This window comes from Oncorhynchus gorbuscha, linkage group LG21 (assembly GCF_021184085.1).
Source record: "Oncorhynchus gorbuscha isolate QuinsamMale2020 ecotype Even-year linkage group LG21, OgorEven_v1.0, whole genome shotgun sequence".
NCBI lineage: Eukaryota > Metazoa > Chordata > Actinopteri > Salmoniformes > Salmonidae > Oncorhynchus > Oncorhynchus gorbuscha.
The window spans coordinates 48,312,223-48,456,401 of NC_060193.1; the positions used below are offsets into that span (position 1 = coordinate 48,312,223).

Below are 144,179 nucleotides of genomic sequence, written 5' to 3' on the forward strand. Positions count from 1 at the left end.
TTCTATTGACCCCTAAAACTGACGCCCCTCAATGGTAATTAGAGTTTATATGACTACTTGTTGACGCGACATTGTTGAGTTAATTTGGGAGGGAACTGTACATACAAAAGTGTAAAGGACAACAGTTGCAGGAGGAAATACACGAGGGGGTGTTTATTTATGTTGGCTAGTGTTTCTTTCTTGGTTCTTGTGCCATGGGCTTTTGCCAGTCATACTCGTACTAGCTGAACAGTAGCTTTACAGCATCTACGTTGTCTTTTTTTCCAGCTGAGTCTATTGTCAATTGATTATTTATTTATTCTTCTGAAATGGCAGCACAGAGACTGAAGGGAAGACCTTTATTTTTAAAATACAGCATTTATTGAAATGTCAATAGACTTCAGAAACGTATCTAATAATTTACTCTCATTTTGATTTGTTTCGATTTATTAATTGGCCATTATAATTATTGAAAGGCTTTGTAAAGAGGATCATGTAAGAAGTATGTCATATTTCAGCTTTCAAATTAAAGATAGTGATTAAATTAAACGATAGGGATAATGATAGAGCTTGTTTTCCCTCCTGATTTGATGTTTATCGTGAATGTGTAAGGCATTGAGCTAACAGGTAGACATGTTCAACAGAATTGGTCTACCTTAATTGGTCTTCTGTGAAGAGTGATTGTATATTCTGCCCATGTGAAATGCAAATAAAGAGTTATGACAAGAAAAACAGTGCTTCTGAAACAGCAGACTCACCATTCTGTTTTCAATTGACCTAAATACGTAATAGACAAATACAATATGTATAATACGATTTTTAATGACCTCATGAGTCTTAAAATGCCAACCTCTTTTGCTGGGGAGTTAAGGCTTGTCTGTAAGTGAGACGTGGGCCTTGTTAAGTCCCACACTGCGAGAGAGAGATGGAGGAAGGGAGCCAGGGAGAGAGGGATGCCCGACACAGCCGTGCCCCACGTTTAAATGAGAGACCCAGGGTGACGGAGGCTGTGAAATATCATGTCTCAGTGACCTCCAGCGGCTAGGGTTTTTCTTCTTATTCTCCACCAGGTACGTACTATGTGGACCTTGTTCAACTGATTCCACCGTCTGTAAAATGGATATCACAAGGAGATGTCCCTGCATTTCATATTTCTGTCACTTCCACACAGCTAGATGTAGACTAGGGCAGAATGGAAAACATTGAAGTGGTTTCATCGATTAACGTTGACATCTAAGTGGACAAAGCCTCCACCCACGCACCTGTTTCGTTGTAATTCTGCCGCTCCCAATTTCCAACGTTGTAATTCCATTATTACAGACAATACTAATGCAATAGACCTTCATTTCAGATTTTTTCTCTCTCAAAGGTTTGCATTGTTAGGTTTCTCTAATTACAACTACTGTATAATTGTGTTGGATTATGACGACCCATTCGTGACCACGATTAACCATGTCTTCAGAACATTGTCACTGTTTTGCTGTCTAGCCTTGCACAAACTAGTAAGACCATTGTAATGTCTTTCCGTTTAATAACAATATGTCATTGAATTTGTAAAGCACATTTCTCACACCGAATATTCTACATTTCCCTCCACAGTAGATGAGGGACTAAATTAACTGTACCGGATAATGCTACTTTCTGCCTTCCACTTTGAGTACCACACTACCATCCACTTTACATTGTTACCACCTTCAATTATCATGCTACGAGAGGCAATAAGGAGTTCGGCGCAGAGGCCAATTATAACCAAGCTGCTTCTTGCCATTCCTTCATGCATACACGGGGAAGTACATCTTTTGGTGCAGTCAGTGGTGAACAAGCAGGCGCTAACAAGCACAACGATCATTTGCTTCAGGATGGTGCAGTATGTAGGTTTCTCTATGGTGTAAGAAACTATGGATAAGACCGTTGACGGTGATACTGTTCAAATCCGTGTGTTAGAGAGATCAGCTGTGTCAGGGTCTTCCCCTGCCTTCTTGGTGTCTGCAGTGACAAACAACCCAGTGCTACTGTAATGTAGGCAGTGGGCAAGTCTTACACAATACACTTTCCTTTACATAGCACTGTTTTGCCATTTAGAGGCAACACAGACGGATGTGGCTCTACGCAATGCTATCAGATGTCTTCAAATATACCTTAATGGAGCATGGGGCGGCAGGGTAGCCTAGTCACTAGGCTACCCTGGTTAAAGCGTTGGACTAGTAAACGGAAGGTTGCAAGTTCAAATCCCCGAGCTGATAAGGTACAAATCTGTCGTTCTGCCCCTGAACAGGCAGTAAACCCACTCCACTGTCATTGAAAATAAGAATTTGTTCTTAACTGACCTGCCTAGTTAAAGAAATAAAAAAATTGCAAATGTTCAAAATGGAGCCTTTAGCTTTCTCCCACTATGCATCTGTCTGGGGAGAGAGGAGATATATAAAAGAGGAGAAGTATAGGTGACATAAATGTTGGTGGAATATGTCAACGAAATACGTATCTTTGGCCAACAGTCAGCAGAAAGTCTGTGTCCTATGCGAGCATGATTGGGCTTCTTCTGGAGATATCAATATCTCTGTGTGTGTGTGTTTCTAATATCATATACAAAAGCCCAGAATGCCCACTTTAGAGATAGTCACCACTGGTTTTCATTGTGACCTGATAAAGGCTGGCAAAGAAAATAAGAGATTACAATTTAAAGCCCATGAACAAAAACACCTAGAGAGTGGTTTGAATACAAAGCAGCCATGATTGAAAACCTCCTCTCAAATGCTCTCTACACTGTTTCTCACAATGAGTCTTGCTGCTTATTTCAAGCGTTTTGGCGTGGAATGCAATTACACTAGAACACATTGAAGATGTGATTGTTATGGCTTCTCAACAAATAAACTTTCAGGCAAATAGTTTTAGGTATTAAAACCTCTTAAGGATCCACCCCTTTTTTCAATTTTCACCTAGAATGACATACCCAAATCTAACTGCCTGTAGCTCAGGACCTGTTGATACCATTTGAAAGGAAACACTTTGAAGTTTGTGGAAATGTGAAATTAATGTAGAAGAATATAGAATAGATCTTGTAAAAGATAATACAAAGAAAGAAACATGCAGTTATTATTTATTTTTGTACCTGAAATGCCCAGGTACAATTTAGATCTTGGTCACTAGATGGCAGCAGTGTATGTGCAAAGTTTTAGACTGATCCAATGAACCATTGTATTTCTGTTCAACAATTTGTATCAAGACTGCCCAAATGTGCCTAATTGGTTTATTAATACATTTTCAAGTTCATAACTGTGCACTCGCCGCAAACAATAGCATGGTATTATTTCACTGTAATAGCTACTGTAAATTGGACAGTGCAGTTAGATTAACAAGAATTGAAGCTTTCTGCCAATATCAGATATGTCTATGTCCTGGGAAATTTTCTTGTTACTTACAACCTCATCCTAATCACATTAGCCTGCGTTAGCTCATCCGTCCCATGGGGGGACAAGATAACATGCACTTCAGAAGGGGCTGCTGCAGGCGTAAGTGATTTAGAAACCAATTCTATGTGACTCTCTAAGGCAGAGTTCAGATTTTTTTTTTATATTGATCTTTTGTCCAATCACATCAGTTCTGAAAAAGATGTGAAAAGGTCTGATGTGACTAGTCAAAAGACCAATTACTGGAAAAAATATCAAAATTGGGCTGCCTCTGTAAATACAGCCAAAATGACATTGTCTGTCAGTCTGTCAGTCTCTCATCGAATGCTGATTCACCAGGCCCAAAAGCCCCTTCAGTGAGACATAACGCCTCATGGCTTCTTTTCAAGCTCTGGCAAGGGCAATGGAGCCCCATATTCCTCTCAACGTACAAAAGTAATTCCGGCAAAGATATAAAATCAGTGTATGGAAGGCTCCAGGTGTATCGGCAAACACCTGGCACGTGTTCCAAACAAAAACCTCGCAACATACAGTCTTAGCTTCCTGTGAGGTGTAGCGGACCTTGAGGTCTCTGTTTCTGCCCGGTACGTTCGAGTAGCATTAATGCCTCATTCAACTCACGAGCTTTAAGATGATGTGCTTGAGATTTGGATGAGGAGATGTCTTTCACCTCCACCATTTGTTTTGTTATCTATTCTCCTTTAGGAATACGATGGCAACAACGAGCATCCGCTTTCATTCACATCAACTGTCATCCATGTCTTAAGTGAGGCTTGCATGCTTCCCAATGATGGACCAACAGCACATTTACAGTGTTAATAAGGCCCAGTAGTAATATTTATAGTAAACACACACAAAATCATAGGATGAGGCACATGTGAGCCGGAAGCAATGATGTACTCTTCGTACAGTAAATGAAGAAGATTAAGCCTCGGCCGGTGGGATAAAAGTACGCAGTTAGACGCACAAGATCGCAGAGAAACCACAGTGCTGAACACAGGCAAAGCGGACGTTCCGGTACCTTCTCGAACAGGATCAGTAAAGCAGCGGGCAACTGCACCCTGCAGCAGAAAAAGTGTTGGCGACAGACAGCGCTATTAAGCAGAGAGGCTGTGTGGAAAAGGAGAGAGCCAAAGGATTGCGATAGTAGGAGAAGAGGGGGTACTAACTGCAGACTACAGACCTCCAGGGGGTTAAGAAACAGCAAAAAAAGACAGAGATTATTAGAAACAATAGGGCTACCTCTGCTTCGGCCCTAATGATGTTTGTGCAAACATAGTCATATTAGGGGGTGCTGGTTGAAACACTCTAGTTGATGAGGGATTCCACTCATGCTTGATTTGTTTACTTTGCAAGTATGTTAGCCAGGATGGCAAAAGTATTCATATTTTGGGAAGGAATGTGTACAAGGTAGTTATTATGTTTTTGGGATGGGATAGTGGAGGTGGGTCCAAAACCATAGGGACATCCTAATCACCCGACTGCTAATACTGGCTTAATAGGATCATTTTGGAGCCAGAGTTTCGATGGGATTGATCTGAGTTATTTCACGTGTGTTAATTGGCATGTTTAAATGGGAGGGAGGGGGGGGGGGGGCTTCCGCAGCAGACTTAAATAATAAAATGGCATCACAAATACATGCTGTTGCAGACATGCACAGTCAGGGCAATGCACAGACAGACCTTTTGGTGGGGCAGATGCTCAAAAAAAAAAACACCTAAAAAGAAAAATCCGTAACCGCGGTCACCGACTCGGTGAGCAGTTATGGCTTTGATTATTTAAAGAAAAGGAGCATGTGCTCTACGCAGTTAGAGACGTATAGGAGCATGTGCCTGCATGTGTTGTACATGTACCACGGGAAAACGGGCGCGCATTATATAGTGTCTTTACCTCGATTGCTTTGTGCTCTCAGACATCCTGAGTTATGTCCAAACACTCCAAGTTATGAGGATCAACAATACAGCCTGGCTGATCAAAACCTGCTCATTGACAAAAGTAAATGGGGCGGAAGGGTAGCCTAGTGGTTAGAGCATTGGACCAGTAACCGAAAGGTTGCAAGTTCAAATCCCCGAGCTGACAAGGTACAAAATCTGTCGTTCTGCCCCTGAACAGGCCGTCATTGAAAATAAGAATTTGTCTTGCCTAGTAAAATAAAGGTTAAAAAAAAAGTGTTTGTTTTCTCTCCCACTCTAAAGTGATCTGATGGGAATTTTTTTTTAAAGTGTCTCAACTTATCTTTTTCTCAAGGAAGCTAATAAAGAAAACAAAACTTAATAACACATCTGTTTTGATTGATTCAACTGTGTTATTGGGGATGGGAGCAAGAGCGGATCTATATCATTAGGCAATGGGAAAACATTAACAAGCTTTGGGGCCTACACTAAATACATCAAGCCACCAGAAGAAGCCAAAAGATAAAAGAGACTGTATTAATCAAAATAATGTCGGTCGGGAGAACCCTTGGTGCAATGCCCTGTCGTTTTACACTGATTAAAATAGAAGCCGGCACTTGGAATCCAATAGTTATGCTTTATAGATTGAGACATGCAGTGATGGAAATGGATGTCTTGTAAAAAGTTAATCTAGTGTTCGTCCCAAATGGCACTCTATTACCAACTAGTGCAATACTTTACACCAGGGCCCATAGAGAATAGGGTGTAATTTGTGGCTAGCATTAATCTAGTCCAGTCATCTACCTCCTAAAGTAAGATGCCATGTCTCAAAGGTTTTTTACAACTTTGGGATAATTATGAACAGATGTCCACTTTTTCAGAGTAAAACATTTAACTGTCCCTAGATTGAGAATTGATAAACCCCTGACTATAGACCGAAATAAAAAAAATATTAGATCATTTTTTTAAATCCTACATTTTACTGATGTAATTTCTTGTTTTTCATTAGTGAACATGTACCGTACCAGTCAAAAGTTTGAACACACCTACTCATTCAAGGGTTTTTCTTTATTTTTACTTTTTTATATATTGTAGAATAATAGTGAAGACATCAACACTAAGAAATAACACATATGGAATCAAGTAGTAAGCAAAAAATGGTTAAACAATATTTATTTTTTAATATTTGAGATTCTTCAAAGTAGCCACCCTTTGCCTTGATGACAGTTTTGCACAGTCTTGGCATTCTCTCAACCAGCTTCACCTAGAATGCTTTTCCAACAGTCTTGAAGGACTTCCCACATATGCTGAGCACTTGTTAGCTGCTTTTTCTTCACTCTGTGATTCAACTCATCCCAAACCATCTCAATTGGGTTGAGGTCGTGTTGATTGTGGAGGCCAGGTCATCTGATGCACCACTCCATCACTCTCCTTCATGGTCAAATAGCCCTTACACAGCTTGGAGGTGTGTTGGGTCATTATCATGTTGAAAAACAAATGATAGTGGGACTAAGCACCAACCAGATGGGATGGCGTATCGCTGCAGAATGCTGTGGTTGTAAATAAATCACTGAAAGTATCACCAGAAAATCACCCCCACCTCCATGCTTAACGGCGGGAACCACACATGCAAAGATCATCCGGTCACCTACTATGCATCTCACAAAGACAGTGGTTGGAAACAAAAATCTCAAATTTGGACTCCAGACTAAAGGACCGATTTCCACCTGGGCGAATGTTCATTGCTCGTGTTTCTTGGCCCAAGCAAGTCTCAAATCAAATCAGATATTATTATTGGTGTCCTTTAGTAGTGGTTTCTTTGCAGCAATTCGACCATGAAGGCCTGATTCACGCAGTCTCCTCGGAACAGTTAATGTTGAGATGTGTCTGTTACTTGAACTCTGTGAAGAATTTATTTGGGCTGCAATCTGAGGCTGGTAACTCTCTTGAACTTATCCTCTGCAGCAGAGGTAACTCTGGGTCTTCCTTTCCTGTGACGGTCCTCATGAGAGCCATTTTCATCATAGCGCTTGATGGTTTTAGCGACTGCATTTGAAGAACCTTTCAAAGTTATTGACATTTTCCATATTGATTGACCTTCATGTCTTAAAGAATGGTGGACTGTCGTTTCTCATTGCTTATGTGAGCTGTTCTTACTATAATATGGACTTGGTCTTTGACCAAATAGGGCTATATTCTGTACTACCCCTACTTTGTCACAAAACAACTGATTGGCTCAAACACATTAAGAAGGAAAGAAGGCACACCTGTTCATTGAAATGCATTCCAGGTGACTACCTCATGATAGCTGGTTGAGAGAAGGCCAAGAGTGTGCAAAGCTGCCATCAAGGCAAAGGGTGGCTACTTTGAAGAATCTGAAATATAAAATATATTTTGATTTGTTTAACACTTTTTTTGGTTACAACATGATTCCACGTGTTGTCATAGTTTTGATGTCTTCACTATTATTCTACCATGTAAAAAATTGTAAAAATAAATAAAAACCCTTGAATGAGTAGGTGTCCAAACTTTTGACTGGTACTATATTTATTTTTGTTGTGAAGCCAGTACATACAAATCATGCAATACCACAAATATTCCATGTGTTATGGTGAGTATATTCCCCCCAATATTCAATTGTTTCGTTACAGCAACCTGCAATATAACCTCTCTTTGAGGGGTAAACCTCCCACTAAATTTAGTTTCAGGTTTATGAATTCCATCAGTGTGTTGAGCCTCTGTTGACCCATTGGAAGGTGATTCATCTTGACCAGGAGTTTGCTCTACAGGTGCTTCACTCCATCACTCGTAAAGCATTTTCATGAGCACTTCCAGATTGACTGTCACAGGTTAGTTTGTCACCCACAAATAATGGATGCTGTTGCACTGGATGCAGACAACCAGCCACCTAGGTATTGAGTGTTATTGCTATTGTCTTACGTGAATGTTACCGTTAGGTTTACTTTAGGTATCTTATCCAAATTCTCACACTTGAAGACTCCTTTGGGTAAAGTAAGTTATTCTATTTTATTGAGAATAAATAACTTCGTGCCAGATTTATAACACTTCTGATTGCATTGTTATCATCATGGAGTAGTCCATAGTCCCACAACCTCTAATAAACATCCATTTTATAATCAGGAAAAGATGCCTAAAGCATTTTGATCTTGTTTCCGTCAAGGACCACATATATTAACGTGATTCATATTCATGCGTCTGGCCTTGCCATCTTCAAAATAAAAGTGAAATCAACGTTTGACATCTGTTTTGCAAAAGTGTAACGTAGACGCAGTGAGTCAGAAAATAAGTGCAGTGTGAGTTTAATAATAACGACCATGGACCGAATACAAACCAAGAGCCATATCTAACAAGGAAACATAAACAATACTACCTGATGACTGACGGAACAGAGTGCTATTTAAATGGTAAGTAATCAAGGTAGTAATGAAGTCCAGGTGTGACTGATGATGGGGCGCAGGTGTGCGTAATAATAGTTGCCAGGTGTGGTTAAGGGGTGTTGCCAGGACCGTAGGTTAATAGACCGGTGACGTCGAGCGCCGGAGGGGGCAAGCGGGAGAAGATATGACAAAAAGAGCTTGAATCCATCGCATCAAGGGAGTAAAACTGAATATGTAGTTTAATTTATTTTCCTTATGCACAGATTTAGACTATAAGTCAACACGAACTAAACAAACAGGTATATTGATTAAGTCCATTAAATCTAGAATCCTAAATTGCTTAATCTATTTTTGGAATTACAGTGTAAATTATTTATATATATATATATTGAATAATATAACTTTCAGAAATTAACTTAATAACTTTCAGGCACCTTCAAAAATTATTCATACCCTTTGACTTATTCTACATTTTATGTTACAGCCTGAATTCAAAATGGATTTTGTTCTCACTCATCTAGGCACAATACCCCATAATGACGAAGTGAAAACATGTTTTTAGAAATGTATTGAAAATAAAATACAGAAATATCTCATTTACATAAGTATTTACACCCCTGAGTCAATTCTTTGTAGAAGCATCTTTGGAGACTTTGGTGTAAGCTTTGAACACCTTGATGGTACAATATTTACCCATTATTCTTTTTTTAAATTCTTCAAGCTCTGTCAAGTTGATTATTGATCATTGCTAGACAGCTATTGTCAAGTCTTCCCATAGATTTTCAAGACGATTTCAGTGAAAAACTGGGCCACTCAGGAACATTCAATGTCATATTGGTAAGAAACTCCAGTGTAGAGTGCCTTGTGTTTTAGATTATTGTCCTGCTGAAAGGTGAATTTGTCTCCCAGTGTCTGTTAGAAAGCAGGCTGATCCAGGTTTTCCTATAGGATTTTGCCTGTGCTTAGCTCTATTCCGTTTCTTTTTTATCCTAAAAAACTCGCTATTCATTGCTGATGACAACCATACCCATAACATGATGTAGCCACCACCATGCTTAAAAATATGAAGAGTGGTACTCAGTGATCTGTTGTGTTGGATTTGCCACAAACATTATTCAGGACAAAAAGTACATTTCTTTGCCATATTTTTTTGCAGTGTCACTTTTAAGTGCCTTGTTGCAAACAGGATGCATGTTTTGGAATATTTTTATTCTGTCATTTAGGTTTGTATTGTGGAGTAAATACAATGTTGTTGATCCATCCTGTTTCCTCATACAGTATCACAACCATTAAACTCTGTAACAGTTTTAAAATCACCATGGATCTCAGTGAAATCACTGAGCAGTTTCCTTCCTCTCTAGCAACTGAGTTAAAAGGGAAAGGAAAGGGGGTTTACCTAGTCAGTTGTACAACTGAAATGTCTCTTCCGCATTTAACCCAACCCCTCTGAATCAGAGAGGTACGTGGGGCTGCCTTAAAAATCGACAGTTAGGAAGGATACCTGTATCTTTGTGGAGACTGGGTGTATTGATACACCATCCAAAGTGTAATTAATAACTTCAACTTGCTCAGAGGGATATTCAGTATCTGCCTTTCTTATTTTTACACATCTACCACATCGGTGCCCTTCTTTGCGAAGCATTGAAAAATATCCCTGGTCTTTGTGGTTGAATCTGTCCTTGAAATTCACTGCTCGTTTGAGGAAGCTTACAGATAATTGTATAGGTGAGGTACAGAGATGAGGTAGTCATTCAAAAATCATGTTGACCACTATTATTGAACACGGAATGAGTCCCTGCAACTTATTATGTGATTTGTTAAGAAGATTAACTCCTGAACTTATTTAGGCTTGCCATAACACAGGGGTTGAATACCTATTGACCCAAGACATTTCAGCTGTTCATTTTTTATTCATTTCCAAAAAACATTTTGAACAACATGTTGACATTATTTTGTGTAGATCAGTGACACAAAATCTAAATTTAATCCATTTTAAATTCAGGCAAAATTTGGAAAAACTAATAAGGGTGTGAATACTTTCTGAAGGATCTCATGAGCTTAGTTCAACTGTTATAGCCCATTAGAACCCCAAATATAAGCTTGTTTTACTCCAAAGTTTGTAAACAATATAAACGTAAACAAGCCTCAAAACATGGTTAAAGCTATCATTTTGATATCATGTATGGTCAGTCTTTGCAGCCATAGCTCTGTCTATGAGTTTGAGAGTGATTATACCCCACAATAACAAAACATTTTGGTAAAAAGCTTAGGGATGGCCATAGAGACATTTTCTCTTGGCCCATCCCTAAGCTTTTACCTAAACAGAGGTGGGGTGTCTACTTTGTTATTGTTTCAACTGCAGATTCCAGCTTTAAGAGCAGCGAGCTGTGACCTGACATTACTATCATGAATATATACACTCACTGGTTACTTTAGGTACACCACCCTGTTCACAAAATGGATCGCTCCTACGACACAGTGAGTCACGTGGCTATAGCTTGCTATATGAAGCATGCAGACAGACATTGAGGCATTCAGTTACTGTTCGATTGAACGTTGGGCAAAACCAATGACCTAAGCGACTTTGAGCGTGGTATGATCGGCGATTACAGTATCTCAGAAATGGCCGAACTCCTGGGCTGTTCACTCACGACAGTGTGTTTCCCCAGAAGGGTGCGACAAACAAAAACAACATCCAGTCAGCGGCAGTCCTGTGGGCGAAAACAGCTCGTTGATGAGAGAGGTCGAAGGAGAATGGCCAGAATCATGCAAGCTAACAGGTGGGCCATAACCAGACAGATAATGCAACACAACAGTAGTGTGTAGAATGAGATCTCGGGACAACTTGTTGATTCTTGTCACGGATGGGCTATTATAGCAGACGACCACACCGGGTTCAACTCCTGTCAGTTAAAAAGAAAAGAAAGGCACGCGTTCACTATTACTGCACAATTGAGGAGTGGGAAAACATTGCCTGGTCCAAGGAATCCCAGTTCCTGTTGCGTCATGCTGATGGCAGAGTCAAGATTTGGCATAAGCAGCATGAGTCCAGCGACCCATCCAACCTGTCCGACCCATCCAACCCATGTCAACGGTACAGGCTGGTGGCGGTAGTGTCCCGCCATCCGAACTGCAGAAACGGCATGATGTCATCATATCAGCATGGACCAACATCCCTGTGGAACAATAAAAAAATATAAAAACGCATCATGTAAAGTATTGGTCCCATGTTTCATGAGTTTCATAAAATATTCCAGAAATGTTGCACAAAAAAAGCTTATTTCTCTCAAAGTTGGTGCACAAATTTGTTTACATCCCTGTTAGTGAGCATTTTTCCATTGCCAAGATAAATCAATCCACCTGACAAGTGTGGCATATCAAGAAGCGGATTGAAAATAATTATCCTTACAGAGGTGCACCTTGTGCTGGGGACAAAAGGCCACTCTAAAATCTGTTTTTTTTTCTCCACAAAACACAATGCCACAAAGTTGAGGGAGCATGCCATTTAATTTTACTTTACTAGGCAAGTCAGTTAAGAACAAATTCTTATTTTCAATGACAGCCTAGGAACAATGGGTTAACTGCCTGTTCAAGGGCAGAATGACAGATTTTGTACCTTGTCAGCTCTGGGATTTGAACTTGCAACCTTTCGGTTACTAGTCCAATGCTCTAACCACTAGGCTACTCTGCCGCCCCAATGGCATGCTGACTGCAGGAATGTCCACCAGAGCCGTTTCCAGATAAATTAATGTTAATTTCTCTATGTCATTTTAGAGAATTTGGCAGTACGGCCAACCGGCCTCACAACCGCAGACCATGTGTAACCATGCCAGCCCAGGACCCCCACATCTGGCTTCTTCACCTGCAGGATCATCTGAGACCAGCCACCTGGACAGCTGATGAACCGGAGGAGTATTTATGTCTGTAATAAAGCCCTTTTGTGCAAAAACCTAATTCTGATTGGCTGGGCCTGGCTCCCCAGTGGGCACCCCTGCCCAGTCATGTGAAATCCATAAATTAGGGCCTAATGAATTTATTTAAATTCACTGATTTCTTATATGAACAGTAACTCAGTAAAATCGCTGCAATTGTTCGTTTATATTCTTGGTCAATATATACAGTACCAGTCATTGTAGAATAAGACATCAAAACTATAAAATAACACATATGGAATCATGTAGTAACCAAAACTGTTAAACAAATCAAAATATATTTCAATTTTGAGATTCTTCATTAGTAGCCACAGTTTGCCTTGATGACAGCGTTCTACACTCTTGGCTTTCTCTCAACCAGCTTCATGAGGAATGCATTTCCAACCGTCTTGAAGGAGTTGAGCACTTGTTGGCTGCTTTTCCTTCACTGCGGTCCAACTCATTCCAAACCATCTCAATTGGGTTGAGGCTGGGTGATTGTGGATGCCAGGTCATCTGATGCAGTTCTCCATCTCTCCCCTGCATGGTCAAATAGTCCTTACACACTCAGGAGGTGTGTTTTGGGTCATTGTCTTGCAGAAAAACAAATTATAGTCCCACTAAGCGCAAACCAGACAGGATGGCGTATTGCTGCAGAATGCTGTGGTAGCCATGGTGGTTAAGTGTGCCTTGAATTGTAAATAAATCACAGACAGTGTCACAAGCAAAGCACTCCCACACCATCAGACCTCCTCCTCCATGCTTGACAGTGGGAACCACACATGCAGTGATCATCCGTTCACCTACTCTGCGTCTCACAAAGACAGTGGTTGGAACCAAACATCTCAAATTTGGTCTCATGAGACCAAAGGACAGATTTCCACCTGGTCTAAATGTCCATTGCTGGACTTGGCCCAAGCAAGTATCTTATTATTGGTGTCCTTTAGTAGTGGTTTCATTGCAGCAATTCTACCATGAAGGCCTGATTCTCGCAGTCTCATCTGAACAGTTGATGTTGAGATGTGTCTGTTACTTGAACTCTGTGAAGCATTTATTTGGGCCACAATTTCTGAGGCTGGTAACTCTAATGAACTTATCCTCTGCAGCAGATGTAACTCTGGGTCTTCCTTAAGTGGCGGTCCTCATGAAAGCCAGTTTCATCATAGCGCTTGATGGCTTTTGCGACTGCACTTGAAGAAACTTTCAAAGTTCTTAAAATGTTCTGGATTGACTGAGCTTCATGTCTTAAAGTAATGACGGACCGTCGTTTCTCTTTGCTTATTTGAGTTGTTCTTGCCATAATATGGTCTTTTACCAAATAGGGCTATCTTCTGTATACTAACCCTACCCTGTTTAAACACCACTGATTGGCTCAAACGCATTATGAAGTAAATAAATTCCCCAAAATGTACTTTTAACAAGGGACACCTGCTAATTGAAATGCATTCCAGGTGACTACCTCATGAAGCTGGATGAGAGAATTCCAAGAGTGTGCAAACCTGTTTTCAAGGCAAAGGCTGGCTATATTGAAGAATCAAAGAAGAATCAAATATGTAGAATATATTTTGGTTTGTTTAACACCTTTTTTGATTACTTCCACATGTTATTTTATAGTTTTGATGTCTTCACTATTATTCTACAATGTAGAAAATAGTAAAAAATTAAGAAAAACCCTTGAATGTGCAGGTGTGTCCAAAGTTGACTAGAATGGTATGTTACATGACCAAATGTATGTGGACACCTGCTCGTCAAACATCTCATTCCAAAATCATGTGCATTAATATGAAGTGGTTCCCCCTTTGCTGCGTTAACAGCCTCCTCTCTTCTGGGAAGATTACTGTGGGGACATGCTTCCATTCAGCCACAAGAGCATTAGTGCGGTCGGGCACTGATGTTGGGCAATTAGGCCTGGCTATCACGCTGAAACAGGAAAGGGGCTTCTCCAAACTGTTGCCACAAAGTCGGAAGTACAGAATTGTCTAGAATGTCATTGTATGCTGTAGTATTAAGATTTCTCTTCACTGTAACTAAGGGGCCTAGCCCGATCCATGAAAAACAGACCCGGACCATTACGCAACAGGAACTGACCATTATTCCTCCTCCACCAAACTTTACATTTGCATTGAGGAAGGTAGCATTCCCCTGGCATCCGCCAAACCCAGATTCCAAGATGTAAACGCATTCTCTGAAGTGAAGAATCACGCTTCGCCATCTGGGGACGGACTGCCAGATTTTGAAGCGTGATTCATCACTCCAGAAAACATGTTTCCACTGCTCTAGAGTCCAATGGCGGCAAGCCTTACACCACTCCAGGTGACGCTTGGCATTGCGCATGGGGATCTTAGGCTTGTGTGCGGCTGCTCGGCCATGGAAACCCATTTCACGGAGCCCCCGCCGAACAGTTATTTTGCTGACGTTACTTCCAGAGGCAGTTTGGAACTCGGTAGTGAGTGTTGCAACCTAAGACAGAGGATTATTACTCACTGAGCTCTTCAGTAAGACCATTCTTCTGCCAATGTTTGTCTATGGAGACTGCATGGCTGTATGCTTGATTTTATATAACTGTCAGGAACAGGTGTGGCTGAAATAGCCGAAGGGGTGTCCACATACACATACTTAAAAAAAAATATATAGTGTATATTTCTGTCCAGTTCCTGTGTCGTGATTGGATTGGCATTCATCCTCTCTTTCTATAGCAGGGGTCTTCAACCTTTTCTTTCCCAGGGAACCCTCCCAGGCAAACCGGAGACCCAGGGACCCCTTTCATACATTAGCAAAATAGCATTTTTTTCACATCTTGTCTTTTCAAGGTGAATGATAATATCCAGGAGAAGTATTTTAACCGTACCGCAACTGGGAATGGTATATGGTAGATAGGAAGGTCAAAAAAATGAACAACTATCACAACTCAGGATATGACCCAAATGCAGACACAGGAGCGGATAGTTTGGTTCTCATAGTATGTATTATAACAAATGTATTATAACAAAGGGACAGGCAAAGGGCAGGTAGAGGTTCGTAATCCAAGGCAGAGTCAATCATGGAGAGAACGGCAGGCAGGCTCAGGGTCAGGACAGGCAGAAAGGTCGGAACCCGGGAAGACTAGAAAACCAGAACTTGAAAAACAGGAAATACACTGGTAAGACCTGACAAAACAAGACAAACTGGCAAGAGTCAAACAGAAAACGCAGGTATAAATACACAGGGGATAATGGGGAAGAATAGGAGACACTTGGTGGGGGGTGGAGACAAGCGCAAGACAGGTGAAAAAGATCCCGGTGTGACAACCCCCACACCTCAGGGGCTCCACCTGGCGTCCTAACCAGGCACATACCTGGTGAGTCCATATAACGTATTATGTGATTTGTTAAACCAAATTTACTTCTGAACTAATTTAGTCATACCTAAACAAATGGGGAAAATACTTATGTAACGACTATATTTTAGTCATTTAATTGTTATTAATTTGTAAATATATATAGACACATACATAGAAATGTTCACTTTGACAGAGTATTTTGTGGAGATCAATGTAAAAACAAAAAGTAATTAAATCTATTTCAATCCCACAAGTTCAAGGGGGTGTACTTTCTATTGGCACTGACTGTACATTGTACTGTCAAATGCATATTGCCACCTAATGGTGAAATAGTAATACACCCCAAGCTATAATAACAATTTACTGTATGCATCCACTTTCTTATAGCAGCCCTTCAAATACAGTAACTCTGGGCCTGTATATTTAATATTAAATGAGGACAGGAATCAAATGTACCTTTGAAAGGTTTCTCAGCTAAACTGTATCCATTTGTCAGCTTTTCCTCTTCCCATCCTAATGTCGACACACTGTAAAGGGATGGTTCCTCCCACTGACTGGAGACTGGAGAGGACCGTTTGAACAAGAAGAGAAAGCTGAGGGCTTTGTGAGGATATAGGGAGTGACGGACCACTGACGTGAGCGATGGATGACTCTTCCTGGACAGAAATAAGGCAATGTTCTATAAAACTCAGGTATTGGATCTAGTCTAGCCGCTAGATGGCCCTCCATGATGGATCCAGCTCTCAGCCCCAGAGCTCTCTCAGCTAATATATCTTCTTTATCAGTGGCCTTCCATGTGGTCATGGTGAAAGGGAATTACAATCCTCCTTGGCTGGTTGATGGGAGGTAAATCAATGATATCATCTTTAAACAGAGCAGGTCGCTGGAGATGTTTTTTGGGGGTGCTGCACTAGCCTATAGATTCGAGGAACACATAGCTCTGAAAATGGAAACTTTTGAGAGATGGTCTTGGGTGAAACTGATCACTCATGCAGTATACTTCTTGAATCTCCCAATTTTACCAATAGACTATTGAACAATTTACATAGGATAGAGAGAAGAGATCTTGGTTTTCATGTTCACCCAAAAGGTCAATCTAACGCATTGATACAATGCTTTTAATTGCTTTTAAATGTAATTTATTTCAATAGCGTCATGCAATGTTCAAAGAAGATATTCTATTCAGATAGTCTACTACCCTCATCAGCAGTCACAGAATCATGTCCATGAATTGACTGAACAGTTGCTACTATAAAAACGAACGTTACATTATAGAGAATAATTGTTTCATATGTTTTACATGCAATTAGAACGTGTACATGTACTTACCCCTCTGATAATGTGCGATATTAGAAATGCTTTAACAAACGTTATGATCAGCGTCTCGTCAGCCGCTTTAAACTTCCGCATCATGTGATTGCGGAAGTAACTTCACTCTGCGGGTTCAGAGTTCCGCCTCTAAACTAGCTAGCTGAATAAATGGTTATCCCTCTACCCAAAACAAACGACTTTCCTTTTTATAAGTCCCATTTGGAATATAGCAGCAATTCACTATTGAATTCTGCAGTAGATATTTAAGGAAACATGGCTGGACGTCTACCGGCTTGTGTAGTTGACTGTGGCACAGGGTAAGTAGCATGTGCTAATGCTAATAATTGATTAGCTAGCTAACTAATTTATTGGCTTTAGCTAGATGCACCCAGACATGGCATACACGTTGGGCGTGCAAAATAAATAAATCAAGACAGCTAGCTAGTCAGCAACAGCATTTATTTGCTTCATTTCGTTTAATCTAGCCAGCAAACTACTTAGTTAACCATTTTAGGTGCAAGAAGATAGCTTGCTAGTAGCTAATTTCCATCAGTGTCCCCCACTCGTTAGAAGTTACATTAGCAGTATGCATTGCCTTTAATCTGTTACTGTAGTCTACGTAAAATGTATGTTTTAATTTGTGGAAGCTTATATCTGGCATAGTCCATAAAGAGTCATGCCACCCTTTAGATGAGTTTTCGGTTACCACCAACTGAATCTTGCTCTGCTCTGACACCATTACGATCTATATAACCTACTGAACTTTCTCATGCAATGCATTTGTTGTAGGTACACAAAGATTGGATATGCTGGAAACACGGAGCCACAGTTTATTGTTCCTTCATGTAAGTATTTCTGTGTCACACAGCATCGGTTCCGAACTCGGTGCACGTTTTGGTTTTTGCCCTAGTACTAAACAGCTGATTCAAATAATCAACTGATCATCAAGCTTTGATAATTTGAATCACCTGTGTAGTGTTAGGGCAAAAAAAACACCCCTTGGGGTCCCGAGGACCGAGTTTGGGAAACGCTGTCCTACAGTCTTCTAATGATAATGTACTATGCCCATTCATATGTAGCCCTTGATCATGACTATCAGTTCCTTTCCATTACACGGGTCATTGGACGAAGGTGTCTTCTGTACTGAGGAGTTTTGTTAAGAATCACGAAGCTCTGTCTGAACATTAACACGCATCGCTTGCAGTACGGTTTTGGCAGCATTAAAGACCTTTTTATATTTTATATCAGCGATAAATAATAATGAAAGAAAATAGGTTTAGGGTTCCCACACGGCCATATTTCCATGTTACAGCGCTTGTTTATGGAAAACAGAGAGAATAAAGAGTGGGCTACCTGTGCTAAATAGCTATCTGCTTCTTCCGAACACTTGTGTGTAAACGGAAGACGGACGCCACAAATGTTTTGTCACTGATAAATATGGTCAGCTGCAGCTGTGTTAAAACAGTGTACATCCTGCATTTTGATGTGATATGAAAGTAGAGGGATTTATGTTTTTAGAACCATACCGCAATTGAGAATCGATTCACGTTTAGATGGATTATTTGGTTGTTTTGGCTTCCAGAGCTAATTCGCCATTTAAACAGAAAATCCTTGGTCTATAAGCCAAATAATGGAGCCTAACTCATAAGGCGGACATACTGTATGGTCATTAGTTAAATGAATCTGCTGAAAGCATTTTGGTATCGGTCCTTCCTGTTTTTCTTATCTGATTGGAGTGCTCAATGGAAGTAGGCGAACACGCCTAATTCAACAAAATTGTAAAACTACAAAGTTTGAGTTGGCTGCCTTCCTCTAGCAATGAGTCATCCAGTGGACCCTAAATGACAATGCTAGCTTGTTAGAGGCACCATAGACTAGTTATTCAGAGACAAAAATGGTTTGTGTTTATCCATTTTCAATTATCTTAGCCTATTCACTTGTTTTCAGTACTTGAAACTGTCCAGACACAGCTTGAAAGGAAGCTAGTCCAGCCTATATCCAGTGTTATGGCTCCATAGCAGAAGTCCCCTTGTGCTCCTGCTGACTAGAATAACGGACAAACTTGCTACGGCTTGCTAAGGACTTGAAGTAGCCAGTAGATAGATGACATGTGCACGTTTAGAAGCCTGGATGGATGACACAGAGGCTACAAGGAAGTAGTTGAGGGAACAATGTTCATCGTCCGACATTATAATAATATATAATGTATGCCATTTAGCAGACACTTTTATCAAAATCGACTTGCAGTCACGCGTGCATAAACCGGGCCACACGTACATAAACCAAAGTGATCAACTTTTTCAATGAAGTCACATTATGCAGGATAGTTAAAGGCCCAATGCAGCTGTTTTTATGTCAACATCAAATCATTTCTGGGTACAATTAAGTACCTTACTGTAATAGTTTTCCATAAAAATAGTAAAAAAGAAACAAATGTCTTTTAAGCAAAAGATTATAATTCTCAAGCAATAATTTTGCTAGGACTGTTTGGGTGTAGCCTGAGCAGGGGCGGAACAACTGAAAACTAGCTGTTATTGGCAAAGTGGTTTGGAACTCTTTTGTTCTATTAACTTATTTACCATCTCGTGATGTCACCAGACAAGCCGTAACTCCATCCATGCAAAACCTGCTGATTTAGAATGTCCTGTGTCTAATGTATTTTCAAATCGAAAGAGAACGGTGGCTCTCTCCCAGAAGCTTAGCTGGTGCGTAAAAAACATAAATTCAGACAAAGGGGTGTAATTGGTTCACACTCAAAAAGTTGTCGGATAAAGCTTACTTCATTATTCAATGGTGTGAAAATAATTCAAAACATCAAATAACTTTTAGTTGAAAACGACATATGCGACATTGATATTAGTCAAACATTTATTCCAGCGATAACATTGACTAAAAAGCTCAAGTAGGTTTAATTTGGTCATAAAGTCAGTATCGTCCAAAACAGAGTTTTGTGAAATTTGTGTTCAAGAGTTCGTCATGATTTAAGGATTTGGTTTTGATTTCAACAATGCTCATTACCACAGGATATCCAGTCATATGGCAGACCACAGACAACGAGACAAACTTGCACAGCGGCTCGGACTTTGTTTACATAAAACAAGACATCACAAAATGTTTTACTTGAGAAATACTGCATCAAACACCTTAGCTAGATGTAAAACTGCGCGACTAAAAGCTCCTCTGCAAAAACGTCAAAGTAAATATTTCTCGAGCTATTTTACGGTGAATTCCAGACCACTCCGTCGCCCCTACCAACTCGCTCAGAGGGTGTCCATTGTCACCTGTTGCTGACTACTCAGAGCGAGACTTTCAGTGGCAAGGGGTTCAATAAACCAACTTTAGGATGCACACTTGTGACTTGAATGATGCAATTCATGTGCCACATTCAAATAATAATAAAAAACATGAAATTCCAAATAACAAATCCCCTCCACCTATTTACAAGATGTGAACCTCTAACATTTAATTTGGGAGGTATTCCATTTGTTACATGTCATGTTTTAAATCGGTTGAAAACAAATGCATGTGTCATGTAATTAAAGTCTTGATGTTTCAATCAACAATGTCCAAACCATATCTAGGCTGGTACTAAGGATTGATGGCGTTGAATCTTCCTAAACTTCAGGTATTGCCATCAAAGAGTCAGCCAAGGTTGGAGACCAAGCCCAGCGCAGGATGACGAAGGGGGTGGACGATCTGGACTTTTACATCGGTGACGAGGCAATAGACAAACCAAATTATGCAACAAAGGTACATTGCATTTTCCAGTGATGGGAGGTCTACTTAAAGGCTAACCTGTAGGCTCTACATACATTTTTGGACTTATATTCTAAAGTAATTAATATAATGAATTTATAACTTCCTCATAAGCTTGGTTCAACTGGCATATCCCATCAGAACTGAAATATAATCTTGTTTTTACTCCAATGTTTGTAAAACATGATGAAACCTACTATGTTGGATGGTCAGTCCTTGCAACCATATCTCTATCTATACATTTTAGAGTGGTTACATTTCTACAACCCATTAGTCAGATTTTTACTGAAACTGTCAGGAGAGTTTGCTTTATTGTTTCAACTGTAGATTGCTATGTAAATTTAAAGTCTTGCGGAATGCCTGTTAGACCTAATAGAACTGGAAAAATAATGTGTGTGTGGTTGTTCCCCTTGTTACAGTGGCCCATTCGTCATGGGATCGTGGAAGACTGGGATCTCATGGAGAGGTTCATGGAACAGGTCATCTTCAAGTATCTGAGGGCAGAGCCCGAGGACCACTACTTCCTCTTGGTACGTTCATAACATGCACATTAGTGTGGAAATTATGCTACCTAGTAGCAGGAACCTATGGGATTTGTACTTTTCTTCTCCACAGACAGAGCCCCCTCTGAATACCCCTGAAAACAGAGAGTACACAGCAGAGATTATGTTTGAGTCCTTCAATGTTCCAGGTCTTTACATCGCTGTACAGGTAAATCCTCTCTACGTTCTATGTTGGTTCTATTTAATCTCTTCCATGCACCTCTTCATGGTCAAGTCAAACTTGATTTCGAATGCATTATCACAACTCTCAATATACTTCACAGAGAAAATTAGGGTGTCCATGAGGTGTCTGTGAAACCTCTGGGTGGATCTCAGTTCTGGGACCCTTTTCAAAACAGGAGTAGGAGTGCTGATCTAGGATCAGATCTCCCCACTGACTATATGTAATCTTATTGATCATGATCTAAAAGGCTAAACTGATCCTAGATTAGCACTCCTGATCTGAGACTCTTTGAATACATGTTGTAATCATTAGTGGAAAGTGACACGGTCTGTGTTTTCCTTGTCAGGCGGTCCTGGCGCTGGCAGCCTCATGGACCTCCAGACAAGTGGGCGAGAGGACCCTGACGGGGACAGTGATTGACAGCGGTGACGGGGTCACCCACGTCATCCCAGTGGTGGGTACATGCCTTCGATCATCATTCCATGTAGTCTTTACTAGAACTGGGTCATGTTTAGTAGGTAGCAAATGATTTGAAGCAAAGTGAAATGGGGAGGAACTTCCCGAATTTGTCCAACAAGAACACATTTTCTTAATCTGTTGCAAAAGTTTGGAACGGTGTGCCCTACTGAACACTACTCGAATGTATTCGACCTACAGTTGAATTCGGAAGTTTACATACCTTAGCCAAATACATTTAAACTCAGTTTTTCACATTTCATCCTCGTAAAAATTCCCTGTTTAGGTCAGTTAGGATCACCACTTTATTTTAAGAATGTGAAATGTCAAAATAATAATAGAGAGAATGATTTATTTCAGCTTTTATTTCTTTCATTACATTCCCAGTGGGTCAGAAGCTTACATACACTCAATTAGTATTTGGAAGCATTGCCTTTAAATTGGGTCAAACATTTTGGGTAAGCTTCCACAAGCTTCCCACAATAAGTTGGGTGAATTTTGTCCTCCTTGCTCGCACACGCTTTTTCAGTTCTGCTCACAAGTTTTCTATAGGAATGAGGTCTGGACTTTGATGGCCACTCCAATACCTTGACTTTGTTGTCCTTAAGGGTCATTGTCCATTTGGAAGACCCATTTGCGACCAAACTTTAACTGATGTCTTGAGATGTTGCGTCAATATATACATGATGCCTTCTATTTTGTGAGAAGTGCACCAGTCCCTCCTGCAGCAAAGCACCTCCACAACATGATGCTGCCACCCGCATGCTTCACGGTTTGGATGGTGTTCTTCGGCTTGCAAGTGTCCCCCCTTTTCCTCCAAACATAACGATGGTCATTATGACCAAACAGTTTTATTTTTGTTTCATCAGATCAGAGGACATTTCTCCAAAAAGTACGATCTTTGTCCCCATGTGCAGTTGTGAACCGTAGTCTGGCTTTTTTATGGCGGTTTTGGAGCAGTGGCCTCTTCCTTGCTGAGCGGCCTTTCAGGTTATGTCGATATAGGACTCGTTTTACTGTGGATAGATGCTTTTGTACCGGTTTTCTCCAGCATCTTCACAAGGTCCTTTGCTCTTGTTCTGGGATTGATTTTCACTTTTTGCACCAAAGTACATTAGTCTCTAGGATACATAATGAGTCTCCTTCCTGAGCGGTATGATGGCTTCGTGGTACCATGGTGTTTATACTTGCGTACTATTGTTTGTACAGATGAACGTGGTACCTTCAGGCGTTTGGAAATTGCTCCCAAGGATGAACCAGATTTTTTTCCTGAAGTCTTGGCTGATTTCTTTTGATTTTCCCATGATGTCAGGCTAAGAAGCACTGAGTTTGAAGGTAGGCCTTGAAATACATCCACAGGTACACCTCCAATTGACTCAAATTATGTCAATTAGCCTATCAGAAGCCATGACATAATTTTCTGGAATTTTCCAAGCTGTTTAAAGGCACAGTCAACTTAGTGCATGTAAACTTCTGACCCACTGGTATTGTGATACAGTGAATTATAAGTGAAATAATCTGTCTGTAAACAATTGTTGGAAAAATTACTTGTGTCATGCACAAAGTAGATGTCCTAACCAACTTGCCAAAACTATAGTTTGTTAAAACAAACAATTTGTGTAGTGATTGAAAAACGAGTTTTAATGACTCAAACCTAAGTGTATGTAAACTTCCAACTTCCAACTATTGCTAACACATACATGGTAACGTATTACATTCCTGTATGAGTGATAATGGATTGTGTGGTTGATTGGTGTTGTGTTTTCTTCCAGGCGGAAGGCTACGTAATCGGTAGCTGTATAAAGCACATCCCCATCGCTGGTCGAGACATCACCTACTTCACCCAGCAGCTGCTGAGAGAGCGGGAGGTGGGCATCCCACCAGAGCAGTCATTGGAAACAGCCAAAGCCGTCAAGGTACCTACACATTTCTAACTTTTTGTTCCCTACACAAACCGAAGGAATTAATAAATGTATTATTTGTGAGCATTTCTCAGGTTCAACAGCAGAGGTCAGTATTGCTGCACCATTGACCAGAGATGTACAGTCACAGATCATGACTCCTTCTTGTTAACTCTTCGGCATCTACCCAGTGTCTTATGTACACTTGTTTATGACTTACAATTGATAACGATTCCATATTGTGTTCCAGGAAAGGTTCAGTTATGTCTGCCCTGACCTGGTGAAAGAGTTCAACAAGTACGATACGGACGGCTCTAAGTGGATCAAGCAGTACACGGGCATCAACTCCATCAGCAAGAAGGAGTTCACCATCGACGTGGGCTACGAGCGCTTCCTCGGCCCCGAGATCTTCTTCCACCCAGAGGTATGATCCCATTGATTTTCAATATATATGATTGTGCTTGTATTATGTAATGTATCTATTGCTGAGCGATTTTAGTGCTTTTTGGTTTGATTATTAAAACATATTTTGGTTTCTAAATTTAAAAAAAACATTAAATCCATTGTGCTGTATGTGGGTTGAATACTGTAACACAGAATAAAACAATTAATAAAAGTCTCATGATGGTAGTGGCCGCCCATTACTGCTTATCACCTATAACCATAATTTATTCACATTACTTTACTTTAATAAAATATTTCAGTTGTGTATATTACATTTGTTTTATTTGATGACTTTATTATTTAATTCCAAGTCACCATCTCTTTAGAGTTGATGCTCATGCTGTCTGACAAAATAACTATTTTGTAGTTCTTCAAAGTAAATTAGGCATATTTTAATGACTGCTGAATACCAACTATCAATCACTTAGATCATGTATATGCAGGTAGAGATATACTATATATACAAAAGTATGTGGACAACCCTTCAAGTTAGTGGATTCGGCTATTTCAGCCACAACCGTTGCTGACAGGTGTATAAAATTGAGCACACCGCCATGCAATCTCCATAATACAAAACATTGGCAGTAGAATGGCCTTACTGCAGAGCTTGGACTTTCAACGTGGCACCGTCATAGGATGCCACCTTCCCAACATGTCAGTTCGTCAAATGTCTGCCCTGCTAGAGCTGTGCCGGTCAACTGTAACTGCTGTTATTGAGAAGTGGAAACATCTAAGAGCAACAACGGCTCAGCCGTGAAGTGGTAGGCCACACAAGCTCACAGAACGGGACCACCATGTGCTGATGCGCGTAAAAATCATCTGTCCTTGGTTGCAACACCCACTACTGAGTTCCAAATTGCCTCTAGAAGCAATGTCAGCACAATAACTGTTTGTCGGGAGCTTCATGAAATGGGTTTTGATGGCCGAACAGCTGCACACAAGCCTAAGATCACCATGCGCAATGCCAAGCGTCTGCTGGAGTAGTGTATAGCTCGCCACCATTGGACTCTGGAGCAGGGAAAATTAGTTCTCTGGAGTGAATCACACTTCACCATCTTGCAGACCGACAAACAAATCTGGGTTTGGCGGATGCCAGGAGAACGTGGCAACAGTTTGGGAAGGCCCGTTCCTTTTTTCAGCATGACAATAGCCCCGTGCACAAAGCAAGGTGCATACAGAATTTTTTTGGGGAGATCGGTGTGGAAGAACTTGACAGGCCTGCACAGAGCCCTGACGTCAACCCTATCGAACACTATTGGGATGAATTGGAACGCCGACTGCATGCCAGGCCTAATCGCCCAACATCAGTGCCCGACCTCACTAACGATCTTGTGGCTAAATGGAAGCAAGACCATGCAGCAATGTTCCAACATCTAGTGGAAAGCCTTCCCAGAAGAGTGGAGGTTGTTATAGCCTCAAAGGGTGGACCAACCCCATATTAATGCCTACGATCTTGGAATGAGATGTTCGACGAGCATGTGTCATATAGTGTAACTCGCCAAGTAACAGCTGCTCTCTATATCACCTCACGACCACGCATTCTTCTCTGTTCGGTAGCAAGCATAAAGTAAACTGATTGGACAAGTAGATGCACAGTGGATTATGGTCATTGTAGTTAATTACCATGTTTTTATGTGCTAACCTATGTGGAATATTGGCCTGTTGTAAACTCCCTACTACATTGCACGGGTCAGGCTAGATCTGATTTATTTCTAGAGAAACTGTGCAATGTGCAGCACTGAGCTCCCAGGAGAGAACTGAACTGACGTTGGTCAATTAGTTGTTTAAAAGAAAAATAACTGACATTTCTGTTAATAACATTGGTTGTACTGTATTATACTTTTCTCCTCCCCCAGTTTGCCAACCCTGACTTCACCCAGCCCATCTCAGAGGTTGTTGATGAGGTCATTCAGAACTGCCCTATTGACGTCAGACGTCCCCTCTATAAGGTACGCCTGTGGAGTTCAAGTTCGTTTTATTTCATTCACATGACAGGCGCCAAGAACGTTGTGTTTGACAATATAAAAGCAGCCCTCGTGATTTATTAAAACGATACATTTATGCCACATACTGAGACTCGTCTCCATCCAGAAATTACGAGGATGAAATGGGTTTTACTTTCTAAATGATCTATTCAGGAGTATTTCAAGGGTCCTTGTCTGTTGCTATGCAGAACATTGTGCTCTCTGGAGGCTCCACTATGTTCCGAGATTTTGGCCGTCGTCTGCAGAGGGACCTGAAAAGGACAGTGGACGGCAGACTGAAACTCAGTGAGGAACTGAGCGGTGGCAAGCTGAAGGTGAGAACTGATTTACATTTGACCTCGTCAGCTGAAGCACTCTTGTAGGGATGCTACATCTTTATGGGTGTTGTGGCTCCTAAAATGTTCAAAATGATGTCATATTTTGCATTTCCAGCATAATCATAGGTCATTATTGAGGAAATAACACCAATGTTTCATGTTCTTTTGCCAGCCCAAACCCATCGACGTGCAAGTCATCACTCACCACATGCAGAGATACGCTGTTTGGTTTGGCGGGTCCATGTTGGCATCAACTGTGAGTTCTAAAACTTAGAGGGGTCTTTGTCTGTTAACTCATGTTACTATCAGAAATATATATTCTACTGATGTAAAAGCTTAAGACAGACACTTGGAGGCTTTGTTAGCCTTGGTTAGAATATAAAATTGGAAACTTGAAAGGAAAAGTGTACACCAACAAATAATAACGGTCATATCTACTCTTTCCTCAGCCGGAATTTTACCAAGTGTGCCACACCAAAAAAGACTATGAGGAGATCGGACCGAGCATCTGCCGCCATAACCCTGTCTTTGGGGTCATGTCTTAAAAAGGACTTCCCTCAGTTATCACTGGAGCTTGCAGTTGGAGCAGAATGGAATGGAATGGAATGGAGTGGACGGACAGATGGTCGCTGCTTAATCTAGCCTATTTCCAGGGCTGCGGTTACAGACAAAATACAGGAAGAGAATGACATAGAAATAGAATGACTAGATTCTATCCCTATGGAGAATGACTCATTTATCAACTACAGACCAAACGATCAGGCTGACAAACGGGGGTGAATATCTATGTTAAATAGAAGGAAATGGTGTCTTAAAGCCAAAAGCATTTTCAGAGCAATTGTGTGGACACAGTAATGTGCAAGAACAGGATAATAAAGTGAACTCCTGTATGATTAAGTATGTGCCTGTTATTTCTATGGTATCCACACATACAGCAATTAAGTACATTTGGATTATATTTACTCAATAGCTCTTTTTACAGATGCACTTCTCTGTGTGTTCAAGGGTATAGCTTGTTTATATTTCATATTATTGAGTTTATATATATATATTACGTTAAATTGAAATGACTGTTAGGCCATCATTGCTGTCGAGGATCTCGTGTATTTCAACGCCTACCCACATTCCAATAAAGGCAGACAGATATTTCTATAAATGTGTCTCGATGGTTTTGGCCTGAAATGATTATTTTAATGTTACAAGTGTCTTAAGTCTAGAAGGGCTTTTGATACGTAACTTTCAAAACAAGGTAAACAAAGCAGTAAACTGAAGATGAAATGATATTCAGCAATGGAATCCCCTCCCCCCTCCCTCCCCAATACATTTCAGGGAGTGACTACATCAGGAATTAACATACAATAGACAAATGAGTTGTATATACCAAAGATGGTGGATAAAAAAATGTGCTTAATATGGCTGTTTACCATTTAAAATCAAGGTTCCTTTCTGGCTCAGGGTTCCTCCATTTTGGTCATGTTCCCTTTGCTCAGAAGTTGCATGCATCAACCAATGGTCGTGTGCTCTTAGCTGATAATTAACGATCCAGGTGTTTTAAGATCTGGTATGCGTCAGCAACGCCTGGAAATGGGAACGCCCAATCTCTGGCATGCTCATATAAAAGAGGGAACGCCCACTTACAAAGGCAGGAATTTTTTCAAATGAAAACTGCCCAATAACAGTCAAATCACTTCATTATTACTGTCTGATCACCGCATTTCAAAAAGAGGGCTCGCGATTTTAACCAATCACTGCACATTTGCATCCAAAAATGGTTCAATCAAGCCATAATTTTCCCTCACCAATGCAATTTTGTGACACATTGGACAGAAATCACTGCAAAATGTCAGAATTGCCGGAGCAAAAAAGCACCAATGATGTTGCATTCATAACCAACAGGAGATGATAATTATTTGTAAATACCAGTTGGCTGTATTTACGTGCTTGAACTAGTTGAGAAACATTGATTGGCTAATGGCAATACATTATCATGCTCGTAAAGACATTATAGTGTTCAAAAACCATATTAATAGATTTTTTTCAAAAATAATGTTTTGTTGGTACATTTAAAATGCTGTTATTGAGGTCATTTTCTAGTAGTTGACGTCAGAGGTCAGCATGTGGGAGAACTCTGTGCTCAGGAATGATGGTGGTTTCAAGACAACTGGGAACTCAAAAAATACATATAAGGTACAATCATGACATCAGTGATCTTCTGGTTGTAAAGTCGGAGCTCTAGCAAGATGCCAAGTTTCCAACTTGGAATTCAGAGTTGACCGCTCAATATGAAGGAGCTCGAACTCCGTTGATGACAACTCAAAACAAATTTTCCCAGTCACTGAAGTAGGAAGTCAGAGATTTCCGAGTTCCAAGATCCAAGTAGCCAGTTGTTTTGAACACGGCATGCAGGGGCGTTCAAGTGGATTATTCCCAGTCGTATGTGGTAATACCACCTTCCCAGTTAGTTGAGACCGCAGCATAAATTTTTTTAAAACTTGACCAATAGAGTCAATTTTAAACTTGCCTAATAATTGCAATTAAATATGGCTCCTGGAACATGAATATGTCAACATAAATGGACGGACGGACGGACGGGACTCTAAAAACTGCAATATTCTCTGCTTTTCTGAAACATGGCTCTCGGACAAGATACCCCCCATGGCTATCCAACTCGATGGATTCTCCATTCACCAGGCGGACAAGACAGTGGAGTTGGGGACATCTAGGGGGGGAGGGGTTTTCCTCTACATCAACACCAACTGGTGTGCTAACTCCAGCGCGGTGGAAGTGCCGACCCACTGTTCACCTGTCTTGGAATACCTGATGGTCAAATGCCGACCCTTTTACCTCCCAAATTTCAGCTGTAATTGTGACTGTTCTATACATTCCACCTCAGTACAGGAAAATAACAAGCTGCCACTTAACGAACTGTACAAGGCTATAAACAAGCAAGAAACTCCACATCCAGAGGCTGCTTTTTTTCTTCCCATGTCCGCCATTCGGCAAATCAGATCATGACTCCGTACTCCTGCTTCCTGTTTACAAGCAGAAACTCAAACAGGAAGTTACCCATGACTCGCTCTGTTGAAAATGGTCACCAGAATCAGAGATTATGCTGCAGCTTTGCTAGCGCTGATTTGAATATGCTTTGAGACTCCACTAACCAACTCTGTCACTGGCTTCGTTAGAAAATGTATCGGCAATGTTGTCCCCACGGTGAGGGTTCGCTGCTTCCCCAATCAAATGCCCTTGATTAACACAGAGGTTGGCGCTAAACTAAAGGACAGTGCAACCGCACACAGAACTATCGTAGACAACCCCGAGGCTATGGCAGAGGACAGGAATAAGTACAAGAAGTCCCGCTATGACTTCCGCAGAGTCATCAAATGTGCAAAAGGACAATATAGGAATAAGGTGGAATCAAAGTACACAGGCTCCGACGCCCGCCACACGTGGCAGGGACTACAGTCCTTTACGGATGGCAAATGAAGACCCAACCGTGATCTGCTCAACAATGCCTCCCTACCAGACGATCTCCATGCATTTTATGCATGCTTTGACAACAACAAGATCGTGCCAGGTGTGAGGGCCCTCACCGACCGTGTGGATTGGGTGATCTTGCTCTCCGAGGCCAATGTGAGAAAAGTCTTTAATCAGGTCAACATCCGCAAGGCCAAGGGACCCAATGGTATTCCGGGGTGCATTCTCGGAGCATGCGCAGAACAGCCTCTCCCTGTCCCAGACTGTAATCCCCACATATTTTAAGATGACCACCATTATTCCTGCCCATAAGAACTATCGCCCTGTAGCACTCATTTCTGTAATCATGAAGTGCTTTGAGAGGCTGGTTATGGCACAGATTAACTCCACCATCCCAGACACCCTAGACCCACTCCAATTTGCATACCGCCCCCAACAGATCCATAAATGACACAATCTCAATTGCACTCCATACTGCCCTCACCCACCTAGATAAGAGGAATACCTACGTTGCATTCAGAAAGTATTCAAACCCCTTGACCTTTTCAATATTTTGTTACCTTAGCCGTATTCTAAAATTGATGAAATTGTTTATTTTTTATCATCAAATTACACACAATACCACATAATGACAGAGCAAAAACTGTCTTCTTGGGTATGATGCTACAACATTGGCAAACCTGTATCTGGTATGTTTCCCATATTATTCTGTACAGATCCTCTCAAGCTCTATAAGGTTGGATGGGGGGCATTGCTGCACAGCTATTTTCAGGTCTCTCGGGTTCAAGTCCGCACTCTGGCTGGGCCACTCAAGGACATTCAGAGACTTGTCCCGAAGCCACTTCTGCATTGTCTTGGCTGTGTGCTTAGGGTCGTTGTCCTGTTGGAAGGTGAACCTTTGCCCGAGTCTGAGGTCCTGAGAGCTCTGAAGCAGGTTTTCATCAAGGATCTCTCTGTACTTAGCTCCCTTCATCTTTCCCTTGATCCTGACTAGTTCCCAGTCCCTGCCGCTGAAAAACATCCCACAGCATAATTCCTCCAGACGTGACACCTTGCATTCAGGCCAACGAGTTCAATGTTGCTTTCATCAGACCAGAGAACCTTGTTTCTTTAGGTGCCTTTTGGCAAACTCTATGCAGGCTTTCATGTGCCTTTTACTGAGGAGTGGCTTCCGTCTGGCCACTCTGCCATAACGGCCTGATTGCTGGAATACTGCAGAGATGGTTGTCCTTCTGGAAGGTTCACCAATCTCCCCAGAGGAACTCTGGAGCTCTGTCGGAGTGACCATCGGGTTCTTTGTCACCTCGCTGACCGAGGCCTTTCTCCCCCGCTTGCTCAGTTTGGCCGGGTGGCCAGCTCTAGGAAGAGTATTGATGGTTTCAAACAAATTCCTTTAAAGAATGATGGAGGTTCCTGTGTCCTCGGGGACCTTCAATGCTGCAGAAATGTTTTGCTACCCTTCTCCAGATCTGTGCCTCGACACAATCCTGTCTCGGAGCTCAACGGACAATTCCTTTTGACCTTATGGCTTGGTTTTTGCACTGACATGCACTGTCAACTGTGGGACTTTATATAGAGACGCGTGTGCCAATCAATTGAATATACCAAAGGTGGATTCCAATCAAGTTTTAGAAACATCTCAAAGATGATCAATGGAAACAGGATGCAGTTTAGCTCAATTTCGAGTCTCATAGTAAAGGGTATGAATACTTACAGTAGAATTTTGACTGGCTGCAATCACTGTGCTGTGGTAGGAAGGCCTGGAAAATCGCTAAAGACTCCAGCCACCCAAGCCATAGACTATTCTCTCTGCTTCTGCACAGCAAGTGGTATCGGTGCATCAAGTCTGTCACCCACAGGCTCTTGAACAGCTTCTAACCCCAAGCAATAAGACTGATAAATTGCTAACAGAATCGCTACACACACTATCTGAGTTGACCTTACTGACCTTTTAGTTTTAGTTTTGCACTGACTCCATGCACACTCACACACTCACTCCATCATCTGCTCACTCACACATAATAAGCACGTACATTTATCCTGACTCAACAATCACGCACACCCACTCACATACAAGCTGCTGCTGCTGCTGCTACTCTGTTAATCTTATATCCTGTTGCCTAGTCACCTTACCCCGATACATGTCTACCTCCATCACTCCAGTATCAACCTGTTCAACCTCTCTTTCGTATCATCTGAGATTCCCATAGATTGGAAAGTTGCCGCAGTCATCCCCCTCTTCAAAGGGGGAGACACTCTAGACCCAAACTGCTACAGACCTATATCTCTTCTACCCTGCCTTTCTAAGGTCTTCGAAAGACAAGTTAACGAACAGATTACCGACCATTTCAAATCCCACCGTACCTTCTCCGCTATGCAATCTGGTTTCAGAGCTGGTCATGGGAGCACCTCAGACACGCTCAAGGTCCTAAACGACATCATAACCGCCATCGATAAGAGACATTAACTGTGCAGCCGTATTCATCGACCTGGCCAAGGCTTTCGACTCTGTCCTCCAGATGAGCTTCAATGCCATACAACTCTCCTTCCGTGGCCTCCAACTGCTCTTAAATGCAAGTAAAACTAAATGCATGCTCTTCAACCGATTGCTGCCCGCACCTGCCCACCGTTCTGACTTAGATTATGTGGACAACTACAAATACCTAGGTGTCTGGTTAGACTGTAAACTCTCCTTCCAGACTCACATTAAACATCTCCATTCCAAAATTAAATCTAGAATCAGCTTCCTATTCTGCAACAAAGCAGCCTTCATTCATGCTGCCAAACATACCCTCGTAAAACTGACTTTCCTACCGATCCTCGACTTCGGCGATGTCATTTACAAAATAGCCTCTAACACTCTACTCAACAATAATATAATAATAATATATGCCATTTAGCAGACGCTTTTATCCAAAGCGACTTACAGTCATGTGTGCATACATTCTATGTATGGGTGATCCCGGGAATCGAACCCACTACCCTGGCGTTACAAGCGCCATGCTCTACCAACTGAACTACAGAAGGACCACAACAAATTGGATGCAGTCTATCACAGTGCCATCCGTTTTGTCACCAATGCCCCATATATTACCCACCACTGCGACCTGTACGCTCTTGTTGGCTGGCCCTTGCTTTATACTCAACGCCAAACCCACTGGCTCCAGGTCATCTGCAAGTCTCTGCTAGGTAAAGCCCCACCTTATCTCAGCTCACTGGTCACCATAGCAGCACCCACCCATAGCACGCGCTCCAGCAGGTATATCTCACTGGTCACCCCCAAAGCCAATTCTTCCTTCGGCCGCCTCTCCTTCCAGTTCTCTGCTGCTAGTGACTGGAATGAACTGCAAAAATCACTAAAGCTGGAGACTCTTACCTCGCTCACTAGCTTTAAACACCAGCTATCAGAGCAGCTCACAGATCACTGCACCTGTACATAGCTCATCTGTAAATAGCCCATCCAATCTACCTCATCCCCATACTGTAATTATTTATTTATTTTGCTCCTTTGCACCATATGTATCTCTACTTGCACACTCATCGCCTGTACATTCTACCATTCCAGTGTTTAATTGCTATATTGTAATTATTTTGCCACCACAGCCTATTTATTGCCTTTACCTCTCTTATCCTACCTCTTTTGCATATGCTGTATATAGATTTTTCTACCGTATTATTGACTGTATGTTTGTTTATTCCATGTGTAACTCTGTGTTGTTGTATGTGTCGAACTGCTTTGCTTTATCTTGCCAGGTCGCAGTTGCAAATGAGAACTTGTTCTCAGCTAGCCTACCTGGTTAAATAAAGGTGAAATAAAAAAAATAAAAAAGAATCCCTGCACATTGTAAATATGGTATTGGAAATGACCATGTATATAGTATGCTTACTTACTTATTGTGTTTTTCATATTTAGGTAGTATTTTCTTGTAATATTATATTGTTATTGATCATTGCATTGTTGGGTTTTGAGTTAGCAAGAAAGGCATTTCACTGTACTTGTGCATGTGACATGAAAACATGAAACTACTGTCCTCCAAGCTCATCACTAAGCTCAGGACCCTGGGACTGAACACATCCCTCTGCAATTGGATCCTGGACTTCCTGACGGTCACACCCAAGTGGTGAGCGTAGGCAACAACACATCCGCCACACTGACCCTCAACACAGAGGCCCCTCAGGGGTGCGTGCTTAATCTTTTCCCGAACTCCCTGTTCACCCATGACTGCTTGGCCACGCACGACCCCAAAACCATCATTACGTGTGCTGATGACACGATGGTGTTAGGCCCAATCACCAACGACGCTGTGACCTGGTAGTGTGCTGCGTTGAAAACAACCTTTTCCTCAACGTCGACAAGATAAATGAGCTGATCGTGGACTACAGAAAACGGAGGACCGTGCACGCCACCATCTACATCGACTGGGCTGTAGCAGAGCTTGTCAAGAACTTAAAGTTCCTCTGTGTCCACATCACTAAGGAATTAACATGGTCCAAACACACACCAACACAGTCGTGAGGAAGGCAGGATGATGCTTTTTCCCCCTCAGGAGACTGAAAAGATATGTCATGGGTCCTCAGATCCTCAAAAATGTCTACAGCTGCACCATCGAGAGCATCTTGACTGGCTGCATCACCGCTTGGAATGGCAGCTACTTGGCTTTTGACCGCAAGCCGCCACAGAGGGTAGTGCGTACGGCCCAGTACATCACTGAGGCTGAGCTCCCTGCCTTCCCGGACCACTAAACCAGGCGGTGTCAGAGGACGGTCCTAAAAATGGTCAAAGATTCCAGAAACCCAAGTCATAGATTCTCTCTGCTGGTAAAAGTCAAGAGGTCTGAATACTTTCCAAAAGCACTGTATGTACATATCGAACTCAATTACCTCGTACCGCTGCACAAAGACTCTGTACTGGTACTGTATATAGGTCATTTATCATGACTAATGGTGTATTTATTCCTTTTGTTTTTAACTTTCTATTATTTTTTCTGTATTGTTGGGAGGGGCCCGATAAAGTAAGCATTTCACTGTTAGTCTACACCTGTTGTTTACGAAGCATGTGACACATACCATTTGATTTGCTCCCGGGTTTAACAAGAAGGCCTTGCTACCGTCCCAGAAGGACAGTCACAGCCCAGCTGGTCGAGAAGACTGTCGTCCTCAACGCCAAAGCTGCGGCTCAAGCCAGTAATGTTGTGTGGCTCACTTGGTAGAGCATGGTGCTTGCAACTCCAGGGTTGTTGGCTTGTTTCTCAACAGGGGACCCGTACGAAAATATATGCATCTGGATAAGAGCGTCTGCTAAATGACTAACATTTAATTGTAACGTGGCAATCCTGAGAGCTTCTCTCTCTCCAAGCTGACGACGTGTATAGTCACCATCACGTGAGAGGAGATTAACGACATGTTTTCATTAAAAACGTTATTTAAATGAGCATATTCAGTTTGATTTCATCCTTCCACCATATGATATAGTCCGGGCAAAAGCAAATAATTTGTTCTGAGATTCTGAAATTGCTAGCCAAACGGCTGGTCGTCAATTCTACTGGCACGGTTGCTATCCATAAGGACATAAGGAGTTCTAAGAAGACAAAAAAAATATTTTATGCAGGCTAGCTGCTTTTCCTTTGCTAGCTAGACAACTAAGGCTGGCACACAATCACATCAAGCAGCTGAAATGACAGAAAACTACGTGCATTTTTGTTTGTTTGACCTTTGTTTGAATAGCCACATTCATTATAATGATTCTGATGAATGAATTCGCCTGGCTCAGAGAAGCTGTCAGTCTCACCACGTTCATTTTCTATGTCAGGGGTTTTCAAACCGGGGTCCGCGTTGGTACTGTGGGTGGTCTGCAAATTGTTTTGGGTTGAAAAATATTTTTTCAGTTTTATTTTGTGGATCAAATGTGTACGTCTTTGCGTCCAGTCTGAAGGAAGTTACAGGTAGTTTCACGAGCCAATGCTAACTAGCATTAGAGCAATGACTGTAGTCTACAGGACCAGGGAAATAGATACTGTAAATGGCTTCATTACCAAAATCTCGAACTATCCCTTTAATATGGAGAAAATTACAGTCATTGGAGCTCATTACAGTATATTTGTTTTAGGGGGCGGGCCGTCTAAGTGGTAATTTTCAGGATAGAAAAACATTTTCAGTGTCAACTTAAATTACCAAAACCAGATAGAAAGCACACATAAAATATATATATTGAACTGCAAAATCTTCTCTCAGATCAATGAAACATTTTCTAGAATTGCAGAAAATGTGCATTACTACAGCAATATTTTCTCTATGCTGCCAAGATACTTTTCTAAAAGACTATGTTAGAGTTTACACTTCCTCTTTCAAAGAACTGTGGGGAGGTCAAATAATGAAACTGTCTACCAAACATATTCATTTTAAAATGTTGATTACTTCTACTTGCTATTATCATTCCCCCAATGACTGTAGATTCAATAGCGCACTGAAGCCTAATGAAGTCGATCAGTCCACCATCAGACTGTTCGGCCTGTCCTGAAGTCATCAGGTGAGAATCGCAACTTTGACCTGTTGGTTGATGATTCTTTTCTGTCTTACTTGGTGGGTGACGGCTATCCAATTGAATCGCTTATCCAAATGTTTGATTGTTCTTACCAGGTCCTGGTTTAATCGTCCAGACGACTTCACATGGTCCACTAGTCCTTTATCTCTCTGGCGTTCCTCCGAGGTTTGTCCAAGAGCAATCTGTGGTGGTGAAGGAAGACACGATACAGTATAAAGACGTAAAAGGGCCTTCTCAAACCCTTTTTTGTTCAAATTGTTCAGGAATTGATCCTTGTCAAAATTGTATTTTGTCTACCCTTCACTGCCTGTCATCTTGAATGTAAATAAATGGGTGCACACATTCAATAGAATCAGGATACAGCTTTGGCAAGTTTTTAATTGTCTTCTTTTTTGAAAGGCTTTTCAGTTTGGCATGGTATTGTTAGTGGGTGTTCACCCTAAATGTTTGGAGATGTGTTTTCTTCTGAACATTACGGAAGGGTTCATTGCTCTGTGCTTTACTAATGTATCATGATCTGTGATAAAGTCAATCAAAGTACTTAACATGACTGTCTTGAGTGAATTATATATACAGGTTTTATTTGAATAGTACACATTTGGAGCTAAAAGCTGAATTGCAGCATAAATAGGCCTACATGCAACCGATTAAACCAAATAGAAGGTAAGTTATCCTATATTCATCTGAATGCAGACTAAAATATATTTTTCAAACACCTACTGACATTCTGTGTACTGTGTAATTTCAACTGAACTGTATCATTCAAATCACAAAACCTGTGTAGAATTTATGCCAGTAATTTGTCTTAGTTACCAGTCCTTTCCAATTGGATGGACTTGTGATTTACCGCCCACCCACACAGACACCCACATCTTCCTGAGCAGCCTCCTAAAAAGCAAAAAGGGTGTAGTGTGTATGCCTCTACATTGAATAAGCGTATTTTCTCTGTGATAGATGCATGCAAAATGGAATGGAATGGAATGTAAACTCCCATAGTGTATTTGTCAAAAACTCTGCCTACTCAAATATTATCATAACCATATCATCAAAGACCATGAAGATTTAGGTGCTGGGATTTAGAATGTTAGACTGCAATGAGTACCCCTTTCCTGAATTAAATGACCTAAAGCGTCCACTTTGGCCTCATGGGTGGAATGCTATTAATACATTTCATAATTAACAAGGATTATAAATTAAATAAAACTATGAAAAATCCAGTATTTCTGTGTCAATTTTTTTTGTTAATATTTCAGTCTTCTGTGATGTATATAAAGTGTAATATTCAAAGCTACAGGACGAGTAAAAGTCCAGTGCACTGCTTTTGTAATTTTAATGTTTGTTCCTAAATATATACTGAACAAAATTATATACGCAACATGTAACGTTTTGGTCCCATGTTTCATGAGTCTATAAGGACCCAGATTATTTTGCTCAAATTTTGTGCACAAATTTGTTTACATCCCTGTTAGTGAGCATTTCTCCTTTGTAAAGATGATCCATCCACCTGACGGGTGTGGCATATCAAGAAGCTGATTAAGCAGCATGATCATTGCACAGGTGCACCTTGTTCTGGGGACAATAAAAGGCCACTCTAAAATGTGCAGTTTTGCCACACAACAGAATGTCACAGATGTCTCAAGTTTTGAGGGAGTGTGCAATTGGCATGCTGACTGCAGGAATGTCCACCAGAGCAGTTGCCAGAGAATGCTATGTTAATATCTCTACCATAAGCCATCTCCAACGTTGTAGAAAAGTTGGCAGTACGTCCAACCGGCCTCACAACTTCAGACCAGGTGGCGTCGTGTGGGCGAGCGGTTTGCTGATGTCAACGTTGGGAACAGAGTGCCCTATGGTGGCGGTGGGGTAATGGTATGAGTAGGCAGAAGCTATGGACAATGAACACAATGAAGTGGAAACATCTAAGAGCAACAACGGCTCAGCCGCGAAGTGGTAAGCCACACAAACTCACAGAACGGGACCGCTCACTTAAAAATCATCTGTCCTTGGTTGCAACACTCACTACCGAGTTCCAAACTGCCTCTGGAAGCAACTTCAGGACAAGAACTGTTTGGCGGTAGCTTCGTGAACTGGGTTTCCATGGTTGAGCAAGCCTAAGATCACCATGCGCAATGCCAAGCGTTCTCTGGAGTGATGAATCATGTTTCACCATCTGGCAGTCCGATGGACGTATCTGGGTTTGGCGGATGCCAAGAGAATGCTACCTGCCCGAGTGCACAGTGTCAACTGTAAAGTTTGGTGGAGGAGGAATAATGGTCTGGGGCTGTTTTTTATGGTTAGGGCTAGTTCAGTGAAGCGAAATCATAATGCTACAGCATACAATGACATTCTAGACGGTTCTGTGCTTTAAACTTCAGCCAACAGTTTGGGAAAGGCCCTTTCCTGTTTCAGCATGACAATGCCCCCGTGCACAAAGCGAGGTCCGTACAGAAATGGTTTGTCGAGATCAGTGTGGAAGAACTCGACTGGCCTGCACAGAGCCCTGACCTCAACCCCATCGAATCCCTTTGGGGTGAATTGGAACGCCGACTGCGAGCCAGGCCTAATTGCCAAACATCAGTGCCCGACATCACTAATACTCTTTTGGCTGAATGGGAGCATGTGCCTGCAACAATGTTCTAACATCTAGTGGAAAGCCTTGCCATGGGAGTTGAGGCTGCTATAAAAGCAAATGGGGACCAACTCCATATTAATGCCCATGGTTTTGAAATTAGATGTTCGACGAGCAGGTGTCACCATACATTTGGTACTGTAATGTAAGTGTCAGTGTTGGTTTGAGGAGAGTGGTTTTTGCACTGCTGCTATTTGGAGATCAACATGTATTCTCTATAATTATGCCAGTATTCATCCTCTGAGTCCTCTCTCAGCTTCAGCCCACTCTGTTGACACACTGCCTCCTCTCCATGTGTGTCTCTTCATAATAAAAATTCACCTCAGTGTGAAAAAAAGAGGGAAATATTAGGATCAATGTGGCAATTATTAATGTTGCCGATGAATGAAATATTAAATGGAAGTGCTACAACGTGAAAACCTACTGGTATACTTATATATATTTTTTACATAATTGTGCTGTCTGAACTGTGAATAAATAGTCATATGAATAGTATTTACATGCATTAATATTACTTCCCCCAGCTGCATGACTTTGAGGTATTGGTTATTTTTCATCATGATGGTATGCATAATAGCTCATTGATACAGCAGCGGTATTGTTAGTTACATAAGAATGGAAGAGGCTTGGCAATGATTAATTTCCCACTCTGCAAAAACAGGTTGAATCAACGCTGTTTCCACGTCACATCAACAATAAACAAAAATTGCGATGACGTTGAATCAATGTGGAAAACAGATTGGATTTGCAAAAAGCCACCAACATCAGGGAATTTTGTACCCAACTTTAAAGCAAACTCTAACGAAATGTTGAATTCACGTTGACTTCATGTCAGTTGACAACTCAGCCAAATGTAAATCAAAACTAGACATTTAACTGATGCCCAATGGGTTGTCCTTAAATATGTACACTAAGTGTACAAAACATTAGGAACACCTGCTCTTTCTATGACATAGATTTACCAGGTCAATCCAGGTGTCACCTGTTAAAACCACTTCAATCAGTGTGTGTCAAGAACGGTAACGCTGCTGGAATCTTCACACTCAACAGTTTCCCGTGTTTTATCAAGAATGGTCCCCCACCCAAAGGACATCCAGACAACTTGACACAACTGTGGGAGGCGTTGGAGACAACATGGACCAGCATCCGTGTGGAACGCTTTCGACACTTTGTTAGAGTCCATGCCTCGACGAATTGAGACTGTTCTGAGGGACAAAAGGGGGCTGCAACTCAAATATTAGGAAGGTGTTCTTAATGTTTTGTACAATCAGTGTATACTTAATGTACAGCAGTCAGGGATCATCTCAGGAAGTGCAATGCACATCCCATGAATGTGATAACCAAACATACTCTGTTGATTTATTTTACAGTAACATCATTTCCACTTGTAGATGACAACCATTCAGTAAATGCAACATGTATTTGGAAAGAGGGCATTACAAGGGACTGGGGCTCAACATGCCTTTAGGAACTGCCTGAGCATATTAAAGATAGCTCCCCATGTACATATTCAGGCAGTGTGTAGGCATGCCAGAAATCCTTCAGTCTACATGTTTTATAATCAAGGTCTTATTTTCTGCAATGGGTAGCTCTTCAAGGAATGTGAGTGAAACGTTGTGAGACATGTACTAGGCTACTGCAATGTTCAGATTGTGGTCCTCGAAGCAGATCAGTGAAGGCAACAGAACAATATTTCAGAGGTGCATAACAGTATTTTAGTCTCAACCATGAAATATTTCATACCGAAAACTTTCATTTCAAGTCTTGTGAAATTCAGAGGAACCAAAAACGACAAAACACTTGACGACTGAATAACCTTAATATTTTTTTGAAAAATCAGCTGTAGCTCTTAGTTTTATTTTTACTATCCCTTCTCTACATGAAGCAAACCCAGTAAAACCAGTAACATATTCAGAGTCTGCTTTGGAGGAGGTGTGTCAGATATATTTTTCACAGAGGGAGAGAGAGGAGCAGCGACTGAAGAACTCATCACCAGGAGGCAACAAAGATCGAATGCAGTAACTGCAAAGTGTTCTAGACACCGAACACATTTGATAGCAACATGCACCCTGAGCTTGGAAAACTCTAGACCACATTTCATTTGTCTTTATCAATTTATCTTTATCTCCGTCAAAGGAAACTGTGTCCAAGATGAATCAAACAGCCTGCGTCTCTCATCAAATACCATGCCAATCATCTAAAGACATGGTAAGTGTGTTTATTTTATAATGCATGAGGTCCACAACCTACTTATACATTCAGATATATGTCATATTTCTTCCTATGGCTAAAGTCTGCAGTAGCCTAATCGCCACCTGTGGCTTACAATGTTGCCTGTATGACAATGGGATTGTGATCAATGGTTTGAACAGGTGTGTGCAAACAATCGTATTCAAAGCTCCATTTTTTTCCATCACTGTCAATCACAATGGTGGGTTGCTCAGGCTAAAAGTTGTCTCTTCTGGACTTGAAAGATGAATGAGTATCTGCGCAGCTTCTGCCTTTATAGAAACTAGTTGTTCAAATAATCTAAGCACCCAGAACCCAATATTATGTGTGTAATTTATAAATCTGTCACGAGACACCACGCAAACAATTAAACCCTGTCATATGAAATGATTATAGTGGCTGCACATTAAAGGGATATTATCTTTATCAACATCCGAAATACCAAAAATAAATGGACCACAACTGGTCTCTTAGCAACAACGGTGATTGCATGGTCTGAAAACATAGACATTCAATCCAATGGATTCAGTGGCAGTCGGTGCTGTTTAAGATGAGGGAGGACAAGGATTTTTTTATGAGCATGGCCTTTTTTCTATTACAGCATATTTGATGACTGTCATTCATATTCCATTCACACAGCTCAATGTAACGTACGTGATAATCCAATTTTCCCTATACCCATCATGAGGTTGCTACAAACTATCCCTTGAAGGAAAGTTTACAATGTAGGTGCACAGGTCGAGAGAAATTTGAGTAATCGAGATGACAGACGTGGACACATTCAATATATCACCTGCATCTTGCCTGCATCTGGCTGATCTAGGTTGTAAGCATAGAGTACCACAGTCATAATACCCATAATACCTAGTGGTTAAACAGGGAAATGGTTCCAATCATTTTTCCACCATTCATTTTTCCCATAGGTGATTTTAGAAACACTTAAAATAAGGGCTGTGTTTCGTGTAGGCTCACCTTGGCATGATGTTTTGATAACTGTGTAAATCTCTCTAGGACAAGCTGACTTTTATCAATATATTTGCCTGTATTTTCCCCCCCAAAAATGAAATACTAATTATCTGCAAATGTGGCTATTATAAAGAACTACATATCATGATCTAGACAAGAATGACGAATCGAGGCAAAGGTTAGAATTAATTATCAAATGTTAGCTAAATATTCGTAATGAATAAATTGGCAAAATTACTTTAAATAGACAATTTTATGAACTGTCTTGTGCACGTTTTAAATTGACACAATACCTCTTGGTAAAGGTGTCAGATAGAGATAACGTACAGCAGCGATTTATAGTCTTGCATGATGTCTACTGATGCTAATGAACATTTTTGAATCTGAGATTAAATAGAGGTGAATATATTGATAAAAGTCACCTATTAATCCAACGGTTGCAAACGAGAATTTCTATTAGACAACTACAGGTATGTTTATCCCAGTTTCATTATGTTTGCTTCCATTTAAGAAAGAATCGGCGGAATGAATACACCCCTGATCACACGCAAACACAGTTCACTTTCATAGCAGCGACATACAAACAGCATGATACCTTTAATGGTTGCATAATTCCTTCTCGCATCTACGTGCCGTCCTCCTCTCACCTTCTCCCTTCACTTGTGGACTTCAGTGCACAACACATCAGCTGTCTGTGACCACACGAAAATAACTTTTCAAGTCAAACCTTCATATCATAAACACTAACGGCTACACAAAGCCAACATGGTTGTCACCATATCAGCTAACGTCAAGTCAACATAGATACTTGAACTAACGCGTTAGTGAACCCACTACAATCATGCAGTACAGTGTACAGCTAGCTAGCAGTTTAGCAGTTACACCGGCGGGCCCCGGTGGCAATACATTTATAAAACCAACAGCTTACCTTGACTTGGAAGAGGTCCAGTGTTGGATAGCCATAGACAGCTAGGTAACTCTCTGTTTGAGCCGGGTGTTTGAGTAAGCTAAACTAGCTATCTGTATTCACTAGCTAAGTGAAAGTGAAAAAAAAAAATATAGCCCTCTCTCTATCTTTCTCTCCCTCTCTCTTGCTTATCCTTCATTTTTTGAAGAAATTACTCTGTTCAAAACTGTTCAACTATTGTCTTTCTCTCTTTTTGAATAAACTACTCACCACATTGTATGCACTGCAGTGCTAACTAGCTGTAGCTTATGCTTTCAGTACTAGAATAATTATCTGATCTTTTGATTGGGTGGACAATATGTCAGTTCATGCTGCAAGAGCTCTGATAGGTAGGAGGACATATTCTGGAAGTTGTCATAATTACTGTGTAAGTTTATGGAAGGGGGTGAGAATCACGAGCCTCCTAGATTTTGTATTGAAGTCAATGTACTCAGAGGAGGATGGAAACTAGCTGTCCTCCAGCTATACCATGGTGCTACCTTACAGTGCTGTTGAGGCTAATGCAGACTTCCATTGCAAAACAGTGTGTTGAAAATGTTTAGTATAGTTTTATCTAAAAGGGATAACTTTTTTAATGTTTCACTATTTATATTTTTATGAAATTCACTGAGGAGGATCCTCCTCTCCTTCCTCCCCTGAGGAGCCTCCACTGCTAGAGACATAGAAGGCTGCATCATGTGTTCAAGGCAAGTGTTAGGTTTGGGCAAGTAATAACATTTCTTACCATGAAAATGAAATGCACACAATTCATTGGCTTAACCAAAGGTAATATATACAGTTGAAGTCGGAGGTTTACATACAATTAGGTTGGAGTTATTAAAACTTGATTTTCAATCACTCCACAAATTTCTGGTTAACAAACTATAGTTTTGGCAAGTCGGTTAGGACATCTGCTTTGTACATGATACAAGTAATTTTTCCAACAATTGTTTACAGACAGATTATTTCACTTATAATTCACTGTTTCACAATTCCAGTGGGTCAGAAGTTTACATATACTAAGTTGACTGTGCCTTTAAACAGCTTGGAAAATTCCAGAAAATGATGTCATGGCTTTAGAAGCTTCTGATAGGATAATTTACATAATTTGAGTCAATTGGAGATGTACCTGTGGATGTATTTCAAGGCTTATCTTCAAACTCAGTGCCTCTTTGCTTGACATCATAGGAAAATCAAAAGAAATCAGCCAAGAACTCAGAAAATAATTTTAGACGTCCACAAGTCTGGTTCATCCTTGGGAGCAATTTCCAAATGCCTGAAGGTACCACATTCATCTGTACAAACAATAGTACGCAACTATAATGACCATGGGACCACACAGCCGTCATACCGCTCAGGATCAAATCAAATCAAAATCAAATCAAATGTATTTATATAGCCCTTCGTACATCAGCTGATATCTCAAAGTGCTGTACAGAAACCCAGCCTAAAACCCCAAACAGCAAGCAATGCAGGCATAGAAGCACGGTGGCTAGGAAAAACTCCCTAGAAAGGCCAAAACCTAGGAAGAAACCTAGAGAGGAACCAGGCTATGTGGGGTGGCCAGTCCTCTTCTGGCTGTGCCGGGTGGAGATTATAACAGAACATGGCCAAGATGTTCAAATGTTCATAAATTACCAGCATGGTCGTATAATAATAAGGCAGAACAGTTGAAACTGGAGTAGCAGCACGGTCAGGTGGACTGGGGACAGCAAGGAGTCATCATGTCAGGTAGTCCTGGGGCATGGTCCTAGGGCTCAGGTCCTCCAAGAGAGAGAAAGAAAGAGAGAATTAGAGAGAGCATATGTGGGGTGGCCAGTCCTCTTCTGGCTGTGCTGGGTGGAGATTATAACAGAACATGGCCAAGATGTTAAAATGTTCATAAATGACCAGCATGGTCGAATAATAATAAGGCAGAACAGTTGAAACTGGAGCAGCAGCACGGCCAGGTGGACTGGGGACAGCAAGGAGTCATCATGTCAGGTAGTCCTGGGGCATGGTCCTAGGGCTCAGGTCAGTTGAAACTGGAGCAGCAGCACGGCCAGGTGGACTGGGGACAGCAAGGAGTCATCATGTCAGGTAGTCCTGGGGCATGGTCCTAGGGCTCAGGTCAGTTGAAACTGGAGCAGCAGCACGGCCAGGTAGACTGGGGACAGCAAGGAGTCATCATGTCAGGTAGTCCTGGGGCATGGTCCTAGGGCTCAGGTCAGTTGAAACTGGAGCAGCAGCACGGCCAGGTGGACTGGGGACAGCAAGGAGTCATCATGTCAGGTAGTCCGGGGGCATGGTCCTAGGGCTCAGGTCCTCCAAGAGAGAGAAAGAAAGAGAAAAGAAGAGAATTAGAGAACGCACACTTAGATTCACACAGGACACCGAATAGGTCAGGAGAAGTACTCCAGATATAACAAACTGACCCTAGCCCCCCGACACATAAACTACTGCAGCATAAATACTGGAGGCTGAGACAGGAGGGGTCAGGATGGAGACACATTCTGTCTCCTAGAGATGAACATACTTTGGTGCGAAAGGTGCAAATCAATCCCAGAACAACATCAAAGAACCTTGATGATGGAGGAAACAGGTAAAAAAAGAGATCTATATACACAGTAAAACGAGTCTTATATCAACATGGCGTAAGGTAGCCTAGTAGTTAGAGCATTGGACTTGTAACCGAAAGGTTGCAAGATCATATCCCCGAGCTGACAAGGTAAAAATCTGTTATTCTGCCCGTGAACAAGGCAGTTAACCCACTGTTCCTCAGCCATCATTGAAAATAAGAATTTTGTTCTTAACTGACTTGCTTTGTAAAATAAATAAAACATTTAAAAAAATAAATAACCTGAAAGGACGCTCAGCAAGGAAGAAGCCGCTGCTCCAAAACCACCATTAAAAAAGCCAGACTACGGTTTGCAACTGCACATGGGGACAAAGATTGTACTTTTTGGAAAAATGTCCTCTGGTCTGATGAAACAAAAATAGAAATGTTTGGCCATAATGACCATCGTCATGTTTGGAGGAAAAAGGGGAGGCTTGCAAGCCAAAGAACACCATCCCAACCGTAAAGCACGGGGTGGCAGCATCATGTTGTGGGGGTGCTTTGCTGCAGGAGGGACTGGTGCACTTCACAAAATGAATGACATCATGAGGCAGGAAAATGATGTGTGTATATTGAAGCAACATATCAAGACATCAGTCAGGAAGACAAAGCTTGGTCGCAAATGGGTCTTCCAAATGTACAATGACCCCAAGCATACTTCCAAAGTTGAGGCAAAATGGCTTAAAGACAACAAAGTCAAGGTATTGGAGTGGCCATCACAAAGCCCTGACCTCAGTCCTATAAAATAAATTCTGGGCAGAACTGAAAAAGCGTGTGCGAGCAAGGAGGCCTACAAACCTGACTCAGTTGCACCAGCTCTGTCAGGAGGATTGAGGTAAAATTCACGCAACTTATTGTGGGAAGCTTGTGGAAGGCTACCCGAAACGTTTGACCCAAGTTAAACAATTCAAAGGCAATGCTACCAAATACTAATTGAGTGTATGTAAACTTCAGACCCACTAGGAATGTGATGAAAGAAATAAAAGCTGAAATAAATCATTCTCTCTACGATTATTCTGACATTTCACATTCTTAAAATCAAGTGGGTATCCTCACTGACCTAAGACAGGGAATTTTTACGAAGATGAATAAATGTCAGGAATTGTGAAAAATTGAGTTTAAATCTATTTAGTTGAAGTGTATGTAACCTTCCAACTTCAACTGTATGTATATATAGATATATATGTTTTATTTGGTTTATCTTCACCTCTGAATTATATAGAACATATTTGCCACAGATATACTGTACATTTACATCTGTGATATTGGAAGGGGTATAGGGACATAAGAGCTTTCTCTCTGAGGCTGACATTTGTCAGGTTTTTAAACAGGGCCTGGGCCAGACAACATTCCAGGGCATGTCCTCAGGGCATGTCCTCAGGGCATGTCCTCAGGGCATGTCCTCAGGGCATGTCCTCAGGGCATGTCCTCAGGGCATGTCCTCAGGGCATGTCCTCAGGGCATGTGCAGACCAGCTGGCAGTCTTCACAGACAATTCCAAACTCTCCTTTTCCAAGTCTGTAATCCCCACGTTTCAAGCTGACTAGCATCATTCCTGTTCCCAAAAACTTGAAGGCATCCTGCCACGATGACCCTGTAGCACTCACATCTGTAAGTGCTTTGAAAGGCTGATCATTACACATCAACTCTCTCATCCCAGACATCCTGGACCCACTCCAATTTGCATACCGCCAGAATTTGCACTCCACTCTGCCCTCTCCCACCCGGAAAAGAGGGATATCTATGTGAGAATTCTGTTCATTGACTACACCATAGTACCCTTCAAACAACAAATTTAAGAACATTTTGAAGATTGTTCCACAAATAGTACATATTTACCTCAATTCTCAAGTATCTCTGCACATTGTAAATTTGGTACTGGCACTGACCCCACATGTAGCTTCCCCTCTTATTTCTTATTTCTCGTGTGTTTTCTTTGTATATACATACAGTGGGGAGAACAAGTATTTGATACACTGCTGATTTTGCAGGTTTTCATACTTACAAAGCATGTAGAGGTCTGTAATTTTCATCATATGTACACTTCAACTGTGAGAGACGTAATCTAAAACAAAAATCCAGAAAATCACATTGTATGATTTTTAAGTAATTAATTAGAATTTTATTGCATGACATAAGTATTTGATACATCAGAAAAGCAGAACTTAATATTTGGTACAGAAACCTTTCTTTGCAATTACAGAGATCATACGTTTCCTGTAGTTCTTGACCAGGTTTGCACACACTGCAGCAGGGATTTTGGCCCACTCCTCCATACAGACCTTCTCCAGATCCTTCAGGATTCGGGGCAATACGGACTTTCAGCTCCCTCCAAAGATTTTCTATTGGGTTCAGGTCTGGAGACTGGCTAGGCCACTCCAGGACCTTGAGATGCTTCTTACGGAGCCACTCCTTAGTTGTCCTGGCTGTGTGTTTCGAGGTCATTGTCATGCTGGAAGAACCAGCCATGACACATCTTCAATGCTCTTACTGAGGGAAGGAGGTTGTTGGCCAAGATCTCACGCTACATGACCCCATCCATCCTCCCCTCAATACGGTGCAGTCGTCCTGTCCCCTTTGCAGAAAAGCATCCCCAAAGAATTATGTTTCCACCTCCATGCTTCACAGTTGGGATGGTGTTCTTGAGGTTGTACTCATCCTTCTTCTTCCTCCAAACACAACGAGTGGAGTTTAGACAAAAAAGCTATATTTTTGTCTCGTCAGACCACATGACCTTCTCCCATTCCTCCTCTGGATCATCCAGATGGTTATTGGCAAACCTTCGACAGGCCTGGACATGCGCTGGCTTGAGCAGGGGGACCTTGCGTGCGCTGCAGGATTTTAATCCATGGCGGCGTAGTGTGTTACTAATGGTTTTCTTTGAGACTGTGGTCCCAGCTCTCTTCAGGTCATTGACCAGGTCCTGCCATGTAGTTCTGGGCTGATCCCTCACCTTCCTCATGATCATTGATGCCCCACGAGGTGAGATCTTGCATGAGATCGAGGGTGATTGACCGTCATTTTGGACTTTTTCAGCCCCAAAAGTTGTTGACTGCTTGCCTATTGTCCTGTGAGCCTTGTGCAGGTCTACAATTTTATTTACATTTTACATTTAAGTCATTTAGCACGCTCTTTGACTTACAAATTGGTGCATTCACCTTTTCCAGTGGGACAGTTTGACAATAGTGCATCTAAAACTTATTGAGAGGGATTACTTAACCTATCCTAGGTATTCCTTAAAGAGGTGGGGTTTCAGGTGTCTCCGGAAGGTGGTGATTGACTTGTCCTGGCCGTGAGGAGTTTGTTCATTCAGTTTTGACTGGGCTGAAGCTGTACTTCCTCAGTGGTAGGGAGGCGAGCAGGCCAGAGGTGGATGAACGCAGTGCCCTTGTTTGGGTGTAGGGCCTGTCAGAGCCTGGAGGTACTGAGGTGTTCCCCTCACAGCTCCGTAGGCAAGCACCATGGTCTTGTAGCGGATGCGCCTTCAACTGGAAGCCAGTGCGGAGGAGCGGGGTGACGTGAGAGAACTTGGGAAGGTTGAACACCAGACGGGCTGCGGCGTTCTGGATGAGTTGAAGGGGTTTAATGGCACAGGCAGCACTGATGTCCTTACACAGCTCTCTGGTCTTGGCCATTGTGGAGAGGTTGGAGTCTGTTTGATTGAGTGTGTGGACAGGTGTCTTTTATACAGGTAATGAGTTCAAACAGGTGCAGTTAATACAGGTAATGAGTGGAAAACAGGAGGGCTTCTTAAAAAATAAATAACTGGTCTGTGAGAGCCGGAATTCTTACTGGTTGGTAGGTGATCAAATACTTATGTCATGCAATAAAATGCTAATTAATTACTTTAAAATCATACAATGTGATTTTCTGGATTTTTGTTTTAGATTGCGGCTCTCACAGTTGAAGTGTACCTATGATAAAAATTACAGACCTCTACATGCTTTGTAAGTAGGAAAACCAGTGTATCAAATACTTGTTCTCCCCACTGTATACAGTACCATTCGAAAGTTTGGGGTCACTTAGAAACGGTTTGAATTTTTTAAAATATATATTTTAAAATTTTACCCCGTTTTCTCCCCAATTTTGTGGTATCCAATTGTTTAGGAGCTACTATCTTGTCTCATCGCTACAAAATGCTAAGGACGAAGGTTGAAAGTCATGCATCCTCTGATACACAACCCAACCTTGCCTCACTGCTTCTTAACACAGCGCGCATCCAACCTGGGAGCCAGCCGCACCAATGTGTCGGAGGAGTCACCGTGCACCTGGCAACCTTGATTAGAGCGCACTGCGCCTGGCCCACCACAGGAATCGCTGGTGCGCGATGAGACAAGGATATCCCTACCGGCCAAGCCCTCCCTAACGTCCTTGTATAAAAAAAAGAAGCTATTTTTTCGTCTAGCATCCCGGAGTTGCCTCTTCACTGTTGACTTTGAGACTGGTGTTTTGTGAGTACCATTAAATGAAGCTGCCAGTTGAGGACTTGTGAGGCGTCTGTTTCTCATACTAGACACTCTAATGTACATTTCCTCTTGCTCACTTGTGCACCGGGGCCTCCCACTCCCCTTTCTATTCTGGTTAGAGACAATTTGCGCTGTTCTTTGAAGAGAGTAGTACACAGCATTGTACGAGATCTTCCGTTTCATGGCAATTTCTCGCATGGAATAGCCTTAATTTCTCAGAACAAGAATAGACTGACGAGTTTCAGAAGAAAGTTCTTTGTTTCTGGCCATTTTGAGCCTGTAATCGAACCCTCAAATACTGATGCTCCAGATACTCAAATAGTCTAAAGAAGGCCCGTTTTATTGCTTCTTTAATCAGGACAACAGTTTTCAACTTTGCTAACAGAACTGCAAAAGGGTTTTCTAATGATAAATTAGCCTTTTAAAATGATAAACTTGGATTAGCTAACACAACGTGCCATTGGAAAACAGGTGTGATGGATGCTGATAATGGGCCTCTGTATGTAGAGCCATAAAGTGGTCCATTGAAGTGACCACAGTGACCACAAACTTTTGAACGGTAGTGTGTGTATGTATATATGTATATATATTTTTATAATGAATACTGTACTGTGTGGTAGAGCTTACAAGTTAAGCATTTCACTGTGCTTGTGCATGTGACAAATAAAACTAGAAGGAAAACTATGATCCTCAAAAGCACTGTGGTATTAGGATTTGCCCAAGGAAGTGTTTAACTCTATGCAGACAAGCTGTCTCTGAGGGTGACAGGCAAGTTGTAATCACCTCATTTAAATGCATGATTTATGGTGTGAATTCTTGTCAAGAATTCTGCTCTAGAAATGCTAATGTGGACTACAGTAGGTTTTGGAGGGTAGATGTGACCAAATAATGTATTATTTGGGCTTGATTTACTGAAAGAATGGCAGCAACTAATTTGTGTTTGTTTGAGTGTTGACACTTTGGTAACAAAGACATTTCTCAAAATGAGAAAGGATGTAATTCGGATGATGTAACGTGATTTCAAGTTCACAGATTAACACCCTGCTCACAAGTTTGTTTAATCTACTCAGTATGTACACTGAGTGTACAAAACATTAGGGGCATTGAGTTGCACCCCCTTTAGCCCTCAGAACACCCTAAATTCATTGGGGCATGGACTCTACATGGTGTCGAAGGTGTTCCACAGGGATGCTTGCCCGTGTTGACTCCAATACTTCTTACAGTTGTGTCAAATTGGCTGGATGTCCTTTGGGTGGTGGACCGCTTATGATACACAAAGGAAACTGTTGAGAGTGAAAAAACACACGTCTGTAGCCATGAAGTGCTTTGAAAGGCTGGTAATGGCTCACATCAACACCATTATCCCAGAAACCCTAGACCCACTCCAATTTGCATACCTCCCAAACAGATCCACAGATGATGCTATCTCTATTGCACTCCACACTGCCCTTTCCCACCTGGACAAAAGGAACACCTATGTGAGAATGCTATTCATTGACTACAGCTCAGCGTTCAACACCATAGTACCCTCAAAGCTCATCACTAAGGAAATATCCTGGGAATAAACACCTCCCTCTGCAACTGGATCCTGGACTTCCTGACGGGTCGCCCCCAGGTGGTGAGGGTAGGTAGCAACACATCTGCCACACTGATCCTCAACACTGGAGGTCCCCAGGGGTGCGTGCTCAGTCCCCTCCTGTACTCCCTGTTCACCCATGACTGCATGTCCAGGCACGAGTCCAACACCATCATTAAGTTTGCAGACAACACAACAGTGGTAGGCCTGATCACCGACAATGACGAGACAGCCTATAGGGAGGGGGTCAGATACTTGGCTGGGTGGTGCCAGAATAACAACCTGTCCCTCAACGTAACCAAGACTAAGGAGATGATTATGTATTACAGGAAAAGTAACACCGAGCACGTCCCCATTCACATCGACGGGGCTGTAGTGGAGCAGGTTGAGAGCTTCAAATTCCTTGGTGTCCACATCAACAACAAACTAGAATGGTCCAAACACACCAAGACAGTCGTGAAGAGGGCAGGACAAAGCATTTCCCCCTCAGGAAACTAAAAAGATTTGGCATGCGTCCTGAGATCCTCAAAAGGTTCTACAGCTGCAACATCGAGAGCAAGTTAAGGCAATTGCTCGGCCTCCGACCGCAAGGCACTTCAGAGGGTAGTGCGTACGGCCCAATACATCACTGGGGCTAAGCTGCCTGCCATCCAGGACCTCTACAACAGGCGGTGTCAGAGGAAGGCCCTAAAAATTGTCAAAGATCCCAGCCACCCCAGTCATAGACTGTTCTCTCTACTACCGCATGGCAAGCGGTACCAGAGTGCCAAGTCTAGGACAAAAAGGCTTCTCAACAGTTTTTACCCCCAAGCCATAAGACTTCTGAACAGGTAACCAATGGTTACCCGGACTATTTGCATTGTGTGCCCCTCCCCCCAACCCCTCTTTTACGCTGCTGCTACTCTCTGTTTATCTTATATGCATAGTCACTTTAACCATACATCCCATGTACATACTAACTCAATTGGCCCGACCAACCAGTGCTCCCGCACATTGGCTAACTGGGTTATCTGCATTGTGTACCACCACCCGCCGCCAACCCCTCCTTTTACGCTGCTGCTACTCTCTGTTCATCATATATGCATAGTCACTTTAACTATACCTACATGTACATACTACCTCAATAAGCCTGACTAACCGGTGCCTGTATATAGCCTTGCTACTCTTATTTTCAAATGTATTTTTACTGTTGTTTTATTTCTTTGCACACACACACACACACACACACACACACACACACACACACACACACACACACACACACACACACACACACACACACACACACACACACACACACACACACACACACACACACACACACACACACACACACACACACACACACACACACACACACACACACACACACACACACACACACACACACACACCTTTTTTCCCGCATTATTGGTTAGAGCCTGTAAGTAAGCATTTCACTGTAAGGTCTACATCTGTTGTATTCGGCGCACGTGACAAATAAACTTTGATTTGATTAACAGGTGACATCAAGATATATATTTTTTAACTAGGCAGGTTAGTTAAGATCAAGTCCTTATTTACAATGACAGCCTACCCCAGTGACACTGGACCAATTACACACCGCCCCATGGGACTCCCAAGCACAGCCAGATGTGATACTGCCTGTAATTGAACCAGGGACTGTAGTGACACCTTTTGCACTGAGATGCAGTGCCTTAGACCCCTGCGCCACTCAGGAGCTCATTAAAAAGCTGTGTATCATAGACAACAGTTGACACACTGATCCACAGACCATGTTGATTCGATCAGATAGAGTGAAAACGTAGAGAGAACGAGAACTTAGGCAGATAATACTGTCGCCTAGTGGTAATGCATTATATTGAAGTCATCCTTGCTGTATGAGTGTCATACATGCACATCTCATGCTTGACCACTAGAGGGTAACGCTATCTTATTTATACTGCCATCAAAGTGAACTACATCTTTATGGCTGAAGTAAATTAATCTCAACCAACATTGAGGAAGATAATTATGTAATTTCACAGTGTACAGGCCAGGGACAGGGGCCTGATGGGATACAAATATATGCCATTTAGCAGACACTTTTATCCAAAGCGACTTACAGTCATGTGTGCATACATTCTACGTATGGGTGGTCCCGGGAATCGAACCCACTACCCTGGCGTTACAAGCGCCATGCTCTACCAACTGAGCTACAGAAGGTCCACAAGGTTTAGAGTACCCTTTAGGGTCAACAAAAATATGAAATGTCCCGTGGTTACCCAACATCCCTGCTCATGAAATCATTGTGGAGAACATCAAAGGCTGAAGTAACCCACGTTCTCTTTCTAGACAATCCAACAAGACATGGACAATTTCACAGCAATCTGTGAGAAAATGTAAAGCCCTCAGCTAGGTGCTCTTGTTGAATAAATGGACATCTTTGTGAGTTGTTATACAGTTTTTCCACCGAGTTATGACAGTAGGCTGTATTCATCAGTTCTACAAGAGGTTCTGGAACAAGAAGGAATGCTCTGTGGATAGTGTGCGGATAGACATGGAGTACCAGACTGTTATATCAACCTTAAACGTCATGTACAGCACCCGTTTTCGGGCTGCAATACACCTATAACTCTGTGTAAACATTGGCTGTAATAGACTATATGTGGGAATATGTAAATCTTCACCTTAGATTGACCTATACTTCCTGTTTGTTTGTGTTATTGTCATTGTCCGTAGATTTGGGCTGACTCAGAATGTGCCTCATAACATCTATTAAAATCCAACTGGATTTAATTCATGTACAAGGCTGTACGTTTCACCAAGGTTTTGGGGGTTCAGGATGTCTCTGTTCCAAGAGAGAAATGCAAGGCAGTTGAGAAATTGTGGGCAAACAGAAGTTGACTCCTTGAATTGTAAACTGAGTAAATCTTGAAATCGATTTGTTGGTGTTTGTTGGTGTTATGTCAATTAATCACTAATCCTTATTTTGTTCCATCCATAACATTTACATTTTACATTTAAGTCATTTAGCAGACGCTCTTATCCAGAGCGACTTACAAATTGGTGCATTCACCTTATGACATCCAGTGGAACATAACATTGTGGTTTACATTATAGGAATAAGTGTTATGTGAATATTGGGGACATTATATGTTTAGTCGTTGCCCATAGCTTCCCCACTCTGTTCCCCCATTCTGTCAGGTTAATATAAACAGGGACAGGTGTAAGCCCACCTGGTGCAACCAGCCCCAGAGCATCACTATAGGACATACAATGTTGCCTGGCAGCCTTCGCTGTGTATTCCTCATTAGTAAAGCTTTGCCCAAACAAGTAGAGCCTCCCATGATCCGTGATGTCACTCCAGGAGCAGACAGAGAAGGGGGGGGGGCTTTTTCTGGAGCTTGAACAAGGGAGGGGTCAGTGGGGGCAAAGACCTTCCCCATCAGCCTCATCTTTCGAGATGCTGCTAATAGCCATTCTTGTTCCTGTTCGTTTTACTGTGAAAGGGAAGTTAGGGGTGGAGAGGAGGATCAGTGTCCAGACCAATTTCAATAATTTGATGTGGAAGAACACAATGGAATTATAATCAATCTTACTTGTACTGTATGATTTTAAACAGAAGAGAAGGGAGATTTGATGGTTGGCTGTCTTGTTGTAATGTATATTGAGGTACTGGATTCTTTCTGTGTATGTAAATAAAAATCAAGAGGCCAAGCCAGGGCTCCTCCCTGTGACACGTGCAGGCTAGATTAGTGGCGCTGATGCAATGTTTGGAATCGCACTGAAACAAATTGCACTGCATTACTGGCTGTGTTATCCTCTGGACAAATTACTCAACCATGAAGGCGAAACTGCTCAGTGCTAGAAGTAAATCTACACCGGACAGGGGAGAGGAAATCAGCATATATCCTGTCCTGTCCTGAGTCACGGCATCTAAGAAAAAACCCGCCCTGATAGGATGATTTGAATGGGGGAAATATTTTGACAACGCGTCCAAAGATGACTGAGGACGACTTTAAAGAGGTGAAGTGTGTATGACGGATCTCAACCCCCCACTTACTCCCTCTCCCATCCCCTTTTCCCCAGTATGTCGGAAGGGGTTTAGAGACTGTTTTCTCATAAGCGACCAGTCTTTCTACCATACAGGCTGAAGTCCCTGGAGGGATGCTGGATTAAGAGCAGGACAGAGGAGGAGGACAGGGGGAGGGGATGTGAAGGGTAAGACTCCAGTGCTTGGCTGGTATGGATCCCTGGAAGAGAGAGGGCCATGAGGAACATAGACACAGGCCCTGTGCCTGGTATGAGTCCCTGTGAGAGAGAGGGACATAAGAAATATAGACAGACCCTGTGGCTAGGATGGATCCCTGGGAGAGAGCGGGCCATGAGAAATATAGACACAGGCCCTGTGGCTGGCATGGATCCCTAGGAGAGACAGGCCATATGAAATATAGACACAGGCCCTGTGGCTGTTATGGATCCCTAGGAGAGACAGGCCATATGAAATATAGACACAGACCCTGAGGGATCTGAAGTGTGTCAGTGCTGTACTTGTTCTATCCCAGAGATAATTGTGTCCCTGCACTGACATACATAGATAGCTGTTGAACACCAATATGCCTTTAATATTCTAAGTAGAATGCAACGTCCAATATGTATGGAGAAAAAAGTCACACTGGAGAAGAGCATCTGCTAAATGACTGCAATCTAAATGTCATGTTTGAAGGGATTATCACTATGCTGTTGACATACCTTTGCCAGTTGTGTACTTCAGCTACTTTGGCCATTACCTTTCATGTTGGTTAGCCTTAATTCAGTTCCCTGTTATAATGCATCATTATGTCAACTGGCTCTGGGTGAAGATGAATCATAGTGGCATGTTTATCTTCTTCCATTTTTCTCATTTGCTTCATTCGATTTCTTTAATCACCGCAGATCATCACCACATAATAGTTAACCTTTTAAATGGTCTGTATACGGATTTAAATGTGCTTCACCGTGTTTGGTGGAGGTGGGCTATTTGTTCAAATGGTCGGGGCAACCTGGGTCAAAAAACAATTGACCTGTGTATTTATTAGTGCCTGCAGGAGTGGGTAGAGAATAGTTGAAACTTCCTCATATTTCTATCCATCTGTCTATGATTTTGAGTGTAATTATCTCTATACCACTACACCTTATCATTAACCGCACGCAGTAGATAAAGTCAGGGATATAGTCGGTGTAGCTGGCGCTCCGACAATCTCCTTCTGAGCTGGTTCACTGACTATAGTGCTTATGTGAGGCAATGGGGCTATGTCCCCATTATCTCTCCTCCCTCCCGAAATGTGCATTTCACTTCCCTTCACTGATTTGAAAGGGAAATGGCTGATACAAGAAATATGGTGGAAGCTCCCACTAGCCCGTGCCTCCACCCCATACAAGGGTTTTCGATTTTCGGAAAGTAGTGAACGAGTGCACACTCCAGGAGAAAGGAGATATTATTGGGACGCACCCATTCTAACTGTAGCACTGTGTGTTCAGTTTGTTGTCTAGCGCCGACTCTCTACACTGGTGTATTTGGGCTTGGTTTTCAAAGGCCTAGGCTAGCCTGTGGGCGGCACATCCCGACTCAACCATGCTCATTGTCTTCCAGTACATGTCCACTGCCTGTTTAAGTATTCAGAGGAAAGGCTTGTTGGCTAGGTCAGTCTATTGCTATAATAACAGACGACTTGATGAGGACTCTTGTCTTGTTCCTCCTCTCTAGTGTCTACCTCTGGATAGAAGGCAACGTAACCTGTTTCAGAGATCATGCTGTCCTGCAGACCAGGTGTCTGAGTGGTTTGCTGTTTTCATCCCTACTGTAGGCTTCTGTTTAATAAGTGAATGTCGTTGATGCACTCTGACACCGTGCCTCAGAGTGGAGAAGTAGGCCCGTGTGTGGGGCCTAGTCTGGTTAATGCAGGATTGAGTTATGAGATGATAATCTGCAGCCGTAATTGAGATTGAGAGATTGACAGCCTCCGGCGAGATAATATTGTCTGTGCATTGTCTTCCGGAACACAGTCTTACAGGCTCTCATTTGGGACCTGGCGGTTAGGAACTTCTGGATGGCATTCCTTATATAGTGCACTACTTTTGACCAGAACCCTATGCAGCCCTAGTCAAAAGTAGCACACTAAATAGGGAATAGGGTGTTATTTGGAACACGTCCCTGGAGGTCGGCCATTTGAGAGTATTTCAGATGAGAATATTTGATTACTGACATCAGCGGAGCTCTGGGCTGTGAGTACCACATTGAGATTGTGTCTTCTCCTTCTACAAGAGAGGAATGAAAATGAAGATTATAGGGCGTTTGTCTCTCCACAATGATAATATGCCTTTTGAAATTGCCCAACCAAAGATCAGCGTGAAGATTCTTGGCAACAAGAAAAATAAGTAGAGACTAAGTGGCGACACCCCTTAGGAAACAGAGTTGGATCTTGCAAGCTCTCGTTTGAGTCGCTTCCTATGACCTACAATCCTAATAGACAGACGAGACTCCTGCCCTACCCCAGCCTCTCCCCCACTGGGAGAGCACACCAGGCTAAAAATACCAGGATATCACACTTAGAAAACCACCTGGAGCTATAGACGAACCCTACTCATCAACTATCTAGAAATGGCGTACCTTACACATCAAGGTCAATTCAAATTGAGCTATCATGATTACGGTGTTTCAAATTGCCACAGCAAGATATTCATCCGTGATTGTTTTGCATTGTGTTCATCGGATGTTCGCCATGTAAATTGCCTCAATTAGTCAGGGCATGAGTAAGGAGAGAAGGGAGGAAGGCTCCCTATACATGTTCATTTAGAATAGAACGACACAACGTGGACTCTGTCCAGTCTAGAGGATATGACTGAACTTCAGCACTCTAGGGGAGGTAACACCTCTCTCTGAGTCAGAGCGAAGACCATTTAAACACGCACGCATGCACACACACGAATGCACACATGCACATGCACACACACACACACACACACACACACACACACACACACACACACACACACACACACACACACACACACACACACACACACACACACACACACACACACACACACACACACGCACACACGCACGCACGCACGCACGCACGCACGCACGCACGCACGCACGCACGCACGCACGCACGCACGCACACACACACACACACACACACACACACACACACACACACACACACACACACACACAGTCTCTGATTTATCTGTTTAAATATTTAATGGGAGAGCGGTTTTGATTTCTCTCTCTCTTCCCCTGCTCATTCCAAATGATGTGCTTAATGCGCACCAGTCTGGTTATAGACTGGTTATAGATTAAATTATGTGTTAAATTGCCATATTTATAGACCTATCCAAGGCCTTTGATACTGTCAACCATCCCCTACTCATTCGGAGGCTGTCTGAAATGTGGACCATAAGTCAAGTTACCTTGATATTACAAAAGGTAACATGGGGTCGATTTTGGGACATGTCATCTTTACTATTTATTTAAATAATATTGTTCTATCTGCAAAAATTAGTAACATTCATCTGTATGCACTCGAAATTGCCCCTACTGCTGACAGGGCTATGTTAGAGCTGCAATAAAAAAACACACAGATGAATAATTAAGAAGCTGAAGTTAAATTAGGCTTATTTTATAGAAATAGATCATGCCTCTCCCTTAACAGCAGGAAGCATATTGTACAGGAAACCTTCCTGCCAGCTCTTGATTATGGTGACACCATTGATCAGAATGCACCAGCCACTACTCTAAAACCGTTGGATACGCTGCACCATAGCGGGCTACGCTTTATCACAGGCGACAGGTATAATACTCATCACTGCATCCTTCATGAGAAAGTCGGCTGGACCTCTATGAATTCCCGTAGATCCATTTATTTCTCCCTTTTTTGTTTACAAAGCTCTGCTGCACAAGCGTCCGACATATCTCACTACTCTGTTAAAGTATACAAATAGAAGTATACAAATAGAACCAAATCCACTCACAGGGTTGGTTAACTCTTGAGGTCCCTGGTGTCTCTACCAACCTAGGAACATCAGCATTTAGCTTTAATGCATACCTTTTTTGGGAAAATTGACAAACCTCGTTACATCTTGAATCCCCGGTGCCAACAGGGCAGTTTAGAATGCTGAAGAGGAACGGATTCACTGAGGTCTTCGGGTGTTTTTGTTGATGGTAATAATGTATTGGTGTTGTTGCAGTGTATCTGTAAATGTAGTTTCTTTTTTTGCTGTCTTATTGAATTATCATGTTGATTTGGGAATAAACACAAGTTTAATAAGTAAACAAAAATGTCACTTATACAGTATCTCCCAACTCCAAAAAAGCCAATTAAAGAAAAATATCCCCGGGCTGTTGATTACCTTTCCTCCCTCCTTTTATTTTTTAGAGGGGAGCTTGAATAAAATCTAAAGGTCGATCTCAGTCACACCCATTGGCTGCTGTTCTATCACTGATGTAACATGGCTGTTATTATTATATTTTGATTGGTCGTATTTGTAAGTTAGAGGACTTCAACGCGGATTTGGCGGGTTGGATCACTTTCCTTATAGTGGGGTCTTGAGATGTCTTCTCATAGTAGTACTGTCTCTCTCTCCTGTCTGTCTGTCTGTCTGTCTGTCTGTCTGTCTGTCTGTCTGTCTGTCTGTCTGTCTGTCTGTCTGTCTGTCTGTCTGTCTGTCTGTCTGTCTGTCTGTCTGTCTGTCTGTCTGTCTGTCTGTCTGTCTGTCTGTCTGTCTGTCTGTCTGTCTGTCTGTCTGTCTGTCTCTCTGTCTCTCTGTCTGTCTGTCTCTCTGTCTCTCTGTCTGTCTGTCTCTCTGTCTCTCTGTCTCTCAATATTTTCTATTTCTCTCTCTCTCTCAATCTCTTCTACAGTGCCTTCGATTAGTATTCAGACCCCTTGCAAAAACAGGTTTCTAGAATGATTTGCCAAATATCACATTTTAATAAGTATTCAGACTCTTTACTCAGTACTTTGTTGATGCACCTTTGGCAGCGACTACAGCCTCAAGTCTTCTTGGGTATGATGCTACAAGCTTAGCACATCTGTATTTGGGGAGTTTCTCCCATTCTTCTCTACAGATCCTCTCAAGCTCTGTCAGGTTGGATGGGGAGCGTTGCTGTACGGCTATTTTCAGGCCTCTCCAGAGATGTTCGATTCGGTTCAAGTCCAGGCTCTGACTGGGCCAGTAAAGGATATTCAGAGACTTGTCCCGAAGCCACTCCTGCGCTGTCTTGACTGTGTGCTTAGGGTCATTGTCCTGTTGGAAGGTAAACCTTCGCCCCAGTCTGAGGTCCTGAGTGCTCTGGAGCAGGTTTTCATCAAGGATCTCTCTGTACTTTGCTCCCTTCATCTTTGCCTCGATCCTGACTAGTCTCCCAGTCCCTGCCGCTGAAAAACATCCCCACAGCATGATGCTGCCACCACCATGCTTCACCATAGGGATGGTGCCAGGTTTCCTCCAGACACGATGCTTGGCATTCAGGCTAAATAGTTATTTATTGGTCTCATCAGACTAAATAATCTTGTTTCTCATGGTCTGAGAGTCTTTATGCACCTTTTGGCAAACTGCAAGTGGGCTGTCATGTGCCTTTTACTGAGGAGTGACTTCCATCTGTCCACTCTCCCATAAAGGCCTGATTGGTGGAGTGCTACAGAGATGGTTGTCCTTCTGGAAGGTTCTCCCATCTCCACAGAGGAACTATAGAGGAACTATAGAGCTCTGTCAGAGTGACCATCGGGTTCTTGAACACCTCCCAAGGCCCTTCTCCCCAGATCTGTGCCTCGACACAATCCTGTCTCGGAGCTCTACAGACAATTTCTTCAACCTCATGGCTTGGTTTTTGCTCTGACATGCACTGTCAACTGTAGGACCTTATGTAGATAGTTATGTGCCTTTCAAAACAGGTTCCTAAATTGCAAAAAAAAAAAAGGTTTTCGTGTTGTCATTATGTGGTATTGTGTGTAGATTGCTGAGGGCATCTCTTTCATTTAATCCATTTTAGAATAAGGCTTTAAAGTAACAAAATGTGGAAAAACTTAAGGGGTCTGAATACATTCCAAAGGTACTGGATTTCTCTCTCTCTCTCTTTCTCATTCTCTCTCTTTTCTCTCTCTCTCTGGTACACACCCACACCATGCCAAAAACACACACCTTCAACACTAACTCAATGACAACTCAGCCCTGTGTTTGTGAGCAGCAGGGAATTTGTACCAATTTGTAAATCACAATTATAATCTTGCAGGACATGGCACTCATTTGGAAGAGTAATGATGTTGTGAAGAATATGCATGCCCGCGTATGACTCACAGAGTCATTCAACAGGACCGGGGATGGATGGCTATTCTGAGAACCGCTATGTGGACCATGATTGCTTGGCAGTGCAGCAGATAAAGGAACGCTGCAATCTGCATCATTAACTCAGGCTGGAGATTTTTCAAACACCTGAAACAGCATCTTCCTGTAATCTAGAGCCATACTCATCAATCTTAATTCTATGTCCAAAATATAATATCTGGGTAAAAGATTAACAGGAATGTGAGTCTTATTTAGTACATTTAGTAATTTGCTTGCTTTTCTAAAGTCTACCGACCTTGCCTGCAGGATATTTAGACAAGCTAGCTACTCTAACTTGATTGATAGCTGATTTATAGCCTGAAATGGCTTTTTGGTAAGTATTAACTTAAGGGGGCTGAATAATTTTGCACGCCCAATTTTTCAGTTTTTGATTTGTTAAATAAGTTTGAAATATCCAATAAATGTCGTTCCACTTCATGATTGTGTCCCACTTGTTGTTTATTCTTCACAAAAAATACAGTTTTATATCTTTATGTTTGAAGCCTGAAATGTGGCAAAAGGTCGCAAAGTTCAAGGGGGGCGAATACTTTCGCAAGGCACTGTACACCTGTTCTGAAAGGCCCAGAGTCTGCAACACAACTAAGCAAGGGCCAGCACCACGCAAGAGGCACAATGAAGACCAATTAGCTCTCCAAACAGGTCAGGGACAAAGTTGTGAAGAAGTACATATCAGGGTTGGGTTATAAAATAATATCTGAAACTTTGAACATCCCACGGAGCACCATTGAATCCATTATTCAAAAATGGAAAGAATATGGCACCACAACAAACCTACCAAAACTCACAGACCAGGCAAGGAAGGCATTAATCAGAGAGGCAACAAAGTGACCAAAGATAACCCTGAAGGAGCTGCGAAGCTCCACAGCGGAGATTGAAGTATCTGTCCATAGGATGACTTTATGCTGGACACTCCACAAAGCTGGGCTTTACGGAAGACTGACCAGAAAAAAGTCAGACACGCTTAGGGTTCGCCAAAAGGTCAAACATATGGAAAAAGGTCATCTGGTCAGATGAGGTCAAAATTGAGCTTTTTGGCCATCAAAGAAAATGCTATATCTGGCACAAACCCAACACCTCTCATCACCTCGAGAACACCATGTAACGGCATTCGTCTGTTGAAGGAAGAGAGTCGGACCGAAATGCAGCGTGTAGGTTACTCATGACTTTAATGAATGAAATGCGGTACATGAAATAACTGAAAGACGAAAACAACAAACGGAACGTGAAACTATTACAGCCTATCTGGTGAACACTACACAAAGACAGGAACAATCACCCACAAAATACAAAGTGAAACTCAGGCTACCTAAATACGGTTCCCAATCCGAGACAACGAGAATCACCTGACTCTGATTGAGAATCGCCTCAGGCAGCCAAGCCTAACTAGACACACCCCTAATCATTCACAATCCCAATAATACAAAAACCCCAATACGAAATACAACAACAAAACCCCATGTCACACCCTGGCCTGACCAAATATATACCGAAAACACAAAATACAATGACCAAGGCATGACACATCATCCCCAACATTAACAATAACATTATATGCTGTGGGGATGTTTTTCATCGGCAGGGACTGGCAAACTGGTCAGAATTGAAGGAATGATGGATGGCGCTAAATACAGGTAAATTCTTGAGGGAAACCTGTCATCCAGAGATTTGAGACTGGGACGGAGGTTCACCGTCCAGCAGGACAGTGACCCTAAGAATATTGCTAAAGCAACACTCGAGTGGTTTAAGGGGAGACATTTAAATGTCTTGGAATGGCCTAGTCAAAGCCCAGACCTCAATCCAATTGAGAATCTGTGGTATGACTTAAAGATTGCTGTACATCAGCGGAACCCATCCAACTTGAAGGAGCTGGAGCAATTTTGCCTTGAAGAATGGGAAACAAATCCCAGTGGCTAGATGTGCCAAGCTTATAGAGACATACGCCAAGAGACTTGCAGCTGTAATGCTGCAAAGGATGGCTCTACAAAGTATTGACTTTTTTTTGGGGGGGGGGGGGGGGGACAGTTATGCACAAGTTGTCTGTTATGTTTGTCTTATTTCTTGTTTGTTTCACATTAAAAAATATTTTGCATCTTCAAAGTGGTAGGCATGTTGTGTAAATCAAATGATACTAACCCCCCCAAAAATCCATATTAATTCCAGGTTGTAAGGCATCAAAATAGGAAAATGCCAAGGGGGTGAATACTTTTGCAAGCCACTGTAATGCCAACTTCATAAAATTGGTAGAAGCTAGTAGTACTACAGAGAAACAACAACAATGTATTTTAAATAAAATATAAAATATTTTTCTATAATATATATATATATTTTTTTACAGAAATAATCTGAGGGGCCCCATATGGGCAGGAGGCCTCTGCATGAAAGGCACTTGTAGGCCGCTGGTTTAAGACTGGCAAGATTATTTGCTCAAAGTCCATGTAGGTGATATCTCATTTTCCTTGTAATATTTCTGGTTTGTTAGATTTGTTTGCTTCAGTGAACGACTGACTGTCAATTCTCTCAAAGCACAATGCCGTTGTGTAGTTTGGAACTTCAGCACCATGGACAGCTCACATTGAGCGCTGTATCCTTCAAAGTGCGAGACGAATTTATTCAAACTCACACTTACACTAAACTGGGTTATGATACAAAGAATAGACACATCACACTAATGACAGAACCCCTTGCCAGTCTAATTGTATCCAGTAGTCTGAAAACTCTTGTCATGAACACGAAGTGTATTATTTTCCCGCCCCCTTTGCGGAGTGTTTGTCTCTTTTATTGTCGTGTGAGCGGGGGATATTTCTACTCGTGGTCGTGGATGTTTACAGCGTTAGCAACAAACACCCCGCATACTTTCTTTCCCAGGATATTGCGTGCTTTCCTCTGCTTGAAAGAGATAGGGGATATTTGATACACTGGGGAGGGGAGAGGGGGGGGGGGGTACCTTTTCTTCATATATGCTTCTTTGAAATGCGAGCGCCAGTAGATTTCTTGAAATCGTGATGCCCCCTACTTGACTTGGGTTAACATTTCTCGATTGTGTTGTGTGTCAAGCCCCTCGCCATTCTCTGGGTTGATACGTAGCTACCCCGAAAGGTCTGTGCATACATTGCACACATTATCGAGTCCATCTGACCGAGGAGGTCCGAAAATCAAGATTCCACAATGACAGCTTCAAAGGAAGGAGAGGAGGTAGGATGGTATACGCTAATACTGATTTTGATTGAGGCATTGCATTTGTGTAGAGATGGAGTGCTTATTTTCCAGTTGAGTCTGTGTCAACTGCGTGATGGATGCAACAGATCCGTCATCATGCAAAACAGAACTGATGCCATAATGCAAGGGATTCGTTTGGTTTGAAAAGACCGTGAGATGTATTGATCTCTTCCGATAGGCACACTTTGAAGATGTTTTAAATTAAGATTTAGCCAACCATTCATGGTGCTTTTATTAATTGACTCCCAATGATGCATCTTGTATTGACATCCTTCCATCATGACCCTGGCTACTACACCATGAATGCTAAGATGAACTGTTTCACAGGTTTCTGAAGTTGCCTCATCTTATCACAGCAATAACAATGTCCCGAACATGTGTAACTCTGTGTTGTTGTATGTGTCGAATTGCTACGCTTTATCTTGGCCAGGTCGCAGTTGCAAATGAGAACTTGTTCTCAACTAGCCTACCTGGTTAAATAAAAAAATACATTAAAAAAAATCGAGTTCAGCACATGCTCAAACCAATATGAACGCTGTTAAGCCAACTCTCAGAGAAGTATAGCATGCATGTATAGGAGCCACATATACTTAGTCTCATTACAAATGTGTCAAGCTCAGTTAATAAACCCCATATTCAGTTATGTGTGGCTTCAATCGAACACAAGTTTAGTTGATATTCACATTAAATATTGTACATCTCATGGATTCAAGCCATGACACACTGCTCATGATCTGAGGCAATTCACTTATTTCAAGGTGAGATCTTATTACTTGAAAGTGATTCCTATTAATAACAATAATAATAATAATAATTTGGTGGGTGCTTATATTTGTCCCATTTCACAGATGTACGAGTGTGTATTATACACGTGTGAATAGAACATGCGTTTTTTTTTTGCATATCCTCCCTGCCTAACTCCCTCTCAGACACCCTTGGGGAGTGGGGTCATGGCCAGGGTCTGCCATTATCAACGGCGACCCTGGAGCAATTAGGGCTAAGTGCCTTGTTCAAGGGCACATCGGCAGATCTTTCGCCTTGTCTGCTTTGGGATTTGATCTCGCGACCTTTTGGTTACTGGCCGAACTAGAGCTGGGATGATAAACCGAAATGATCGACACGGAGCATACTAATATCATTCATTATGATAAGTAGCCAATACTAGAGAAATATGACGTTTGAAATTAAATGCATTTGCTAATATGGGTGATTGCCAATGGGACAATGAATAGCTACAACCATCAAACAATGTCATGTAAAACCACTGGACTGCAGTTCGTACAGGCCTTATTCTCTGGTTTTCATTAATGATTCCAGTTTGCAAACATAGTTTTAGGCGGTTTCAGGAGAGTCTGGCCAGCACCCTGCTTGGGCTTTATCTGTCTTTGATAAGTAGAAGGATAGCGCCGATACTTGTTTAACAAATACTCTGGGACTTTTAAAGCCCAGTGCTGTGCAGTGACTGCTCAGGCAGCTGGTGAGTAGAGCGGAAATCCTATTGACGGACATGTAGTCTCAGGAGGAAGGAACATGATTTATTCTAAATCTTCTCTGGATTAGGAGCAGAATACAAATCTGGCCCTCTGTGTGTGTGTGATTTCACTCTCTGTATGTTTGTGTGTGTGTGTGTGTGTGTGTGTGTGTGTGTGTGTGTGTGTGTGTGTGTGTGTGTGTGTGTGTGTGTGTGTGTGTGTGTGTGTGTGTGTGTGTGTGTGTGTGTGTGTGTGTGTGTGTGTGTGTGTGTGTGTGTGTGTGTGTGTGTGTGTGTGTGTGTGTGTGTGCGTGTGACATGCTCACCCTTTTCCTCACTCTACACCAACCTTGTTTGTGTGAACACTCTTGACAGTGATAGAACCGTCCCTGTAAGTGTGTGGCCTAGATGCACATTTTAACTGATGCACATGAGAATTCCCCCCTCCCCCCATTGGCTGGAGGTCATCCAAAAGGGCAAGTGTGGTAGCCTATTGTCAAATCAAATACATCTTTTATTTGTCACATGCTTCATAAACAACAGGCAACTAACAGTGAAATGCTTGACTACGGGTCCTTTGTCAAACAATGTAGAGTTAAGATAACGATACAAAATGTGATGAAAAATGTACATAGTGACACGAGGAATAAATCCGCGGTGAATACTGAATAACAATACCAGGTACAGGTAACATGGGAGTACCAGTACCGAGTCGATGTGCAGGGGTACAAGGTAATAGAGGTAGCTATTAGGGCTGGGATTTATCAGGGACCTCACGATATGATCACGATACTTAGGTGCCGATATGATATGTATTGCGATTCTATGTATTGCAAATCAATATTTAGATTTTATTGCCATTTGATGTTCCAAACGTATTGCTCACCATATGTCTGCCGCAGAGAGACAAGACAGCCACGAGAAAACAAGTGTTGATCAGTCATGGAAATGGAAGTGCTGAAAACTAATTGGCTCCCAATTGAAAAAGAAAATGGAGAACCAGCTATGAAGGAAACATACTGGAGTTTTGGTGCTGGTACAGCAAAAAAAAATACTCCGATTTGGTCAAAACGACATGATATGTTAAAAAATATATATCCTGATATGTAACTGTATATTTTTCCCCCCATCACACAGTTAGGCAGGAGTAAAGTGACTAGGCACCAGGATAATGCAGATAATAGACAGTAGCAGCAGCAGCATATGGTGAGTGTGAACGTGTGTGTGATCGTGGGTGTGTGGTGCCAGTATGCATGCGTGCGTGTGCTATGTGTGTGTATGTGTGTGTTGGGATGTCAGTGTGAGTGTGTGTGAGTGTATGGGTAGAGTCCAGTGTGTGTGCATAGAGTCAAAAAGAGTCAATGCAGGTAGTCTGGGCAGCCATTTGTTTTATCAGTCTTATGGCTTGGTTAGTAGAAGCTGTACAAGGTCCTGTTGGTTACAGACTTGCTTCACTGGTACCACTTGCTATGCTGTAGCAGAGAGAACAGTCTACTGCTTAAGTGGCTGGAGTCTTTTGAAAGGGGTCCTGATGACAGGGAGCTTGGCCCCAGTGATGTACTGGGCTGTACTCACTACCCTCTTTAGCGCCTTGCGGTCTTGTGCCTTGCATTTGCCCTACCAAGCGGTAATGCAGCCAGTCAAGATGCTCTCAATGGTGAAGCTGTAAAACTTTTTAAATATCTGAGGGCCGATGGCAAATCTTTTCAGCGTCCTGAGGGGAAAGAGCTGACGTGCCCTCGTCCCAACTGTGTTGGTGGGTGTGGACCATGTTAATTCCTTAGTGATGTGGACACTGAGGAACCCACTCCATTACAGCCGTGTCGATGTAAATAGGGGCATGCTCGCCCCTCCGTTTCCTGTAGTTCACGATCAGCTCCTTTGTCTTGCTGACATTGAGAGAGAGGTTGTTGTCCTTGCACCACACTGCCAGGTCTCTGACTTCCCTATAGGCTGCTTATTTTGCACTCACATCATGGTCCTCTTTTCAATGGGCTGAATACAATGAACTAGAGGGAGAGAGTGAGACATTACTAGTCTATAGCTGTCTACAGCTCCGCTCTGATGTATGGTGAGGCTGGCTAGCTGAATGTACTGCCAACAGATCTCATAATGAAACCACTACAACAGCTCACCTCTAAATAATTCAAAATTCACTGAAAGCTGCCCCAGTAGGGAGTTATGGGTATGTACTGTATACGGCCCAGAGGTAACTCCACATGCCTGTTCGATTCAATACTTTCATGACAGGTTAGACTGAGTTAAGGCTGAGTAGGGGGCCTTGGGAGATCAAACCCATCTATTTTCCTGGCACGTATCTATAAATATTATATTCATATTAGCTCTGGTCCTGGGTGTGAGTGTGTTTACCTTCACAGGCTCAGCATTAGCAAGCCACACTAACATCATGGACCAGAGTTTTACGTTAATAATCTGTTAGGAACTGTGACTCATAAAAGGGATCATTAGGGGCCAGACAGTGACAGGTGGCCCTGTGGTCACAAACAAGAAGAGTCTGACAGCAGAGTGGAGGGCTAGGGAGATCTGTTCTGTAAGGACTTGGCAAGGCCTCACTCTCCCTAATTGCACTTGTTTGTAGTGGCTGGCACATAGTCAGGAAGTTAATGAGACTCAGTGACTGCAGGGAGAAAACTCACTGCTCTCCTAAATCCCAGTGCCTTGAGAAGATGCTCTGTCAAAAATCACTATTCTAGTGGATGATGTGTGCAAACATGGTTTTGTATACAGTAGATTTCTCACGTCAAGCACAGAATTATAGGACTGTAGCCTGTATGCAGTTGAAGTCGGAAGTTTACATACACATAGGTCGGTGTCATTAAAACTCGTTTTTCAACCACTCCACAAAATTCTTGTTAACAAACTATAGTTTTGGCAAGTCGGTTAGGACATCTACTTTGTGCATGACACAAGTCATTTTTTCCAACAATTGTTTACAGACAGATTATTTCACTTATAATTCACTGTATCACAATTCCAGTGGGTCAGAAGTTTACATATACTAAGTTGACTGTGCCTTTAAACAGCTTGGAAAATTCCAGAAAATTATGTCATGGCTTTGGAAGCTTCTGATCAGCTAATTGACATAATTTGAGTCAATTGGAGGTGTACCTGTGAATGTATTCAAGGACTACGTTCAAATTCAGTGCCTCTTTGCTTGACATTGTGGGAAAATCTAAATAAATCAGCCAAGACCTCAGGAAAGAAATTGTAGACCTCCACAAGTCTGGTTCATCCTTGAGAGCAATTTCCAAATGCCTGAAGGTACCACGTTCATCTGTACAAACAATAGTATGCAAGTATAAACACCATGGGACCACGCAGCCGTCATACCGCTCTGTCTCCTAGAGATGAACATACTTTTGTGCGAAAAGTGCAAATCAATCCCAGAACAACAGCAAAGGGCCTTGTGAAGATGCTGGAGGAAACAGTTACAAAAGTATCTATATCCACAGTAAAACGAGTCCTATATCGACATAACCTGAAAGGGCGCTCAGCAAGGAAGAAGCCACTGCTCCAAAACCACCATTAAAAACGCCAGACTACGGTTTGCAACTGCACATTGGGTCAAATATTGTACTTTTTGGAGAAATGTCCTCTGGTCTGATGAAACAAATATAGTACTGTTTGGCCATAATGACCATCGTTATGTTTGGAGGAAAAAGGGGAAGGCTTACAAGCCAAAGAACACCATCCCAACCGTGAAGCACGGGAGCGGCAGCAGCATGTTGTGGGGGTGCTTTGCTGCAGGAGGGACTGGTGCTCTTCACAAAATAGATGGCATCATGAACAAGGACAATTATGTGGATATATTGACGCAACATCTCAAGACATCAGTCAAGAAGTTAATGCTTGGTCACTAAAGGCTCTTCCAAATGGACAATGACCCCAAGCATACTTCCAAATTTGTGGCAAAATGGCTTAAGGACAACAAAGTCAAGGTATTGGAGTGGCCATCACAAAGCCCTGACCTCAATCCTATAAAAAATGTGTGGGCAGAACAGAAAAAGCGCGTGCGAGCAAGGAGGCCTACAAACCTGATTCAGTTACACATGCTCTGTCAGGAGGAATGGGCCAAAATTCACCCAACTTATTGTGGGAAGCTTGTGGAAGGCTACCCGAAACGTTTGACCCAAGTTAAACAATTTAAAGGCAATGCTACCAAATACTAATTGAGTGTAGAAATAAAGAAATCAAAGCTGAAGTAAATTATTCTCTCTACTATTATTCTGACATTCCACATTCTTTAAATAAATTGGCGATCCTAACTGACCTAAAACAGGGAATTTTGACTAGGATTAAATGTCAGGAATTGTGAAAAACTGAGTTGAAATGTATTTGGCTAAGGCGTATGTAAACATCCGACTTTAACTGTACAGTTGTACTTTCTAACCTGCATCCAAACTGAATGTATCTATTTACATTTTGTGAAGTGAAGCAGAACAATTCCCATTAAATCCAGGCTAGTAAGTTACTGCTCCGGGTGAAAACAATGGTCTCCTTAACTGGTTCATTGGGAGATCACAGTAGGCTCTCCACAGTAGGCTAGACGAACAAGTTCAGACTCGCAGAGCCATGACTCATGTTTCTAAGTGCTAATCAAAAGATTAATGTAACACCACAGTTGGCAGGAACATGACCTCGTTAGTTTGTTTGTCTGCCCAGCAGTGTCTCACATGACAGGTGTTACGTACGGTGTTGATTACCTTGCGCTGGACCGCCTGTCTGTTTTGCATCCTTTGTTGTCTATTTGCATTGTTCTGGTGAATGGTCTTGTTTCCAAAATGTAACAGGTTGGAAACATGATTGGCCGGATGTTGCCGTCCAAAATAGTTTCTTTATTGAATTGGTATAACGTACTCATGACAAACTAGCAAATGATGAAAAAACACCTACAGTATGTGCGCATTTACCATAAATCTGTTTGGTTTTATAGTTATACATATTACATTAACTGGGCATAGGTGTCAGGCTGTGAACCAACCATGTACATCCAGTGTGCTTTTACAATTGTAATTCTGCATTCTATCCCAAATCAATGCAACCAACCGTGTACAGTTGTAATTCTGCATTCTTACCAACATTAGAAGAAATGGACATCATTTATTTATGCATAGACTATAGACATACCAAAAATAGATGTAACAAGCCGTGATACAACTCTATGACTCAGTGGCTATGACTCAGTGTTTTTAGAGGAGAAATGAAAGGGGCATTTGAAGGTCTCAGGGAGTATTCTCCCTGGAGATAGCTTCTTGAGAGCAATCAATAGTTTGTGTTTCCACCACTCTCTGCCCTCCCTTACGTCCCTTTTCGACTGAGAAAGGAAGGCTAGGTGGTGTACTGTAACACCCGTCTATACACCTCTCAGCTCTAATCATGTCAGCTCTGGTCAGTCCAACAAATGTCTAGACAGACACCTATTCACTTGGACATATTCAGAATGATCATTATGAAAAGGGTGGACACCTACTGCTTTGAGGCAAAGACATGTCCATAGACAGCGGTGTGTGAGCCCATTTAATTCAACCATAAGCTTGCAGTAACCGACTGGCACTGTCATTATATTAGGGATTATGTTGTAGGAAGTGGTGGGGTTGGTTCCCATTGCTGACACCAAACGTCGACTCCACTTAATTGCAATTTAGAATTAGAATCTTGCAACACTGTTTAATTGACAATCCACAAGTGCATATGAACACCATATATCCTCATTGCAGAGGAGACCCTATGTTTCAGAGGGGCCTCTACTACCGAACATGTTTATGTCTGGTAGTAATCATTACAGTACAATATTTACTTGAAGAGTGTTCTCAGTTTGCTTTGTGTGTTTTTTTTCCCCCCAGGACTTTGTGCAATTAAGCCCTGAATCGAGGAACTACAAAGGAATAGCCATCTCCCTGCTGGTCATAGTGGCGGTTTGCTCCCTCATCACAATGTCTGTCTTTGTTCTCACACCAGGTACTGTACCCAACAGGGGACCAAGAGACCTCATGGAGTTTATTTTCAGGGTCATAGTTACTGTAGGCCTGTATTCTTACTAACAAAATATAAGAACCAGAATTCTTCCGTGTCTGGTTATATAGTCAGAGCCCTGAATTTTTCAAAACAGTTTTATGATCAGTGTAATATTGACTGTTGTTATGTGTGTATGAATATCAATTCTTTTCCTGTGTGATTCTATCCTTATCAGGCTGTAGTATCCGTATTTTGATAACTGGCCTAACACTGATATCCTATTTGCAGTGGAACTTCCTGGTGCGGCTAACTCCAGACTTACTGTGCTGGACCTGTTCAAGCCAGAGTTCTCGGTGCACGATCCTGAGGCCAGGTGGATAAGTGGTAAGTACTTTCAGGGTAACCGTCCAACATTCCTGTTCTAACGAAGCCTTCAGACGGATCCTTATACTCTCAATCTGATTGAGACTCACATGCAAAGGTTGGATTTCATTTAACAGCATCCCCAAAAGCAAAAATGTATAAGCCCTCAGCAGTGCCACAAAGGGTATGGAGGCTACTATTATAAGAGAAATGGTCTGCCCAGGAGGCTACTATTATAAGAGAAAGGGTCTGCCCAGGAGGCTACTATTATAAGAGAAAGGGTGTGGCCAGAACGCTAGAATTATAAGAGAAAGGGTCTGCCCAGGAGGCTACTATTATAAGAGAAAGGGTGCGGCCAGAAGGCTAGAATTATAATAGAAAGGGTCTGCCCAGGAGGCTACTAATTATAAGAGAAAGGGTCTGCCCAGAAGGCTAGAATTATAAGAGAAAGGGTCTGCCCAGGAGGCTACTAATTATAAGAGAAAGGGTGTGGCCAGGTTGGCTAGTTTTTGGAAGCTATTGGGCTACAGTCTATCTGATAGGTGGATGAGGGTGACAGAGATTCTATTCTCTTGACATGATCCTAGAAATCCAAAGTACTTATCATAAACGATTAAGTCATAGATTTTTGTTTGTTTGTTGTTATACATTTTAGACTTTGTTTCACTCACAAGCAGAGCATTCTGAACCTCTCAGCTCAAGCATGCGAGTATTCCTGCAAGCCTTCATCTCATCTTGAGCTATAATGACAGCTGAGAGTTTAGCATGGCATGGGAGCAACACCTCCTGACCAGTCTCAGTAAAACAGATGGCCTCCCAGTCATGCCCCTATTCTGTCCGGTTTGCCAAAACAGGGTTGACTCTATCTCAAGCCATCACTGGGAGCCCCTCTGGGATATACTCTCAGGTCAAATCTCCCACCCCGTATCCAGAACAACACCCCTTTCTCCAAAACCTAGCAGGTTTCATAATAGTGTGAGAGAATCGTTTGGGGTGGCAGCGCTGGTGTCTGTTCTGTTGTCTGAGCTGGTGTGGTTCTTCTTCGCTCCTCTTGGCCACAGCGAGCAGAATCTCTTCCAGCCTGCGTATGAAATTGAGGCCTGGAAGCCTGCGGAGAGCTTTTCCATCCAAGGGTAGCAAATACAAATGACTTTTTCAGTCGCCTGTTGATTCTCATTATGGGGATTGGAGTGTGATGCCTTCTCGCACACTGTGTTGACCTGATGGACTGCATTAACTCTTATGGGCCTCCCGTCGTTTTTCCAACGCCTTCCGTGATAGATCAAGCCATATCGTCCGCCCCCTCGTCCGCTCACACTGACGTTTCTCCTTCTGTAGGACACAGCAATAAAACTTTGCTACCCCCCCCCCCCATGAAACGCTGTGAGAAATATAATGACCAGTGATTTCATCACCACCTCTCATGTTAGCGGACATTACGTTATAGTGGTAAATATTGGTGAGATTAGAGCCAAGCTAACAGGTGGTATGAAGACAGACAGACAGACAGACAGACAGACAGACAGACAGACAGACAGACAGACAGACAGACAGACAGACAGACAGACAGACAGACAGACAGACAGACAGACAGACAGACAGACAGACAGACAGACAGACAGACAGACAGACAGACAGACAGACAGACAGACAGACAGACAGACAGACAGACAGACAGACAGACAGTCATGTAACGGTGAAAGGCAGTGGTCTGCCATGGCACAGCTGCAGAGGCAGTTCCTGCTAGGACCTCATTACATTTGGGGGGATTATCTTGGTGAGTGCTCCCTGTCTGCCTGCTGCTAGCGTGCTCTGCTACAACACTATCAGACTGTTCCTAAGTAGACACAGCCCCTTAGAAAAGCTGCTCAGGTTTAGACTATTACCATTAGAAAACTAGTGTTCACAATCGCATACATGTTAACGGAGTTGTCTTTTTTTAATACCTTGTTTGAAATGATCATGACTAACTGTGTATCACGTTGTCGGTTCAAGTTCATCATTTTTTAAACATAAGTACCAAAAAGTATCAATTAGTGTTAATTTCACATGTCGTAAATAATGTTGTAATAGTAAACGTACTCTTGCTGATCATGATATGTAGTATGGCCCTTGTTATTTTCTAGTGCATACACTACATGAACATCCAAACAGCCTGCATCCCAACAATTCATTTAAATATCATACAATTCATTTGTGTAACCACGGAAACTATATACCTTATTTATCGATTTCCTGAATATATTGTACGTGGTGTATCATTCCCAACAGACAGAAGGATAAACACTGTTTGTTCTGGCCAGCGGGAGGTACTGTATATTTGACTTATGTAAATGAGAACTAACACTACATTTTCACACATAACATATTAGTCAGAACACGTGTTTTAATCAGGGAAGACGACACGATGTTCATACTAAATATAGCCTCTGAAATGTGAACACCCTACACACTCTGTTTACCCCGTTTGTCACCATCGCCTGGAGTGGTGGGTGCAGAGTCAAATGCAGAGAGCAGAAGATACAGGGGAAACCGACTTTATTTGGATTCCCAAACGAACGCCCAAAACAACAGGCGCAAAAACGACAGAAAAATAGTCCGACCCAACACAGGGCACAAACGGACAGGAACACAAACCACGCACACCTTGACTAACAGAAAACAATAATATATAATAATAATATATGCCATTTAGCAGACGCTTTTATCCAAAGCGACTTACAGTCATGTGTGCATACATTCTACGTATGGGTGGTCCCGGGGATCGAACCCACTACCCTGGCGTTACAAGCGCCATGCTCTACCAACTGAACAGGCTTATTTAGACATGAATCAAGAAACAAAGTAAGAGACAGGTGCAACCTATAAGACCAAACATAAATCAAATCAAATCAAATCAAATTTTATTTGTCACATACACATGGTTAGCAGATGTTAATGCGAGTGTAGCGAAATGCTTGTGCTTCTAGTTCCGACAATGCAGTGATAACCAACAAGTAATCTAACTAACAATTCCAAAACTACTGTCTTATACACAGTGTAAGGGGATAAGGAATATGTACATAAGGATATATGAATGAGTGATGGTACAGAGCAGCATACAGTAGATGGTATCGAGTACAGTATATACATATGAGATGAGTGTGAAGACAAAGTAAACAAAGTGGCATAGTTAAAGTGGCCAGTGATACATGTATTACATAAGGATGCAGTCGATGATGTAGAGTACAGTATATACATATGCATATGAGATGAATAATGTAGGGTAAGTAACATTATATAAGGTAGCATTGTTTAAAGTGGCTAGTGATATATTTACATCATTTCCCATCAATTCCCATTATTAAAATGGCTGGAGTTGGGTCAGTGTCAATGACAGTGTGTTGGCAGCAGCCACTCAATGTTAGTGGTGGCTGTTTAACAGTCTGATGGCCTTGAGATAGAAGCTGTTTTTCAGTCTCTCGGTCCCAGCTTTGATGCACCTGTACTGACCTCGCCTTCTGGATGATAGCGGAGTGAACAGGCAGTGGTTCGGGTGGTTGATGTCCTTGATGATCTTTATGGCCTTCCTGCAACAACGGGTGGTGTAGGTGTCCTGGAGGGCAGGTAGTTTGCCCCCGGTGATGCGTTGTGCAGTCCTCACTACCCTCATACATATAGAATATGAAGTAGTTGTCCATAAGTGTAGAATATGAAGTGGTTGTCTATACATATAGAATATGAAGTAGTTGTCCATAAGTATAGAATATGAAGTGGTTGTCCATAAGTATAGAATATGAAGTGGTTGTCTATACATATAGAATATGAAGTTGTTCTCCATACATATAGAATATGAAGTTGTTCTCCATACATATAGAATATGAAGTTGTTCTCCATACATATAGAATATGAAGTTGTTCTCCATACATATAGAATATGAAGTTGTTCTCCATACATATAGAATATGAAGTTGTTCTCCATACATATAGAATATTAAGTTGTTCTCCATACATATAGAATATGAAGTTGTTCTCCATACATATAGAATATGAAGTTGTTCTCCATACATATAGAATATGAAGTTGTTCTCCATACATATAGAATATGAAGTGGTTCTCCATACATATAGAATATGAAGTTGTTCTCCATACATATAGAATATGAAGTTGTTCTCCATACATATAGAATATGAAGTTGTTCTCCATACATATAGAATATGAAGTTGTTCTCCATACATATAGAATATGAAGTTGTTCTCCATACATATAGAATATGAAGTTGTTCTCCATACATATAGAATATGAAGTTGTTCTCCATACATATAGAATATGAAGTTGTTCTCCATACATATAGAATATGAAGTTGTTCTCCATACATATAGAATATGAAGTTGTTCTCCATACATATAGAATATGAAGTTGTTCTCCATACATATAGAATATGAAGTGGTTCTCCATACATATAGAATATGAAGTTGTTCTCCATACATATAGAATATGAAGTTGTTCTCTATACATATAGAATATGAAGTTGTTCTCCATACATATAGAATATGAAGTTGTTCTCCATACATATAAAATATGAAGTTGTTCTCCATACATATAGAATATGAAGTTGTTCTCCATACATATAGAATATGAAGTTGTTCTCTATACATATAGAATATGAAGTTGTTCTCCATACATATAGAATATGAAGTTGTTCTCTATACATATAGAATATGAAGTTGTTCTCTATACATGTATAATATGAAGTAGTTGTCTATACATATAGAATATGAAGTGCTTCTCTATACATGTATAATATGAAGTAGTTGTCTATACATATAGAATATGAAGTGCTTCTCTATACATGTATAATATGAAGTAGTTGTCTATACATATAGAATATGAAGTGGTTGTCTATACATGTATAATATGAAGTGGTTGTCTATACATATAGATTATGAAGTGCTTCTCTATACATATAGAATATGAAGTGCTTCTCTATACATGTATAATATGAAGTAGTTGTCTATACATATAGAATATGAAGTGCTTCTCTATACATATAGAATATGAAGTGCTTCTCTATACATGTATAATATGAAGTAGTTGTCTATACATATAGAATATGAAGTGGTTGTCTATACATATAGAATATGAAGTGCTTCTCTATACATATAGAATATGAAGTGCTTCTCTATACATGTATAATATGAAGTAGTTGTCTATACATATAGAATATGAAGTGGTTGTCTATACATATAGAATATGAAGTGCTTCTCTATACATATAGAATATGAAGTGCTTCTCTATACATGTATAATATGAAGTAGTTGTCTATACATATAGAATATGAAGTGGTTGTCTATACATATAGAATATGAAGTGCTTCTCTATACATATAGAATATGAAGTGCTTCTCTATACATATAGAACATGAAGTGGTTGTCTATACATATAGATTATGAAGTGCTTCTCTATACATATAGAATATGAAGTGCTTCTCTATACATATAGAATATGAAGTGGTTGTCTATACATATAGAATATGAAGTGGTTGTCTATACATATAGAATATGAAGTGGTTGTCTATACATATAGAATATGAAGTGGTTGTCTATACATATAGAATATGAAGTGGTTGTCTATACATATAGAATATGAAGTGGTTGTCTATACATATAGATTATGAAGTGCTTCTCTATACATGTATAATATGAAGTGGTTGTCTATACATATAGATTATGAAGTGCTTCTCTATACATATAGAATATGAAGTGCTTCTCTATACATATAGAATATGAAGTGGTTGTCTATACATATAGAATATGAAGTGGTTGTCTATACATATAGAATATGAAGTGGTTGTCTATACATATAGAATATGAAGTGGTTGTCTATACATATAGAATATGAAGTGGTTGTCTATAGATATAGATTATGAAGTGGTTGTCTATACATATAGAATATGAAGTGGTTGTCTATACATATAGAATATGAAGTGGTTGTCTATACATATAGAATATGAAGTGGTTGTCTATACATATAGAATATGAAGTGGTTGTCTATACATATAGAATATGAAGTGGTTGTCTATACATATAGATTATGAAGTGCTTCTCTATACATGTATAATATGAAGTGGTTGTCTATACATATAGATTATGAAGTGCTTCTCTATATGAATGTGAAGTGGTTGTCTATATAATATGTGGTTGTCTAGTAGTTGTCTATACATATAGAATATGAAGTGGTTGTCTATACATGTAGAATATGAAGTAGTTGTCTATACATGTAGAATATGAAGTGGTTGTCTATACATATAGATTATGAAGTGCTTCTCTATACATGTATAATATGAAGTAGTTGTCTATACATATAGAATATGAAGTGGTTGTCTATACATGTATAATATGAAGTAGTTGTCTATACATATAGAATATGAAGTGCTTCTCTATACATATAGATTATGAAGTGCTTCTCTATACATATAGAATATGAAGTGGTTGTCTATACATGTATATTATGAAGTGCTTCTCTATACATGTATAATATGAAGTAGTTGTCTATACATATAGAATATGAAGTGGTTGTCTATACATATAGAATAAGAAGTGCTTCTCTATACATATAGATTATGAAGTGGTTGTCTATACATGTATATTATGAAGTGCTTCTCTATACATGTATAATATGAAGTAGTTGTCTATACATATGAAGTAGTTGTCTATACATATAGAATATGAAGTGGTTGTCTATACATGTATAATATGAAGTAGTTGTCTATACATATAGAATATGAAGTGGTTGTCTATACATATAGATTATGAAGTGCTTCTCTATACATGTATAATATGAAGTAGTTGTCTATACATATAGAATATGAAGTGCTTCTCTATACATATAGAATATGAAGTGCTTCTCTATACATATAGAACATGAAGTGGTTGTCTATACATGTAGAATATGAAGTGGTTGTCTATACATATAGATTATGAAGTGCTTCTCTATACATATAGAATATGAAGTGGTTGTCTATACATATAGAATAAGAAGTGGTTCTCTATACATATAGAATAAGAAGTGCTTCTCTATACATATAGAATAAGAAGTGGTTCTCTATAAATATAGAATATGAAGTGGTTATTCATACATATAGAATATGAAGTGTGTACTATAGGTACCCCCTGGGGGATGTCCTGAGTGATTCAACATAGTATCAACTTCATCACCACAGTCATACCCTATTAGCTCCGTACACATGTCCAGCTTGATCATGACAACCAACATATGTGATTCCATATCCTCTGACAGCAGGAATCTAACCCATAATTATGATGTTGCTTGTGCCATACTCTTATCAACTGAGCCACACAGGACCACAACACTAATTTGACCTGATTATGGTCTACATAGATAGTGGTTGAATGTCATGTGAGGAAGGCTATTTAAATATTATTATTGCTTTGCCTTGTAGACATAGGAGGGATTTTCATGAACTGAATAAAAAATATATTTCGAATGACGTCACCGAGGCAGAGACTGCAGTGGCTAAGCGAAATGGGCCATTTAAAGGTTATAGTGTCACATGAGCTCCAGCTAGATAATGTGACTCACCACATAGGCTACAGGCTTCAAACTGGGCTTGTTGGTTGTCTTATTCCAGGTTCTCCTGAAATCAAAGTTTTGCTAAATGGTCTATAGTTGGCCAGGGTTTCTCAAACTCGGTCCTGGAGCCCTCCCTGGGTGCACATTTCGGTCATTGCCCTAGCACTACACAGCTGATTCAAATCGCCAACTCATCATGAAGCTTTGATTATTTGAATCAGCTGTGTAGTGCTAGGGCAAGAACCAAAACGTGCACCCCATGGAGGGCCCCAGGACCGACTTTGGGAAGCCCTGTAGTAGGCTACCCTTTTCACAGTACTGAGCCAGTCAAGCTGTACTGCCCCGGCCTGGTTACACATCCACCATAGTTGGTTGGAAATCATCATAGTTTCCCTTCATTATCATGTCAAAAGTACGAGTTGAGGTGTCATACAAATATTCCAATTATGTTGCACCAGTGAAGCATGTAACTTCCTACTCCTCTCCATCAACCTCACAACGGATCACTTCGACATGTACATCCTCCAGGTTTTAGGAACAATCTGAGGAACTGCCCCTCCAAAATAATTATTGCTTTGGCATGTTTTTGTGAGATGTTTTGTGTGAAATCACAAAGGTGTATTTACAAGCAGTAAGCTAACATTGTAACGTTTTAACAAGCAGAAAGCTAACATTGTAACGTTCCTAGTCATTTTGCACATTTGGGCATGGCTAGGTGGCTTTGTAGATTTGAATGACATTTTCCATTGTTATTTTTTATTATTTGAGGAATTCAGTTCTATAATATATAACATAATACAATGCATACCAACCGTTTTACGCTCGTTCTGCATTATTTAGCATACCAGTTACGTAGCTGCATTTAAGATCACATTTTTACTCAGAGGAACTGCCCGAGGCCAACAACTGTGAATGGGGAGCCATCTTCCTAAAGATAGATAGTGAGATTTGTAATGCAGAACAAAATGAAGCCTTTGCAATAATGTGGCTGGCTGGCTGGCTGGCTGGCTGGCTGGCTGGCTGGCTGGCTGGCTGGCTGGCTGGCTGCAGGTCATAAAGGTTTTGCTCAGTAGAAATGATGAGAGATGAGAGGCACTCTTAAAATGAACTGCTGGAAAATGAAATGCCTTCTCCCTCTCTCTTTGGGGTCTGAAATGGATATTGATAAGTGGTTATACAATGTCAGAATGTGTAGGCCTATTTTTTTTCATCTTATCTAAAATGTGGTTATCAAGGAACATTTTCCTGTATCCTTTTACAGATTCAGAAGTTTTGTACAGGAACCGAGACGGCCACGTCATCAAGTTCAACTTTGCTTTAAACGAAACAGAAATGATCCTGAGAAATAGCACGTTTGTAAGTAGCTTGCCACCAATGGGTCCCCCTCTCTAAACTTAATTGACCCATCAGCATTCATAACACAGTACCATATTGACCCATCAGCATTCATAACACAGTACCATATTGACCCATCAGCATTCATAACACAGTACCATATTGACCCATCAGCATTCATAACACAGTACAATATTGATCTATCAGCATTCATAACACAGTACCATATTGATCCATAAGCATTCATAACACAGTACTATATTGATCCATAAGCATTCATAACACAGTACTATATTGACCCATCAGCATTCATAACACAGTACCATATTGTTCCATAAGCATTCAAAACACAGTACTATATTGATCTATCAGCATTCATAACACAGTACCATATTGACCCATCAGCATTCATAACACAGTACCATATTGATCCATAAGCGTTCATAACACAGTACTATATTGACCCATCAGCATTCATAACACAGTACCATATTGATCCATAAGCATTCATAACACAGTACTATATTGATCTATCAGCATTCATAATACAGTACCATATTGATCCATCAGCATTCATAACAAAGTACTATATTTACCCATCAGCATTCATAACACAGTACCATATTTACCCATCAGCATTCATAACACAGTACTATATTGTTCTATCAGCATTCATAACACAGTACAATATTTACCCATCAGCATTCATAACACAGTACTATATTGACCCATCAGCATTCATAACACAGTACTATATCTACCCATCAGCATTCATAACAAAATATTTACCCATCAGCATTCATAACACAGTACTATATTGATCCATCAGCATTCATAACAAAATACTATATTCGCCCATCAGCATTCATAACACAGTACAATATTGACCCATCAGCATTCATAACACAGTACTATATTTACCCATCAGCTTTCATAACACAGTACCATATTGCATAGAAATATCAAAGCTGAGCACATTGTCATTATTTGCCTCCTGTAGCATTGTGATAAATCAATTTAAATATTGAAAAGGTGTGGGCTACGGAGAAAAATATGGCAAAGACTGCTACAAGCACAGGTAAGTTTCAGGGGATAAAGGATGAGGGGATGTGTGGTTGTGAGACATTGAGGTGGGAACGTAGGTCTGAGCCGGTGTGATGTCATTGATGTTTGATGAAATGTATGTCTGTCTGTTTATTGTCTTTTGTTTATGTATGGTTGTTATTGTTTGAGAAAAAATGATATAATCGTTTAAAAAAAAGACTGATCTGACAGGTCATGTGTTATGTGTTGCATAAGGCTAAGCGGCTTTTGACTGTCATTGGCAGGCTTGCTTTTTGCCATTTAATAATCTAACTGGGCGGAAAGCAGGGCACCATTAATCCCTGATTAATGTTTAGACATGCTAGCTACAATTTTGGGTGGAAAGGTTATATGCCTGTGATTGTAATAGCATGGTACAGTATACAGGCTGTGTATTGGTTTACCATCATCTGAATTATTTCTGAGATCTACAGTGCATTCGGCAATTATTCAGATCCCTTCCATTTTTCCACATTATGTTATGTTATAGCCTTGGGGGGAGGTGTATTAAAAATAAAAAACAGAAATACCTTATTTACAGACTCTTTGCTTTGAGACTTGAAATTGAGCTCAGGTGCATCCTGTTTCCATGTTTCTACAACTTGATTGGAGTCCACCTGTGGTACATTTAGTTGATTGGACATAATTTGGAAAGGCACACATCTATCTATATAAGCACCCACAGTCGACCGTGCATGTCAGAGCAAAAACCAAGCCATGAGGTTGAAGGAATTGGCCATAGAGCTTTAAGACAGGACTGTGTCGAGGCACAGACTTGAGGAAGAGTACCAAAAAATGTCTGCAGCGTCGAAGGTCCCCAAAACATTTTTTGGTACTCTTCCTCAAGGCTTCATCATTCTTAAATGGAAGAAGTTTGGAACCACCAAGACTCTTCCTAGAGCTGGCCTCCCGGCCAAACTGAGAAGCTATCGGGGGAGATGGGCCTTGGTCAGAGAGGAGACCAAGAACCCGATGGACAGATATCCAGAGTTCCTCTGAGGAGATGGGAGAACCTTCCAGAAGGACAACCATCTCTTCTGCACTCCACCAATCAGGCCTTTATGGTAGGGTGGCCAGACGGAAGAAACTCCTCAGTATAAGGAACATGACAGCCAGCTTGGAATTTGCCAAAAGGCACCTAAATGACTCTCAGACCACGAGAAACAAGATTCTCTGGTCTGATGAAACCAAGACTGAACTCTTTGGCTTGAATGCCAAGCATCACGCCTGGAGGAAAACTGGCACCATCCCTACATTGAATCATGGGGGTGGCAGCATCAAGACTAAGATGAACGAAGCAAAGTACAGAGAGATCCTTGATGAAAACCTGCTCCATAGCGCTCAGGACCTCAGACTGGAGTGAAGGTTCCCTTTCCAACAGGACATCAATTATAAGCACACAGCAAAGACAATGCAGGAGTGGCTTCGGGCAAGTCTCTAAATGTCTTTGAGTGGCCCAGCCAGAGCCCAGACTTGAACCCGATCAATCATGTCTGGAGAGACGTGACAATAGCTGTGCAGCAACTCTCCCCATCCAACCATACAGAGCTTGAGAGGATCTGCAGAGAAAAATGGAATATACTCCCCAAATACAGGTGTGTCAAGCTTGTAGCGTTATGCCCAAGAAGGCTGTAATCACTGCCAAAGGTGCTTCAGCAAAGTAGTCGTAAAGGGTCTGAATACTTATGTAACTGTGATAAATTGTTGTTGTTTTTTTACAAAAAACTGTTTTTGCTTATGGGGTATTGTGTGCAGATTAATGAGGGAAAATAATTTTTGAAATACATTTTCGAATAAAGCTGTAGCATAACAAAATGTGGAAAAATTCAAGAGGTTTGGATACTTTCCAAATGTACTATGTGCACAAAATACTTCCTAGATCTATGTACAAGATACGTCCTAGATCTATGTACAAGATACTTCCTAGATCTATGTACAAGATACTTCCTAGATCTATGTACAAGATACTTCCTAGATCTATGTACAAGATACTTCCTAGATCTATGTACAAGATACGTCCTAGATCTATGCACAAGATTCTTCCTAGATCTATGTACAAGATACTTCCTAGATCTATGTACAAGATACTTCCTAGATCTATGTACAAGATACTTCCTAGATCTATGTACAAGATACGTCCTAGATCTATGTACAAGATACGTCCTAGATCTATGCACAAGATTCTTCCTCGATATATGTACAAGATACGTCCTAGATCTATGTACAAGATACATCCTAGATCTATGTACAAGATACGTCCTAGATCTATGTACAAGATACTTCCTAGATCTATGTACAAGATACGTCCTAGATCTATGTACAAGATATGTCCTAGATCTATGTACAAGATACTTCCTAGATCTATGTACAAGATACTTCCTAGATCTATATACAAGATACGTCCTAGGTCTATGTACAAGATATGTCCTAGATCTATGTACAAGATACGTCCTAGATCTATGTACAAGATACGTCCTAGGTCTATGTACAAGATATGTCCTAGATCTATGTACAAGATACGTCCTAGATCTATGTACAATATACTTCCTAGATCTATGTACAAGATACTTCCTAGATCTATGTACAAGATACTTCCTAGATCTATGTACAAGATACTTCCTAGATCTATGTACAACATATTTCCTAGATCTACAAGATACTTCCTAGATCTATGTACAAGATACTTCCTAGATCTATGTACAAGATACATCCTAGATCTATGTACAAGATACTTCCTAGATCTATGAACAAGATACTTCCTAGATCTATGTACAAGATACTTCCTAGATCTATGTACAATATACTTCCTAGATCTATGTACAAGATACTTCCTAGATCTATGTACAAGATACTTCCTAGATCTATGTACAATATACTTCCTAGATCTATGTACAAGATACTTCCTAGATCTATGTACAATATACTTCCTAGATCTATGTACAATATGTGTTAACCTTTAGATGTTTTATTTGTGACTTCTGTCTTTCCCTTGTCCTAGGTGTCATTCAAAGTTGCCAAATATTCTCTCTCTCCAGACATGAAATATGTGCTATTTGCTTACGAAGTGAAACAGGTAGGATATGAATAGTCGTTAACCTTCCTGTTGTGTTCGTTTCATGTTCATTCATTCTGTGTTCCCGGTCCAAAATGACCCCCCCATTATAGCTGATTAGCAATCCATAATAATATATGTATATTATCACCTAATGTTGTGTTAGATCTTTTTGATCAACTTAAGTTATTGTGAACATTACAAGTTTTGAACTTCTGTTTGCTATTTATGGCCTGTAGGCCTCACTGACCTGAGCTCATACAACTCGTTTTTGAGTTTAAAAAAAGCATAATGTGTGGATTATTTTGACTATAACAAATACTCAGATGAAACACATTATGCTATTTATCACAGACTACTTCACTGTCAGTTTCCTGGCCTCTCTCCTCCTCACCAGTGTCATGATCAAAGATATGATCAAGAGCCTCACATACAGTATATCGTCTGGTCATTGTGCTGCCACGGAATGAATTGTGAGCAAGGCCTCAAATAAGCTTTATATACCAGAGCTGCTAGAAAAGTTCTGTATATTATTGAACCAATGTTACGATTGTTTGTGAGAATGCCAACAGGTGTTGTTCCCGTGGGAGAAATATTATATTGGGGAAAGGTTCCCATGGGGGTTGCCATGGAAGCCAAAAATGGGAGTGTGTGTGTGTGTGTGTGTGTGTGTGATCAAAAACACATGCATGTGGGGGTCTGGGAGAGGAAGTGTGTCCATCTCATGAATGGGCATGTGCTGGAACTCAATTTTATACACTAATTGTAGCCTCACCCATTCATTTGTAATGACCAGTCATTTTGACTGGGAACACCACAGGTGTACAAAAGTTAAATAAAACACCCAAAATGTAATGAAAATAATCTAAATGTATTTTCTGTGTTCAGATGCCCTGTGTGGACAAAGTCATGGAACCTTATGACAATCAGATTAAATTAACTACATTTTTCAGAGAGAAAACTTGTAAATCGGTCCAATTTGACCGGAACACAACAGGAGGGTTAAATTATTGTTGTTTGTTATTTACTAATACACTTTTAAATGACAGTTACGAGAGATAAACATGTCAACACATACAGTACAACGTCACAGGGCATTATTAGTATAAAAAACAGTCAACTGAATACAATTTTCTTCCACCAGAGCAGTATATGAGATATAAATCACCTTTCAGCCAAATAAATAAATAAATAAAGAACCAAACACGAACCTAGTGCAAATGTTTCAGCTAACCAAAAGAAAAATGGAACTACAGAATATATCAGTGTTTCCCATGACCCTAAGCATAGGTTGAGTCTCTATTGTTATTCCCTGATTCCTAGCCTCTTTCCTCACCTCATTCTCAGAATGCATAGGAGGAGAAGGTCCGAAGGAAATCTCAGATCTTCTGTTTTAATGTGTTTTGAGAAGGACGCGAGGAGAGGGGACGTGAGGATTCAAGGAAATTGCAATTGAGATTCGCCCATAGTAGGACCGGGAAGGAGACCAAACCGCAAATAGGCTCTGATCAGAAATCAGATTGCACCAGCTGGGTTAATGGCGGGTGTACTGACCTCATTGAGGTTTTATCTTCTTTTTCTTTCTTTATTCACCTTTTATGTGTTTTTATGTATTCATATTTAAGCCCAAACCAGGGATCTGTCAGAGAGGAGAGAACAGGGATAAACACCAGAGTACAGAAGAGGCTACGTTAATGCAAAGGAGATTGAATGACAAGTGGACTACACGAATGTTCCTACGTAGCAAGAATCTTATTGACTAAAATGATTAAAATGCGTTGAAGTGTGGCAGTGGGTCTGTGCACTTTTTGTTTAATGGCTGGATCGCTGGCAACCAAGGTTTGGGAACATTGCACCAGAATGGGATTCCCTAGAGAATGGACTGATGCAAATGTTGTTTAGTTGTGTTATGCATTATTATTATGCAGTATCGGTGGTGTGCAGCCAAGTTTGCATGATGATTAACCTTACCTGACAACTGAAGAGTTGCGTTGGCTCCCTGAGCTGTGCGGGCTAACACAGTCTTGAATTCTTTTCGTAAACAGTTACATTGTGGAATCCCGACACGTGGTTTCTAACATGATTCATTTGCATCCTATATGCTTTATTGTTGTCTATTATTTATTGTAACATTAATTGTCAATACTTTTCATTTCAGGTGTATAGACATTCCTATACTGCAGCGTACATTGTTTACAACATCCACACAAGGTAAGAGACTGAATGGACTGGTTGATGCGTCGCGTCTTGTATTGACATGCATGCTGAAGAACATACCGCATTATGTATGATACACCCCATCTTTGACATCTCTAGTTCAACAACAGATGGGGTTTGTTCATGCCTGTCTGCCTGTCTTTGTGTACTTTTGTGCGCGTGCTTGTGTTTCAGGGAGGTGTGGGAGTTGAATCCTCCGGAGGTCCAGAATGCAGTGCTCCAGCATGCAGCGTGGGGTGTGAAGGGACAGCAGCTGGTGAGTCTCTCCTCTTCTATGATGCCATACACTTCCTCGTTTCCCTCTCTCTCTCACCCAATCGGAAATCAACCCATGGGCACAGCTCCTAGACTGTCACAGATGCCTCAGCACACATATGAAAGAAATTGATAGGTGTGAGCATTATTGATAGATTTTGTACAGTGTTCCATCAAGATGTGTTGGCATGCGGGAGACCCGGTTTCAAACCCAGTCGTCACACTAGGGGTTGGTATAAAATTTGCCGTGTTTCTATTTCTAATGATGACCAGTTGTGGTACAGTTTCTCATGTGAAGGAGTAGAAAGCACCATTTGCTGTATATCAGGCAGCCATTGTGACAGCAGGTGGTCCTGTTACAGATGGGGATGCAGACTACGTTTTTCCCGGACCAGACACTTGAGCATCTGTTACTCTGTTCAGTTTGTTTGGTCACAAACAAAACCCAGCATGTGATTTTTGTCTTGCCGAACATCTGGCGGCCTAACAAAGCACACTTGATTGTTAAAAGGGTACAAAAGTGAAGATGTGAAAGGAACTGATTGAAGAAGCGAATACTGAAGTTTAGCAATATATAGTCATTAATCAATGCTATCTATTACGGTGCACTTTAATTCCTGATATGGATCATAAATGGAAATAAGTCATAAAATCACTACCATATTTATCTGGCAGTGAACTAGTGCTGTATTGTAGATACTGATGGGAATCAGAGTCTGGCTTTTGCTGTGCTATAGTTTTATAGCCACCATGCAAAGCACAACTACAATTCTCTTCACTCTCATTTCAGATCTACATCTTTGAAAACAACATCTATTACCAATCAGATGTGCAGAGCAATTCTCTTAGGATTACTTCGTCGGGAGAGGAAGGAGTCGTATTTAATGGAATCGCTGACTGGCTGTATGAAGGTTTGTCTGAATGCCTTGTACCCAAGAACACAATGTTAGAAAAGGTATTCCAGACATTGGAAATAAATAATGTTCAGCCACAAAGGAATTCATCACTTTCACAGTTGAACGGCTCTCAGTCACATTCAGGGTCGGATGGAATAAGAATTCAAAATGAACTCTACTAACGATATTAGTCCCATTTCTGAAGGATAAATGAGAACTAACTCAGAATTTTTATCAAAGTTAATTAAATATAGATGAAGGACAGTCATTATTTCACTACAGCAGTGTTGTCTCCTCATGAATGGGCCATAATCCACACATTGTTCCATGCTCAGGGATGGCAGGGACAATTTTATTCACAATTTGCACTTATTATTTACAGCTTAATGATGAATTGTAGCTCTGACTTATTTAAGACCAATTTTGTGCTTTCTCTACATCAGCCCAAAACAATGTCCGTCAAAAAACTGTAAGAATTCTTCAATTGTCATCCTCTTGACATATATTCAACAAGGTTGTGTAAAACACAGATTTCCAATTGATGCAGATACAAATTCTAACTTTCTCTTAACTTCACTTACAGTAACATATTGCTCTTATACAGTATATAGCATCTTCAAGTAGTGGTGTACAGAAGAAACCTATATTCATGTGGACTCGATCCGAAGAAGAAAAATACAATAGTATAGTTCAGAATTTGAATTGATGGCAGTTTGGTCCTTGTGTTTTCAGAGGAGATTCTGCAGTCACACATAGCACACTGGTGGTCACCTGACGGAGAGAGACTGGCCTTCCTCATGATCAACGATACCCTGGTACCTACCATGTTCCTGCCTCGGTTCACTGGCAGCCCCTACCCCAGGTCACAGGAGTACCCATACCCCAAGGTAATGGAAAGACGCAATATAATGGGACAGCATGCTGCTGAAGAAAGTGCATCTATCTATCTGTGTCATTATTTTGCATTGGTGAAATTGTGCTTGTTTGTTTGAAAAACAACACTGTAACTATTGTGTGTCTTTGTAGACTCACACAGTATACTCGATTTGAGCTGTGGATATCACGTCTCTGTGCTATCGACTGATGCGTTGTATTATATGTGCTGCGCGTCGATACAACAACTATGGCTATCGAGTTATCGAGATTATCCTGTTGCATAGAGTTGGTTAGAAATACTCTTCACATCAAGGTCTTATATTCTGGTAGATCAAGTATTTATGGAGCCTCAACCAAAGGGAAATTGGAAACTGAATAAATGATTAGGCAAAATGATCAGAACACTGCTCAGATTTTATAGGTGGTAATGGCGCTTCTAACTAAGGCTGTGATGGTTATGGAATTTTGAATTACGGTTATTTGTCAGCCAAATGGTCACGTTTATAGTCACAAGTATAACCGTTCGAATAGCAAAGAAAAAGAAGCACATCTTCTCCTCTCTCTCCTGACTGCACGTCTGGTCTTTTTGAATGCCCGGTTGTCTACAGTCAACTGTCTACAGTCTACAGTCAGCTGTCTACAGTCTACAGTCAGCTGTCTCAGTCTACAGTCAGCTGTCTCAGTCTACAGTCAGCTGTCTACAGTCTACAGTCAGCTGTCTACAGTCTACAGTCAGCTATCTCAGTCTACAGTCAGCTGTCTACAGTCTACAGTCAGCTGTCTCAGTCTACAGTCAGCTGTCTCAGTCTACAGTCAGCTGTCTCAGTCTACAGTCAGCTGTCTCAGTCTACAGTCAGCTGTCTCAGTCTACAGTCAGCTGTCTCAGTCTACAGTCAGCTGTCTACAGTCTACAGTCAGCTGTCTACAGTCTACAGTCAGCTGTCTCAGTCTACAGTCAGCTGTCTCAGTCTACAGTCAGCTGTCTACAGTCTATAGTCAGCTGTCTCAGTCTACAGTCAGCTGTCTACAGTCTACAGTCAGCTGTCTACAGTCTACAGTCAGCTGTCTACAGTCTATAGTCAGCTGTCTCAGTCTACAGTCAGCTGTCTACAGTCTACAGTCAGCTGTCTCAGTCTACAGTCAGCTGTCTACAGTCTACAGTCAGCTGTCTACAGTCTACAGTCAGCTGTCTCAGTCTACAGTCAGCTGTCTACAGTCTACAGTCAGCTGTCTACAGTCTACAGTCAGCTGTCTACAGTCTATAGTCAGCTGTCTCAGTCTACAGTCAGCTGTCTACAGTCTACAGTCAGCTGTCTCAGTCTACAGTCAGCTGTCTACAGTCTACAGTCAGCTGTCTACAGTCTACAGTCAGCTGTCTCAGTCTACAGTCAGCTGTCTACAGTCTACAGTCAGCTGTCTACAGTCTACAGTCAGCTGTCTACAGTCTATAGTCAGCTGTCGACAGTCTACAGTCAGCTGTCTACAGTCTACAGTCAGCTGTCTACAGTCTACAGTCAGCTGTCTACAGTCTACAGTCAGCTGTCTACAGTCTGTAGTCAGCTATCTACAGTCTACAGTCAGCTGTCTACAGTCTACAGTCAGCTGTCTGCAGTCTACAGTCAGCTGTCTGCAGTCTACAGTCAGCTGTCTACAGTCTACAGTCAGCTGTCTACAGTCTACAGTCAGCTGTCTACAGTCTACAGTCAGCTGTCTACAGTCTACAGTCAGCTTTTATCTTCTCTCATCTCTCCTTATATTGGTTGTTCGTGAATCAGGCTTACTCTTAGTTATTGCTTTTAGGTCAACTTTGTCGACTTACAAATTACGTTCTTCATCCATAATCGTTGTTTACACAATTATAGAATTACCGTGCCAGCCCTACTTCTAACACATCTACATCTGCCAGAACAAAGAAGCCTGCTTGTATGAGGTATTCACAATGATATTCTGCCAGTTCAGTCATTCCCTCTCGGGATTTAAAATAAATAGATGATTTGCTCAGTCATCTCTGAGATAATCTCTCGTTGGATTTTAAGCTAGGACAGACATCCAAATGGCCCAGACAAAACAAAGACGTTAAGCTAGGACAGACATCCAAATGGTCCAGGCAAAACAAAGATGTTAAGCTAGGACAGATATCCAAATGGTCCAGAGATGTTAAGCTAGGACAGATATTCCAAATGGTCCAGAGATGTTAAGCTAGGACAGATATCCAAATGGTCCAGAGATGTTAAGCTAGGACAGATATTCCAAATGGTCCAGAGATGTTAAGCTAGGACAGATATCCAAATGGTCCAGGCAAAACAAGATGTTAAGCTAGGACAGATATCCAAATGGTCCAGGCAAAACAAGATGTTAAGCAAGGACAGACATCCAAATGGTCCAGGCAAAACAAGATGTTAAGCTAGGACAGATATTCCAAATGGTCCAGAGATGTTAAGCTAGGACAGATATCCAAATGGTCCAGGCAAAACAAGATGTTAAGCTAGGACAGATATCCAAATGGTCCAGGCAAAACAAGATGTTAAGCTAGGACAGATATCCAAATGGTCCAGAGATGTTAAGCTAGGACAGACGTCCAAATGGTCCAGAGATGTTAAGCTAGGACAGACGTCCAAATGGTCCAGAGATGTTAAGCTAGGACAGACGTCCAAATGGTCCAGAGATGTCAAGCTAGGACAAATATCCAAATGGTCCAGAGATGTTAAGCTAGGACAGACGTCCAAATGGTCCAGAGATGTTAAGCTAGGACAGACGTCCAAATGGTCCAGAGATGTTAAGCTAGGACAGACGTCCAAATGGTCCAGAGATGTCAAGCTAGGACAGACGTCCAAATGGTCCAGAGATGTTAAGCTAGGACAGACGTCCAAATGGTCCAGAGATGTCAAGCTAGGACAGACGTCCAAATGGTCCAGAGATGTTAAGCTAGGACAGACGTCCAAATGGTCCAGAGATGTCAAGCTAGGACAAATATCCAAATGGTCCAGAGATGTTAAGCTAGGACAGACGTCCAAATGGTCCAGAGATGTTAAGCTAGGACAGACGTCCAAATGGTCCAGGCAAAACAAAGATGTTAAGAAGATAATAACCTGTGAGATCATTTGAAACATTGATTGTTAGCCTAGTTTATAATGAGTTGCTGAATATCAACTGTTCATGCACGTTGATTTGAAAGCGGTGTAGCAACAGTATTTGTTTTTCTCGGAAATACTTAATAATTGACCTTATGAGGATCTGTTTGCTGACAGGCTGGCCAGCCCAACCCTACAGTCAGGCTGTTGGTGGTGAACCTGTACGGTCCCACACACACTCAGGAGCTGGTACTACCTGATGGCCTGAGAGGAAGGTGAGGAAGACACATCATTCTGGCAGCCCCTTAGTTCTTTTAGTGTGCATTTGTAATTGTTGTGGTGCCGCCAGGATTGTCAGGTTATTCTTTGCATGTTATTTCTTTACTAACCGTTAAAACCAGTATACGACAATTGAATATGTATGGCTGCATGTTTAATTGTTTCCAGGGGCAGACTGGGACCAGAAATCGGTATTGTCATTTCTAACACACCGGCTCATTTTTTCCTTGAAACCCCCACACCGGTCCATTATATTCCTCAAGGCCCCCACATTGGCCCATAACTTCCCATTGAGGCTCCAATTATTAGCCTGAATGGTTTCATTTTGCATGAAAAATCCAGGTTAAAGAGGCCCATAGACTAAAAATGAACCAGCCCATCTGGCATTTGCCCAAAATGCCAGAAGGCCAGTCCGCCCCTGATTGTTACAGTGCATGTTTGATCAAGTTCCATTCACAAATACACAACCGTCATTCAGAAATATCATTCAAATGGCCCGGAGAAGTAGTTGCTATACATCTGAATATGTGTCTGACGTTGACCCAGGGAACACTATGTGAGTACGGTGAAGTGGATCAGCAACACCCATGCAGCGGTTCGATGGCTCAACCGGCCCCAGAACGTGTCCTTCCTCACTGTGTGCGACGCCACCGTCGGATCCTGTGTACAGGTGGGTTTTGTCCTTCATCTATGGTAAGGTGGTCATCCCTAGAAAAGGGTTTTATTGGCGTGGTCTGTGTCGTACTCCATGTTGGATCTAAGACGTGTTCCTTCACTTGAATTTCAGAAACATGAGGAAGCTTCAGATCTCTGGCTCACCAGACAGGTAAGTTGAAATGTAAAGGTTCTATAATATTAGCAAATTCATATTTCCATCTAGTAACATTTTATTTGAATGCTACTGTGGGCTTGATGTGGTCCGCATTGTGCTGCAATTGTAAAACTATTGTATCTATATGCTAATAGTAAAGAGGAAATTGATGCACTTTGACTGTCCCTTAAATCCAATGTCCTCAGAACCAGGAGCCAGTGTTTTCAAAAGACAGGAGCAGGTTTTTCCTGACCATACCGGTGAAGCAGGGGGGACAAGGAGACTTCCATCATATTGCCATGTTCACCAAATCGGTGGGTGCTGTCATACTCCAATTCTGAAATAATTCACCTTGGTCATCTTGTCGTTCTCCAGCTTTTTCAGGGCTCACTTTTGTGTCTTTAAAAAAACAAAAACATTTTTACATGTTTTTATCGAGAGGAGGGGGAAAAAAAATCACAATTTGTCTTTTCTCAGTTCAGAAGTGATCAAAATGATGTCCGTCACTTGACGTCAGGCAACTGGGAGGTGACCAAGATATTAGCTTATGATGAGGGGGAGCAAACCATGTAAGTCTGGAGAATAGGAGAATAAATGAATGTCATATTTCGTGTCACAGATATGAGCTTCAACATGTGTTGACCTTTTTTCTCTTTTCAAACATCTCTTCTGTTGAAACTATTCTATTTGTTACTATAGATTCCTGTACTTGCCCTGGTTAAAGTCATTCTGCTTCCACCTATATAGATATTTTATCAGTACTCAAGACTCCCCACAAAAGAGACACGTGTACAGGTGAGAAATGATTCCAAAACCTTTTTCCCCATCAAAAAATGCGCATGCTGTATGTCGAAAACATTCTTCTCAATAACACCAGACATTTCAGCTGCATTCTAGGAGCTGTCAGCCCTATTCAGCTACAGCGTAGTGTATCTTACCCCATCCGTAGTATTGCATAGACATAATACATTGGTGAAATGCAATTATCTCAAGAATGCGAAGAAGTGCTTCAACAAACCAACACAAAAATCCCTCTTTCAGTGCATCTACTATTGGTCTGTTCTCTCAACGATGTTTGACCTGTGAGGTGAACCAGGAAGCATGCGCGTTCTTTGATGCAGACATCAGCCCGAACAAACAGCATGTTATTCTACAGTGTAAAGGTAAGGTCTGTGCTTTTTCCTTCTGGATATAATTCAGCCAAATACAGCTTTATGTAGTAAAAGACAACCTGTTCTGGGTAATGTATGAGACATGGTTAGGGAGTAATTATGCCATGATGTATTTTATCATACATTACCAGATGGGTCTCCGAACCACTGCTTTAATAAGTATATCCCACGGGTGACGTCGTTGGGCTCACATAGCCTAGGTTAGCTACGATACTACTATAAAACCATGTTAGGAAATCCTACTGAACCTTTGTTCAGTCTCAAAACGATGCCATGCAGTATTGCTAGAGTATCTTCTGCTCCACAGGTCCAGGTGCTCCATCTGTGATGCTGCAGAGTTTTAATGATGGAAACAGTGAGTAATACTAAGTATTGATATGAATTCTCGTGTCCTGTACTGTACTGTACTGTTTCCAGCCTGTTTTAATGGTTCCTATTTCATATTTGGCCACGAGATTGTTGGCTGTGTTTCACATCGTGTGAAATAGATTTTCAACATCTGTCCAAATGAAATGTTCTGGCAAGGTTTAAATGAGCATCTGGGAAGTGTTTTTTTGAATGCAAATTGTATTGATTTGTCTTTTATATGCCTGGATGCTTTTCAATGATACTGAATATGAGGCATAATTGTACTGAAATGATGTGATTGGTGACAGTATAAAACAAAGGATCACAGGACATGTGGTTCAGATGCAGTGGCCTATGTGAAGTCAGCCAACTGTATTAGAAAAATGTACAACTCAAATGAATGTGCTTCATGAAACAATATGTTGATTGATTTTTCCATCATGTTTAATACCCCATATAATCGCTATCCTTGTGTCTCTTTACACACAGTGTGTCAATGGTTACTTTCACACTTTATCCTCACAGCTTACTTTATATTGGACAACAACATGCCTCTGAGAGCTGCCTTGGAAATGAAAAAGATCTCTAAGTCAGATGTCAGGGTTATTCCAAGTGAAGACTTTGGTAACTAACTATTTCTCTCTGTGTATATTTCTCTCTCTCCTCTCTCTCTCTCTCTCTCTCTCTCTCTCTCTCTCTCTCTCTCTCTCTCTCTCTCTCTCTCTCTCTCTCTCTCTCTCTCTCTCTCTCTCTCTCTCTCTCTCTCTCTCTCTCTCTCTCTCTCTCTCTCTCTCTCAATTCAAGGGGCTTTAGTGGCATGGGAAACGTGTTAACATTGCCAAAGCAAGTGAGGTAGATAATATACAAAAGTGAAATAAAAAATAAGAATTTACAGTAAACAATACACATCCAGAAGTTTCAAAACAATAAAGACATTACAAATGTCATATTATATGTATATACAGTGTTGTAACAATGTACAAATGGTTAAAGTACAAAATGGAAAATAAATAAACATAAATATGGTATGTATTTACAATGGCATTGTGCACATAGCCTGTCTTCTCTTAAGAGCCATGTCTGCCTACGGCGGCCTTTCTCAATAGCAAGGCTGTGCTCACTGAGTCTGTACACAGTCAAAGCTTTCCTTAAGTTTGGGTCGGTCACAGTGTTCAGGTATTCTGCCACTGTGTAGTCTCTGTTTCTCTCTCTCTCTCTCTGCTCCATAGTCTGTCGGTCACATTTCTCTCTCTCTCTCTCTACAGTATATTGTTTATTTGAATAACTACTGTAATTGAGTATTTTCTTCCTCACAGAGCTGCCTTTGAAACTTACCTATCCACTTGACTTTTCTGAATCTCTTCTCTATGGCCTTCTTTTGATTGTGTAAGCATCGCTCCGCTTTCCTAGCGTTCTAACATAGTTACACAGTCATAAGTACATTTTCATTCAGCAATACGCTTAGAACTGAGTACGTTACCTTGAGAACAAACACAATGATTTTCTAAGTCCATGATGTGAGATTATGCTTTCTTTAATTACGGGAATATGTTTTCACATAATATGGAACTTTAAATTTGTCATCTTGTTTGAGAAGCTTGAATTAACCACCCTCTTTCATCCCTCTCCCTCCCCCTACCGCCCCTCTCTTAGTGATGGTGGGCCTGGCAGTCAGTCGGTGAGTGATGAGTATGAGCTGGGTTGGGACTCAGTGCTAGTAAGTTGTGATGAGGTGATCGTGGCCAGGCTGGACGGCAGGGGGACAGGCTTCCGGGGCCTGAGAGTCCTGCAGCAGGTCCACCAGCGCCTGGGTACCGTGGATGTTCAGGACCAGATAGCTGCACTGGAGTATGTAACCTCTGACCAGCATGTAATATATGTATGTGTGTGTATATATATATATATATACCTGTATATATACACTGCTCAAAAACATAAAGGGAACACTTAAACAACACAATGTAACTCCAAGTCAATCACACTTCTGTGAAATCAAACTGTCCACTTAGGAAGCAACACTGATTGACAATAAATGTCACATGCTGTTATGCAAATGGTATAGACAACAGGTGGAAATTATAGGCAATTAGCAAGACACCCCCAATAAAGGAGTGGTTCTGCAGGTGGTGACCACAGACCACTTCTCAGTTCCTATGCTTCCTGGCTGAGGTTTTGGTCACTTTTGAATGCTGGCGGTGCTTTCACTCTAGTGGTAGCATGAGACGGAGTCTACAACCCACACAAGTGGCTCAGGTAGTGCAGCTCATCCAGGATGGCACATCAATGTGAGCTGTGGCTAGAAGGTTTGCTGTGTCTGTCAGCATAGTGTCCAGAGCATGGAGGCGCTACCAGGAGACAGGCCGGTACATCAGGAGACGTGGAGGAGGCCGTAGGAGGGCAACAACCCAGCAGCAGGACCGCTACCTCCGCATTTGTGCAAGGGGGAGCAGGAGGAGCACTGCCAGAGCCCTGCAAAATGACCTCCAGCAGGCCACAAACGCCCTGTGCTCTTCACAGATGAAAGCAGGTTCACACTGAGCACATGTGACAAATCAAATCAAATCAAATGTATTTATATAGCCCTTCGTACATCAGCTGATATCTCAAAGTGCTGTACAGAAACCCAGCCTAAAACCCCAAACAGCAAGCCATGCAGGTGTAGAAGCACGGTGGCTAGGAAAAACTCCCTAGAAAGGCCAAAACCTAGGAAGAAACCTAAAGAGGAACCAGGCTATGTGGGGTGGCCAGTCCTCTTCTGGCTGTGCCGGGTGGAGATTATAACAGAACATGGCCAAGATGTTAAAATGTTCATAAATGACCAGCATGGTCGAATAATAATAAGGCAGAACAGTTGAAACTGGAGCAGCAGCATGGCCAGGTGGACTGGGGACAGCAAGGAGTCATCATGTCAGGTAGTCCTGGGGCATGGTCCTAGGGCTCAGGTTCTCCGAGAGAGAGAAAGAAAGAGAGAAGGAGAGATTTAGAGAATGCACACTTAGATTCACACAGGACACCGAATAGGACAGGAGAGGTACTCCAGATATAACAAACTGACCCTAGCCCCCTGACACATAAACTACTGCAGCGTAAATACTGGAGGCTGAGACAGGAGGGGTCAGGAGACACTGTGGCCCCATCTGAGGACACCCCCGGACAGGGCTAAACAGGAAGGATATAACCCCACCCACTTTGCCAAAGCACAGCCCCCACACCACTAGAGGGATATCTTCAACCACCAACTTACCATCCTGAGACAAGGCTGAATATAGCCCACAAAGATCTCCGCCATGGCACAACCCAAGGGGGGGCGCCAACCCAGACAGGATGACCACATCAGTGAATCAACCCACTCAGGTGACGCACCCCTTCAGTGACGGCATGAGAGATCCCCATTAAGCCAGTGACTCAGCCCCTGTAATAGGGTTAGAGGCAGAGAATCCCAGTGGAAAGAGGGGAACCGGCCAGGCAGAGACAGCAAGGGCGATTCGTTGCTCCAGAGCCTTTCCGTTCACCTTCCCACTCCTGGGCCAGGCTACACTCAATCATATGACCCACTGAAGAGATGAGTCTTCAGTAAAGACTTAAAGGTTGAGACCGAGTTTGCGTCTCTGACATGCGTAGGCAGACTGTTCCATAAAAATGGAGCTCTATAGGAGAAAGCCCTGCCTCCAGCTGTTTGCTTAGAAATTCTAGGGACAATTAGGAGGCCTGCGTCTTGTGACCATAGCGTACGTATAGGTATGTACGGCCGGACCAAATCAGAGAGATAGGTAGGAGCAAGCCCATGTAATGCTTTGTAGGTTAGCAGTAAAACCTTGAAATCAGCCCTCGCTTTGACAGGAAGCCAGTGTAGAGAGGCTAGTTGAGAGGCTTGGTTCTCGTCAGGATTCTTGCAGCCGTATTTAGCAACTGACAGACATGACAGAGTCTGGAGACGCCGTGGAGAATGTTCTGCTGCCTGCAACATCCTCCAGCATGACCGGTTTGGCGGTGGGTCAGTCATGGTGTGGGGTGGCATTTCTTTGGGGGGCCGCACCACCATGTGCTCGCCAGAGGTAGCCTGAATGCCATTAGGTACCGAGATGAGATCCTCAGACCCCTTGTGAGACCATATGCTGGTGCGGTTGGCCCTGGGTTCCTCCTAATGCAAGACAATGCTAGACCTCATGTGGCTGGAGTGTGTCAGCAGTTGCTGCAAGAGGAAGGCATTGATGCTAGGAAGGCAAGGCCCGCCCGTTCCCCAGACCTGAATCCAATTGAGCACATCTGGGACATCATGACTCGCTCCATCCACCAACGCCACGTTGCACCACAGACTGTCCAGGAGTTGGCGGATGCTTTAGTCCAGGTCTGGGAGGCAATCCCTCAGGAGACCATTTGCCACCTCATCAGGAGCATGCCCAGGCATTGTAGGGAGGTCATACAGGCACGCGGAAGCCACACACACTACTGAGCTTCATTTTGACTTGTTTTAAGGACATTACATCAAAGTTGGATCAGCCTGTAGTGTGGTTTTCCACTTTAATTTTGAGTGTGACTCCAAATCCAGACCTCCATGGGTTGATAAATTAGATTTCCATTGATAATTTTGTGTGATTTTGTTGTCAGCACATTCAACTATGTAAAGAAAAAAGTATTTAATAAGAATATTTCATTCATTCAGATCTAGGATGTGTTATTTTAGTGTTCCCTTTATTTTCTTGAGCAGTGTATATGATATAATATCTATATATATGTATTTATTTACATATAAATAATATATATAATATAGAATGCGATGCGATATACACTATTATATGATATGATACGATATGCAATATATAAGATGTAATGCTATATACAGTGTGGTGTGATGCCATACAATATGATATAAGACAATACCATAAGACAGGATGTAATATGGTACGACACAATATTTTCCCCTTTCCATTGAAATCCATTGAAAATGAATGTCATGGTTGTGCCCTCTAACTTCACTGTCAGTCATCTGTGTTAAAGCCCTCATGAAATGTCTGTAAAAAATAATTAGTCATTCGGTTTTGGGTTGTTTTTATTGACTTATTACAGATACTTGATGACACTCCCATACATTGACCGCGCGCGGATCGGAATCTACGGAAAGGCAAGTTTAACTGCTGTCTTTCAGTTGATCACCATGCTTCACACTCACTTGCGTGTTCAACAAGGGAAGGTGTTTCTTCTCTTTCCAGGGATATGGTGCTTACCTCACCTTGATGCTTCTGAGGTCCACTGCGCTGATTAAGTGTGCAGCTGCTAATTCCCCAGTGGTTGACTGGAAACTTTACGGTAAGTAATGTCTCCATGATCTTACCCTTTAGGTCAGTTTCCTTGACAGATTAAACCTAGTCCTGGATTGAAAAGCAAGCTGAATGGACAATCTCCATTGAAATAGGTTTTTGAGTCTAGATTTAGGCTCAATCTAGGATTGGGTAACCGGTGCTGTGTGTTTTGTGTGAGTACATTTTCCACAACAAATTACATTAAATATTGTACAAATGTGATTATCAATGAAATTGGAGATGAAAGAACTGAATACTTTTTTGAAATGTTGCGCACTTTCCTCCACATGAAGCTTCAGCATTTTCAGAGCGATACTTTGGCCTGACGTCAAAGAACGACAACAGATATCAAGTAAGTTGTTTATCACAGTCCATCTGTTGTTGTTGATGCTTTTCTATTTGTTGTTCTACAGTATATCACAGCAGATTGGAGAACAGCGGGAACTGTCACACTGAAGCGTGTGTGTGTGTGTGTGTGTGTGTGTGTGTGTGTGTGTGTGTGTGTGTGTGTGTGTGTGTGTGTGTGTGTGTGTGTGTGTGTGTGTGTGTGTGTGTGTGTGTGTGTGTGTGTGTGTGTGTGTGTGTGTGTGTGTTGGGTGTGTGTTGGGTGTTTGTATTTATGCGTGTGTACGTGCGCAAATGTTTTTTGCACAGTTCTGTTGAGATTACTGTGTTATTAGCCCCTGAAATTGGGTTGTTTTTTTCAATTTTGCTGGTCCTAAAATGACATAGCGGGGCACCCAAATCGAACTGCCTGTAGCTCAGGCCCTGAAGCAAGGATATGCATATTCTTGGTACCATTTGAAAGGAAACACTTTTAAATGTATGTAAATGAGAAAGGAATGTAGTAGAATATAACACAATAGATCTGATAAAAGATAATACAAAGACAAAACCAACCGTTCTTTTGTATTTTTTTTGTACCATCATCTTTGAAATGCAAGAGAAAGGCCATAATGTATGATTCCAGCCCAGGCGCAATTTAGATTTTGGACACTACGTGGCATCAGTGTATGTGCAACGTTTAAGACTGATCCAATGAACCATTGCATTTCTGTTAAAATTTTTGTTTCAATGTGCCTAATTTGTTAATAACTTTCATGTTCAAAACTGTGCAATCTCCTTAAACAATAGCATGGTATTATTTCACTGTAATAGCTACTGTAAATTGGACAGTGTAGTTAGATTAACAAGAATTTAAGCTTTCTGCCAATATCAGATATGTCTATGTACTGGGAAATGTTCTTGTTATTTACAACCTCATGCTAATCGCATTAGCCTACATTAGCTTAACCGTCCCGTGGAAGTGACACCGATCCCGAAGAAGATTTATAATGAAGCAATACACTGGATCCCCTGGGGTGTTAGACAGGTTTGATCCAGTCCTGTATTGTAGCCTGTCTCAACCAGACTGAACACTGTGCTCAGCATTGTTTGTGAAGTGGAGGAATAAGTGAGCAATCTGATTTAACAAGGCTAATTGTTTAACGCGATCTTTTCACAACTATTTATTCAGTGCTGTGGTTGGTTTTCCCTCAGATATTGTTTCTGTTCAAACCTGAGGTTTTGTTTTGCTTTTCGTGTATTGATGTGCATATTCATGTGAAAATTGGTGTATATTGATGTGTATAGTTTAGAGTGTGCAAAGCTGTCATCAATGCAGTGTGGCTATTTGAAGAATATCAAATATAACATATATTTAGATTTGTTTAACACTTTTTTTGGTTACTCCATGATTCTATCTGTGTTATTTCATAGTTTTGATATCTTCACTATTATTCTACAATGTAGAAAATAGTCAAACTAAAGAAAAACCTGTTATGTGTTCTAAAACGTTTGACCGGTAGTGCATATTGATGTGAATATTGATGTGTATAGTGTATATTGATGTGAATATTTATGTGTATATTGATGTTTATATTGATGTGTATACAGGGCTTATCTGTGAGAAAGACTTTGGTCTCAGCATGACTCCTTGTCAATTAATAATGGTTAAAAAAATTGAAAACCTTGAGGTTACACTGTCTCCCATATCTATTCTTTCAGGTTTCTAGAGTACTTCCAAATATGAAAGGGTTGCAAGGAAACATGATGAAAGGACCGCAAGGACCGGATTTTCTGTTGATTCATGGAACCGCTGATGGTAAATACCCTTTTGTCCAACAGAAATGGAAAATAGGCGATCCTAAATCTGTCAAAATCAGTGACTGGTGTTGTATTCAAAGTCAATTTGCAAAACCAATTGGTGCTTTTTTGTTCTTTTCTCAGCAAATGTTCATTTCCAACATTCAGCAGAATTGATTAAGCACTTGATCAAAATTGGAGCGAACTACACAATGCAGGTACGAGCCGTGATAAACACATTTGAATGAAAATGTTGAATGAGTGATTATATAATGTGATTATTGAAGTGATTTTGATTGCTAGCCGATATATTTTCACTCACCCACCACCCTCGCACGTACACACACACACACACACACACACACACACACACACACACACACACACACACACACACACACACACACACACACACACACACACACACACACACACACACACACACACACACACACACACACACACACACACACACACACACACACACACACACCTCTCAGGAAAAACATTGAGTTACCTTCTTGTTCCTTCTAACTGATAGAGGAGTAACCACAATTCACTACAGAAATGACAGTCCCAATCCTGGACAGTACTATCCTGACTGACCTTGTGTTTGACCTTTGACCTTTGTTTGAGACAGCTCTACCCAGATGAGGGCCACTTCCTGTCCCTGCAGAGCCAGAAGCACCTGTCTGAGTCCCTGGTTGGCTACTTCAGAACATGTTTTCAGGACTTCAGCACACCGCTACCGGAGGAGATAGGCAAAGAGGATGATGACTGACAGGGTTGGGGTTAGACGATGACTGACAGGTTTGGGGTTAGACGATGACTGATAGGTTTAGGGATAGATGATGAATGACAGGGCTAGGTTTGATGGTGACTGACAGGAGGACGTGCAGGCGGGCCGTGTGTGGATCTGGGATCGCTATGTTGAAGCAGTACAATGACTGCTCTGCCCTCGCGAGAGATGTTTGCTGTTGATTAGGTGTCCAATGTAGGCAAGACATATAGTTGAAGTTGGCAGTTGACATACACTTATGTTGGAGTCATTAAAACTCATTTTTCAACCACTACACACATTTCTTGTTAATTAACAAACTTGAGTTTTGGCAAGTCGGTTAAGACATCTACTTTGTGTATGACACAAGTAATTTTTCCAACAATTGTTTACAGACAGATCATTTCACTTATAATTCACTGTATCACAAATCTAGTGGGTCAGAAGTTTACATACACTAAGTAGACTGTGCCTTTAATAAACAGCTTGTAAAATTCCAGAAAATGATGTCATGCTTTGGAAGCTTCTGATAGGCTAATTGACATCACATGAGTCAGTTGGAGGTGTGTACCTTTAAGGTGAATGTAATTTCTAAGTTTTAGATGCACTGACACTGGATGTCATAAAACCCAGTGCCTCTTTGACTTAAATGTAAATGTAATGACATCATAGGAAAATCTAAAGACATCAGCCAAGACCGCAGAAGAAAGATTGTAGACCTCCACAAGTCTAGTTCATCCTTGGGAGCAATTTCCAAACGCCTGAAGGTACCACGTTTATCTGTACAAACAATAGTAGGCAAGTATAAACACCATGGGACCACGCAGCCGTCATACCGCTCAGGAAGGAGACACGTTCTGTCTCCGAGAGATGAACGTACATTGGTGCGAAAAGTGCAAATCAAGAACAACAGCAAAGGACCTTGTGAAGATGCTGAGGGAAACAGGTACAAAAGTATCTATATCCACAGTAAAATGAGTCATATATCGACATAACCTGAAAGGACGCTCAGCAAGGAAGAAGCCACTGCTCCAAAGCCACCATAAATTAGTCAGACTATGGTTTGCAACTGCACATGGGGACAAAGATCGTACTTTTTGGAGAAATGTCCTCTGGTCTGATGAAACAAAAATAGAACTGTTTGGCCATAATGACCATCGTTATGTTTGAGGAAAAAGGGGGATGCTTGCAAGCCGAAGAACACCATCCCAACCGTGAAGCACGGGGGTGACATCATCATGTTGTGGGGGTGCTTTGCTGCAGGAGGGACTGGTGCACTTCACAAAATAGATGGCATCATGAGGCAAGAAAATGATGTGGATATATTGACCCAACATCTCAAGACATCAGTCAAGAAGTTAATGCTTGGTCGTAAATGGGTCTTCAAAATGGACAATGACCCCAAGCATACTTCCAAATTTGTGGCAAAATGGCTTAAAGAAAACAAAGTCAAGGTATTGGAGTGGCCATCACAAAGCCCTGACCTCAATCCTATTGATAATTTGTGGGCAGAACTGAAAAAGTGTGTGCGAGTAAGGAGGCCTACAAACCTGACTCCGTTACACCAGCACTATCAGGAGGAATGGGCCAAAATTCACCCAACTTATTGTGGGAAGCTTGTGGAAGGCTACCTGAAATTTTTGACCCAAGTCAAACCATTTAAAGGCAATGCTACCAAATACTAATTGAGTGTATGTACACTTCTGACCCACTGGGAATGTGATGAAAGAAATAAAAGCTGAAATAAATCATTCTCTCTACTATTATTCTGACATTTCACATTTTAAAAATAAAGTGGTGATCCTAACTGACCTAAAACAGGGATTTTTTACTAGGATTAAATGTCAGGAATTGTGAAAAACTGAGTTTAAATGTATTTGGCTGATGTGTATGTAAACTTCCGACTTCAACAGTAGCTGATGTGGGGTAATGTGATGTGTGTGTGTGTGTGTTTGGTTTGTGTGTGTGTGTGTGCGTGCGTGCTTGCAACATACAGGACTACAGATCATGGAGGCTTTCTATTTGTAGAATAACGCCGCAGTGGTTGGACAAAATCTGAGGGTTAAATGTCATTTTTGTTTGACATTTTTTAAAATTCCACTCAGTGATACACTGGTTTCTCCCTCCACAGCCTTTACCATCAGCTGTATCGTCATACTGTGAAAAGCATACTTTTGTTGAAGCCCACGTTTATCCACATTATTCCAATTGTAATAAGCATGAACACAACTCTACCGCTTTCCGTCTGTCTTATCCCATTCTTGTACGTGCTCTAATAATGTGTACATTTTACTTTCAGTTACTGACATGCACATATATATACACATATTAGGTGATGTTACGTAGGACATAACACCCTGGATTATTTGATAAAGTGCTATTTTCCATGTCTTATGATATGCTGTTTTCAGCTGTACGTTTACAGTACACAGTGTGTATATTTTTGAGATGTGTGTCGCAGGGGTTGATCTTTAAGAATATTGTACGAGTTGACGGTCTTTGTTTTTACTGGGGTTTGTTACACTTCAGATGAATAGCCATTGTCTTTGGATTGATTGAACAATAAAGAATTTTCGAAAAACAACTTGTGTTCTGCCAATGAAATGTCCGTGACAGGTCTCTCAGGTCTCTCTGGGTCTCATACTGAGAGGCTTTCTGTCGATTTTTTTTCTTCCCATCTGAGAGCCAAGTAAATATAGGCATCAAAATAATATATTCTGCACAGCATTCAGATGTCTGGAACCTGAAGTCGGAATTCTTTAATCCTGCTTAAGTTTCCATTGGCTACTCAGTGTCCCAGTGGTTCAGATGGCAAGTTAAGCAGGTTGGAGGTTATTGCTGCTCATTCATTTATTGTATACGATGCAAATCCATGCACACATTGGGTATGATATCCCTGTTATAGTGGTTGTTTGCCATTCATCTTTACTTGATTTTATTAGGTGTGTTTGACAGCGGCAATGCACATTAATCAACATGTGTGAAAATATCTCTGCCACATTAGCCAGCCGGCTACTTTTCTACTGTAGTCCCATGGATCTAGCCGGTGACTTGTGTGATTATTTTACAGACAGACTGTTTGCGTCCTGAATGGCACCCTTTTTAGTGCCCTACCTACAGAACCATAGGGCTCTGGTTAAAAGTAGTGCACTATACAGGGAATAGGGTGGCATTTGGGATGTATAAACTGAGAGAGATTTAATTACTTTACCGGAACAAATTAAACACTGTCCTGTGAGTCAGCTTCATACTGAGTCTCCTCGGACCGAATGAACCTATTTGAGAGAAGGAAAGTACAAAATGGGTAGCCTCAGAGCCATGTATCTGAATCACTAAGTTTTCTGTGCTTCCCCATTGTGTGAGACAATGTTGAGCGCAGCATTCAGGCCTGGTTTAACCAGGCTACAAAATAGGCCTTGAGCTTGAGCGATGTGGAGGGATACAGAGCCAAATGACAACAGCACACTTCTCCCATCTCTATATGAGGAGATCCCCATTGTTGCAAGACAGATTCACTTGTGATGGGCATTGCACTTTGTTATTATTCATGCACTTAGGGATTCTGTCTGTTGCTGCTGTCTTTTTAAAGTCTATGGGGGGGGGAAGAATACAATTCTGACCTGGATGATACTATTGTCAAATGGACATTGACTGTAGCACTGCATGGTTTGTTAGCCTATTATACAGTAAGCAATCCTCGCTACTTAGCCAGAGGACGCTTTTACACATGGATCACTGAAGAGCCGAAACTGTGCTAGCTGAATTGGTTTATTGTATTGTTCAAAACAAAAAATAGCTGCTCATCTCCAGAATACATCTTATCGAACAGTAAATGGAGCATTTGTAAGTTCTTGCTAACATCAATATGTCCTTTTCTCATTCTTACACCTGAAGCCTCCTTCTCATAGTCTGGTCCAAGATCTGAAGGTGCTCTTGTCAACTCCCTTACTTTCATTGTCACGCCAAATATTGTTTTTCTTGACAATGAGTGACGAGGAGTTGGTACGATAGGGCAAATGACCTGGTCCTGAGGATGTCCTGCCCATGCCTTGAGAATATTCTTATGTCCACTGTCAGTTCTGGTCTAGGTCTGTGTGAGAGATTTCGATCAGCAAGCAAAAGCTAGAAATCTTAATTTGAACCCGTTTGCTACAACAGGAAATGAATCCTGCAACAACAGGAAATGTGAATTATTATGTGGATCATAATTAATGGCTATTTTTTTTGTAGGGGTTGATAAAACATTCCGTAATGGAAAATCAAGTCTGAAATTTCTAAGTGGAAATTTCAAAATTCAGAAGCCTTTTTAAACCTCAAATACGCCGCACGTTGAAAATGTCCTGCATGCAGGAAAGTTCTCTTGCAGCAAGTGATCAATTTCAGATCTGACACCTGTATCAATGCTGTAAATAATAAAGGGTTGTTGTGGGCCATGTTAGCCTCTGCAGGCCCTGAGGGTCTGCTTCCACACTCTGCATCCTACTCACTTGTCACTTGCACCGTGTATGCAATGTGAAGTCTAAAACTAAACATCACACATCTCCGTGCCGTGTAAACTCTCGTTAGGAATAGATGTCGTCTCAACCCTAAATTATTAGCTGTATGTATATTTGAGGGCACATAACACCTCCTCCCGTTTCTATCATCTTGATATGTAATTCAATTAATACAACGATGCACAACCTATACTGGCAGTGTGTACACGCATGCATACAGAAGGCGTATTCAGTCTATATTGGCTAGATTATCTTGAGTTGAAAACATCTCCAAGCCCTTTGTCCTATCTAAATCTGAGTAGACACACGGTATTGTTGTTTACATGTACTTAACGTTATGTACTGTACATTCCACTGACCATTTCCTCATTTGTCGAAGTAAGCTAATGTTTTGGTTTCGTGGCTCGGAGAAGGATGTTAAGCACTACACTTTTAGGGGGAAAAAAGGTGCTATCTAGAACCAAAAAGGGTTCTTTGGCTGTCGCCATAGGTGAAAGAGTTCAAGGTAGAACCCTTTGGGGTTCCATGTAGAACCCTTTCCACAGAACGTTCCATATGGAACCCAAAATAGTTCTACCTGAAACCAAAAAAGGTTATCCGATGGGGACAGCTGCAGAACCCCTTTTGGAACCCTTTTGTCTAAGAGTGTATTGAAGGTCTTTCCCTGCAGAGTTTTAACTTGAATACTGATGAACACTATGGAAGCCACACATTATACTGAAGAGGAAAGGACATAGACCTATGCTATGTTCCTATGTTGAAGTGGCTGAAACAGAGTTCATAAGCCTGCCATCTAAACAAATGGGATCAATGGGCTTGCAAGTAGTTCCCCAATGTCCTTCAAAGGTTCAGATTCCATGTCAGTGTACGGGGCCCCGGGCCCCGGGTCTTCCCTAATGCTTCTGTCTGTCAGGCTATACTCCTGCCTGGTTGGGTGTCTCACTCTGTGGTGGGGAGTGGGAGAGGGAATGTGGCTCAGTTGGCTGCATGTTGATTCCTCCCTCAGCCTCAGACAAACCACACTCAATAAACACTCAGAAAATGGTATTTCATGAAATGCTTTTAGATATTATCAAATGGAAGCCAGATATGAATTGTTTAAGAACCACTGAGTACACCACTAAGATTGCGTTACCTCTCACTATGGTCATTGGTTACACTGCATACAAATAACCTGTTTCAACTAAGTCATAGCCGCGAGTCACTATAGCTGCAATTAGACAGGCAGCCCAATTCAGATATTTTCTCCAATTATTGGCAAAAGAGCTGATCTGATTGGTCAAAAGACAAATGAAATGAAATGAAAAAAAATATCAGAATTGTGCTGCCTGTGTAAACGCAGGCTTTGTGCCAAAATGTTGGTTCAGCATTACAGACTTGTGAGTAATATCAACTTTGTTGATTTGTTTTGACTTCAGAGTAAGACCAGAGTACCACCTAGTGTTGAAGTACCCTCATCTCAAGTACCAAAATAGTCCTCCCAACGTTAACCCTCGCAAATAACGCTTTACAGCAGACAGCTAACAGATGTATTATTGTGGTAGAGGTTTCTAATACTATTAAACATGAAGTTACTTTTGTGATAAGACCAGTGGCCAGAAATATGTTTCCTATAAGGAAGAGGCTTCCAATCCCACCCTCAGGGAAAGATGAGGGCGGCACAGACAAAAGCAAAACGTAAGCAGTACAGACATAAAGCCAAGTCATATACGTGTATGCATTGCTCAATAGATCTATCTTCCTTTCTGATATTCTAATAGCACTGCTCAACTTGCTGCACCATCCGTCTTCCCTACAGAATAACAATTTGTCCTATTGCCATGGCACTCCAGACAAGACCAGACAGGGGAGAGAGTGAAAGCCCTCTGGGGCTGATGGCGTGTTTCTCTGCAAACCCTCTTATCTCAGAGAAGACAAATCGAGAGGATGACAAGATGAGGATTTATGACTTAACAATTTGCTTCCTTTCACCATGACCAGTGCTCAGCTCTTGTCATTAGCTAATGCTCCCCTATATAGGGAATAGGGTGCCATTTTGGACACAATCATGTTCCTGATGTAGGCCTATATTTTTCAGCTGTTCAACCAACCTGCCTATTTTCTTCAGTAAACATGTGGCTTACAGTGTCATACATTCCATAATGGAGACCCGCCTCTAAACAGCATGTTGGTATAGGTCCTCTCACGGAATATCCATACAGACAGTTCTGAGAGAGGAAGCCTATCACTTTTGATTATCCGGGTTGTATTCATTAGGCACGAAACGGTAGAAAACTAACTTAGACAAGGAGGGGCAATTTGAACACCTCCAATGAGACATTTATAATTGTCCTTGCAAAACGTTTTGCTACGATGTGCCCTACTGAATACGCTCCAGTTGTGTCTGAGTTTCCGTTCCGCGGCCACCTGCCTAATTCGTTCACTCCAATGAAACGGTGTGGCGGTGGGGGAACCACATGCGAAGACATCTGCGCCACATTAGTGGCGTACCATCCATTAACAATGGCTGTCACAGCGCTCTCCGCACCTGGTGGTGGAAATAGTGCACGTCGGTGTCGAGTAATAGATGCCCCACTCCCTCTGACCTCTGACCTTTAAGTGGCCATCGCCATGACCACCTGGCTTTAAAAAGCAAACAGAGCTGAGCTTTAACAAGGTTTTTATTTCACTGGATGGGGAAAACGGATCTCAACTTTGTCTCCTCACCTGTCACACATGTGGGAGCCACTACAGTCAGTAAACCATTATTAACCAGTGCTTTCCCTTAACTCAGCATAGCTCATACAGATATAGCCTAGGCCTAATGCTACGGTCTACAAAAATGCAGTAGGTATCGCACTGAAATGCTTCCCGTTAACTCGTCTCAGGGCCAAACTCCAGGGGGGTCTGCACATTCTGGTAGCAGTGAAGGATGGGGAAGATTTGCAGTAAATTCCAGAGCATGACCCTCCACTAATACCTCCCAGCAGAGACATCTGGAGCCGTGGCTACTGCAGATCAGCTCTACTGTATGCTGGAGCAGCTGCTCTCAGCTACTAAGGGTGGGTGGGAAGGAAGGGGGAGGGAGGAACCAGGGAGGGACCTCCATGAGTCCTGAATAGTTGCAGCATTTAGTGGGGCACCTGTTATGCCCAGGTTGCATCAAGCCATCTCGTTCTGGTCAACCAATCAGGTCTCTTGCTACAGTTTGTCATTCCAGAAACAGAGAACCAGACAGTCCATTTGGACAGTGTTTCAGCTGCTGAAAGCACAAACCACCTGACACGAACTGTGTGACTAATGAGTGATTTAGACCTACGCAGTCATCAGGCTTGCATATGAACATGTGTACAATAACCACTGAACATGAAATAGATTGTCTGTTGATTCAATACAAATGAATTCCATCTACATTCTTACAACGAGGGACAGACAACATTATCAGCCAGTTCCTGCTATACAGGTGTATCCTTCTTCTCATTCCACTTGATAGATTACAGCTTACTGTGATGTTAGTACAGTGAGTGGAATGTAACCACTGATTCCTGGCTCTCCAATTAGCCTAAACAGCCCCTCCAGGTTCCCCCCAACGCGAGGTAGAAAGAGGCTGCTAATCTGGTACTCTGCAGGGCATGCAGGTCTGGAGGTCTGCTCAGCTCTAAACACCTTCACACCCCATTGGTGACAACTAGCCAGGCCTACTGAAGAGCTAGCAGGGCTCCAGTGGCTCCAGTTCAATGCCATCTGTGTCCCAGTCACCCTAAACACACCGCTAGATTAATGAGCAATAGAGGCACCAGGGATTTATAGAGCCGTAATGGTAGATACATCTGCCAGTGCCACCTCAACTATGGTGTCAACAATGCCAGGGTGGAAACTGGGCACAGTGATGGGGATTGATGCTTAGTTAGACAGCTCAGTAGTCAGAATTCAACCATTGCTGTTATTTGCAAACAACTAAGTACTTGACATTTAGAAATATGCAACAATCTATGAATGAAATAGCGATATGAGTGCAGTGTTACAATACATGCATGTTGTCTTGCATGACACTGAATAGAGTAGAGTTAAATACTGTAGGTAAGGGTGAAATTATATCACTGAACATATTGTATGGACACCATGCCTTTTCACCTGCAGGTGGTGCTCTAATTTAACATTTTAGTTTTGGACAGGCGCGTTTGAGTATTATTTTTTTCTCACCACAAGAGAGCGCTGTTGTCCAAGCCTCAGCTAAATGCTGTACAGCCTAATCTATCAATTCAAATTGTATTTGTAATGTAATCCTTACACATTCACCAGAAGGGAACAACATGCACGTGTTTGTATGCAGTCATTAATGAATTATAAATGTTATATAATCATAATACAGCACCGCTGTGAAAACAATAGCAGCACATTCACTGTGAAGATGTTGATTTAATAGAAGTAGGACTACATTTGCTTTTGTATGGCCCTCCCAAAAACACTGGATTATAGGGATTTTTTATGTATTATTTAATTATTCAGGTGCCCACATAGGATTCTAAGACACTGTATTGATGATCCAGAGTTTGGTGTTCCTGCCTAGTTAAATAATGATTACATTCTTTAAAAAAAAATTTAAAATTAAATACTATCCTACAGAGCCTGAAATCCTTGGATACTTGACAAAGACTAGGATCCTCTGTTCTCTTTCCTGTCTGCCTTCTTATTACTGAGGCAGCTCCATAATGATGTTCTCTCCAGCTCTTAGAGGTCATCACCTGGCCAATGAAGCAGAACAAGAGAGAGGAGATGTTCTCCAGTAGTCTGTTTCTAATCAGGGAACCTCCTTCACCTGGTTTCAACCAGACTTCACCTGGTCTAAAGAGCAGCTCAGGAACTCCCCATGGCATCATATGCTGACATGGTGTCTTGAAGCTGCAGTCTGAGGTAAAATGTGTGAAAAACTTCAAATCAATACTATTACTGGTGATACTCAGCATCCTCTTCATACCCCTCATCATCATCACCACCAGCAGCAGCATCTTTAGGCATCAATATCTGATATAATACCAAGACAGTAATGTAAACTTGAACCTACCAATCCCTCCTACCCCTTTATTTTCTTGAGTGTCTCTTTCTGAATCAGTCGATCATTAGCTCGCCCTCCTCCGTGCCAGGTTAAGTGACGTGTGAGGAGCTGAGCGCTGCTCCGTGCCAAAATAAGTGTTTGAGGATCTGAGAGCTGCTCTGTGGGGTTAAACCTAGTTTCCAGGTGAAATTACAGGCTTGACAAATGGCTTGAAGCCTGAAGTGTCTGTATTACAGCAGGAGGGACGTTCTATTAGAATGGCGGAGGCCATCATGGACTGTGAATCACGGCCAGGTAATAGAGTTGCCAGTTTGAATGACTGAGGAGCAGGTGAATTCAATTAAGGCCCTTTGTTTTTTGTTTTAAATCAGTCATTTTCGGGGCTTTCCTGTTCGGTTAACCTTCGGTGTCACGGGATTGGTTGTGTAATTAACATGGTGTGATATCGAAACTGATAATAATATAAATCATTTTGCGGGTGCTTATATTTGTCCTATTTCACACCCGTGCGTAGTATAGCATGTGTGAATTAGAAATATGTGTATTTTGCATATCCCAACTCCCGAGACACCCTCAGAGAGTGGGATGTCTGATGCTCCCTTCAGGTTCCCCCTTCTCTTCTAATCGCAGATGGTTTGGAGTTTATTCAATTCAGTTCATTCCTGTAGTACTATTGTCCTTGCTATTAGGGCACTAATAGACTACTAGTACTACTTTTTTTTTAACATTCTGACAAAAGGACAATCACTTTAAAACTATGATTTGATTTGAAGTCATATTCTTTTGTCTTGTTTTCTGTGTTTGCCCATTTCGATACTATGTTCACGAAAACTATTGCCATATTGCTACTACATTATCTTATTCTACCGAGAAAAAATGAGGCATCTGATTGAATAATTCCAGGTTTATTGTCCTATTCCTACTTTTTAATCAAGTATGCTAATTATATGAATCAGCTATCCATGACAGTGGCCTTGTGGAGGCCTCCTCTCCCTGATGAGAGCCAATGAACAGCCTTGACACTGTCTGGTGACGCCAGAAATAATAATACACTCAATGTGCTGTCACACTCGGTGACTTCCATAAAACAGAGCTCATTTAACCCTCCACTGCAAAATGTCTGATTCGATACGTCAGTTCTACAAATCAAGGTTATAATTTAACAACATGATTTTTATTTATTTTACTAGGCAAGTCAGTTAAGAACAAATTCTTATTTTTGTTGACGGCCTAGGAACAGTGGGTTAACTGCCTGTTCAGGGGCAGAACGACAGATTTGTACCTTGTCAGCTCGGGGATTTGAACCTGCAACCTTCCGGTTACTAGTCCAACACTCTAAACACTAGGCTACCCTGCCGCCAAGAATGCCCTAGTTGTAAACTAAAAGAGTCTGGGAATTGATGGAAATACTGTAACAGATGTGCAGAGGTGCTCCTGTTTTGCTTTTTATGGCCACACGTACGCACGCACACACACACAAACAAACAGACACACACACACACACCACTTAAAAGAGCCAGCAATATGAAGAACCTATTTCCTTCCTCCTCCCAAACCCACATAGCCCTTCCTCTCCTGCTGCCAATGACAGGTGTAAGATTAACTTTGTTAGGTGTCGGACTCATTCGAGCAAGCCAAATTAAATTAATGGAACAAATTTCCCACGTAATTAAGATAAAAATTCATGTCAGCTGTAACCTTGCCGTGTGCACTAATTACGCACAAATGATTTATCATCTGTTTCGCCCCGAATATTAATCTCAACCTCATTGATAACTACCAGCCCAGTGTTAAGAGATGAGACTTGATTAACAATGACAGTTTGGAGAAACCGAAAGGCTCGTGCGCCGCCAGCCAATCAGAGTCCACCATTCTCAAGAGCGCAGACTTCCTCTTTCTTCATTCAATTAGCGAGCATTATAGGTGCAGGCGGGCAGAACGTAGCTTTAAGACGAGAATGTATTGCCTTCATGGGCTCTAAGTAGCATGGTTAGTATGGTTGGTAATACGCGTATGGCTGCCGGCCTGCTGCCCAGTATTCTTAATGGATGGGTCTGGGCTAATTAGAAAACTGTGGTTGGGGAACATACTGAATAGTGGTCGTGCCTGCGTGGACTGTAGTACCTAAATGTGCCAGCCAGTAGACAGAACAACAAAAGTATTTCCTTTCCTCAGCCTATATAACCGTATCTCAGGCAGTAGTCGGTGCTACTATATAACAGATAATGCCTTTAAAAGGCAAGGCGTTTCAAGCTGGCAGGGCAGCAAACAGTAGAGGCAAACCCTGAGATGAGGCCTCTGAAAACCAGCTGCACACAGAAGGGGAAAACACAGCTGCAACCACTGCAGTGGCGGCCGTCTGCTATTGTTCCTGGGACTTGTATTATTTGAGCTGATTTGTGTTGTGTTTCTGCCTCTCAATCGAGGCGTGTGCACGTGTGTGTGTGCTCAAACACTGGCACTAGGGGGCACAAGGAGGCCAGAGTTCCAATCGTGACGATCCACAGAGGTTTGAACATGTTAAACAAACAGCATGTTTTTTTATACATTTATGGCTTGACTGCTTTATTCATTTGGCTTCATTTGCTCACGCCTGAAATGCTGCTTTGGAGTCAAGCAGAATGTGCAGAAATCACTACCATTATTATCTCTCTCTAATGCTTTGTGGGTTGCTGTCTCAGAAACCATAGCCTATAATGGTCCCACAGAATGCATCTCAAAGGATGATGCATAGTACCTTATTGTTGTCTTTACAGTGCTTAAAAAGCGGGCATTGTGTAGTCTTTGACGTTTTGCTGCGAATATATTTCAGCCATTCATACCGTCCTATATGTTGGTATGTTGGAATGTATTCGGGTGGACATTTTGGTATTTACAATGTCCCGCGCAGCAGTGAATACATTGATTATCTAAATACAGAAAGACAGCAACTTACGGAAGTACAACGAGAGGACAATTATTTTTCAAGTAAAACGCTTCGACTACAGACGGTCTCGTCTGTGGTTTCTGAACCAAACTCCTTGACTAGAGAGGGAATACCATTCTCTATGTGCCTTCACGATGTCAACAGGATAGATATGGGTAAGGAGACGCTAGATCAGATTAGGTCTGTGTATACATATAGCTTCCCCTGGAGACTCCTGGGAAGATACAGTCCTATTAGTCATATTTCTCTATTCATTTGGACCTGTCGTTTCTCCTCCACTGCTTCTTCCCTGGCTCAGACGCTGCCCAGCAGATGTTTAGCTGGTCTCCGCAACTTGTCACAAGTAGTTAGAGCGATTTCTTCGTCTGTCCTTACTCTGTGGGAGATTGGGGGCACATGCATATATCTCCCACTTTCCATTGCATAAAGAAGGGTGGGAAATGTTATTGAACAGCAAAATACTTGAGGATGCGAGGCAACCAGAACAATTGGCCACATGATACTCGTGCCTTGTGCCTCGCTTCCAAACCGAAGCAGATGTGTGTGTGGACAGACACTTCAAGTAGTTCTGACATTGTTTTCTTTAAATTGATTTTGAATAAAGACTTCGTAATGCTTTATCTATTTTCTTATTATCTTCCTATTGTAAATTGATTTGTGAAAAAAGAAAAGCATACCAGCTAATGCTAATGAACTCACATTTACATCTCTGAATTTTCTGCACTATTCTATGTAAACATTATCCCATATAATCCAATTCCCAATGGCTCCTCCACCGTGCTAAACGTAATCCCTGCAGTGAGTGTTTTCCCAACAATTTGTCACTGTCTGCCCCGATTTGTCACCGGAGCTTCGGCGTCAATGGGATCTGGGCTAAGGTTTTTTTAAATCTACGTCAGGGAATTGAACCGACATGCAGAGGTTGCAGGGTTAATAAGAAACAACTGAGGGGTCAGGGGGGGGGGATGGAGGGGCTGATCATGTGGGGGCAACTACACTCATAATGGGGGGGTTTAACAAGAGGGGCCCCCGGTAGAAGATTTATACCAGGGTTGTGACACTGGGACAAATAGTGCTGATAACTGAAGGACCCTCAATATTGGGCATGCCGGGATGATGAATCGGGTGCCAGGTCGTATTCACTTATCATCTGGAGGAGGCTACCACTACTATCAACCCCTCTGACACCCTAATAGGGATCCCTCCACCCATCTTCTCTCTCTCTCTCTCTCTCTCTCTTCTCTTCTCTCTCTCTCTCTCTCTCTTCACTCTGTATTCCTACTCCCTTTCTCTCCCTTTCTCTCTCCTTCTTTCTACCATCTCATCCTTTCCCTTATCCCCCTTTTTCCTCCCTCTATCCTCTAGAGATAGAACCCCAGCCCCCCCCAGCCTATCCGTTCACATTAACTGATAAGCGCGGTGAGCTGCTGACAGCCCTGAATTAATTTACAAGCAATGATGCCATTAAGCAGCGATAACCCCTTCATATATATGGACAGGAACAACACCTCTGAGCCTCCCGCTGAAGAGCAGGAGCCGCGGTATCACTGTAATTATATGGGAGAAGGACCCGGGGCTCTGCTTTCTTTATTGCAAATGCTGCATTATCATTTGATTGCACTTGCCTCTCAAGCTAGGTCATGATGTGTGCTGTTGAGAGGATGAGAATGCTTTGAGCATGGATCCTCCATTACAATACAACCGTGACTATTTTTTTTAGCCTCGACAGAAATACTGTGTCTTGCTGTCTTCTTCCTAGGGTTTCAGGAAATAGGAATTATATGCCACTTAGCAGGCACTCTTATCCGACTCGAAGCAACTTACAGGACAGTGAGTGGGAACATTTTCAGTATTTGGATTGACCAAAACAGGACATACGGACAGTTTTATTGAATGGCGGCCTGGCTCCACTTAATCTGAACGTCCCTAACTTGTTTACAGCAGAGCACACGGAACCCCTGAAAAACGTGTGTGTGTGTGATAATTGTTGTTCCCCTCTTGTCTCTCATAACTACTCACTTAACACATATGATTTACCAAAGCATGAGGTCTAATAGATTTAAAGCTAAGCTGCAAAGTAAAAAAAAAAAAAAAAAATCTAGGTGGATTAAGGAAATCTCTGCAGTTTATTCCTGCATTAATTAGTCACTCCAAGAGTTAGCCATTTATACTTTAGAGGGTATTACACAGTGTGTATTGTGTACAGTTAAAGGTTTAGAATCCTTATAGAAACTCATACAAGGTACGAGGCTTGTATGGGGATCAGCGGATTTGGAGTTGCTCATAGCAGACTATTTTGCTCTAATCCAATTTCCATGTCACGTGACACATTTTGAGTTGTACACTCCTACTATTTCGTCCTATGACTTCATGGGTCAGGCATAAAGTACACTGTAAAACTTTTCATTACCAAGCGTAGGGGTATCCATTTGTCAAATGCATGAAATGATGCCGCCAAAGCAATGGCCACTTTTGTGTAGGCAACCTCAATTCTAAACTTTACTAGGAGCCTGAGGCTCATATGAGTTTGGATTTGCTGCGCTGTCGGTTGGGATTATGCATTTTGAAGGGACTGGGACTAAGGGGGACTGGGGGAGTGCAGACTTGATCCACATTTTTGGAGGAAAAATGCTTTACGAGGTGTGAAATGATCAATTTCTCAAAGGCGGCATTTGGCGGGCAGCTGCAGCGAGTGAGAGTCGCATGGCGGCGATGGAAGTTCAACTGGTCGACACAGGCATCGGGTCATAATTTACCCAGACACCATAGGGCCTGGTAGACATGTAGCGACTACTGATGCTTTTCTTGATTGCCCCATTGAGCAGGCCAGTACATTACATGGACTCGTACAAAGTAGCACTACACAGTGACTAAAATAAACTCTGTTCCATGTGATGTCGGTCTAACAGCTGGTTAGAGTATTTCAGAACTCACCTTGGACAAGGTGCCATCCCATCTATCTGAAATGTTACGGCTTGTTTTGCCCAGTACGTGTCTTTTTGTAACCCCTGTGCTCTCTCATTACAGGGACTGCAGTGCCAATATCACATGGCTGAACTCTTGCGAGACCAACTTGTTTTCATCCTCTTGAGTATTTGGCTCAGCTCAAGATGTGAAAATCCAAAAGCTGAAAACTCCATTAGAGCCAGAGTCATGCAGTTCGACAACGCCAGACAGCTTGGTAAATCATGAGCTGTTTGCAGTTCATCTGACGGGGGGGCAACAATAGCAGCAGTGTGTTGGCCATGGGGTGTTGTAGGGAGCCCCTGGAGAGCCCCTGGCTGGTGTGGAGTGGTGCGGAGCAGGACCAAGCGCCTTGATCCACTGTGAACAGGCCTAGAAAATGTGCACCTGTCTGTCAGACATTGACTGCTGGAGCCCCATCTACTTATCATACCGCCAGTGTACAAGTGTAGGATCTTAATTTGATCAACCTATTTGTAGCACATGTCAAACTTGTAGTCTATTTGAGGTTTCAAATGTATTCTGAAGCTTGTCATTTCCACATGTCAATCTTGATTTGCCAACAAAAAAGGTGTCAACTCAAACAAAAATGTCCGTTCAATACAATCCACGTAATAACTCCCATTTCCTGTTTCTGCAGGATTCTTTTCCAGCTTTAGCAAAACTGGCTCAAATTATGATTCTACATCTGTAGCATCCAAAAGCACAACTGTCTCACTTGTGTTCTGCCTCTGTGTATTTGACTCATTCTCCATAGACTTCCCCTTGGCAGCTTGTTAAGATGTTGTTACAGTTCAAATGATGGGCAGTTGGGCACTTAGATTCATACGCTCTCACACTGGAGAGTCTAACACACACACTAACACACACACACATTTGATGCTTCTGTGTATTGTTTGGTGTGAACCAGTGCTCGCCTGCATGTTTTTTTTTCTCCTACCCTGTAATCAATTTGGCTGGGATTGTGGTCAGACTGACCGCTTGGCGCCTCGATTTCTTGCTGCAAATGAATCAAGTCATATCATTTATTGGAAACGTAATCTGCAAGAAAACGTTTACAGTGAAAAGAATCCCACTATAATAAAGATATCATATTTTAGCATCATGACGTTCGTTCCTTGTACGAAATTAAGAAATATAACACAAAAATAAATAGAATTATCCTAACAAATGAAATGACAGCAGAATATTGTGAGGACAACCCTGAATATTTCTAATCAACAACGTCACACAAGATGTGCTTTTAATAAGGATGTTGAGACCCTCCTCCATGATCCACAGCCCAGTCTGTGGGCAAGCCTCAGCAGGTGCCAAACACTTGTCTGTGGAACGCCAGTAGAGCAGTGCAGCAGACAGACCTCCCACGACTAACGTCCTCCATGTTGCTCGACTCCAGCTGTCTGACGCTCCTTCCAGAGCCGTGCTGTCACTTCACCTCACCTCCAGTCTGACCCTCTCCTAGCAGTTAATGCAGTGGCTCCTTAGGAGCCATGTAGGGTAACCTTGAGTGATGAAGACGCTGAACATTTCCAATAGAAAACAACAGTACGGACAGTGTTGTGATTTTTGCTTATGATTTAGCATCTTTGTCCCCGTAATTATGTCTTACTTAGTACAATCCAGCTGTTATTAAGTAGTTCATATTTTCCTGTATGATGTCAATCATCCATAAGTTCAAAGGTTGATTAGCAATACAATAATACAAAATATGGACATTATGACAATAATCGGCCCCTACTTCCCTCAACCCCCCTTCTCCGTCTCTCTTTCTTCTCCCTCTCTCCTTCTCTCTGACTGTGACATTGTCCCTTTCCCCCCCCCCAATCCCTTTTGTTGATCCGGGCCAAATTTCAGCATAGTGCTGGAGTTTGCTCTTTGACATTGGGTCTCAGTAAATTATGTAAATCCTAGATTGAGCGAGAGCCTGCGAGCAGATAAAACCTGAGCTAAGTGGATTACCTTTAATTACATTAATATTGTGTCTCTGTGTGACCTTATCGGCCCATCCCTCACCGTGTGTGGCAGACAGGCTCCAGTTCACCCAGAGATACCACCTTGGATGATACCGGTGCACACACACACACACACACACACACACACACACACACACACACACACACACACACACACACACACACACACACACACACACACACACACACACACACACACACACACACACACACACACACACACACACACACACACACACACACACACACACACACACACACACACACAGCACACTGATGGGCCTTTGTGACACACACTCGGTCCTCCATGTTCAAACACAGCAAAACTAAAACATAAAAAATCGCACCAAACTGCAATAGAGTGACATCACCTCTACAATGCTTATGAAAAACACTCATTCACAGTTTCTAAAACTACCGTATATTGAAAATTAGAATAATATTACTCCCCTAACTGGAAGGTGGATGAATAAATCCCCTGATCTTTTATTCAAGGTCCGGTATCATCACTTTAGTAACATGCAGCCTAAATGACTATGAATCAGCACTGAGGCTATGTCCCAAATGGTGCCCTATTCCATATGCAGTGCACTACTTCTGACCAGAGCTCTATGGGCCCTTGGTGAAAATAAATGCACTACATAGGGAATAGGGTGTCATTTGGGACTTAGCCTAAGTGTCCTGACCTCTGTCTGCCTGTCCTAATGCAAATTAATGCTACCTGCCTCCTTTTGGCTGCCACCACCACAAGCAATTAAGATGAATATTCTCCATTTTAGGGCTGTTCTGTGTGTGGCATAATCCTCAATTTCCTCTATCTCCTCTCCCCTTTTGTAAAGCAGATCATGGGTAGAGTTTCAAGGGTTGTTGTTTGGTGGAGTCCTTTTCATCAGGAGTGTGAAATAGAGTAAGTAGTATGACACTGCTGCTACGCTGTTTATTATTACAGGTTTATTAGTTTAATATGAATCATGTTTCACTCTTGACGTTCTGCAAAATCATGTTCAGTAGATGAGGGTCAACGCCAAGGAGAAAGTGCTGTGCACCAAGACCTTTGGTGCACTTTGAAAGATGAGCATCTTTCCCTTGTCCCATTTCAACCCCGGTGATGCAACATGATATCTTTTTGTCTCGTTTGAATCAGAGTCTCTGCCATTTAGACCCAATCAGAAAAGCCATTAGCCCTCCTGCTGGTTGTGAATGGGGTAGGTTTACATTTGCATCTACTTAGAGAATTAAACTGGCACTCTGTCTGGTATCATCTCATTCACAATACATTTGTGAAGTGTTTTGGAAATACAAATGAATGCGTTTGTGTTTAATAAGAAATGTTAATAAGAAACAATTCAATTGAAAGCAATCTTGGTTAAGTGGCTATTTAGCTGCCAACGATGATCGGCAGACTCAGGCATCGTATTCAAGCGTCGTATTCAGGCATCATACTGTATTCATCTGGATCATTTACATAACCGTCTAAACATGTTGTGCTTTCACAATGAGAAAATATGCTTCTGCTCTGCCATCATTACATGACGGGATACTGTAGGTGATTGGTTGGAGAGGACATTCAGCTGACAAAGGGGAATTACAGTTACTTAAAGAGGTTTTCAATTGAGGCGTATTGTACAGTGTGTATGTGTGCTATTGTGTCTACGTGTGAGTACGTCAACATGCACAGGGCTGAGTGTGCATGTGTTCAGAATGGGGTAGGTGATTCTGTAAAGGGCGTGGGCCTAGAAAGAGACATGTGGGTTAAAGCGTGTAACACCCACACACACACACACACACACACACACACACACACACACACGCACACATATACACACACACGCACACGTATACACACACACACACCCCCCCCCCCAGTTAGGGTGAAACAAATCCATTTTTAATAAGGGTTGTACCTAATAATCCTCTCAGCACCGGCAGCAGGTGAGGACCAACATATGGGGTGAGCTGAAGGAGGACAACTACTCCAGCAGCTGTTTGTTGTAGCTGAGTCAGTGAGCTATGGAGCAATCTCAGTGTGTTTTTGGGCTGCGGTCCAACACAGGGAGGCAGACAGGGAAGGACACACACACACACGCAAGCAGGTATACATACACACACACACGCGCGCGCGATCTGTCCTTGAAGCAAATGAGCGGTGAAAAGGAACTCACTCTCTCTCACTCAGGGAAAGAGAGAAATAAGAGAGAAACCAATGTCCTCCTCTGCATCAACAACACTTGTTTTTCTGTCGTTTCTCGTTCGTTGTTAATAGGCGGTACTTTTTTACTTACCAGATGGCGCTCTATGCAAAGGAGGCTATGGGGTCTTACATTGAGCGTGTTTGTTTTAAAAGAAGGATGGAGTTTGCAGTAGTGTAGCATACTTCTCGCTGTGAAAATTGTACTCAGCAACCTTTAAATATACAAACGTACAGCTCTTAGAACCCATTTACCCCCTTCTATTTTTACTCTGTGTAAAAGTATATCTTCTGAGCAGAGTGAATGGGTTAGGCACGCAGCGAGTACATAGGTAAATGTGTTCACATAAGTAACTTCACACTCAGCATAAGTCATGCAGTGAGTGGCTCCGAAAGCATGTTTGTTCGACCCTCCATGGGATTTCCACACTCTGTGAGCTACAAAATCTCTATAACCCGACATATTGGAATAGGGAAATTGAAACAACTGAAAGCCTTGCTCTCTATTCTCTCCTTTCTCTTCTGCCTCTCTTCTAAAGTGAAATCAGGGGAAGAACTCGACAGAATCCAGTTTAATGGGGGTGACAAAATGAATCACAACTACTCAAGGCATCCATCACTGGCTACGAGGTGACCACAGATGATCTGTGGACCACTATATATTGATTACTCATGTACTACAAGTGTCGGGTTTCATGTCGGAGGGCCGCAAAAAGGCCGGCCAAGACAGCTGGAGCCTTAACTCTTCCTTGATAGATTTTAATGGTGAATTATTGATTTCTGTCCAGCCAAGGTCTGCCGGTACGGGCCAAAGTCATTTGTTGGATGATGCCGGACACCCAGTTTGCTAGTCACAATCAATCATTTTGGCAACTGTGCCCCGGAAAATTGAAGAAAAAAAATGAGGACAAAAGGGAAGGAAAAATCAGAGTGAAGCACCTTGGACCCGAACACAATTCCCGTTGGCTGTGCCTGTTTTACAGAAACCACTGAAGAAATAGGCTCGCCGTTACCTGAAGGAAATGAGTGGAAAGTATGAATCCCGTGTCAGTTTATTGAGTGGCGACGGCAAATCGCACCTGACGTGAAGTAAGTTTGAGTGCCTGAGAGAGTGAAAATGAGCGTCTCGGTAAAAAAGAAAAGAGGAAAGAAGGGCGCTCTGTTTTATTTAAACATCCTTGAGGGAGAGACGGGAGCGACTGGAGGTTCAGGTAATCTGTTGTGTTACAACTCAGTGCCCGTTCTTCCCCCATCTCGCCCCACCCTCATAGTGATAACACACAGCCTCTAATAGGAACCCATCAATCACAATAAGCTTCCAATTTCGCCTGTGTCTCCCCACTCCCAGCCACTGTTTAAAGCTCCCTAATAGCGGTGATAACATAGTTCTATGGCTCCGATAGCGCTCGCCGCTCCTCCTCAGCCACTCTGAGGGTCATAGTCATTCCCAGATTGCGCAGGCTGCAAAGTCAGCATCTCTTTTACACGTTCGGAAATGAATATGGGGGAATGTGACAAGTAGGCTGAGAAGACGAGGGGAAGATGAGAGGTGGATTGGTGGGTCGAGGTGTGAAGGAGGCGAGAGAAAAATGTTGAGTGGGAGACTTGAGAGACCGGTAGCTTGTCAGAGCACAGGATACACAGATGCACTGGGGATAATGGCTGATTTGGTTTTGATTATCTTGCTTACCTAATGATTTTTGCTCCAGCGCCCAGCTCAATTGCACTCGTAGGGGGAGAGGCATTCTATTAGGGTGTCAAGGAGGCTGGAATCGTTATCTGAGGGAGGGAGGGCCCGATGCACGACAACCTCTTCAGCGCTCACAGTTAAATGGCCTTGGTGTGTGTGTGTGTGTGTGTGTGTGTGTGTGTGTGTGTGTGTGTGTGTGTGTGTGTGTGTGTGTGTGTGTGTGTGTGTGTGTGTGTGTGTGTGTGTGTGTGTGTGTGTGTGTGTGTGTGTGTGTGTGTGTGTGTGTGTGTGTGTGAGAGAGAGAAGGATTGATATATAAATTCATAGTGGCTGGCTTTGCAGTGCCTTAATTAAAGTGCCACATTAAAATAGGCTTTGGACAGAATCCGCCTCATTGACCTTTGCAGTGTGTACTTTGCAGTGTGTACTTTGCAGTGAGTACTTTGCAGTGTGTACTTTGCAGTGTGTAAACAAACACATTTGGGTTCAATTCAAAACTAGAAGGCTGCACACTGCTCTTGATAGTATCACTGCTCTTTAATTAACTCAGATGTGCGATTGCCTTTAGAATGTTCAAACGAGTAGACTAAAACCCATAGGATGGGTAGAAGGATAATGCTTACTACCACTTAAGACGACGCAATGTCCCAGTAAAGTCTGTATATGCCTACTGTGATACACAATCATTTGCGTATGCAGTGACATCCAAATCTAGATTCAGCATAATGTTGATCACATTTGTATACTTTTGTCTCTATAGCCTTATATCTCTCGTATTGTTGTTAAAAGGTGTATTCTGAACAGCCAGAAGGGGGCACAAAATCCCTGTACCCATTATATATAATGGTACCCCGAGGCCCATGTTGAACAGTAAGCAACTCCCACTGTCAGAGAGGACTGCTGGCTTCCTCTGTCGACTACGCGGAAACTACTCCAATTTTCAGGACCAATTATCACCGTTTAAGATGAATTTGAAACCTTGAAAAAGGGGAGAAGAAAAACACTAAAAGTGTTAACAATAGGTTGAGAATGTTGTATGCTTGAAATATTTATATGTAAGTGTTTAGATACATGTCAAAAGTGTAATGCCATACATCCCATATTACTGTTTCTCCCAGTGTACTATCAACATTATAAATAGTGTATGTTACATTAAATTGTATTTCGGGATAAGGAAAATATTATTTTATGCATTTCCTTTTTAGGGACTAGTATTTCAGAATAAGTTATGTTATTTTTATATATTGGTTGGTACTTTAATTGAGACCCTCTTAACTATACGAATTGAAACCTAGATACTGTGTATAAAAATACCTTCCAGACAATGATAGACTTACTGTCTAAGTTAATTGAATTGCATTTCCTATATTGGTTGTGAAGAAAATGACTCCAATCATGGATAGTACTGTGTTGTAATCATGGATAGTACTGTGTTGTAATCATGGATAGTACTGTGTTGTAATCATGGATAGTACTGTGTTGTAATCATGGATAGTACTGTGTTGTAATCATGGATAGTACTGTGTTGTAATCATGGATAGTACTGTGTTGTAATCATGGATAGTACTGTGTTGTAATCATGGATAGTACTGTGTTGTAATCATGGATAGTACTGTGTTGTAATCATGGATAGTACTGTGTTGTAATCATGGATAGTACTGTGTTGTAATCATGGATAGTACTGTGTTGTAATCATGGATAGTACTGTGTTGTAATCATGGATAGTACTGTGTTGTAATCATGGATAGTACTGTGTTGTAATCATGGATAGTACTGTGTTGTAATCATGGATAGTACTGTGTTGTAATCATGGATAGTACTGTGTTGTAATCATGGATAGTACTGTGTTGTAATCATGGATAGTACTGTGTTGTAATCATGGATAGTACTGTGTTGTAATCATGGATAGTAATATCTTGTAATCATGGATAGTAATATCTTGTAATCATGGATAATGTAATGTGTAAAATATCTTACTCTTAGATTTGTAGAATAAACTATTTTGGTGTGATAAAACTGCCATAAGAAGATGCTTTATTAAAAATAAAAATAAATTAAATGGAAAATAGCATTTTATATCAAACATGTACATGTATCTCTCCCTCTCTCTGTGTGTGCGTGCATGTGTTTGCATATGGCTTATATACCTGTGTGTGTGTGTGTGTGTGTGTGTGTGTGTGTGTGTGTGTGTGTGTGTGTGTGTGTGTGTGTGTGTGTGTGTGTGTGTGTGTGTGTGTGTGTGTGTGTGTGTGTGTGTGTGTGTGTGTGTGTGTGTGTGTGTGTGTGCGTACGGCATGTGTGTGTGTGTATACCTGCTTGCTTTGCTTGCGTGTGTGATTGCGTGCAAACTATCATGTACGTGTGTGTTTTCTTGCATGTGCTCCTGTTTGTGTAGTAAACCATTTATCCTGTGAATAAGAATCAGTGTGCAGGTTAAGTAGCTCAGAGGCCTGAATAAAGGCTTACTTCCTTGATGGTTTTGTCACCTTTTGTGCTCAGAGCATTGGCGGGCTGAACCTGTCAATCAAGACTTTGAACAGGAGTCAAAACACCATGTTGTCCCAGCAACAGGACAATAACAAAGTATTACCCAGGGCTTAACCCTTTAAGGGCGTCTGGGACATATTAGTGCAACAGAAACCCTGCGATTGTTCCCGGGTAAATTAACCACACAACATACAATGTGCTACAAAACTGCTCAGAGACTGGTGCAAAGATGAGAAGGCAGGAACAATATCCTGGATGTGGATGTTGTCTCCGTCAGACCTCATTTCCAGCTTAAAATATACGTCATCTTCTGATTGGGTGCAGTGTTTAGGACCTTATGAACATTCACTCAACTTACAAGGCAGAGGTTTTGCTCATTTGAGGAGATTAACACACATTTTGTAGATTTTGACCAGTAAAGACATGCCTATTTCTGTGTTTTTATCAGTCGGTCTTTCATTCTAATAAGCAGTCTGACTGAACACACTCTCTTTAGGCGTTATTGATTGTGCCGCGTGGAGGGTGGATAACGCTCGTGGTATTTTAGGGCTGTGTTAGCTCCTCAAGCAGACCGGGGACTGAAAAGAGGAAAACAGAGGACGGATAGCACAGATAAAAAAAGTTCCTCCAGTTAGCCGAGCACAGACACGTCAAAGTGAAGACTTGGTTTGGGAGGAACAATGGTTGCAGTCACACACGAGGGGTCTGAGTGTTGTTGCATGTTTGCTCCCCTGAATCCCCGCAGACAGTGAAATCACTGGCTTATTAAACCAGCAGATGCTACAGCTCTCGAAGAGAGAACAGTATTATTCAGACTGTGCTGAATCCCAGCTAGGTGGCGTGTAACGGAACAAAGACAAAGAAGATTGAGGAGGAAGATACACGGAAGAGGAGATCATCATTATCGCCCGCAAATAAAGAATCCTGTTTCACTTGGATTTGTCGCAAATCTTGCATATTAAAACGGTTGATTAAATTGTATTTCCTGCAACGCAATTTGACCGTGTGAATGTACACTGCTCCCTAGGTGACATGGACACGTACAGTTGCAGTATTGCTCTTCAACGCATACAGGAGATATCCCATGACCTAAGATATCCACAATTCAAATTCATGGATGAGCAATGAAATCGAACTGACTGAGGACATCAATGTATTCTGCTTGTGACGGAGAAATATATTTTTGGGAGCATATGGGAATGTCATTACTAAGTGATTTGCAGTGTTGACATTCTCATAACCTCTATGATGCTCCAGGCATTGAGGTCTAGGACCAACCCTCTCAGAGACACTTCAAAACCCCAACCAAGACCTTGGAGGATAATGTGAACCATAGAGGGAAATATACAATGGGGAGAACAAGTATTTGATACACTACCGATTTTGCAGGTTTTCCTACTTACAAAGCATCTAGAGGTCTGTAATTTTTATCATAGGTACACTTCAACTGTGAGAGACGGAATCTAAAACAAAAGTCCAGAAAATCAGATTGTATGATTTTTAAGTAATTAATTTGCATTTTATTGCATGACATAAGTATTTGATACATCAGAAAAGCAGAACTTAATATTTGGTACAGAAACCTTTGTACAATTACAGAGATCATACGTTTCCTGTAGTTCTTGACCAGGTTTGCACACACTGCAGCAGGGATTTTGGCCCACTCCTCAATACAGACCTTCTCCAGATCCTTCAGGTTTCGGGGCTGTCGCTGGGCAATACAGACTTTCAGCTCCCTGCAAAGATTTTCTATTGGGTTCAGGTCTGGAGACTGGCTAGGCCACTCCAGGACATTGAGATGCTTCTTACAGAGCCACTCCTTAGTTGCCCTGGCTGTGTGTTTCAGGTCGTTGTCATGCTGGAAGACCCAGCCACGACCCATCTTCAATGATCTTACTGAGGAAAGGAGGTTGTTGGCCAAGATCTCGCGATACATGGCTCCATCCATCCTCCCCTCAATACGGTGCAGTCGACCTGTCCCCTTTGCAGAAAAGCATCCCCAAAGAATGATGTTTCCACCTCTGTGCTTCACGGTTGGGATGGTGTTCTTGGGGTTGTACTCATCCATCTTCTACCTCCAAACACGGCGAGTGGAGTTTAGACCACATTACCTTCTCCCATTCCTCCTCTGGATCATCCAGATGGTCATTGGCAAACTTCAGACAGGCCTGGACATGCGCTGGCTTGAGCAGGGGACCTTGCGTGCGCTGCAGGATTTTAATCCATGACGGCGTAGTGTGTTACTAATGGTTGTCTTTGAGACTGTGGTCCCAGCTCTCTTCAGGTCATTGACCAGGTCCTGCCATGTAGTTCTGGGCTGATCCCTCACAATCATTGATGCCCCACAAGGTGTGATCTTGCATGGAGCCCCAGACCGAGGGTGATTGACCGTCATCTTGAACTTCTTCCATTTTCTAATAATTGTTCCAACAGTTGTTGCCTTCTCACCAAGCTGCTTGCCTATTGTCCTGTAGCCCATCCCAGCCTTGTGCGGGTCTACAATTTTACCCTGATGTCCTTACACATCTCTCTGGTCTTGGCCATTGTGGAGAGGTTGGAGTCTGTTTGATTGAGTGTGTGGACAGGTGTCTTTTATACAGGTAATGAGTTCAAACAGGTGCAGTTAATACAGGTAATGAGTGAAGAACAGGAGGGATTCTTAAAGAAAAACTAACAGGTCTGTGAGAGCCAGAATTCTTACTGGTTGGTAGGTGATCGAATACTTATGTCATACAATAAAATGCAAATTAATTACTTAAAAATCATACAATGCGATTTTCTGGATTTTTGTTTTAGATTCTGTCTCTCACAGTTGAAGTGTACCTATGATAAAAAAAAATTACAGACCTCTACATGCTTTGTAAGTAGGAAAAAATGCAAAATCGGCAGTGTATCAAATACTTGTTCTCCCCACTGTATGTATGTATGTATGTATGTATGTATGTATGTATGTATGTATGTATGTATGTATGTATGTATGTATGTATGTATGTATGTATGTATGTATGTATGTATGTATGTATGTATGTATGTATGTATGTATGTATGTATGTATGTATGTATGTATGTATGTATGTATGTATGTATGTATGTATGTATGTATGTATGTATGTATGTATGTATGTATGTATGTATGTATGTATGTATGTATGTACATGTATGTATGTACATGTATGTATGTACATGTATGTATGTACATGTATGTATGTACATATATATATGTATGTATGTATATATATATGTATATATATGTGTGTGTATATATATATATATGTATATACATATATATATATATATATATAGAGAGAGAGAGAGAGAGAGAGAGAGAGAGAGAGAGAGAGAGAGAGAGAGAGAGAGAGAGAGAGAGAGAGAGAGAGAGAGAGAGAGAGAGAGAGAGAGAGAGAGAGAGAGAGAGAGAGAGAGAGAGAGAGAGAGAGAGAGAGAGAGAGAGAGAGAGAGAGAGAGAGAGAGAGAGAGAGATAACAAGAGCGAGAGAGAGAGAGAGAGAGAGAGCAAGAGAGAGGGATAAAGTGAGAGAGGGAGAGAGCAAGAGAGAGGGAGATAACAAGAGAGAGGGAGATAACAAGAGAGTGAGAAACAGAGAGATACGGAGCAAGCAAGCTTAGCTCCACACCATTCAACACCTTTCTCCTTTTGCTCTCCACGTCAGTAGTACGTCCTAAAAGAGCGAGAGAGTACACTCCACACCATCACTGAAATTCTCTTATTTTAAACCTTTCTGGAAGTAAACCCCATGTATATAGATTAATGTCAATGAATTGTTGATTATTGTTAGCGTTGTCAGCATATTGTGTGATCCAGTGGAGGCTCCTCAGAGGAGGAAGGGGAGGACCATCCTCCTCAGTGAATCTCATAATAATTGAATAGTGAAACATTGAATAAAATACTATACCAAATATATTCATGTCACCAAATAATTATGAAAAAACTCTGTTTTGCAATGAAGGTCTAAAGTAGCCTCAACAGCACTCTGTAGGGTAGCACCATGGTGTAGCCGGAGGAGAGCTAGCTTCCGTGCTCCTCTGGGTACATTGACTGCAATACAAACCTAGGAGGTTCATGGTTCTCACCCCCTTCCATAGACTTACACAGTAATTATGACAACATCCGGAGGACATCCTCCAATCTATCAGAGCTCTTGCAGCATGAACTGACATATTGAGCACCCAATCAAAGAATCAGAGAATGAATCTACTACTGAAAGCATAAGCTACAGCTAGCCTGTACTGCAGTGCATAACATGTGGTGACGAGTTGACTCAGAGTGAGAAAGACAACAGTTTTGAACAAATTAATTTATTCCAAAAAAAGGAGAAGCATGAGAGAGAGAGAGAGAGAGAGAGAGAGAGAGAGAGTTATATTTCATTAATTTTTTTTCACTTTCACTTATCTAGAAAATGAGGCTAGCTAGTTTAGCCTACTCAAACACCTGGCTCAAAAAGAGGGATGATATGTTAGCTAGCTGGCTATGACTATCCAACACCAGAACTCTTCTAAGTCAAGGTAAGCCTTTGGTTTTACAAATGTAATGCCACAGGGCCCTGCCAGTGTAAGTAACTGCCAAACTGCTTACTAGCTGCTTACTGCTTACTGGCTAACTGGCTTACACTGTATGGCATGATTGTAACGGGTTTACTAATACGTTAGTTCTATTAGCTATGCTGACTATGACATTACTTTAGCTAATATGGTGACAAGGATGTAGGCTGTGTGTAGCAGTTATGATACGAAGGTTTGACTAGGAAAAGTTTTTTTGCATGGTCACAGACAGCTGATGTGTTGTGCATTGAAGTCCACAAGCGAAGGGAAAAGGTGAAAGGAGGAGAGCGTGTAGATGCGAAAAGGATTACAACAATCTGTTTATAAGTGGCTATGAATGTGAAATGTGATCAGGGGTGTATTCATTCCGCCGATTCTGTTACAACTTTTCTTGAAAGGAAGCAAACGGAACGAAACGGGGATAAACATACCTGAATTTGTCCAATAGAAACACTTGTTTGCAACTGCTGGACTAATGATTACACCCTACTGTAGATCAGCTAGATGCAGTTAAGAGTGTGCAAGGTGGTGTTGAATGTGTCACTGTCTGTCCATGTGTCACTGTTTGTCACGTCAAATCTTTCTTTCAAAATGTGTGCACCTACGTTGTGAACTTCCATTCATAGGCTGGTTTGTAGCAACCTCATGATGGGTATAGGGAAAATTAGAGTATCATGTAGCAACCTAAACCTATCGATGTTACATTGAATTGGGTGTCACAATATTGCTGTAATAGAAATAAGGCCATGCTCATAAAAAATAAAAGTTCTCCCACATCTTAAACAGCACCGACCACTACTGGTGTCATCATATAACAGTGGGTACAGTACCTACAATGTCCCTGCTATTTTAATTTGAAATGAATCCACCATTTCAAACCATTGAATTCTGGGTAGGGTGGTCGTGTGCCGTAGCTTGAAGATTTTGGCTCCACCGGTTCATCATTCGATAACCACTGACACTAAATAAACCATGTCAATGCTTTAATTACCGAAATCCACTGTGGAAAACAAATAACGCCATTCCCTCACAACTAGCTCCTTGTCACTCCTCCCTGAATAAATAGTTCCTTTGGAAGACAAACAGAAATCACTGGAGACGTCTGTCCACCTGAGTGTCCAGTCCATTCACTGAGGAGGAACTCAATAAGAGGACTGAGTGGATTGACTGATTGGTATCATCGGTGACTTGATCAGCTAGACCTAGCACCATAGACCCCTAATCATTGAAGTCTAGGTCCTGGTTAACAGGAGCTACTATTGAATGGACATGCCATTGATCTGGAAGGTCTGCTAATGTGAGCTCATTATTGAATTAATTAAGCCTTGGTTAGTAGAGAGAGAGAGAAAGAGAGAGAGGGAGAGAGGGAGAGAGAGAGAAAGGGAGAGAGAGAGAGAGATGTGTGAGAGAGAGAGGTGAGAGAGAGAGGTGAGAGAGAGAGAGAGAGAGAGAGAGAGAGAGAGAGAGAGAGAGAGAGAGAGAGGGAGAGAGAGAGAAAGAGAGAGAGAGAGAGAGAGAGAGAGAGAGAGAGAGAGAGAGAGAGAGAGAGAGGTGAGAGAGAGAGAGAGAGAGAGAGAGAGAGAGAGAGAGAGAGAGAGAGAGAGAGAGAGAGAGAGAGAGAGAGAGAGAGAGAGAGAGAGAGAGAGAGAAAGAGAGAGAGAGAGAGAATGAATGTCTATGGTCATTAAAACATCTTCAGAGGAGGGTGGGATCACATGACCGTTGGTTTTTCTTACAGGAGAGAAAGATGATGGTCCACAACTGTTTCCTGTGACTTGTGAATAATGAATAGTTATGAATGGGTTTTAGTCTCATAGTATAATGTCCCTGTCTGAATGGATCTCCCAGCATTGGCTTTAAGATCGGATAGTAGGAACAAAATACCTTTCTTCATTAATGGCCATCTTTTTTATATGTGCAGATCAGTAAGGGAAAGAGTATAATATTTGTATGTCTAGTCAATGGTGTGTACAGTACTAAGCGTTTCCCTTGATTGGATCAACATTTATAGGTCCAACAGGAAGTATTATTTTGTCATGTGATACATTTTGTTTGTACTGTCTAGAAATACCGCCATTGTATCATTTCCATTCTGTTTGAAAACCCCCAGACAAACGCTCTCACCAGAACAGAAAGCCAAACGTAGCAGAGAGAAGAGCAAGAGACCAGTCATCTCAAATATCATCCTATAGCTTTAAGGTGTCCGGCTTGTGCTGCACTTTGTCGCAGATGTGCCCGCGACAGTGCTGCTGTGAAGGGTCAACCGGCTGTAAATGGCGTCGAAACAGCATTGACTACCCCCACAGGGGGCGGGGTTAAAGAGATGACCCCAGGTTCTAACCCGAACAGTGGTAGGGGCCGCCAACACTGCCGCCCTGCGACGATGTCATGATTGGATATCCGTGACACAGCTCGCACCTCAGCCATCCCCAACACAATATGGGGCTTTAATTAACCTAATCTCCACAATCACCGCATCTCCAAGACCAAGGCCGAAAATGTATGAGTTTAATGACCCTCTTTCATTCGGAGCAAAATTGTTTTTTCTAAAAGATTACGGGATTAAACTCTGTGTTTAAATCCGTAAAGTGCTCCAAACACCCCAAATATTCATTTAGACATGATACAAAAGGAAGACAGGAGCCACTCATAATGACTTGCCTTCTAATCGTTTCTAACCAGGAGCTCACCATGTTACAAGCCACTGGTCATCATACAAGAGCCTTTCTCTCTCATTATCACAGGGGACATTTACATGACATAAGACCCCGGAGACACAACAGGCTGGAAATGTATGCATGGATGAATAGGGATTGTTTTTGATCACCAATGTCGGGTCCCCGGGCTGGATTGGAAATCTCATCCCTGAGAGTTGAAAGGGAGCGCTGTTGTCAATCGGTTTCAGCTACAATGAGGCTCCCTATCTTACTGATGCTAGGCTTAATCATTTCCTGATGTTAGTGGGTCTGATGCGCGTGAGGTCTGGCTCCCATAGATATTTTTGGACTGAATAATAAATCAATAGCTGAGGAACCATCCCACCGAGCAGACAGCTTGGGCTTTCCACCAGGGTCCTCTTATGGAAGAAATGTCCTTTAAAAGGTTCCCAGAGAAGATTTTAATTGAAGGTGATCGAGCGCATTTCTCACCATGTCCTTTTTCCACCCAGCAGGTGGTAGCTTGTTCTCTGACAGGAGAGAGAAAGATTGTCTTACAGTGTGTGTGTGTGTGTGTGTGTGTGTGTGTGTGTGTGTGTGTGTGTGTGTGTGTGTGTGTGTGTGTGTGTGTGTGTGTGTGTGTGTGTGTGTGTGTGTGTGTGTGTGTGTGTGTGTGTGTGTGTGTGTGTGTGTGTGTGTGTGTGTGTGTGTGTGTGTGTGTGTGTGTGTGTGTGTGTGTGCGTTCTATTCCACAATATATTGTGTTGGGTTTTAAAGGTCAGGACCAAGGGCAACAGCCCACAATGAGATCTATGTGAATTCTGAGTATACTTAGTATACAGAATAGAATTCAACTGTAATTTTAGGATGTATCAACTTCATATTAGCACGACTGGAAATGTAATTCAAACCAATTTATGTCCTAATACTCATAATATTCCAGTCAAACACCCACAGGAACAAACCCCATTTCAAAATAATACAAAATAAATTATGTTCATTAATAGTAGATGCCATTTAGCAGACTTTTTTTATCCAAAGCAACTTCCAGTCGTACGTTTAACATATGGATGGTCCCCGGAATCAATGCCACTACCCTGGCATTACAAACACCATACTACCAACTGAGCTGCAAAGGACCAACTAATAACATAAGTAATAGAAGAGATACTGTACAATCTACACATCCCATCTTGGGAGTAGGTGTCATGTGGTAGCAATGATAGCAACTGGCAGCGTGATTATGTGGCTATTGACTGTTCAGGCTTAAAGATAGTATTTATGACTTTCCAGTACTCACACAGTCACATAGGACTGATGCATAGCTAACACGTTAGAGGCCGACTAGGGGATCTAGTGAAACCTCTAGTTGGTCCTCACACCGAAGGGTTAGGTGTTCTTTCTTATATTAGAAACTATGGCTCGTTTTACCATCATGTTTAAATATCTCCTGATGATCCCAATAACACCTTGTGTGTGTTTATGTGTGGGAGACTCTACAAACTCAGACAGTGAGTCACCCCCTTAAACCAGTTAAATGTAACTGTGTAATTCGAAAAATGTAATCTAAGTAATCCCCAAAAGTAATGATTTATCATGAGAGGGCCATAAACAATAACTAGTAATGCTGCGTACTCCAAGAAAGGCCATAATCTCACATTTCTAGTCATTTTTTAAATACATTTCTGAGGTGTAGGCACTTTTGAGGACACAAGCTCAAGTACACAGGACAAATATGTAAAAAAAACGATGAAATATGAAATATTTCACGATGTGTTTCCTATTCAACAAAACAGTGTGAATATGGCTTGAAATAACGTATATACCTTCTAAATATAGTATAATCAAATTTTAAAATGACTTATTATAACATTTCACCTTCCTTATAACTGTCAAATACATATTTGTATGTTTATTTGTGCTTATTCCAAAGGTCTCTCTTGATCAAAATGTCTGCCCCCATTGGCTTCCTGAACTCATTAGGGATTCACCTTTTATCGCATATTAATCTTGTCCATGACAAAACAGAAAGTGTTTTTTTATTTAAAATCTAATTATTTTAGATTAATCTACAAAAATATACCTCTGAATGTGGTACCGTGATGCGCTACGATGTAAGAATTCCAGGCATGTGCTTTATCCAAGGCTGTGACCTTCTGTATGGTTCAGCCAGGAGTTGATGGACAGTCTGAAGAGCGAATTAAATGGTAGGAGGGACATCCCAGCTTCAAGTGGTTTCAGATTTCACATCCTACATCAGACAGGCTCAGAAAATATACTGTCTCCGTGGGAACCAGGGCTATCGCTCAATGCAATACATTTTGATCTACGGTGTCCACAGAACAATTTATAAGTGAGAAATTGGTCGGAACCGGTACCAGAACCACGCAGGTCCCCTAAAGAGGGGACTTTATGTCTAAGATGTTTTAATATCCAGTAGCACCAGAAGATCTGAATACAGTACCTAAACTGACCTTGTAGTCCCTGTGTGGGGCCAGAGGGGTTAGGCTACGAGACCCATTAAGTCCTTAAATATGACCCTTCAATCACCCTTACAGTGTATTCGGAAAAGTATTCAGACCCCTTGCCTTTTTCAACGTTTTGTTTTACGTTGAAGCCTTATTTTGAAATTCATTCAATTGTTATTCTTCCTCACCAATCTACACACAATACCCCACAATGACAACGCAAAAGCAGGTGTTTTGACATTTTTGCATATGTAAAAAATAAAAAGAAACGGAAATATAACATTTACATAAGTATTCAAATCAAAATCAAATCCAATTTTATTTGCCTTACAGTGAAATGCTTACTTTCAAGCCCTTTAACCAACAATGCAGTTTTAAGAAAAGTAAGAGATAAGAATAACAAATCATTAAAGACTGGCAGTAAATAACAATAGCGGGGCTAAATACAGGGGGTACCAGTACTGAGTCAGTGTGGGCACCGGTGTCGAGGTAGTATGTACATGTAGGTAGAGTTATTAAAGTGACTATGCATAAATAATAACAGAGAGTAGCAGCAGCGTGGGGGGCAGTGCAAATAGTCTGGGTGACCATTTGATTAGGTGTTCCGGAGTCTTATGGCTTGGGGGTAGAAGCTGCTTAGAAGACTCTTGGACCTAGACTTGGCTGTCCGGTACCGATTGCCGTGTGGTAGCAGAGAGAACAGTCTATGACTAGGGTGGCTGGAGTCTTTGACAATTTGTAGGGCCTTCCTCTGAGTACTTTACTCAGTACTTTGTTGAAGAACCTTTGGCAGCAATTACAGCCTAGAGTCTTCTTGGCTATGACTCTACAAGCTTGACACACCTGTATTTGGGGAGTTTCTCTCATTCTTCTTTGCAGATCTTCTCAAGCTCTGTCAGGTTTGACAGCTATTTTCAGGTCTCTCCAGAGGTGTTCCATCGGGATCAAATCCGGGCTCTGGCTAGGCCACTCAGAAACTTGTCCCGAAGCCACTCCTGCATTTTCTTGGCTGTGTGCTTAGGGTCATTGTCCTGTTGGAAGGTGAACCTTTGCCCCAGTCTGAGGTCCTGAGCGCTCTGGAGCAAGTTTTCATCAAGAATCTCTCTGTACTTTGCTCCATTTTTCCCTCATCCTGACTAGTCTCCCAGTCCTTGCCACTGAAAGACATCCCCACAGCATGATGCTGCCAACACCATGCTTCACAGTAGGGATGGTGCCAGGTTTCCTCCAGACGTGACGCTTGGCATTCAGACCAAATAGTTCAATGTTGGTTTTATCAGACCAGAGAATCTTGTTTCTCATGGTCTGAGAGTCCTTTGGGTGCCTTTTGGCAAACTCCAAGTGAGCTGTCATGTGCCTTTTACTGAGGAGTGGCTTCCGTCTGGCCACTTTAACATAAAGGCCAGATTGGTGGAGTGCTGCAGTGATGGTTGTCCTTCTGGAAGGTTCTCCCATCTCCACAGATGAACTCTGGAGTTCTCTCAGAGTGACCATAGGGTTCTTGGTCCCCTCCCTGACCAAGGCCTTTCTGCCCTGATTGATCAGTTTAGCCAGGCGGCCAGCTCTAGGAAGAGTCTTGGTGTTTCCAAACTTCTTCCATTTACGAACAATGGAGGCCACTGTGTTATTGGGGACCTTCAATACTGCAGAATGGTTTTGGTACCCTTCCCCAGATCTGTGCCTCAACACAATCCTATCTCAATCAATCAATCAATCAAATGTATTTTTGAAGCACTTTTTACATCAGCCGATGTCACAAAGTGCTATACAGAAACCCAGCCTAAAACCTCAAACAACAAGCAATGCAGATGTAGAAGCATGTTACAGCCTTAGTCTTGGAGCTCTGTGGACAATTCATTTGACCTCATAGCTTGGTTTTTGCTCTGACATGCACTGTCAACTGTGGGGCCATATATAGACAGATGTGTGCCTTTTCAAATCAAATCACATCCAATCAAACGGATTTACCGCAGGTGGACTCCAATCAAGATGTAACATTTCAAGGAGGATCAATGGAAACAGGATGCATCTTTGCTCAATTTCGATTTCATAGCAAAGGGTCTGAATGCTTATGTAAATAAGGTATTTCTGATTTTCACTTTGTCATTATGCATTATTGATGTGTGTAGAGGCTGTAACATAACAAAATGTGGAAAAAGTCAAGAGGTCTGAATGCACTGTACATCACACCTCAGTCTTTCTGGTGAGTGCTGTGTCTTTACATGATCTATACTCGAGGGACGACGGTCCAATTTGCAAAACAAAATAGATAGGCAATCTCTCAGAGGGCAAGCCACGTCATGCTTTCCACATACGCGGCCCAGAAAATAAAATGTGTTCATCACAGCCCCTCATTGTGTGAATGTATGAATACATCTAGGTCCCACCTGGATCTGAAAGAAAAACTGGGTATGGCAACATTGGGTATGGAGCCGATATGATAAGACAGAGTGGCTGGGGGTGTCTGGTGGTGACTCTGTGTGTGTTTGGGGAGGTAGAGAAGGTCCTGGGAGGTCCTGGGGGCCTCTTCCTCTCTCAATGCCCAGAAATGAAGAGGGAGCCTGGGGAGTTTTATCTCCCACCCTTGGCGCTGTGCTGGAGATGCCAGGTGCGCCGCTCTGCATTTAAAGAGACCCAGTACATACAGAGGTGGCATTTTAGCATTGAAAAGGCCGGGGCGGGGGGCAGAAGAGAAGGGGGGGGGTGAGCGAGGCTGAATGGAGGGGCCGGATGCCCGTACTCACAGGGGAACTGGGGATACGAACCCTCCCCCTTACAAACGACGGCTCAGCCCCGGCTTCCTTAAAGGTGAGTAGCAATATAATTAGAAAGATAAACCCGATGAACGCGGGGATCCTGAGATAAGCGCTAATGAGAAGGAGATGGAGGAGGCAGGATAGAGAGGGGGAGGGAAGGAGGGAGAGTGGGTGAGAAAGAAAGGGATAGACAGGGAGGGAGGGAGGGAGGGAGGGAGGGAGGGAGGGAGGGAGGGAGGGAGGGAGGGAGGGAGGGAGGGAGGGAGGGAGGGAGGGAGGGAGGGAGGGAGGGAGGGAGGGAGGGAGGGGAGGGAGGGAAAGGAGGAGGAGAGAGGGAGAGAGAGAGTGAGAGAGTGAGAGAGAAAGAGAGACTGTGAGAAAGAGAAAGAAAGAGAGAGAGAGAAAGAGAGGAAAAGAGGGAGGGAGGATGGATGGAGGGAGGGAGGCAGACAGCCCAAAGGGTTATTAGTGCGAGATGACACTCTGGAGGAGGGCAGGGCCACCAATCTGATCTCTCTTCCCTCCCGCTGGCAGAGACTCCTTTATTTCCATCTGGGTACAACATCCACACACTATGAGGTGTCACTGATTATCTATATCACCCCTTAGAAAGGCCATCAGACGCCCCCTGACTGCTCCCATGGAAGGCCATCACCTGCCTCACACTGCCCCCCCCTTTCCCTTACTGTCCCTGGTGACGTCATCAAAGAGGGACAAAAGATAATCGGTTCAACAGAGGAACAATATTTAATACCGAACCAGTAATTGTATCGATAAGAATGGCCAAACTGGTTGAGCTACCAGAAATAAGATGATCAATCAATGTTGGAGTCTCCGGTCACCTGTTTTAGCTTGTGCATTAATCCAATCACATTATAAGAGAATATAATGGATTTGTGCACTCTAACAGAAAATGGCTTTGATACCACATACAATTAGCAAAAGAGTTGGGGAATCATAGCCATATCAACATAATGGGAAATAGCCCAAGGATTTGAAATGAGTTAGAGAAGGAAGTAGTAAATATGAATGGAAAGTTTGCCCACTTTAATTGATTATATTAGACCATTCATCAAAACAAATTGAAGTGAACATGTTTGTATTGATTTTAATCTGTTGTTTAAGCCTTTGCTTCATTTCCCTCAAACTACTGTATTTTTTTCTCTCAGTTCTCCTCTTGTAGAAAGCATTGGAGTCAATAATGACCAGGTTAACCACTAATGTGAGATATGTTATGCCATTAGGGGATACTTAGTCACACATGTTGTTTGAATTTAAATTTATGAGTGTTTCACATTTAAAAAATTGTGCTGGTGCATTTTAAATACGGTCTCAATCTTTTCACCTAGTAGACATTAAAATAGACTAGAGGAAGCATTAATTTACAGTACACTAGTCTCTCGCCCTCTTGCTCTCTCTCTCTCCCTCTCTCTCTCTCTCTCTCTCTCTCTCTCTCTCTCTCTCTCTCTCTCTCTCTCTCTCTCTCTCTCTCTCTCTCTCTCCCCCCCTCTCTCTCTCTCTCTCTCTCTCTCAAAAACCCATTCAAAATCCCATAATTTCATAGCACAACAGAGAAAGAGGTCAAATATGGAAAACCAAAACCCATTATTAAACATGGTGCCTCTTATAATGACAAGAAAGCTTCTCCCACCGTCTATAGCCCCATATCCTAATACTCCAAAAGTGTCAACTCAGCCCCTACTAATTCCTAATGCCTAATGCCGCCGTAACGATGAATCTTTGGGCCCTGTATACAGACAGATCTACTTCTTTCCCCAGGCTTGATCTCACAATGCATAATCTCTTCATATTCCTGCGCTCGTCAGCGCGTGACCTCCACAGGCCAGCGCTCACCGAATGACAGCGCGCTCATCTCCGCCTTGCCATGCTGTGTTAAATTCATGAACACGCCACACACTCACACACACATCTCCGGTGTAATGCTTGCGCTTTGACACCCCCCAATTGCAAGCCCGCATCACAAAAATACATCTCAAACAGGGGTTGTCTTGTGTGGTTTTCTGTAGGGGTGAAAGAGAAAGAAAGGCAAAACACCCACATCTTTCGGTGGAGGTGCATCGAGTGTGTCGTCGGCTTTGATGATTTACTTTTGAATTATTGTTCCTGTGAGAGGGGGATGATTTGGAAAGAGACCCAAACAGATCAAGAGTTCTTTGATTTTGGATAGAAAAACAAACAAGTCTGTGTTTTTTTTTTTTTTGTGTTTCTCTCTAACTTGGGTCGGGCGTGCTATGTTCACTAGAGCATCCAGTAAGGCAAGTTTGCCATTTCAAAAAATGTGAGAGTGAGTTCTACTTCAATTCGCTTAAAACAAAAAGGGCCCCCACCTGGAAACGCTACTGGACTCACTTAAGGGAAGAAAGGAGGGATAAAGAAAACAGTTGAGAAGCACTCTGTCACAAGCAGGAGAGAATTTAGCTTGCAAATCATCACCCTGATGCCGCAGACAGTCTCTCTCCCCCTCTCCCTTTCTTTCTATCTCTCTCTCGCGCTCTCTCTCGCTTCTCTCTCTTTTTCACCATCTCTCTCTTCCTCAAACCTCGTTCTCTCTTTCTCGCTCTCTCTCTTTCTATCTCCTGCTCTCGCTCTCTCTTTCTTTCTCTTTCTCTAAGCCAGCTGGAAAGGCTGTTTCAGTCCTGTTTCTGTTACGGGGTTTATCTGACCTCACCGTCGCCACTAATCCGGCTTAGTTCACTTAATGATGCCACTTGTGGTGCCCCGAATGCCGCCGAGAAGTCTATAAACTGCTTCCATTAAAATGCAAATCCAACGGGAAGGAGAAAAGCCAAGTGACACAAAAGTGGGAGAATTCGGCCATAGAGCCTCGCCGCGTCAGGCTAGCCCCGGCGCGCTCGCCGCAAATGCTCCTATAATAACTGATGCACTGATTATCATTCCGCCGGCACATTGCTGATGAAATAGCTCGAGAACACAATGAGAAGGAGACAAATAAGAGAAAGAAAATCCCAACCTATTTCATCTTGGAGGGGGCTCATACATTTTTTTTTGTTGTTGTCAGGAAATGAACAAATGGTTATCAATGTAACGAGGGGAATCTCCTATCTATAGGGTCCCAGGTTTTTCTTGCTGATATTATTTGCTCCATATAACACAGGAAATGAATTTTCTGTACGGCGATGGCTCCTCACCTTCCCTTACACAT

At 41.9% G+C, this 144,179-nt stretch overlaps 3 protein-coding genes and 1 long non-coding RNA gene across 7 annotated transcripts in view; 3 read left to right on the forward strand and 1 right to left on the reverse strand.

Annotated features, from left to right (window-relative positions):
* The window catches only part of LOC124008562 (ly6/PLAUR domain-containing protein 1-like), a 10,077-nt gene extending 9,372 nt beyond the window's left edge, over positions 1 to 705 (forward strand). The window contains exon 3 of the mRNA XM_046319931.1: positions 1 to 705. This exon is cut by the window's left edge and continues 2,364 nt beyond it. The gene's annotated coding sequence lies outside the window, so the exon portion shown is untranslated.
* Positions 706 to 10,566: 9,861 nt separating this feature from the next.
* Positions 10,567 to 17,361, reverse strand: LOC124008486. Its single transcript, XR_006834104.1, has 3 exons — positions 17,236 to 17,361; positions 16,363 to 16,562; positions 10,567 to 11,852 (listed from the first exon to the last, which is right to left on the reverse strand). It is a non-coding gene; the product is annotated as an uncharacterized LOC124008486 (long non-coding RNA).
* Positions 16,622 to 27,695, forward strand: LOC124008485 (actin-related protein 3). 2 transcript variants are annotated; one of them, XM_046319789.1, is made up of 12 exons: positions 16,622 to 16,752; positions 18,007 to 18,062; positions 20,843 to 20,967; positions 21,393 to 21,503; positions 21,589 to 21,684; positions 22,046 to 22,153; positions 23,928 to 24,071; positions 24,307 to 24,480; positions 26,357 to 26,449; positions 26,674 to 26,799; positions 26,975 to 27,058; positions 27,252 to 27,695. In XM_046319789.1, exons 1-12 carry the CDS (start codon positions 16,634 to 16,636, stop codon positions 27,345 to 27,347), a joined length of 1,332 nt encoding a protein of 443 aa, XP_046175745.1. In that variant the 5' UTR covers positions 16,622 to 16,633; the 3' UTR covers positions 27,348 to 27,695. The 2 variants fall into 2 exon arrangements, with proteins under 2 accessions (XP_046175745.1, XP_046175746.1); XM_046319790.1 differs by lacking the exon at positions 16,622 to 16,752 and adding an exon at positions 17,325 to 17,534.
* A 13,719-nt stretch (positions 27,696 to 41,414) lies between these two features.
* On the forward strand, positions 41,415 to 105,169 carry LOC124008279 (inactive dipeptidyl peptidase 10-like). 3 transcript variants are annotated; one of them, XM_046319430.1, is made up of 26 exons: positions 41,415 to 41,657; positions 73,154 to 73,268; positions 73,554 to 73,649; positions 82,461 to 82,555; positions 86,616 to 86,690; positions 88,828 to 88,880; positions 89,061 to 89,142; positions 89,932 to 90,052; positions 90,770 to 90,924; positions 94,162 to 94,259; positions 94,810 to 94,933; positions 95,051 to 95,089; positions 95,281 to 95,388; positions 95,552 to 95,643; positions 95,822 to 95,869; positions 96,116 to 96,237; positions 96,554 to 96,601; positions 97,120 to 97,218; positions 97,911 to 97,980; positions 98,248 to 98,442; positions 101,662 to 101,716; positions 101,805 to 101,901; positions 102,188 to 102,246; positions 103,941 to 104,037; positions 104,163 to 104,236; positions 104,659 to 105,169. In XM_046319430.1, the coding sequence occupies exons 1-26, from the start codon at positions 41,601 to 41,603 to the stop codon at positions 104,797 to 104,799; spliced, it is 2,415 nt and encodes an 804-aa protein (XP_046175386.1). In that variant the 5' UTR covers positions 41,415 to 41,600; the 3' UTR covers positions 104,800 to 105,169. The 3 variants fall into 3 exon arrangements, with proteins under 3 accessions (XP_046175386.1, XP_046175388.1, XP_046175387.1); XM_046319432.1 differs by lacking the exon at positions 41,415 to 41,657 and adding an exon at positions 56,052 to 56,236; XM_046319431.1 differs by lacking the exon at positions 41,415 to 41,657 and adding an exon at positions 65,564 to 65,794.
* Positions 105,170 to 144,179: the final 39,010 nt, after the last annotated feature.

What these genes read in the sequence shown, in the direction of transcription:
- LOC124008279 (XM_046319430.1), top strand. Translation starts at nt 41,601, where the DNA reads ATGAATCAAACAGCCTGCGTCTCTCATCAAATACCATGCCAATCATCT. An exon ending in TGTCTTTGTTCTCACACCAG is followed by an intron (nt 73,269 to 73,553) that starts GTACTGTACCCA and finishes TCCTATTTGCAG; the next exon opens with TGGAACTTCCTGGTGCGGCT. An exon ending in TGAGGCCAGGTGGATAAGTG is followed by an intron (nt 73,650 to 82,460) that starts GTAAGTACTTTC and finishes ATCCTTTTACAG; the next exon opens with ATTCAGAAGTTTTGTACAGG.
- LOC124008485 (XM_046319789.1), top strand. Translation starts at nt 16,634, where the DNA reads ATGATGGATCCAGCTCTCAGCCCCAGAGCTCTCTCAGCTAATATATCT. An exon ending in TCACCCACGTCATCCCAGTG is followed by an intron (nt 22,154 to 23,927) that starts GTGGGTACATGC and finishes GTTTTCTTCCAG; the next exon opens with GCGGAAGGCTACGTAATCGG. An exon ending in TCAGACGTCCCCTCTATAAG is followed by an intron (nt 26,450 to 26,673) that starts GTACGCCTGTGG and finishes GTTGCTATGCAG; the next exon opens with AACATTGTGCTCTCTGGAGG.